We start from the raw sequence: 142,214 nt of genomic DNA on the forward strand, positions 1-142,214 counted from the left end.
TTTTTAAATACATGGATAGTTGAATGGGTGAAGAGGTCAATGGATGAGGCTATAGAATAATCCTACTTTGTAGGAACATGCGGAAGATATCCACTGTTGGGCCAGATTGCCTTTTACACCCTGACAATTCTTGCAGACTCTTGCTGGAAATGAAATAAAAGGAGGAACACATCAATTTTTTTTCTCCTAACATAGGATGGCAGCTAATAGAACTGCACAGAAGTATAATGCCAGAAAAATGAGACTGTGTTCTACTTCTTCCTGTTGGGAATTGTTATAGCCCAACCATGTGAGAGGAGGGATTCATGTCAGTAGTCTGATCATATTACTGAATGTTCTGCATTGTGGTCCTGAAAATTAAATGCACTGTTTCTCTCATTCAGAGTGATGTGGGAGGGGGGCCAGTTAACAACCTTTTAGCCTTCACCCAAGTCTCCCACCTCTTACCCACCTGGACTTCCTCCCACACACCTCCAAATAAACATAGAAAAACAAGGATGCAGAATGTCAGGAGAACACTGAAGTTGTTTGTCTCTCTGCTTTCTCTCAAGGACTGTAATGGCAATTGTGATGGCAGTGCTACAGACAGAATGGTAGAATGGAATACTCCCTAGTTACTAAAGAGAACATTGCATACATGCATACAGTCCTGCCTACAATTTTTCTTTTCTTCCTTATCTCTTTTATGGTCAAGAACAAAGAGGCTATGTAGAAAGCTCTCAAGATGGAAAATATCAAAGAATGTTGTCTCTCCTCCCAATCCCTTGGTACACATTTTGTAGTGGTGCTGAGAGCATTAGAGAATGGGGTTAGCCATAACTATAACCTTCATCTCCAACAGATCCCCTGCATACTTCTGCCTCAGGTGGACATGAAGAAGTAGCTCAAAGCAATGCCACCTCTTTCCCTAAGACCAGAGCAAAGGGCCAGAGGAGCCACCTTTTTCAACACTCTGCCATGGCCACATTTATGAGGCTAAGGGAAGAGTGGTCATAGTGGGCAGAGCAACTGAGAAAGGGATAGGAAAGCAAAGAGGAATAAATCTCAAGAAAACAAAGCAAAACGAACCAGAGCAAGAAAAATCAGCTGGAAAATAGCCCAGAATGTCAGCAGAGATAAGGGTTCAATAATTGTTAAAACTCTTTAAAGGCTGGTGAGGAGGGGGAGTGATAAGGGGGCTAAACGGGTTAAGTGTTGGACTCTTGATTTTGACTCAGGTCATGACCTCAAAATTGGTGAGATCAAGCTCTGCATTGAGCTCTGCTCGAGATTCTCCTCCTCTCCTCCCCTCTCTCTGCCCTTCCCCCCCCCACTCGTACTCTCTCTCAAAATACATAAACATTGCAAAAATAAATTTAAAAAATAAAGAAATAAAGACACAGGCTGGATCCAGCTTCCTCTTGGGAAGTAGAAAGAGCATTGCTTTCACCCATATGCAAAAAACAAAAAAACAACAAAAAAGAGGATACTGAACATATTCCTAACTTTTTACAAAAATTGAGAACTGGGGTCACATGACAACCAACTAACACAAAATTTAAGGAAAGACAGGTGTCTGCAAGCAAAGACAGGACACTAGCACCTGTTTACCCGGGGAAGACATTTCTTTGGACATCAGAATTCATCTAAATTCTAAATACATTTAACAAATTAGTAAAGGCCTAGCACAGGCTGGGCGGAGAATAGAGGCAGCTGTAAGAGAGATTTAGGGCAGCTTATCAGAGGGATTTGTACCCACTTGTAGGCTTTTCTACTGGAAAGAAATACTGGCCAGGGTCCTGAGAAAGCATCCCTTGAGGTACAAGGCCAAGAAGGAAACAGTAGCCCCAAGCATGGAGAACTCTGCCCAGAACATTCTTGAGACAGCCAAAGCCTTACAGCACTGGGGAAGACAGCAAACCCATGACTTCCTCAGACCCCAGGCATTTCCGCTTTTGTGGGCCTCTTCCTCCATTTAAAATTGTATAGATATATATAAAGTTATGTTTTACAATTGTGTTAGTGACCAAGTGAGTATCATTCAGCCTGAATAAATTATTCTGTTTATTACTATGATACTTATTTTCACTTATCATTTTAAATAGTTAACATAAAACCATTTGTGAAGAGCCCTAAAAGAACAATGGGTTCTGCTAGATGCTGTGCCTACAGGGACAAGTTGGGGGAAAGCCCTCCAGCCCTCAGTGAGGGGAAGACCTGAGGCTGGGGGCAAAGCAGGAGCACAGGAGGGGCACAGTGGAGGCCCAGAGACACGGTGCCACCTGAGAGCAAGTCTTCCTCAGAACCACAGAGCCCGCTACCTCCAAACATGACTAGCCTAACCATCTAGCTAAACAGCAACACAAGGGCAAGAGCAGGGTGAAAACCACCCTTGAGGAAAAGCAAAACTAAAGGTTGGAGAACAGACCAGTGGTTGACATGGGTTGGGGGATGACAGACTAGTAGAGAGAGATGTTGACTCCAAAAAAACAGCCTGAGGGGGGTTTGAGTGTGGGATGTGACTGTTCTTTATCATTTTTTCATTCATTCATTCACTTTAGAGAGGGGGAGGAGCAGAGGAAGAGAGAGAGAGAGAGAGAGGGAGAGAGAGAGAGGGAGAGAGAGAGAGGGAGAGAGGGAGAGAGAGGGAGAGAGGGAGAGAGAGGGAGAGAGCGAGAGAGCGAGAGAGAGAGGGAGAGAGGGAGAGAGCGAGAGAGAGGGAGAGAGAGGGAGAGAGGGGGAGAGAGGGAGAGAGAGGGAGAGAGAGGGAGAGAGAGGGAGAGAGAGGGAGAGAGAGAGATAGAATCTTACGCAGGCTCTACATTCAATGTGGAACCCAACATGGGGCTCAATCCCACAACCCTGGACTCAGGACCTGAGTGGAAATCAAGAGTCAGATGCTCAACTGACCGAGCCACCCAGATGCCCCTGCTCTTTATCATGATTATGGCTGTAGACACAGGATTTTATGCATTTATGAAAATAAGCAAAGGAAAAAAGAGACAAACAAAAAAACCAATTCTTAAATACAGAAAAGAAACTGGTGGTTGCCAAAGGGGTGGTTGGTGGGGAGATGGGTGAAATAGATCAGGGGGATTTTGAGGTACAAACTTCCAGTTACAAAATAAGTAAGTGACAGAGATGAAAAACACAATATAGGGAGTATAGTCATTAGGAATGTAATAAGTGTTTGGTGACAGACAATGACTACACTCAGCGTGGTGAGCACTGAGTTGTGTCTAGGATTGTTGAATCATCATGTGATACACATAACACTGTGTGTTAATTACACCTCCATTTTAAGAAATGGCATACACCAAAAAGAGTGAATTTCCTCAGATCCCAGTCTGACACTAAGTGCAAATAAATAAATATATAAATAAAATTTATATATTTTATGTAAATGACTGGAAAATACATTCATCCTTCTTTCTGCGAGCATCTTAAATTCGGCGGGCCAGCTCTTCAGTGTTTCCCTGCTCACTACCCTGCCCACATAGCTTGCCTATCACGAAGGAAAAACCCTAAAAGAAAAATAAGACAAAGATCCCCAAATGCACATTTCAATACATATTATTAATTTAAGCACTGTTTGTGACTGAAACAAAGCAAGTTTTGAGGGTAATACAAAACTTTTAAGTGCTCTAAACACATTCTTCTTATACTGATGGTCCAAATCCCCTTGCGTTACAATTCATTTGCTGCTTGGATAAAGAAATAAAGCGCAATTATTAATGTGCCTTTGCCATAAATAATTAACCTCATCATGAGCTAAAGTGTGAAAGCTGGCTCAAAGAAACACTTTCTCTAACAGTAATTGATATTTATCTCTTCTGTCTTTCTAACTATTAAAAGCTGCTCATAACACTTAGTATGCCACTAGAAGAAAGAATACTTAATCCATCATAATTTCAGATGATTTATATATAGATGGTAAAGGGGGCAGTTCTTCTCTTGTGCCATTCATAAAACAGTAAGCTTCTAATAAATCACTTAGCCAAGATTTCCACGCAAGCATCATCATCTCATGTTTTAGCTTAAAGGAATAGGTCCTCCATGCCATCATTATAAATCAAATTTCCCGTCATATGATTGAACACATGTGTTATTCATTAACATATTTCAGATTTGAGTAAATACGCTGTTCTCTGCTCAGTCTGTTCAGGAATATGGCCCTCTGTTTATCCATGAGGAATACAACCTCCCTAGCCTTCACTGGTGTCAGGGTGGAAGTAAGTCACTTTAGTGATCATGTCTTAGTGGCTCTTGCCCTCACCTGCTCACACAGGACTTCTGGTCACCTATACTGATTCACCATGGGGGTTCTGGAGCCCTTAAAGTTTATCTCAGAAGTGTTCACTGGCCAGACTGTCAGCTACCATCACCAGAAGGCATCTACCATGTCCCTTCTCTGCTCTAGCCCTGTCCTCTGCCCATGAAGACCCTAGAGAGAATCTCATCACCACCACTGTTGGTGAGACCCACCATTAGTTACCAACACCAAACCAAGAGCAATGCATCTAGCCTAGGATCCTGAAGACGTCCTCTCTTGAGATACCAGACAGGGTTCCCCGCCCCACGTCTCCCCATCATACCATGTCACTCAAATGGCTATCTGTCCACGAACTGTCACTAAGTCCCTTGTGAAAACAGCTCTTTTTCATTCTCCCTTAAAATCTCTTCTGCTGGGCTGAGCCAGGACAGACAGATGCTGCACTTTTTACCTCAAAGCCCATTCTTCAATTCAGGCATGAACAATACTTGGTCTCTCTAGCTTTTTTGCTTGTTTCTTTTTAATCATTTGTTTTATGTGCTCACACAAGTTCCTCTTTTTTTCCCATTCTTTTTTATTGTGGTAAAATACATGTAATATAAAACTTACCATCTCAATTGTCTTGAAATGTACAGTTCATGGTATTGAATACACTCATAAGGCTACGCAGCCATCCCCACCGTCCACCTCCAGAGCTCTTCATCTCGCAACATTGAAATTCTGCACCCAGGAAACACACTAAATCCCTATCCTTCTCCCTCAACCTCCTCCCTCCTCTGCAACCACAGTGTTATCTTCTGTCTCTATGAATTTGACTACTGTAAGTAACTCATATAAGCGGAATCTTACAGTATTTGTCCTTTTGTGACTGGCTTATTATACTTAGCATAATGGCCTCAATATTCAGGCAGGCTTCTCCCCAGCTTTTTCAATCAATACTAAAAACCTAAGCAAAGTAACTTCTCAGACTGTTTCCCAACCACACGTGAATTTCAGTTTAGGCCTAAGGTAGGACATGCAGTCCATATAAAACCTTTGGATTTCAAAGCCAATTAATTCCTTTCTAATACCTGCCCCAGGGCCACCTACATAACCTCACCACTCTGTATTTTATTCACAGTTGTATTTGGAATGTTAATGAGCATAAGCTTCTTAAGAGAATCAGTAATAGGATAATATATTTTCTTTTTCCAGTATTCTTCTTTTGTCAAATGCAAAAAGCCTGACTTGTTGCTTTTAAGTCTAGTCGAAAGTCATGTCCTGCACATTCACATGAATCAGGGAATAGAAGTCTCACCACAACTCTAGAGAATGAGGCAAAATAGGCAGTATTTCAAACACATCTGTGGAGACTGGGGTTTGACGAAGTTAAATAACCTGCCAGAGGCCACACAGCAAATCTTGGTCTGAGTTGAAACTAGGCCTTTGTTATTCATACAACACTTCTCTTCCATCCACTATCATTCATAAAATCTCTTGATAGGGAGTTGGGAATTATGATCCAAAGGGCATTAAAATTTCCTACAATTACTCCAACCCTTACACATGCTTTTCTTTCTCTGTGCCTTTTTTTAAATGACAGATTTAGATTTCCCAGGCTAAGAACAAAGGAGGAGTTGAATTTCAATGAAGAAACTTAATTCTCAACATTTCCAGCTAAAGCAGCAATCCAAAGGCAATCATTTATGTAGCTTCCTGAGTCACAGAAGTTCAAGAAACTCCCTTGAACTCTATTTCCTTATAAGCATAAAATGCTTCTTACTGAGCAAGAAGACACTTAAAAATCATTTACAATGTTCAGTAATTGGTAATTTCTCAGGAATTTTCATTATGTCCTAAGTTTTGTTGCCCTATAGTTTTCTTCATAAGTTACTTTTAAGAAATTATCTTATTTCAATCTATACCAGCCATCCTACTGTGAATGAAAAACTTTCATTACAAATAAGAAAAATTGTGTACATTCTACAAATCCTCTCTGACATCTCTAGGCAATTACCCTGAGATGCAGAGATATTATCATAAATGAAATACTAAATGTAATTATACTAAGGGTCATGATTTAAGTATCAGTTTTTAAGCATCCTGAAACATAACTTCCCTTTTCTAGGCTCAGTTTCTTCTTGTGTTCCTCAAGGGGATTGGACTGGGCCACCTCAATGGTATTCTAATTCAAAGGTGACAACCCAAGTCTAGAAATGTTAATATGGTAATTACTACAGTGTCCACTAGGTGGCAGAAGAGGCAACTTCGCCAAAGGAAACCTTGGCTAAAATTCTAACAGCACGATGCTGGAAGGGCAGTTTGGAATATGGTCTCATCGTTTTATACATGAGGAAACTGAAACAAAGAGTGGTTATATTCCACTTTGTCTGTTCCTCTGAAACACCAGGCAATATGCTCCAGCTCGACAGTTTGCCCATCAATATGACGGGACTAATTTTGTGTACCTGGCTGTAAGGTTATGAGGAGATGGTATGTATAAAAGCACTTAACACGATGCCTAGCACATGGTACATGCATAATAAAAATTGCACTGTTATTTTCACTGAAAAAGTTGTTGGAAGAACTGAAAAGAAAAAATAGACTACTTTTCAAAACGTCAAAATTATAATGATGTTTCAATTATTAATAACCTAGAGTGATCTTACCCGCTCAAGTTTTATCAGCTTCTATACAAAACTGTTTCACCTGATCTGCAAACTCTCTTACTCAAGTCATTCTTTTCTTTCCTTCCTCATCTCCCTGAGAAGGACTACCACTTCTTGGGAGGATGATTTTTGCAATTTGTAAGTTTTAATTTCTTTACCAATACCTATAGATATTCCCTTTACATTTACTGTCATTTGTTTGAATTTGAGAGGGATCAAAGGAGGTGTAATAAAGTTCCCTTAAGATTGAGACTAATGCCGTTAATATCTAATATTTAATGGGAACTTAGTCTGTATCGGACATTGCACCAAAGGCTTTTTCTGTATGAACACATTTGATCCTTATAATCTTTGAAGTAGATATGTTTATTACTCTCATTTTGTAGATGAGGAAATTAAAGCATAGAATCTACACGGAAATTTAATATATTCCATCACATAACACAATGTACCCTATAAGCCTGGAATTATTCTTTTTTTAAAGAGTTTTTTAAATATATTTTTAATTTATTGTTATTTATTATTTTTTAACGTTTATTTTTGAGAGAGAAACAGAGTGTGAGCAGGGGAGGGGCAGAGAGAGAGAGGGAAACAGAGGATCCAAAGCGGGGTCCTTGCCAACAGCCAAGAGCCTTATGCCGGGCTCAGTCTCACAAACCATGAGATCATGACCTAAGTAAAATGCTTAACCAACTGAGCCACGCAGGTGTTCCCAACTCTGGAATTATTCTTGCTTTTAATTAAATACATGGAAATTGATCATATTCCCAAAGATCAACTCTCTAGAACAATTTTTCCTCCCTCAGTTAGGAAGTTGATACCATATGACATGACTTCATAGGCCAATGTCAAGAAGAATATGAACTAACTTACAATATCACAGTCAAGTCCCATCTCAAGCATTACCATAGACTCTCCACTTCTTTTCTTCATGAGAATATGTATAATATTTAAAAATTATATTATAATTCTATAATAGTATATATATCCATATATAAATTATAAACATCTATAATATTTAATAAAGACCATCACTCTTTACTAGCTATTTTCTTATTGTTGCTTTATGGCAAAATAATAAAAATAGATCACTTATATATCTTCTGATTTATGTCCAGCAGCCATAATCAATGCTGTGATTTCCCCCAAATCCCTCTACAGAGATCTAATCAGGTCTTCATATAGCCCTTAGATCAAACTAACAAATTTTCTTCTTAGCTCTCCAGCCAGGTGCCACCGTGCCTTGCTCTTTCTTTTTCTTCTCTTCCCAAGCAAAATTAAACTCCTTGAGGACAGGTATAACAAGTTATACTACTTATAATAATTTCCTGAGGCCTCCTAATACCCAAGTGGTTCCTGTGATGAAACAATAAAGGACAAATAAGAAATTTTGGGAACCCAAATCAGCTAGGATATTAGCTTGGTTCTGTGACCAAGAATCTATCAACAATCACTCAATTTCTGGCCAAATATGTTGTTCAAGGAAACCTGGAGCAGGGTAATATAAAGGATCAGCATAGCAAGACTTCTTTCAACACTAAAATACATATAACTACTGTGTTCAGGTCAACGAAACATTGAATGAACCTTACTACATGTCAAGGACTAGGCTATATGCTGGAAACTCAAAAGTGAGACAGAGTCCCTGCCTTTTCGATTTATATACACACATTTTAAACAGAAATAATTAAAATGTTACATGTGAGTAAAAGAATAGAGTTGTATGATTTCCTTACTCCTTTATCCTTTGTCATATTTGCTACTGGTAATAAAGGAGTATAATAATGCATCAAAGCTATGTTATGAAGGGGAATAATCATTGAGTACCATGAGTCAAACTGGGCCCCTCATCCTTATATAAAAGACAACACCATGAGAAGAGTAACAGAGACCTAAACACATAGAAATGAACAAATGAAGCTACAAGTCCTAGAGAAGGAGAAATGGAGATTCAAGGAGAGGGAGTTTCAGGTGCTCAAAGAAAACAACTTTGTCAATGACTTAAAGGGGAAAGAAACGTATCTATGGTGGATTTCAGGCATACTGGCATTCAGCTGAAAATAAGAGTGGATTTTAGTGGTGGTAGAGTGAGCCTGCCAATGCACCTTGTCACTGTGATATATTATGGCAAATATGTATCAGTAATGCTAAAGGGAGATACAAAATACAGAAGTGATGCTGACCAAGGAGTTGGTAATGTAACACTAAAGACCTGATGAGGGGGATTACCCAACTCAAGATGGGATAGGATCAAATGGAACACATTCTACATCAATTCATATCATCTCTAACTTTACAGCTGTCACCATAACACTGAATACTTACCCAGCCAAAGAATCAGCCTCAGACCTCACCACCAGTGCTATGAACTGAACTGTGTCCTTGCAAACTTTATATGTTGAAGTCTTAATGCCCAGAACATCATAGCATATTTGGAAATAACATGTTAAAGCAGTATTTAAGGTTAAATTAAGTAAATTGAGTGGCCTCATAATACAGTATGAGTTGAATCTTTATTCATAAGGAGAGGAGATTAGGACACACACACACACACAGAGAGAGAGAGAGAGAGAGAGAGAGAGAGAGAAGACGATGTGAAGACACAGGGAAGAGGGGGGCCATTTACAAGCCAAGGAGAGAGAATTTCAGAAAAAATAAACTCTGCTGACACCCTGATCTTGGACCTTAGCCTCAAGAATTGTGAGGAAATGTATTTCTGTGGTCTAAGCCACGCCATCTCTGGTACTTTGTTATGGGAGCCCTAGCAAAGTAATATGCCCATTGCCTATAGTCATCACCTACAGCCACCACCATTCGAAACACCTAAGGACAACATTTTGTGGAGAAGTTGCCTCGTAAGCATTCATACACAGCCAATGGAGATAATAAACACAAGTATGCAGCACCCCCACTCATCCCACAATTTCTTAGCTGCCTCAGAACACAAAATTTCATTTTCCTTCTTGTCACTGTCACAGAACTGCATGCATGGCTAAGCTAATTCATCTTGTAGCATGTACCTTCTCAAGCATGTCATGGGAGATCTATTGGTTTTTCTCAAAAAACACTTGAGTATGTTTTTAATAAGTTTTCCTCCCAAGGTTCAAATCCACGAGGTTGAACATCAAAAACAGAGAAAGTATCTACAAAATCACTTGCTTGGGTTATGGGATGCATCCAATCAGCTACAATGATAAAATGCATAGCTTTTTCATTATAAAAGGAAACAATTTATTGACAAAGCCAGTGTTATATGGCCCCAATACCCAGAATCACTGTTTAGAGAGGAAAGTCCAAAACACCCCATGTGGCTACATGTAGCAAGTGACATTATGAGACAGAAGCCACCGACATAGTAAAAATGTTATATTACTTCCTTTTGAGTCAGCTTCCATAGCAGAATCTGCCAGACTCCTGATAGAGACAGACAGTGTCTTATACTTTTCACTGAAATTCACATCTGTTCTTCCTCAGTGTCCAGCACGAAGCCAAACCCATAGAAAAAGATCAATGAGTATGACCCAACCTCTGAGTAATATCAACTACTATGGCGGGTCTTCTTAGTGAATGGGGGATTTCTCGTGATAATTATAGGACTTAAGAAAGAATGAAAATGGTTGGAGAAAAGATGCAAAATGATAGAAGAGAATGGAGAGGAAAGCAGTGTGGGAGCAACCAGGTGAAAGCAGGAAGCCCTTGCAGGAGACCCAGAAGGAATCCAGTGTGAATGTCTGTCTCTCTTTCCACCTTCATCCCCACTGTCTCTGGCTCCATTTCAGTGTCTTTCACCTGCCCTTCTGCCTCTGTCCCTGGTCTGATGGGATCCCTCCACCCCTCACCCCTACCCCTGTCTCTGCTGTATCTGTCTTTCTCCTCCCCTTATTATGAATCTTAACTAAGAGTGGGCTAGCTCTAGGATCCTCAGGTCATAGTCCTTCTTGGCCTCTGGAAGTCTGAAGCAACACATGCAGTCGTTCGGGTGAAAAGAGGCATTTTGGTCAGCCAGGGTGACCAGAAAAAAGAAAAAAAGGAGAAGAAAAGGAAAGAGAGAGGAAAAGGACAAGAACAAGGAAAAAGAAAGGAGGGATATTTTTACTAACAGATTTTTACTAACAGACTGGAAAATCCACATGTATGCAAGTAATATATTCCTGCCATGAAACACTCAGAACCAGATATTCCAGATATTCCAACAATCTGTATAAGATTGTCCTTCCTGTTTTAAATCCAGAAAACATTTTTTTGGTAAATACACCAATTCAGACTTCATTACATATTGCCAATGTCATTATGAAACCAATAGAACAAGGAATGTCACAATGATAGACAAAAATAAAAAAAGTTTGAGGCCTTATGATCTTTATGAAACAAATTCCATGTGTGCTTTTTACACTCACTATACGGCACCCCTATCCATGAAATTCATGTGGAAGATTTACAAGGAGACAGTTTACAATTGCCGAAAGGTAATTGATCTGTCTGGCCCTCCTTCATCTTACAATGGTTTTAGGGAACTAACCTCCCTGCACTTCCAGGTTGCATTATTCAGCCCCTTGGGACGAGTAAAAAAATCTGACTCCCACACTATGGTGTTTCATTCATATCCCAAAAGAGAGGGAAACCATCTAAGGTAAGACGACACCCAAAGCAGAGAACAAAGACAGACAGACAGAAAAGCTGAGAATCTAAGAAGGCACACTAGTTTTATATCTCAACATAAAGACTAAGGAAAGAAGGATCCCAAACAACTATTGTCTGTGTGTATGTACACACACACACACACACACACAGATATGTTAAATCTGTGCAAGACTATATATGTAATTTTGTGGTATTTGCACAGACCGAGAGAACAAAGTAGCATATCCAGAAGTAGGTTCAATCACATATGGGAATTTGATAGTCAGAGGAGTGTTTAAAACAATTAAAAATGTTCATTATTGAAGAAATGATTCTAAGAAAAATTTAAAGCAATCTGAAAAAATAGGTTGGATTGGTACCTCATAGTTTACAGCACAATAAAAACCTAATGGATAAAATAATTTTCAAAAAAGAAAAGAAAAAAGAAATCATAAATGACCAGAAGAAACTACAGGGAAATTTCTTTGGTAACACCAGAATTTAAAAGGCATTCCTAAGTATGACAAAGCACAGAGACATACAAGAAGGGAATTGAATTGGACTACATAAAAAATTTAAATTCCAACATAGCAAAAAACAAACAAACCTAACAAAAAGCTTCCAACACATATCACAGAGGTCTAAGTTTTGCTAAGAATTTCTAGAAGTCCCATGGTAAAACCAAAAGAATAGAAACATGGATAAAGAGTATGAATAACTGGCTCAGAGAAAAACATGGTTTTTAAAGCTTTCTTTTAGAGCAATATAACTATACATATGGTTATTAAAGCTTTCTTTTACATATGGTTCTTAAAGCTTTCTTTTAGAGCAATATAACTATAATGTATAGCATAACTGTTAGATAAAATGTTAATATAATAATCTCATACACACCATATTGACAAAGCTGTGGAAAAAGGTATTTTCATATGTGTTTCTTAAGAATGTAATATAGTTGGCTTTTAATGGTATAAATTCAATGACATCTGTATCTATCAAAATTTAAAAGCATATACCCACACATTTACTAAGGAATCTCATGTTTAGGAATATGTTCTACGTATAGAATATAGATACAAATATAGTTATAAGGGGTCTATATTTATTTGTATGTAGTAATGTGTGCATGATATTCATTGCATCAGTATTTATAACATAAAAACCCTGAAAACAACCTAAATGGAAAATCATCTGAGATACATAATTATATTTCAAGGACTTGGGCAGGACAGTGTTTATAGTACATGAATCCTGTATTTTTTTAAAGCTGCCTATTATTCAATATACACAAAATATATTCTAATATTAATATACAGTAAAGTATTAAAGTTTTTATTTCTAGGACCAGAGAAATAATAAGTTCAGAGTCAAAGTTTGAAGAATATAATCAATGAATATCCTTGTAAATATGGTGCTTTATTTATGTGCTTACTATTTAAAAAAATAAGCAATATTTGAAGTCTCTTCATCTTCTAATTAGTGGAAACTTCTTGTGGGCTATTCCTACTGTTTTTTTTAAAGCTATCCCATCCCTAGGTACATCTGAATCTCAATATACATTCAATTTACATGTACTCATAGTGGGAAAACAAAGTCACAAGGAAAAAGACATTAAAAATTTATCCAAAATTTTACTTTGTGTAGTGTGATTGTGGATAATGTTATCATTTTTCTTCATTTTCTTAACTTTCTGTACTAAACATATATAACATTTTTATAAATAGTAAAATAAGTGATAAATAAATTAAAAGATTTTATATGCTACACTTAAAATACTAAGATGGGGAAATACATACTCAACTGGCACTAATAAAAAGAAAGCTTGAGTAATTTCAAACAAAACATAATTCATAGTAGAAAATATATCAAGGGTGAAGAAAGGAATTTCAGAATAATAAAACAGTCAGTACTCCAAGAAGAGACAATAATCTTTTTTTTAAACTTTTTTTAAGTTTATTTATTTTATTTTATTTTATTTTATTTTACAAATAGTTATTGTCAAGTTGGTTCCCATATAACACCCAGTGCTCATCCCCACAAGTGCTCCTCTCCATGCCCATCCCCCCCCTACCCCCCACATCCATCAGTCCTCAGCTTTTGTCAGCATTCAAGAGTCTCTCATGGTTTGCCTCTCCCCCTTTCCCCCACCATGTCCCCCCTTCTTCTCCCCCATGGTTCTCCATTAAGTTCCTCCTAATCCTCCTATACGTGCAAACATATGATATTTGTCCTTCTCTGCCTGACTTATTTCGCTCAGCATAACGCCCTCAAGGTCCATCCACATTGCTACACAAGGCCAGATTTCATTTTTTCTCATTGCCATGTAGTATTCCAGATACAATAATCTTTCATCTGTATGCACCTAATAACAGGGTACAAAAACAAAAGAGGCAATAATTAGTAGAACTACAAGGTAAAATAGATAAACCCACCATTATATTTGGAGAAGCCAAACACCTCTCTTTCAGTAATTGATAGAGCAATTAGACCAAAAATTACTTATAATAGAAATGACCTGAGCAACACCATCATTCAACTTGATCTGATATTTATAGAATACTGCATTCAAAAGATAGAAAATAGACATTCTTCTTAGGCTCACATGGAATATTCACAAAGATAGACCATATTCTGGCCTATAATACACACCATAACAAGTTAAAAAAAAAACAGTGATTATACAAAGTATATTGTCAATCCAAAATTAAACTAGAAACCTCTAAAAGAAAGATAGATGGAAAATCCTCAAATATCTAGAGATTAAATAGCACAAGTTGCATATGGATCAATCTCTCAAGGGAAATTTTAAAATACTTTGAACAAAACTAGAAATATAATTTACCAAAATTTGAAAATGCAATAAAAGGGGTGCTCAGAGGAAAATATGTATCATTAAGTCACATATTATAAAATAATAAAGAATAAAAATAATGATCTCAGATCCACAATGGGAAGCTAGAGCAAAAAAAGCAATTTGAACAAGCTAAAGGAAAGAAATGATAATAAATAAAAACAGAAATCAACAAATTTGAAAACAGAAAATCAAAAGAAAGAAACAGTGACCAAAAGTTAGTTCTTTGAAATGCTAAAAAAAACTAACAAACCTCTAGACAGAAAGACAGAGAGAAGGAGAAGATACAATTATAAATAACAAATGTAACAGAGGAATTATCATTACCAGTTCTATGGTCTTTAAAATAAGAATAAAGGAATACTATAAACAACTTATTGGGCACAGATCTGTTAACTTAAATGAAATGAACCAATTACTTAAAAGATGCCAACTACCAAAACTCGCAAGGAAAATTAATCTTATAAGGCCTATATCTATGAAATAAATTAAATAATTAATACATTTTCCAAAAAGAAAGCACCAAACGCAGATGGTTTCACTAATAAAGTCTACCAAGTATCAAAGGAATAAATGACACCAATTGTCCACTATTTTCTTCAGAAAACAGGAGCATAGGCAACACTTCCTGACTTATTCTATAAGAAGAGTACTATTCTAACCAAACCAAGACAAAGACATTACAAGAAAACTACAGATCAGTATCTCTCATGACACAGATGTAAAAGATCATCAACAAACTATCAGGAAATTAAATGCAATATACAAAAAAATTGTATACCATAACCAAGTGGGATTTATTTCAGGTATGCAAAGCTGGGCCAACACTCAAAAACCAATAATGTAACACACTATGTCAAGAGACTAAGGAAGAAGTCACATGATCACATCAATAGATACAGAAAAAGCATTTTACAAAAGTTAACACCCATTCATTGTGAAAACTCTCAGAACAGTATAAGTAGATATGAACTTTCTCAACTTGATAAAAATCATATAACAAAAATAATAGCATATCATATATATATGAATACACACACACACACACACACACACATATGACAGCTAACATCATACTTAATAGTGATAAAAATATCACTGGATACTTTCTTCCTAAGAGCAGGAACCAAGAATCAGTGTCCTCTCTAACAACTCTTATACAGCATAATAATGTCAAATCTAGATTGTGTAACAAGACAAAAAAAAAAAAAGATATAAAATACAAGGAAAGAAAATGTAGAAATACAAGTACTTTTTTCACAGGTGATGTTATTGCCCATGTAGAAAATTCAAGAGTTAACAAAAATTTCCTGGAATTTCTTAAACACTAAACATAGTCTGCCATGCAATCCAGCAGTCACGTTCCTAAGTATTAACCCAAATGATTTGAGAACTTATGTCCACATAAAAGTCTGCCCATTATTGTTTATAGCAGCTTTAATTATAATCACCACAAAGTAGAAGCAACTAAGCTATCTTTTAACAAGTGACTAGATAAATAAACTGTAGTGTGTATTCATACAACAGAATATGATTCAGTAATCAAAAGAAATAAGTAAATAAATGAAGAAGCAACACATAAATCTTAAAAGTATAATGCTAAGTGAAAGGAGCCACTTTCCTTAGTATAATGCTTCCTGAAAAGGCCATGTACTGTATAATTCCAACTCTGAGACATTCTAAAAAGGCAAAGCTATAGAGACAGTGAAAGATCAGCGTTTGCCAGGGATAGAGGGCGAGTGGAAGAGGGTTACGATGGTGAGGCACAGGACATTTTTGACAGCAGTGAAACTATTCTGTATGATTCTGTTATTGTGGATACACGATAACATAAATTCATCAAAACCCATGAAAGTTTACAACACAAAGAATTAACCTTAATGCATAAAAAAAAATTATAAAATCATGTAGGAGATTAGGGGAAATTTCAGTATGGAATGAAGAATGTGACAAAACAATCTAATTGTATTACAACTGTATGAAAAACCACACTAAAGGGAAGCAAGAAATGTTTATGGCCCAATTAACTTTAGAAATGAGTGGAGTATGTAAAACTAAAGACAAAAGAAACTATATATAGTCATTTTAATGTAGCTAATAAAGCTGTTTTCCATGGAGGTATGGGTTAAAAATTCTGATTTTGCTATATGTGCATAATGAACTTGAACAATTAAGCAAATGGATGTCCAGTAGTGATAGCCAGATTTCTCAGTGGGTTGGGATGTGAATTCGTAGATAAGCAAAGGGAAGAGGCTTGAATAACCCAAATGATGATGATTATAGTTTGAGACATCAGCATGAATGTTTACCCTTAATATAGATCTATATCTATATTATAAATAAATAAGGGTGTCTATAAATACAGAAATATTTGTAGTATATACACAAGTTATGTTAGTACATATTCACTAACTTTGTTCTGTCAGCTGAGAAACCCTAGAAGTAACGACACCCCAGTAATAATGAACACAACTGGTGCTCAGTTCTTTGTTTATAATACCATTCTCCAATAAAAGGAACCAGGTACCCTTGGAGAAATGGCTGATTCTGTAACTGGTACAGATAAACACAAGAAGAAAGTACCGGGGGGAAAACTCATAGTGATGGGAGTTTGCCAAGGAGCACATAAGCCAACTAAACCAGCACCAATGGTCAAAGATGGAACAAGTTGAGCAACGAAATAAGGTTTGGATTATAATAAATATTAAAATACCACAGGTCTTTACTGATGTAAATGATAGAATAAACCAACACATAGAGTAGAAAAGAAAAATCTGCCACGCAAACTAATTCCAAATAATATATGTAGATATTCCATCCTCAAGTCCTTAAAGGTGCATTGTGTACAGTGACTTCTTTCCAAGAAGTATAGTATGGGAAGGGGGGGGGGGGGAGAGTAACTTTAGAATGGAGAGTTGACAAGCACCACCTAATCCAAATAATCATGATCAACATCAACAGTGGTTAGTATGCATTCTTGACATAATGAAAATTATTCTTTATTTCTGTCGTCTCCTTCTCTGAACCTCATGACTTCAGTCTAATCACAGAAAAACATTATATAAACTCATATAGAGAGACATTCTACAAAACCTCTTACAAGTACTCCTAAAATTGTTGAGGTCATCATTGACAAGTCAAGTCTATGAAACTGTCACAACCAAGGGAAACCTCAAGAGACATGAGGACAAAATGCAACGTTGTATTCTGGATGGATCCTGGGAAAGAAAAGGGACATTAGGTACAAATTAAGAAAATTTTATAAAGTATAGACTTTTTTCAATAATAATGTATTAATGTTGGTTCATTTATTTTTGTAATGTACAACAGTAATATAAGCTGTTAATAATACATGGAAAACTGGGTACAGGTTATATGGTAACTCGGCACCATCTTCACATTTTTTCTATAAATCTAAAACATCCTTAAAAAATAAAATTTATTTAAAAAAAACTAAATAATAAAAACATTTTGTTTAAATAAAGACATGAAAGCAAAGACTTAAGTGAGACAAAAACCTCTACTCAATTAGAGTGAAGCTTCAGGACCTTGGGGTAAAGACAATAGGGTGATGACTTGTAACAACCTTCTGACTATAAGATAAAATCAAATGATCAAAAAATAGTACCTCTTCAAAAATTCTTCAGTAATAAAAAATAAAGGGGGAGGGAAAAATTTAATACCATGAAATTAAAATACATTAGCATCCAAATAAATAAATGAAATTCTATAGCAAAGCTAAGAGAGGAGAACCAGCTCCTAGTCTTACTACCACCATATATGCCATAAAATGAGCTGAAAATAATCTCTAGAACTTCCATTAATATTCTGAAATCAGGTGAGAAGCTAACTATGACATGAGAATCCTTATATATTTCCCTAATCCATCTGAGTAGAAGTAAAAATGGATGCTGGGGCTGACATGCTCTGAAAGCAGGGAAAAGTGAGTTCGGAACTGGAGAAATGGAGTTTGGAACTGTAGGAATTTGTTTCGCCATGGGGCATATTCCCCCAATAGGCGTAATAACTTCTGGTACGAGTATTTAACACAGTATCACAATACAGAGTTGAGCCCAAACTGAGAGAATCTCTCCTATGCCACACATTATTCCCTCCTTTATCATTCCTTCAGATATAGAACAGGCTCTAACACATAATTAATATAGTAGTTAGAACCATGGCCATGGAACCCTAGAACCAAAAGGTAAAAGATCACCAACAATATGGTAGACAAAAGAGAAAGTAAGCAAAAATAAAGAAAATAGCCAAAAATATCAACAGAGAAAACCACCAGGCTAAAAAAAAGGAAAGTAAAAAATTATGAGTGCGTGTGCACATGTACATATATACACGTGTATTTCTCTCTATATATGTAAAGGTATATGAATATAAATAAAACGGAAGCCAATCCTCAAAAGAACATAACCCAAAGGAAGGAACATTTCCACAAGTGTTTTATGTAGTAAGAACACAAACTCAATAAAAATAAAACTTCAAAGAGGATATAACAAAACAAAGATTAAGAAGAAAATGTCGACTGAAATAAAGACAAAAAGCATTATCATGGGGCGCCTGGGTGGCTCAGTCGGTTAAGCGTCCGACTTCAGCTCAGGTCATGATCTCACGGTTAGTTGGTTCGAGCCCCACGTCGAGCTCTGTGCTGACAGCCAACTCAGAACTTGGAGTCTGTTTCAGATTCTGTATCTCCCTCTCTCTCTCTCTCTGACCCTCTGCTGTTCATGCTGTCTCTCTCTCTATCAGAAATAAATAAAACATATAAAAAAAATTTTTAAAAAGCACTATCACTACAGAGCAAATAAATGAATTAGAAACAAGAAGAATCAAAAAATATATTTTGATTAAAAGGAAAAGGTTAACAAATGGACACATAAGGTTAACATAAAAGGTTAACATATTAACAAATGGAAATATAAAAGAACAGATATTAAAGTAGTGAGAGAAAAGCTAACAGTTGAGAAGGAGGAAAAAATTCAGTTTAAAAGTTATTGTTGGTGCTGAAGTAAACAAATCAATACATACAACCCAAGTAGAATACAGTAAATGAAAAATGTCCTAAAATGGCAGAAAAAAATACCCTGACTTTTCAGAGCAAAAGACCAAAATCTATTCCATGGACACTTAACAGAAAATAATGACCACTAAATTCTTTATTGGCATAACATATTATATTCCAAAGCACACAGAAAAATTAAGTTATCAAAAAAAGGGTAAATAACAAACTGGGTAGGGGAGCCAAATGGCTTCACAATTTTGCAAAAACAACATGGAAACAGTGAAAATAGTGGTTTTATTTAAAAAAATTAACATTATACATCTGGAAAATGTAAAAAGAATACACAACAAAAACTAAGAAGTTGGGGAAAGTAGACTGAAGGATGCCCTCATTTCTTTTCTTTGCATAATATATTTTAAAAGGTCATCATTTCAGCCACTTTGTGTGTTTTGTAATTTCTTAATCTTAGAAAGATCTTTCAAGAACAAAAGAATCATCAGCTTTCCAAGTGTCAAGTTCCAGCTCTCTATATAATAAATATGTACATAGTATAATCTGAGGATTATCTCTACATTGACCCACTGTTTTTCAGTTAACTCCTTTGCTTCCAGAATATGCATATGAAGTTGGATGTATTTTCAAGGAAAATAAACCAAAATCATGTAACTATAAATTCGTTCATTAGAATTGCTTTATTACTCTAGGACAGAGGTTGTCAAACTTGAAAAAGACCAGGTAATAAGTAGTGTAATCTTTAGTCATAAATACTAAACTCTGCTTTTGGAAGAACAACTCTAGACCATAAATAAATGAACAAGTGTGGTGGCTATGTTACAATTAAAAAAGATTTACCAAAAGAGTCAACAGGTGGATAAAGAAGATGTGATGCATATACATTCACACACACACACACACACACACACACACACACACATACACACACACCGAAACATTGTTCAGTCATTAAGAAAAGAATAGGATCTTGCTATCTCCAACAATATGGATAAACTACAGGTTATTAGGCCACTATAGGCTAAGTGAAATAGGTCAGACAAAAACAAATACCCCATGATTTCACTTATATGTACAATTTGAGAAGCAAATAAAAAAAGAAAGAAATGAGCAAAAAATAAATAAATAAATAAATAAAAATAAAATAAAAACCAGAGAGGAAAAACAATGTTTTTAAAGTTTATTTATTTTGACAGAAAGAGAGAGAGCAATGGAGGGACAAAGAGGAAGAGAACCCAAACAGGGTCTGCACCGTCACCATAGAGTCCAACCTGGGGCCTGATCTCAGGAACTGTGGGATCAGACCCTGAGTCAAAACCAAAGTAGGACACTTAACCAACTGAGCCACCCAGGTGCCTCAAAATAGACTCTTAAATACAGAGAAATGATGGTTGCCAGAGCAAAGGTGGTTGCGAGGAAGGGTTTAAAAGATGAGGGGCACCTGGGTAACTCATGATCCCATGGTTAGTGGGTTCGAGCCCTCCGTCGTGCTCTGTACTGACAGCCAGCTCAGAGCCTGGAGCTTGTTTCAGATTCTGTGTCTCCCCCCTCTCTCTCTCTGACCCTCCCCTGCTCATGCTGCCTCTCTCTCTCTCTCTCAGAAATAAATAAAACATTAAAAAAATTTTAAAGATGAAGGAAATTAAGATGTATAAACCTCCCATTATAAAACAAGCCAACAGAGATGAAATTTACAGCATAGTGAATACAGTCAGTAAGATTATAAGAATGTTGTTGGGTGGTTCATAGTGACTACACTTATCTTGGTGAGCAATGAGGAATAAATGGAATTGTTGAATCATTCTGCTGTACACTTGAAACTAATATAACACGGTATGTTAACTATATTTCTATAAAAAAAAGTAAACTGAAAGAAAAAAAAAGAAAACAGGTAGCAGACAGGATATAGCGCTATGTGGTAGTTTCTATATCCTTGTTCCAAATCACAGCTTTGTGTGTATCATGACAGAAAAGACAATTTAGTAAAAATTTTCTAAAACCACTCAAACCTTTTGTTTACATTTTATGATAAATGTTTATTGTTAAAATATGTGCACATTGTTTGTTTGGTTGTTTTCAGTTTATTTGGGGAGGGAAGGGGCTGAGGGAGAAGGAGAGAATCCCAAGCAGTCTCCATGGTGTCAGAGAGGAGCCAGAGGTATGGGCTTGATCTCACAAACCATGAGATCATGACCGGAGCAGAAATCAAGAGTGAAACGCTTAACTGACTGAGCCACCCAGGCACCCTTAACATATGTCCCTCTTTTTATATGTACTATTTTTCACACAACAATGTATTAAGAATTTAACATCTTTTTTTTGTTTGTTTTTTGTTTTTTTTTAAGAATTTAACATCTTGATGTTTACACTTAATGTTACATTATAATTAGCACACAATTAAAACTTATAAACAATGGGTCTTAATGCACGTGTAAAATTCTATCTTATGGGTATTTCAAGATATACTTATCCATGCTGTAGAGTTGGGTATATGGATATTCCACTTTATTCCTATAATGTAATGCATAAATCAACATTTTTGTACTTAAATCCTTATTTTTTAAAATGAACACAAATAAATGGAATTACAGAATATTAATATTTTTGAGGCTTGCAACATACTTTTTAAAATTCTTTTAAATTCCCATCTATAGCCTCTGAGAGGTATCCATAAAAATTTTACAGTTACATAAGTTCATAGTGGTTCAATTAGGAACCACTATCCCATTAAAAAATAGAAATTTAGATTACAAATTAATTTTTAAATTACTACATCCAATTCAAACTGTGTATCACTTGGCTAAAAGAAGTTTAAGCGTTGCTCTATGGCAGGACAGAAGACATTTATTTTCTCCAGATTTGGGGCTACAGAGGTAAGCACCACAGCAAAATCTCAGAGCAGCATAATTAATCATCATGGACATTTCACTGTCAGTGAACATAAATCAAAAGGCAAGCACTTTTCCTCTCTGAGTGATATGAAACCAGCATAAACATGGAGAGAGAAATCTGATGCTTGTCAGTGGCTGATATGTATTTTTTCACTTCTCCCGCAAATAAGTGGTAGAATGTTGCACATGAATACCTTCTACCCTATGATTTATTTTCTTTACCACATATTACTCAGATAGAGAGAAACTGGAGCAGAGGCTTTCTCCCAGCAACTTGGTATAAAAATGACAACAAATAAAATAATCTAAATATCAATATAAATTGCCCAGCAATACACCAGCTTAAAATGATCATGGCTCCTTCAACTGCTTGGAAACATTGTCTACTTCAAAGCACAGGTGTAGAAGATTCTATTTTTCATTCATTAAGGAATTAAAAAGACTACAAGCAACACATAAACTGGATCTCCTAGACCCAGATTAAAATCTCATTTTTGTCAGCTATTTCTATGTGATTTGAGACAACTTAACTATTCAAACCTGTTTTTCTTCCATGCAAAAGGGAGAAAATATCTGTATGTCATAAATTGTAATTAAGAATAATGAAGATAACAGACACTAAAGGGACTACCATTGACCCTGGAAAGTAAGTCTCAATCAGTGTTGCTTGAATCAGAAGCTCTTCCTACATTCAAGGAACCAAAAACTTTTATGACATCAATCTCAGTAATTTGGTATCTCTCAGTGATGGGAAGGGTCAACTTTACCTTTATATTTCATTGACTAAAAGAGTTTGAATAGTATTTTAAATCATTAGAGTCCTGATTATAATGTGTCTGCAACTCTTAGATAAATAACTTTATTTAAAGACTCATATGCAAATTCATGCTTCAGGACAGTGCTGTTGAAAGTGAATATTTAGAGGGGGCAAGATGGCGGAGAAGTAGGGAGCTCCATGCATTTCACTTGCACCCATCTCTCAAACAGAGAAGGCTTGAAGTCGTAGGACACTGAGCCACAGGAGTTTGGGAAGAGAAAGAGACAGAATACACTGGGAAGGAAACCTCATAAGTGGGTGAGTGCGAACTGGGGAAGATAAAAGCGGCCAGGACTCAGAGATAGGGAGGGAGGGGAGGGAACACAGCTTGCGTGCAGCTGCTGTGAGTGATGAGCTGCTGCCAGCCGTGGTGAGCTGCATAGAGTCAAGGGGAAAGGAAAGAAGCTGAGATTGCTCATAGAACCATCCCTGGAGGAGAGAAAAACCTCGGCTTGGAAAGAGAGTGTTTATTAGTTCTGGCTGGGGTGCTGACTTTGAACTAGGTGCCCCCGGTCCCAGAAGGCTCCAGGAAAAACTGCTTTGCAGCGCTCCTGGCACCATCCCCAGTGGCGGTGGTGTGGTGGCTGAGGCGCGCTGGCAGTGGCACGGCGGCAGCAGCTTCATGGCCGCTGCAGGCCTGAAGCTGCTACGTTCCTGGGTGCGGAGGCCTTGGATCTTAGGTTGTATCGCTGCTTGACCCCTGGTGGACACTTCCCCCACCCCCAACTCAACCCCCTGCAGGAGGAAAGTAGCGACCTTCGGGACTGTTTCTGGCGGTATAAACAAAGCCAGCCAACTGGGACCTGGAAACAAGGTGGGGTGAGGGGCATAGAACTCAGCCCACCTTGGCTAAGTCCTCAGCACAGGGAGATCAGACCCAAAGGAGTGATTTGCAATGCTTGGTTGAGAAGGGACTGGGGCAACACCATTTTTCTCCCCATAACCACCATGGCGGGGCCTTACAGAGCAGCCAGTGGACACAGTGGAGGTGAGACCTGCCTACACCAAACCATGCCATCCCCTCCAGAGAGCTGTTTGTTGTTGTTGTTGTTGTTGTTGTTTTACCTGAGCCTGGGGCAAGACCAACATGGATGCACTGCCATGATTTATCCTAGACAATCCTTTCAATTCAGACACAATCTCACTTTTCTCATTCCTAACCCTCCACACTGCTGGTCTGGCGCTCTGCTCACTGATTGGCTTAAACAGTCACACTTAATCCATTCCCTAGATATACATGCTACACCTCCACTGCTACCTTTTTCTCTCTGGAGTAATCAGATTATATAGTTTCTCTGAGTGCCTGTTGGTCTCTCTGCCTTGTCATTTCATTTCCAATTTCCCTTCCTCCCTGCCCTGTTATTTTTCTCTTTGTATATACTCTTCCATCAACACTGCATACACCTGGCTCTTTATTTGTAGCTGGGAATTCTGGTTTTATGCCTCTAGACTGTCCTTTGTCTTTGGGTTTTTTCTTTTTTCTTTTCTTCTTTTTTCAATTTTTAATTAATTTGAATTTTTATTATTTATATTCCCTCCTTCCACTTTTTTTTGTATTGCTTTGTATTATGTCCCCTCCTTTTTTTTTCTTTTTCTTTTTCCCTTTCATTAGCGTGTTTATTGGTTTTGTCTGTGCATTTGTGTACTTTTGTTCCCTGTGTGGTTGTCTGCTTTCTTTTTCCAGAGCTACCTCAAGAAACAAGCCAAAGTATACATGGTGGAGAGTCCCAAATACCGGTATGAGTAGGGAAACAAAACAACCAAACTCTCAACAAGAAATCGAGAGACACCATTCAAAGAACACTTCCTGAATGGACAGGCCCTGAATGGTCAAAGTGCCCTCTTTAATACAGCAGAACTCACAGGGCCAGAGTGTACAACAAGCTTTTAAAATTAACAACAGATAGAAAGCTAACCAAAATGATGAAACGGAAGAACTCTCCTCCAAAGAAGTTCCAGGAAGAAATGACAGCTAAGAACTGCTCTAAACAGATATAAGCAACATAAAAGAACAAAATTTAGAACAATAGTCATAAAATTAATCGCTGGGCTTGAAAAAAGCATGGAAGAAATCAGAGAAACTATTGCTACAAACACTATGGAGCTCAAAAATAGTTATGATGAATTAAAAAATGTGATAAATGAGATACATAATAAAATGGAGGTGTCCAATGCACAGATTGAAAAGTCAGAAAGGAGAATAAGTGATTTAGAAGACAAAATCATAGAAAAAGAAGAAACTGAGCAAAAGAGAGATGAACTGATCCAGGAACATGAAAGAAGAGTTTGAGAGCTCAGTGATACAATCAAATGGAACAACATCCATATCATAGGAATCCCAGAAGAGGAAGAGAGAGGGAAAGGTGCTGAAGGAGTCCTGGACCAAATTATAGCAAAGAACTTCCCCAACGTGGAGAGGGAAGTAGATGTTGAAATTCAAGAGGTACAGAGAATTCCCCTTACACGTAACTTGAATCGATCTTCTGCATGACATATCATAGTGAAACTGGCAAAATATAAGAAGAAAGAGAGAATTCTGAAAGCAGCTAGGGAGAAAAGGGCGCTAACATACAAAGGGAAACCTATCAGAGTGGTGACAGACCTATCTACTGAAACTTGGCAGGCCAGAAAGGAATGGCAGGAGATCTTCAATGTGATGAACAGAAAAAATAGGCAGCCAAGAATCTCTATCCAGCAAGCCTGTCATTCAAATAGAAGGAGAGATCAAAGTCTTTCCAAATAAACAAAAATTGAAAGAATTTGTCACAACTAAACCATCCCTACAAGAAATCCTGAGGGGGACTCTCTGAGGGAAGTGTTGCAAGGAACACAAGATACCAGAGACACCACCACAAACAGGAATCCCACAAAGGACACAATGACTCTAAACCCATATATTTCAATCATAACACTGAATGTAAATGGGCTGAATGCTCCAATCAAAGGACATAGGGTATCAGAATGGATTTTAAAAAATCCATTCATTTGCTGTCTACAAGAAACGCATTTTAGACTGGAGGACACCTTCAGATTAAAAGTAACGGGATGGAGAAATATTTATCATACTACGGGAAGTCAAAAGAAAGCTGGAGTAGCTATACTTATATCAGACAAACTGGACTTTAAATTAAAGACAATAGCAAGGGATGAAGAAGGGCATTATATAATAATTACAGGGTCTATCCATCAGGAAGAACTAACAATTATAAATGTCTACGCACCGAATATGAGAGCACCTAAATATTTAAAACAATTAATAACACACAGAAACAATCTTAAACATAAGAATGTCCTAATAGCAGGGGACTTTAATCCTCCACTTATAGCAATGGATGGATCAACTAGACAGAAAATCACTAAAGAAACAATGGACCTGAATGGCACATTGGACCAGATGTATCTGACAGATATATTTAGAACTCTACATCCTGAGGCCATGGAATTCACTTTCTTCTCAAGTGTGCATGGCACATTCTCCAAGATAGATCACATACTGGGTCAGAAAGCAGCCCTCAATAACTATAAAAGAACTGAGATCATACCATACACACTTTCAGGCCACAATGCTATGAAACTTGAAATCAATCACAGGAAGTAGTCTGGGAAACCTCCAAAAAAATGGAGGTTAAAGAACACCCTAGTAAAGAATGAATGGGCCACTCAGGCAATTAGAGAAGATATTTAAAAATATATGGAAACAAATGAAAATGAAAATACAACAATCTAAACTCTATGGGATGTGGCAAAGGCAGTCCTAAGAGGAAAGTACATTGCACTCCAAGCCTATTTCAAGAAAATAGAAAAAGAACAAATACAAAAACTAACAGCACACCTAAAGAAACTAGAAGGAGAGCAACAAGAGCACCCAAAACCCAGTAGGAGAAGAGAAATAATAAAAATCAGGGCAGAAATAAACAATATAGAAACCAAAGAAACAGTTGAACAGATCAATGAAACCAAGAGTTGGTCTTTTGAAAAAATAAACAAAATTGACAAACCTCTAGCCAGCCTTCTCAAAAAGAAAAGAGAAAGCACCCAAATAGACAAAATCATGAATGAAAATGGGCTGATTACAACCAATCCCTCAGGAATACAAGCAATTATCAGGGAATACTATGAAAAATTATATGCCAACCAATTGGACAACTTAGAAGAAATGGAAAAATTCCTAAATACACACTCACTACCAACATTCACATGGGAAGAGATAGAAAAATTGAACAGATGCATAACTAGTGAAAAAATAGAATCAGTTATCAAAAATCTCACAACATATAAGAGCCCCAGGTCAGATGGCTTCCCTGGGGAATTCAACCAGACATTTAAAACAGTTAATACTCATTCTTCTCAAGCTATTCAAAAAAATAGAAATCGAAGTAAAGCTTCCACACTCATTTTATGAAGCCAGCATTACTTTGTCCCAAGCCAGACAGAGACCCAGCAAAAAAAACAAAACAAAACAAAAAAAAAGAACTACAGGCCAATATCCTTGATGAATACAGATGCAAAAATCCTCATCAAGATACTTGCAAATCAAATCCAACAGCACATAAAATGAATTATCCACCAAGATCAGGTGGAATACATTCCTAGGTTACAGGGCTGGTTCAATATTCACAAATCAATAAATGTGATACATCACATCAACAAAAGAAAAGATAAAAACCATATGATCCTGTCGATAGATGCAGAAAAAGCATTTGACAAAATACAGCATCCTTCTTAATAAAGACCCTTTAGAAAGTTGGGAAAGAAGGAACTTACTTAAACATCATCAAAGTCATCTATGAGAAGCCTTCAGCTAACATCATCCTCAATGGGGAAAAACTGAGAACTTTCCCCCTGAGATCAGGAACACGACAGGGATGTCCACTCTCACCACTGTTGTTTAACATAGTGCTGGAAGTCCTAGCATCAGCCATCAGACAACAAAAGGAAATCAAAGGCATCAGAATTGGCAAAGAGGAAGTCAAACTTTGACTTTTCGCAGACGACCTGATACTCTACATAGAAAACTCGACAGACTCCACCAGAAGCCTACTAGAACTGATCCAAGAATTCAGCCAAGTTGCAGGGTACAAAATCAATGTACAGAAATCGGTTGCATTTTTATACACCAATAATGAAGCAACAGAAAGAGAAATCAAGAAACTGATCCCATTCACAATTGCACAAAAAAAACATAAAATACCTAGGAATAAACCTAACAAAGGATACAAGAAATCTATATGATGAAAACTATAGAAAACTTATGAAGGAAACTGAAGAAGACACAAAGAAATGGAAAAAACATTCCATGCTCATGGATCGGAAGAACAAATATAGTTAAGATGTCATTACTACCCAAAGCACTCTACACATACAATGTAATTCCAATCAAAATTGTACCAGCATACTTCTTAAAACTAGAACAAACTATCCTAAAATTTGTATGGAACCACAAAAGACCCCGAATAGCCAAAGTAATATTGAAGAAGAAAACCAAAACGGGAGGCATGTCCACCCCAGACTTTAGCCTCTACTACAAAGCTGTCATCATCAAGACACTGGCCAAAAACAGGGCCAGTGGCTGAAGAATATTAGAGCAAAAGATAGTTGCAACCGCTTTACAAACCTTTCTCTTTGCTATTGTAAAAGAAGAATCCCTCTGTGAGTCCGCCATCATTCCCATTTATAATTATATGGTATCTTAGGACCAAGTTTTTCCAGAAGTAGAATCTGAACCAATGATTTGAATAAAATAATCTATTAAGAAAATTCTCTCAGGAGAAACCTTTAAGTAAGTGGCAAGAGGGGGATAGAAAAGAAATAACAGCCAACAGGAGTTTGACTTCAGATAGGAGTGTAGACTCTGTTTGATCCTGCTGGGAATTCTGAAGTTTTAACATAAATCTTCAAGTCTATCTCTCTGGATTCAATGGAGCACGGCTTCTCTGCTGATACATCAGAAAGTCATTCTGTCAGAGTTAGCCTGGGGTAGGAGGGAGGTAAGTGATCAATCATCTCTGACTCTTCCTAAGGAACATGGGGGGTCCAGACCCAAGAACCATCCTCTGACGATCATAAGTGTTTGCTTTTAGTCGCAAAATGTACAGAGGCCAGGAGAGGGATAGAGGAGGACTTAAGTGAACACCAATTTATCTAATTATTAAATCTTAAAATATTTTTAGATATATGTTTATATACTTTTTTAATTTGTACTTGTTTGTTTTTTTTGCTGTTGTTTTTTTTTTTTTTTTTTTTGAGAGGAAGAGAGAGAGCAAGCAGGGGAGGAGCAGAGAGGGGGGATTGACAGAAGATCTGAAGCAGGTTCCATACAGACAGCAGAGAGCTCCATGTTGGGGGCTCCAACTCACAAATGGAGAGATCATGACCTGAGCCCAAGGCAGACGCTTAACTGACTGAGCCGCACAGGTGCCCCTTAGACTTATGTTTAGATCACAACAAATATGGCTTCCCCAATGGTAGATAAAGTTTCTCTTCATTACATGAAGTTATTTCTCTTCATGTTCCACTGCCACATTCACCAAGTCATTCAGTGTGTTTATAATTACATCTTATAATCAAGGGCCTCTATAAAAATGACTTACTTGATTGAAGTAAAGGGATTAACTTGATTTTCACTGATTCTACACTGCCCCATTGTCCCACAGTAATCCATGTGGCTCCAAATTCCCCACAAATGGAGGAGAAGATCCCTAAAGAGAATATGCAGAACCATCCTCTTCTTACTATACAACTCAAAATGTACTTCTTCCTAGGAATAACGCATCAGTGGTCTTAGGTTGCATCTTCATCTGGAGACAAGCCGTTTCATTCATGAGAGAGTAACTCATCAGCAAAAATTTAAAAGTGGAAGAATGGACCATTCTGAAGAGTCTCATAAATATTTATATAAAGATTCTTCCTCAGCCTTCACCAATGTATTTTCAAATCTCAAATATGTAGATGCCTCTTCACTGCCAAAGGGAACGTTTCTTCACTAGTGATCAACTGGTGCTCAACTTAATTATTTAGTGGCCTTTGGTTGAATTTGAGAAGCAATTCCCCTAGTTATTTAAAAAAATGTTTTCACTTAAGCAAGTGAAACAATGCCTCATCTTTTATTTCCATACCTGGAAAGTGAACACTAGCGTATATTGTTTTCATATATAATGCTGCCACCTCCCTCAAGAGCATAGAACACTACCGGTGAGTGGAAACTGTTGTTTTATATCTTTTAAGCATAAAAAACAAATTGCATGCCCCATTCAACCAAAATTTTGGGGATCTTCTTGAATTACTACTTTAAATAATGTTTTTATAAATTTCCTTATTATAATCCGTACTTTCATACATCTTCACTAGCATATTTCTTGTATGTCCTCTCTATTTCTACAAGACTTTGTGTGGGGTGCCTGGTTGGCTTAGTTGGTTAAGCGTCCGACTTTCGCTTAGGTCATGATCTCACGGTTCCTGGGTTCGAGCCCCGCGTCGGGCTCTGTGCTGACTGCCAGCTCAGAGCCTGGAGCCTGTTTCAGTCTGTGACTCCCTCGCTCTCTGACCCTCCCCTGCTCACGCTGTCTCTCTCTCTGTCTCCTAGAAATAAATAAACATTAAAAAAAAAAAGAAAAAAAAACAAAAGACTTTGTGTAATATTTCTAATATTTTGACCAACCCCAAGTAAGCTTCTATTTTCTTTTGGATTGCGGGCAGGAAGTGCTGCTTTGGACGGTTTGTAAATATGCTCATTCCCTAACCTAAAACTAACGTCTCAAGGTCCTATAGGAAGAGAAAACGGAATGAGTTGGTGTGGACCTAAAATACTCCTTTGAGACACTTAAAACAACTTTAGCAAGGAATGTAATAAGAGAAGCAGAAAACCACAGGGATCAGGCTAAGTCATGACACTGAGCCACACTATGTGAATGTGTTTACAACACATTCCTATTATATATATGTTATACTGCAATGCAGACTTTTAATGAAATGGAGTAAAACATTTCGTAAAAACATTAGGGAGCTGATATCTAAAGTATGCCCTTCTCTAAATTACTGTAATTGAAATTATTGTTAGGTTGTCAGAAGGGTGACTTCAAGAGTTCCCTAATTGGTCCCCAGGCATGCCAAGATTTCACCAGATAATGAAATTCTTCCATTAACCCATGCTCCCATAACTTCCCCAGAGAAAACTGGTTGTTTTCAGGTTAGCGAAGATGTTAAACCTCACACTGCTCTGTGTTTCTGATGTGTGCATTGATGCAGGAGAGAGAAAGGTTTAAATGTAATTGCTTGTTCTGTATCATGGGCTTTTCTGGTGGGTAGGTGAGTGGGTGGGTGGGTGGGTAGAGGAGTTACCAGTAAGTCATGAATCCCAAAGACATTCAGTATATTTTTAAGAACAGAAACATGGACCTCTACATAATTATATTGTTTACAAAGATGTATACCAGGCAAGTCTATTTTTTTTTTCTTACTTAAGTTCTATATATTTGGTTGCTGAAAAAGCCAAGCACAGAAGAAAAAAGCCTGGTTGCATATGATATCTTGCTCCGGGTTAAAGATTTTATTCAACAGTTACTGTGCTTACTTCTGTGAACTTGCTTAGACATACATGACCAGAAATTTCTCCATGTAAAATCACCATACTACTAGCAACCCATTTCCACATGCCAAGTCCAAGATCACATTATTGAGGAAGATAAATCTAAGTACACTTAGAAAAATGAAATGAGCAGCAAAGAAGTGACTGAGCGGAAGCCCACTGATTCTCTTCACTTTTCCAAAATTATGACTTTCCTCACCATGAAACAAAATGGCTACATATTTAGAGGAAGACAAAGAAAGAAAATGGATGCTAGAAAAGAGAGAGAGAATGTGGATAAAGGGACAAAGGATCATGCTGGACTCTTAAAATCAGTACTCCACCTGCCTATATATTTTTAAAAAAATTTGTATGGAATTACAATTTATTTCCTAAATGTTTGATAGAATTTAACCAGTAAATCAAGCTTAACCTGAAATTCTATGGGATACATTTTTAAAATCTGCTTTTTATTTTAGAATAATTTTAGATTTGCATAAAAGTTGCCAAGATAGTACAAAGTCCCCATTATCCTTCACGTGATTTTCCCTAATGTGGGGCTTTTCCACCTTAGCACAATTGACATTTCAGGCTGGTTAATTCATTGCTGTAGAGGCTGTCTTATGCATTATAGGACTTTTACTAACATATTTAGCCTTTACCCACTAGATGCTGGCAGCACCGTTGCCCCAGTTGTGACAGAAAAAAATGTTTCCAGAGGGCAACAAAATTTTCCCTGGTGGACAATCACTACCCTGTTAGCATCTCACACAACCATAGAACATTTGTAAATCTAATAAATTAATCCCGGTGCATTACTATTAACTATAAACTATTCAGAGTTCAACAATTTTTCTATTAGCATCTTTTTTTCTGTCTGTCTGAAGATCCAGTCTAGGATATCATACTGTATTTAATAAGGAAAGCATGTGAATTACAAATAAAAAATTTTTAATTGATTTAGGCTTATTCACCCTATTTCTTCTGGGGTCAGTTTTGGTTTAAAAAAAAAAATTCTCTCAAAGACTTTGTCCATTTCATCTAAGTTGTTAAATGTATCACCCTACATTTGGTTGGTCATGTTATTTATTCCCTTTTATTACCTATAGAATATGCGGGAATGTCCAATATTCATTTCTGATGGTGGTAATTTATACTTTATCTCTTGTTATTTGATCACTATGGCCAGAGGTTTGCTTGGTGTGTATTTTATTGAACCTTTCAAAAAACAAGCTTTCAGTTTTAATTATTTTCTCTATTGGTCTATTTTTTTCTCTTCTCTTTACTATTTCCTTCCTTCTGCTCTTGTTTAACTTGGTCTTCTTTCTCTAACTTTTTAAGATGAAAACTTAGATTTTTATTTGAGATCCTTCTTCTTTTCCAATATAATTTAAAGCTATAAAGAGATATAAATACACTTCTAGCCACTTTGGATATATCCCAGAAACTTTGGTTTTTGTATTTTCATCTTCATTTAGTTCAAAATAACCTTTGTGTGTGTAATTCTCTTTCCACCCATAGGTCATTTAGAATTGTATATTTGATTTCCAAATGTTTGGGGATACTCTGGACGTTTTTTTCTGTTAATAACTTATTGTTTGGTAGCAAATGTTCTCGTACAAGTTCAATTCTTAAATGTACTATGTTGTTTTATGACCCAAGATACGATTATCTGGGTAGATATTACATGTGCATTTTAAAAGAAAGTGTAGGGGCGCCTGGGTGGCTTAGTCGGTTAAGCGTCCGACTTTCGCTTAGGTCATGATCTCGCGGTTCATGGGTTTGAGCCCCGCATCGGGCTCTGTGCTGACTGCCAGCTCAGAGCCTGAAGCCTGTTTCAGTCTGTGACTCCCTCTCTCTCTGACCCTCCCCTGCTCACGCTGTCTTTCTCTCTGTCTCCTAGAAATAAATAAAACATTAAAAAAAAACATATTTGTTAAAAAAAAAAGTGTAGTCTGCTTTTGTTGGTTGAAATGTTCCATAAATATGAATTTAGTCAAATTGATTTATAATGTTTATGAAATCTTCAATACCTTTACTGATTTTTGTTCTACACGTTTTATTAGTTCTAGGGAAAAGAAAGTTGCAAATTCCTTCTATAATCACAGATTGCCTACTTCTCCTTTCATTTCTATTTTATGTCAGGTATCCTGAAGTTGCTGTTAGGTGTAGACACTTTTCAGATTCTGGGTCCTCTTGAAGAATTAACCCTTTGTCTTTATGAAATGTCCTCTTTATCCCTGGAAATATTCCTTGATCTTAAGTCTACTTGTATAATATTTATATTGCCACTCCAACATTTTTATACTTAGTTTTTTTCATGGTATATCATTTTCAATTTTTTTACTTTTTATATATTTGTGTATTTATTTTTGAAGAAGGTTTCTTATATGCAGAATATAGTTAACCCATGGGTTTGTTTTACCTAATGAAACAAATTCATTTGCCTTCATTTTTCAGATTTTTTTTTCCTGGTTATAGAATTCTAGGTTGACAGTTTTGGTTTTGGTTTCATTTCAATATCATCAAAATCTTGTTCCCTACCTCAATGGGGCAGGACAGATTCCAGAAAAAGACTCACATACATATGACTGATTTCCTACAAATGTGCCAATGCATGTCAGGGAGAAAGTCTTTTAAACAAATTAATTTGCAACAATTGAGTAAAACTATGTACCTTCTCTCAATCTCTTTTGCAAACTTCTTTTCAACTTGATATCTGGATGGTCTTGAGTTTGATTCTAGGCTACTTTTTCTTCTCCAGCATTCTTATAACTTAAGAGCTTCTCAGAGCCTGGGAGAAAAAATTAACCTCACACCTACCTCACACCAAACTCAAAAAGATTACAACATGGATCATAGATCTGAATGTAAAGCTAAAACTATAATGTACCAAGAAAAAATAGGATAGTTATTTGTGTCCTTGCAGTAGACAATTAGTTACTGGGAAAAATAAAAAATGGAGAAATTAAACATTATCAAAATGAAAAACTACTCATTAAAAGACATGATTAAGAAATGGAAAGATAAACAAAGCCAAGGAAAATATTCACAATATATATATTTGACCAAAGACTAGTGTCTAGATTATTTTAAGAACTCCTAGAAATCAATAATAAAAAGACAAGCCAGTAACAAATGGACAAAACACTTGAATAAATATTTCAAAAAAGAAGATAAGTTTTATCATTTTCTGGTTTATATAATTTGTGATGAGAAGTTTGTGGCCATTCTTAGTTTTGTTTCTTAGAATATGCCCTATTATCTGGCTGCTTTGAGATTTTCTCCTTAATCACTGATTTTTGGAAGTTTTATTATGATTAAGTGTCAATATGAACCTTGTGTGTGCATGTGAGTATTAATCTTGTTTAGATTTTTTCAGCTTCTTAGATCTGTGGCTTTATAGTGTTTGACACTGTACTGTGGAAACAAATACAAAACTTTTTGTTGAATATTGCTGAAGAATTTGAAAGTGCTCTGATTTGTTCAACTAGACTTTCTGTTTTCCCCTTTTGTGATTTTTAGTACATGTTACCTTGTCAGAATGCTTGATATTATTTCACAGGTCACTGAAGTGTTCTGCTTCTTGCAGTTCTTTCTCTTTGTGCTTCATGTTGATAGTTCCTATTTCTGTGTTTTCTAATTTACTCATCTTTTCTTCTATAGTGCCTAATCTTCTGTTAATCCAATGAAAGTTTTCTTTTAGATATTATTTTCTTAATTCTGAAATTCCATTTGGTTTATTTTTATATTTTATTTTTCTTCCCTCGTGTGTCCTATTTTCCTTAGTCCTCTATATTACACTGATAATAACTGTTGATAAGTCTTTACCTACTGTTACTATCATCTCTCCCTCATCAGTTGAACTGTTTAAGTGTTTTTTTTCTCCTATAAATAGTTTGTTTTCCTTCTTCTTTGAATGTTTTTATTTTTGATGGATGATGGATGACAGATATTGTGGATTTTATAGTGTTGAGTGTTAAATACTGGATTTTACCGAGTTTCCTGAAAGGGAGCTAGAATTTTTTCTGTCAAGCACTTCAACAGGTATTACAAATCTATTTGATCCTTGCAGGGTTTGCTTATGAGCTTTCAAAGGAGTGTCTATTGTAGCCTTTACTGTAGGGATAATTTAATCAATGTGCCACCACCCTGGAGTTTCCAGTATATTCTATGCTGATTCAGTGATTTCTCTCCACACTGGCTGGTCGGAATTCAAAAGGCTCATGCCTTGTATGAACTTACGTTTAAAGCTCCCCAGTAATTATTACTTTCCTTCCAGCTGTTATGTGCTCAGTCTCATGGAACTTTACCCTACCTGTCCACATACTGGTATCAACTCAAAAATATGACAGAATTTTTCTGCAGGTCTCCAGTGCTTCCTTTCCTTTTCTTCTCTCTCCTGATCCTCTCCTTTCCTTTCTCTCTCACTGTGCAATTGCCTTCTGTCCCATGCTCTACACTTAAATTCTAGCTACCACAGCATTCATTCCTGAATCCTGAGCTCTGTCTTTTCAACTCAGCAAGATCAATAGGCTTTGTTTGGATCCTTCCTTCCTATACCACAGTGGAGAATGTGCTTCTAGAAAGACAGATGGAGTACACCTAGGATTCATTTGTTTGCTTGCCTTCTCTCATGAATCACAGTCCTATTTTGCCTGCCACCGAATAATCAAAAATCATTGTTTTATGTATTTTATCCAGTTTTCTATGTATTGACAGCAAAAGGCCAAGTCCTATAACAGATGCTATTTTATAGACATAAATAAGTCGCCATGCAGCCTTATGATGTAGCTGTTTGCCTCCACTAATTTTAGTGATGACACAACAAGTGTGTTGGATGCTGCACTGGGTAATGTCTTAAAATAAGTCAGTTAACTTTAATTGATATGGGAGGCTGTGCTTCTTTCCAAACATTCAGAGTCCAAAGGTCATAAGGGTTGAAACTAACTAATTTGATCCTACTTCTTTTTGCCTCTTAGTTGACTACTCTTGCTACTTCAAGGAACAGTATCTTATTTACAGAGACTTATGGATAACGCCTCTGAAACTCAATTTATCCATGTAATTTTCCATTTCTAGTATATTTTTTCAGTTTCACCTGTTCTTACCCTCTGCTTTGAGAAACTGTAGATGTTAATATGCTCACTTAACAGATAGAGCTCTCTGAATCTCAGCTGACCTGTCCCAAGACTTTACAAGTAGTAAACGACAAGAGAAAGTAAGGAAACAAGAAACAATTATATCTCTGAGAATCAAGAATAACATCCCTTCCATTAGACCTAGTGGAGAGCAGTAGTTATTTAACTAATTTGTTCAAGAAAGCAAATCTTAAAATAGTAAATTCTTAATTTAAATTAACATCGTCAATCTACTCTTCCAGCTCACCCTCTCAAATCTGATCTCCAGAAAATTAGTGAGGTTTACATGCACTGACATTCAGTCAACCATGTCCTTAAGGAATAGATTCCAGGGTCTGCCTTGTTTGAAATGACTGTCATGAGCTGACTTGTAAAAAATAATTGGCTCTATAATTTCATACATGTCAAAATCTGTAACATACTGTTTCCTAATTGCTGCTTTGTGTGTGCACATAGGTATAAAATCAATTTAGTTGCTCAGGTAGTTCTCTGGCACTGTGTATATGCCAAAAAACAATAAAATGCAAGGATTATTTCTAGCCTGTAGCTCAAGCTTTTCAAAGCCTTTCTGTCTCATCTAAAAGATTATGTCAAAGTCATATAGTCTTCTGGGTCTCAGTTGTCTCTACTATAAAATGGCAGCTAGAAATAATTGATCTAAGTAACTTTAAGGTTCCTTCCATTCGTAATATTTTAGAATTCTATTTTTAAGAATGTTTAGATGGCATTGTATCAATTAGGAACACCTATTAACTGGCATGTTCATGCTCATCCAAAACAATAATTATCCAGGTTCAAAATGGTATCAAGTCAACCAAGTAAGATACCATATTTTCTGTATAAATGCATTATTTAGTACTTCTAATTATATGAAAATCAGTGAAAACCATCTAGCTATGGATAGGGTACAAAAATAATTTTTCCTAGTGATTCTGAAAACATAGCATGCATCAGAAGCCCCTGGAGAGCTTGTTAAAACACAGATTGTTAGGCCTTACCCCAGAAGGTTTTGATTTAGTGGGTCTGGGGTGAGTCCAGAGAATCTAACTTCCTAAAAGATTCCCAGGTGATGCTGATGCTGCTGGTTCTAAGATCATGCTGGAAGAACCACAATTAAGCCAAACTCGTTGCTTTCCTCTACTCCAATATCCCATAGATTAATGAAAATAGGTGTAGAGAAGATCGTCTAGTCAACATAAAAAAATAAGCCTGTTCCAGAACCAGTTCTCCTGGTCATTAGCCCTTCGCATTGTTTCTGCATGATCTTCCATACTATCTTAGTTTTCTAGAACATTCAGAGACATGTCCTAAAGGACATTAATAATGTGTTTCTTTGGATCATTTGTTATATGGTTTCTTTTGTAGACATAGTAGTGTACACAAGCCAAGACAGAAGATTTACAACTTAAGAAATGAAAAATGGGGAAATTATGTTACCTGCCTTTTACACTCATCAGTAAAACTTAGTATCAGCCCTTTTAACTACAACCTATTATTTTTATTTTTTGTAGCTCCCTGACATTGCTAAAGTGCTAGTATTCATTCAATTGCCATAAATATAAGTTAAAATGAAACCACTTTACATAATAATATTTAAAATTAAATATAAAGGAAATGACAAAGGGAATATAAAGAAAATGCATGACAAAACTATAAAAAACACCATATATCCTATGAGCAAAGCAGCTACAAGACTTTAGTAGTACATAAAATGGATGTGTTATGAGGTAGAAATCCCAAGAATTCCAATTGTAAAACTCGTAACTGTTTCATGAATTTCAAGACAAAAGATCTTTATTTAAAAAACTATCTGGCATTGTTAGTGAATAATGCAAAACAAAGAAGTTCAATGGAGCTGTTTTATCCTATTCTGTTTTATAATTCTAACCGCTCCAGCTAAACCTCTTAGATGAAACAACCCTTGGAGTAAGGGGAGGAAGAAGAGACAGAGGAAGGGAAAGGAGAAGAAATGTAGAAAAAGTATAACAAAGCTGCATCTCAGACCATCAGACCCTGATAAAACTGACAGAACTCCATGAGATTGGCAAGTCCCAGAGACTGGAAAAGCTGAGGCCAGTCCAATTGACAGGCTATTAATTGGGGCTTATTTTTGTCACTTCTGGTGTAGCTAAGCAATAAATCACAAGTTGTAGGAATAGTGGAACTTTGGAAACTGCTTGTCAGAGGCACTAGACCAGATTAATAGGATTCTAGGACATGGACTAATTAAGTCAACATCAACACCTTTCCCCCAGTTTTCTAGTTGTGATTTTTTTTAAAGACAGTAATGAGAACTGAGTATTGATTAAGACCTGGCTTAGCATTGCTTAAAAGAACAGCAACCATTTGCCAAAAGTATGTAATTTTTTATCTTTCTTCTCCTATTTCATCATTTCTCTCTCTCTCTCTTTTTTTTTTTTATAGCTGCAATGCTTATCCAGGAAGGTTAATCTCAACCTCAGCTTCCCATTAGGACCACCTAGGGAGTCTTAGAAAATAAAAGATGAATAGATGCCAAGTCCCAACCCAAACCAATTAAATAAAAATCTCTATAACTGGAGCCACCTCAGTTGTTTCTGACATGCAGCCTGGTATGAGATTTTCTAAACCCTTGTCCATAAGAGCTAACAATGTCCAGTTATTTTTCTTCACTATGCAACATCAAGATGTATTTCTGTAGATGAAACCAGTAATAATTTCCACTCAAAAAGGAAGAAGTGTAGATCAGCCAAGAACAGATTCTGGTACCAGACTGCCTGGGTTCAAGTCCCCTGGCATATCATTTATTTATTAGCTAAGCAATGTCACTCACATCACTCAATCTCCCTGTGTTTCACTATAGGGAGTGAAAGGAGAATAATGCTCTATAAAAGGAGGATAATGCTCTTATTTATGACATAGGATTGTTGTGAGATTAAATCTCTTAAAACTGTGCCTGTTACACAGTCAGAACTATCATTAATTCCAAACCTTTCCAGGAGACAAAATAGCCAAAGTGCTGAAAACACAGTCTTTAGAGTAAGATAGATTCATTATCAGGGCCAAGAGTAAGATAGATTCATTTCCAGGTCCTGATTCTGCCAACATACCAACTGTGGGATCCTGCAAAAGTTATTGAATCTTCCTGGTAATTCATAAATAGAGATAATAATTGTTCCTATCTTATATGGATGTTGGGGAGATTAAATGAAACAATTTATGTCATGCATTTAGCATAGAGCCTGGCTCCACAGTGAGTTCTTGTTATAATTCTCACAGCTAACCTACGAGGAAGGAATGGATTCATTATACACTCCGGTAGGATCTTTGGTTGATTTTCAATCTCGGGTGAGACAGAGCATTGTGTTTGTGGAGGTCCCCAATCTCTTCTCTAGGAGAGTAAAAAAAGGAGAACAATTCACAAAGGAATTGGCCAAGCTTGAAACTGCAGACCTCAGTTACCCCTGGGAGAAAATGGATTTTCATCATTAATGTCAACTGTCTCTAGCCCAGATGCAAGAGACAAAGGCATCTTAATTATAAACAGCTCTATAAATTCATCTCCATAATTCTAATACTTCAAAAATTAACCTCTTGTCCTGAGAAGGTGAAGTTAAATGTCAGTCCCAGACGGAACCTGAAGAGGCATTCAGATTTAACATCAGCACCACAGTTGGCCACACAGCTGTGTATTCTTTCTGCAAATTGCCATCGATTTTTCCCAAAGGATAGCTCTAAAGACATTTTAAAGTAAAGATTTGAGGCAGAATTATTTTTTCCCCTCAATTTTAGTCAGGGTACACCTGGAGATTCAGTAAGAGTTGAAGTTGTATTTGGCCAAAAGTTTCATTTTGGGTAGATGATGAGAGGTAAGATAATTTATTTATTGGCTTTTGTAGGTCAGTATAGCAAAGGGAGATATATCTGATCCTTGCTGATTATATGGTAGAGCTTTAGAATTTAAAGATAAACAAAAATTTCCTAATTTTTTAATGGAACGCACACATTTATCTAATCTTTGGTTAGCAGTAAGAAAACAAAATGGATCCAAAAAATATAGCCCCAATGGGTGTGAATGATCCTGTGTTAACAAGTAAGTCAAACACATCCCATTTACGCCACACAAAGCACCTGCCTCATCAGATCATATAATGGAGATGAAAATGATAGTAGGACTACCACTGTTTCAATAACTAATTTTTGTTATATGAGATAAGTGTTTTTTAAAGAAATATTATGTACAATATGCTGTCAAGAATAGCACAGAATGTTCATGAGCAAAAGGTAGTAGATGGATCCTGCCAGAAATATTATTTTTATAGTTCAAGTAAAAAGGCAAATAAACAAATGTCATGTGAAAGCACCAGGAAACCCAAGAATGGGCTTGGGGAACTATTAGAGAAGCATCTTATCAAAGAGCTGAGCTTTTGTAAATAAATCCTACAAGAATCTATTTAATCATCTTTTTATCATCCTAGTTTTATTGTGTAGAATTTGGCTCTATTAACTAGCAAAACAAAAAACAAAAGGAATATTTTTATCAAGATAATTCAACCAAAAAACTAAAACAGAGAAGGAGTTTAGATTTTTGTTTTCTGGGAAAGCCATCTATCAGCCTATGGTTCTTGATTTCCTTACCTGTGAAATACGGATGAGAGCCCTTTCCTTTCTGTAGTTCACAATACTCTCCCAAGAAAAATAGTGAATATTGAATATAGAAAGAGGGAGAGGTAATCTGTAGTATACGACTGCCTGCCAAATGCCTGTATTTTCGTATGGGGTATTTCCATTAATCTAGACAAAATATTCCTTTTCTTAAACAAAAATACAGTTTATTGTCAAGTTAGCTAACATGCAGTGTATCCAGTGTACTCTTGGTTTTGGGGGTAGATTCCCATAATTCATAGCTAACATATGTGCTCATCTCATGTGCCCTCCTCAATGCCCATCACCCATTTTCCCCTCCTCCACACCCCTCCCCATAAACCCTCACTATGTTCTCTGTATTTAAGTGTCTCTTATGGTTTGCCTCCCTCTGCTTGAAATTATTTTTCCCCTTCCCTTCCCATATGGTTTTCTGTGAAGTTTCTCAAGTTCCACGTGTGAGTGAAAACATATGGTATCTGTCTTTCACTGAATGGCTTATTTCACTTAGCATAATATCCTCCAGTTCCATCCATGTTGTTGCAAATGGCAACATTTCATTCTTTCTCATTGCCAAGTAGTATTCCAAACCACGTCTTCTTTATCCATTCATCAGTTGATGGACATTTGGGCCCTTTTTATAATATAGCTATTATTGAGAGTGCTAGTATAAACATTGGGGCACGTGTTGACAAAATTTTCTTAAATGGCTTCAACAACTACTTTATCAACAACAGAAACTAAGGCTCATTGAAATTAAGCCATTTGTTCATAAATAACACAGATAAATTCAGATTTGCTAAATAGTTTCTTTCCCTATACGGAAGGAAACAGCACAGAGGATTGAGGCCATGACTTAGTCCCATCCTACTAAACCCCAGGTAGATGTAATCCCAGGAAAGGTATCCTATCTGATCATAAATTTCATGTCTACCAATGGCAAACCAACTCTGAGAGCATATTCAGATTTAGTAGGAACGGTGTTAAATAGTGGATTAGCCAGGCTCTAGGTGTTATAGGTTGAATTGTATCCCTACAAAAAGATATTTGGGGTCCTAACACAATTACCTCAGAATGTGACCCACTTAAAATGAAGACATTAGGGTGGAACCTCATCCAATATGACTGATGTCATTTTAAAAAGGGAGAAATCTGGACAGACACACACATGGAGAAAGCTCTGGGAAGAATGAAGTTATTATAAGCCAAGGGGTCATCAGAAGCTAAGATAAAGTCTTGGAATAGATCTTTCCCTCGCACCTTCAGAAGGATCATGGCCTAGCTGATATCCTGATGTCAGCCTTCTAGACTCCAGAAATGACAGACAATTTTTTTTTTTAAACCATCCACTTTGTGGTTCTTTGTGATGGTAACTCTAGGAAATGAATACAAGAGGAAATAATCTGGTACCATGAGAGCCACCTCTTAACAATTTTCTATTAGAATGGGAGTTCATTCACCTCTCAATCTTTGGCTTAAAGAGAACTTGCTCCACTAAACAATTTTTGTGGAAGTGAATAAAATGGGAAGAATATAATGGGATGTCTCCCTTCACCAATTCTATGTTCCAAAAGCAGGTCACACGTTTTTGCAGATAATCTTTGGAAGAAAAGATGCAATGCTTACACAAAGGAGGAGAGGCAAGGATGGAAGACCTTAGCAAACTGGGGAGTGAATAGACAAACTGAAGGAGGAAACTCTCTTTTACAGTGTCTGGGTTTAGTGTCACACCTCCAGAGTACCTGGAGAAAAATTAAAGTCAAGAAGATTATCATCAACCTTGATATGTTGCTTTTTTTTTTCCTTGAGACTCAGGGTAGCAACATGTTTAGAGGGCTACAGGCACAAATGCAATTCACTCTGTCACCAAATGCTGTCAGATGAAGTTACCCCACTCATTTTAAAGCCTTACTTCAGTGTTTTAAGCTCATTTTTAGGGTCCACACTACTTTCATGAAGTATTTTCAGTTAAATATCATATTTCAGTAGTATGTTCATGAATCATAGCTAATAAAAAATGTGAAATTTGGATTGTGGTGGTGCTTAACTCTCACAGAGGAAGGCTCTTGCTTCAGAGGTAAGGAAGTAAGCTAATATGGGATGATCTTACAGCTTCTGGACACCAAATGTATTGGACTCATGGGTAGCTTTCAGATCAGCTCCCAGGGATTACTCATGCACGTCCTCCTCAAAGGGAATTCATTCTGGTGGCTTCCACAGACAATTGAGAATCAGAGCATGTGACTGAAGCAGACAAGTTTTCTTGAATATAAAAATAATTATTAATGTTATTATTAGCATCTCCTATTTTCTCTATGGTATGTACTGCACTGAGTGCTTTACTTACATTAATTTTATTAAGTCATCATGAACACCTATCTAATACCATACTTCCAGAGAGAAGAATTAGTGTGATTTCTATTTTATGGATAAAGAAAATGGGACTCAAAAAAGGTCTAGTAACTTGTCCATATTTGTTCAGCTATTAAGTCCAGGGCCAGTATTTGAACCTACCTTCTCTAACTTCCAAGTATTCGATGTGTGATATCTCCACCTGATTTATACTCTCTCATTTCCTATTACACAGTTTCCAACCTTCTTTACCATGACATAGTTGTTTGGGATATACAGGTGAAACAGGAAGCCATTATGTCTAGTTCTGGGAATTATTTTTTCTCTGTTTGGCATATTTGTGTAGAGAGAGCACCATAATCTGGTACTACTATCATTAAAAAAAAAAAAAACAAAGAAAAATCAATAAATATAATCTTTGCTAAATACATTTTTATCTATAGCCACCATACATCCCAGATTTTGAGAGGAGAGTCCTAGTTTTAAATATTTAGGCCATCTATTTCTCCTTGAAGTGTAGAAAATGAAATACCCTCAAAGACAGATGGAATCCAGGAGTGTACTAGCTCAACTAGAGCACCCAGAATTCCAGTCTCTGGAAAAAAATTAAAAAGCTTGTACAGAAGAATCAACACATTATTTAAAAAAAAATTTTTTTAATGTTTTATTTATTTCTGAGAGAGAGAGAGACAGCGTGAGCAGGGGAGGGTCACAGAGAGAGAGGGAGACACAGAATCTGAAGCAGGCTCCAGGCTCCGAGCTAGCTGTCAGCACAGAGCCCTATGTGGGGCTCGAAACCATGAACTGTGAGATCATGACCTGAGCTGAAGTCGGACGCTCAACCAACTGAGCTACCCAGACACCCAAAGAATCAACACTTTCTAAGAATAACCAAAAAGTCCCTTTTAAATTACAATAAACATAATGATAGCAATTATAAACCAAAACAAGAGAAAAGCCAAGGAGAAAAAAAAAGACTTCCTACAAAGTGAACTCCAAAATCCATTTCGACAATTGCTACAGGAAAAGGAACCACTGCTAATCAAACATCTTCTATGTACCAATATGATACATCAACTCTCACTGAATCATTGTTCTCATTTTTTTTCAGATGAGAAAACTAATATCCAAAGAGGTGATATAAATTGCCAAATAGGCCTACAAGCAGCAAAGCCAATATTTGGATGTAGTTTTGACACTAAAAGCTGTTGTCGTTCCACTGAATTGATTTCTAAATAGCACACAACTTAATTCTAATTCAATTTTTATATCCAGACCACATGTAGGTCACAAAACAAAGTTTTCACAACAAAGCATCATGCTGGCATTGGCAGATACCAGCCTCAAAAAAGGAAAGGGAACAGAATATAGACTCCAGCCTTGAAGATGGAGAGGTTCCTTCCATTAGTTAGAGCTAATGCTGTTCAAGTACTTCAAGTTTGTGAGATCATTACTTTATTTGATGCAATAGTCCTGTAAGAGTAGTAGACAAGCCCGTTAGCGTGTTGGTATAGGTATCTGTAGATTTTAATTCTTCAGAAAGAATAGAAAAATTCAGGGGCAGCAAGATCTTTCCCTCAAAACTGATTAGTTTGAAGAAATGTAAAATTTGGTAAGCCTTCTATCTTTATCATGAATTCTAAGACTCTCTCTGAAGTATTGAGACATTTATTTTTAAAATTTATCAGACTGGTATGGTACTAAAGATCATACACTTCATTCTCCACCACAGACAGAACACAGGGTCTTTCAGTACCTCCTGCCTTTTCTTTCATTCTATTCAAATTGAAAAAAATCAAAATAGCAAAAGGAGTCAAGTTACAGCACAGATGCTCCTGGTTCTGGCTCCATCTTATTCTTTCCATTAGACTAAAAATATTTAAGTTCAGGAATGTAAAAGACCCAGGCTGTTTAGAGAATGAAGCAATTAACTACTTTTACTTTCCTGACACATCGTGATATGTATATATTATGGTCGTTACATTGAAGCGATTAATTCCTAACATGACAGAGGCAGCATGCAAACAGACTTACAGCTTATTTTTAATAAGTGCTAATACATTTATGCCTTTCTTGCCAGACTCCCCTTCTACAAACATTTGGCTTCCCAGATTATATCCACGAAAATTAATGATCTGTCACTAGGCTTGCCTATGTCTTAATGAAATAGTTACTCAGAGTGATTGAAGTCAGGTGTGAGCAGCTTGCTTCTCCTGTGGATGATAAAGCCCTTCCTTCATTCTTTGCACAAATTTAATTAGGTGAAAGCCAAAAAGAAATTAATTACTGCTGTACAATGATTCTGCATTTTTCAACAAGTAAAAGAGGTTTATTCATGTTTGAAAGATTTTCTGCACAGTAAAGGCAATAAACAGAAGTTGTATCAAAAATTCAAATGCATTTGTGAATTCTTTGCTTTGTAAAAAGCAAAATGCGTGATTCATAAAAGTGAATATCTTTACTGAGCAACTCATAATTCACAAGGCTAAGTGCTTGGAAAAATGTAAATAAAAAGAGTGGGGGATTGATAAAGAGTACCTGAGAGTGGGACTGGGGGGGGCGGTATGCTAAGTGCAGTTACCTCTTCCAAGGAGATGACATTTGTGTTAAACCTGTATGCCACCAACAGCAAGCCAGGAGGAAGTAAGAAAGAAGAATGATTTAGACACAGGAAACCCTCAGCACAGAGAGTCTAGGACAGGAGCAAATGTGTTATATTAGGCAGAGTTTCTTAATCTTGACATTAGTAACTTTTGGGGCCCTTGGGTGCTGTTCTGTGCACTGGAGGATGGTTAGCAGCATTCCTGACCTCTACCCTAGGTGACAGTGGTACCCCACTCTCATGCAACTGTGACAACAAAATGTGTTCAGACACTGCATCAAGTCCCTTGGGGAGTAAAATCTCCTATGGTTGAGAATCATATATAGGTCATGTGGCTGGAGCACGGAGATGATTTAAATCTGCAGCAAGGACATAAAATTAAACAAGTTAAGTCACCCTTGTTAGCACCATTTTAGGGCTTGGGACCTCAGAGGTCCTGGCTCGCTAGTACACCACAGGGCTCCATGTCACATTCACACTGGCCCTGTTTCAGTGTGACAAAACCAGACTTCATCTATGTCAAGGAACTATAGGACACCAGAAATATTCTGTCCTGGCTGCCTGTGTCCAACTCAAGTATGATTACCTCCCCTTTTATCACCTCCTCTGTCCCAAGTCATGTCAATGTGTTCCCCACAGCCTGCCTCCAAGGGCTTAGCCTTCCTACCTGTCCAGTCAATTAATGCCTTAGTTACTCTGCAGAAGACAGAAAACTTACTAAGAAACCCAGAGGGGTGAACATTCCAAGATTTTAGAGCAAATGGTTTCATGAGGATGGTTATCATAGAAGGTGCCTTTTCAGGGTTAAGAAAGAAGTAATGGGCAATTAAGGAATCTGGAATATAATGCATGTTTTTATACATATTTCCTCATCTATTTTGTTTCCATATCTATGAAACCTATTCCATACCTATAAATACCTATTTTGTCACCAGATAGGTTATGGAAAAAACAGACTGAAACAGCCTGCCCCTAAATAAGCCATTACAAATTATAGACAAATGGGCTAAAGGAAGACAGAGGAACAATGATGGTGAAGCAGCAGTGGGTTATCTGAAGAAAGTTAACTTCTCCAGGACAAATTACTAATATAGAATTATAGAATATGCTGACTAGCAGCTGGAGCTCCATCTTTCCTCTGAGCCCCAAGACTAGATGATGCTCCACAAAGCCTGTGTTAGCAAAGAGACCATTCCAATCCTTTAAGAGGGCATGAATTAATAAATCCATCTTCCATTTAAAGAAGGTCTATAAAGGGGCGCCTGTATGGCTCAGTCGGTTGAGCATCTGACTATTTCAGCTTGCATCATGATCTCACAGTTTGTGAGATCAAGGCCCACCTAGGGCTCTGCTCTGACAGCATAGAGCCTGCCTGCTTGGGATTCTCTCTCTGCTCCTCCCCCACTCTCATATATTGCTGTGCTCTCTCTTTCAAAATAAATAAATAAACTTAAGAAAAGAGAGAGTTTATAAATAGTGCTGCTTGGGCATATTTACTTAGTTTCTTCTATGCTGTATCTCCCAAGAGTCAAAATGTTACAAGAGATTTTGTGAAGAAGAGTGAGTGCAACTCTAATTACTGTATCTGGTAGGCAAGCACCTGGATTCTTTAATTTCAGGTTTGGGAGGCATCAAATAACAAAATGCATGGTTCCATCACTGACATAAACCTATTTCCTAATAAAATGAAGCATGATAGGCTTCCTATAGGCCATGAAGATATAGACATTAAAGGCAAGAACATTATTTGTATAGAATTTGATTTTATCTAAAATAGGAGGCATGATTGAAAGAAGTCAGAGTTGTATGCATGCCTTTCTTTCATCAGGTCTTGGTGTAAAATAATCAGTTTTCATGAGTTCCCTAATCATCAAGACATTTGAATACTCCTGGATTGTAACAGTATGGATATCTTTGTTTTTTTCCCCAGTGTCTAGCTGGACCATTCATTATGTAGTTGCTAGAAATATATAAATACATAATTCTTTGATAATGCATTCATGCTTTGGCCAGAAAAGGAATGACTAGAGTTTATAAGGGTTTAAGTCTATTTCTGGCCCTAATAAAGGAGAATTGGCAGGCAAACAGTTGAAGAACAATGTTATGATCCATGCATAAATTGAGATGGACCAGGCTGGACTCTAAATCCCAAAATGGGCCCCAGACAAACTCCATTATTTGACCAACAAACCTTTGTTGAACTGCTACTTTATTCTATCTGTACTACATGTTGCAGTATATAACTGATTCCTCCCAATGATCAGCTTAAATTATATGTGTGTGTGTGTGTGTGTGTGTGTGTATATATATATATATATATATATATATATATATATATATAAAACAGATTAGGACCTAAGTCTCAGAGACACTAAATATCTTACCCAGGCTATCAGCCTCATTAAAGGCACATTTGAGATCCACCCACAGAAACGTGTCTCAAGTAGGAGCTTAGTAATGCAGGAGTAAGAGCTTTGGGATGTTGATCACAATGTTTCCATCTCAGTATTAATGACAGTATATAGCTCTCAATGAAGAGTGTTGATTCAGTGAGTCAAGTAAGTCAATTAAAGCACGAATTAATTCATATTAGTCACATGACTGAGTAATGGTAGACCTGTGGAATGAAGAGAGCAATCCTGGCATTTATAAACCAGCCATTTGTGAATTACTGAGCAAGGCAAAGTGGCTTGTCAGCTGTGAAGCTAACACGTGCCTTCTTCCACTTGAAACTCTGTTCCTTCCCCTCTTCATATGGGTAACTCAGCTTCATCTTAAAATTTCAGGCAGATTTCACTTCCTCAATGTCCTGCCCTCATTGATTAGACCAAATCTCCCTGTTATGTACTCTTGAAGCACAGGAATCTCTCCTACATACAACTTACACAGGTAAGGTTTATATATATATTTTAAGTTCATTTATTTATTTTGAGAGAGAGAGCAAGCACAAGTGGGGGAGGGGCAAAGAGAGAGGGAAAGAGAATCCCAGACAGACTCAATGCTGTCAGCACAGAGTCCTATGTGGTGCTCAAACCCACAAACTGTGAAATCATGACCCAAGCTGAAATCAAGAGTTGGATGTTCAAGTGACTGAGCCACCCAGGCACCCCAAGGTTTATATTTCATTGTATAACTGTGTGATTGACTATTGTGCCTGCATGAAACTGTATATGTTCCCCCTGGTGTCATGGACCATTTGAGCTTGGGACACATGTATCCCTATTGCTTAGACAGGTGATGCAAGCACCCAATAAATATTTACTGAATAGGAGAATAAAAGGTACAATTCTCATAATGGCTAACAACAAGAAGCCACCCAGCAGCCATTTCCAGCCCTCTGGTGGTCTTTTTAAACAAACTTGGCCATGCAGACTTTAACACTAATGAGTTATGTTATGGACACAGAAATTTCAAGTCAGCGTTGCATACCACCTTCATGTCATTTCCCCTTTTACTTTGCACCTTATTTCTTAGATAAGCAAACATTACCCTAGCATAAAAAGTTAGTTAGGCTGTCCAATGGACGCTGAAATACATCATAATAAGTGCAATGAAAGCATTTACTTCCACATTTTTATTTCACTTTGATGGGGAGCAATTTTCAGAAGCACAGAGGACACTGCAGAGAGCCTGCAGCAGACATCGACTGCATGTGCTCTCACCAGATCATACTGGGCAGGTGCACTTCAACATGAAACTCTTCCCAGCTGGAAGTAAAATGGATCTGATCAAGGTATTGGGATGAAATGTGTTTCTGTAGTAAAGTGGCTCACAACAACCCTGAATGGGAGAAATTGTTTTACTGTGGATTCTATCACCAGCTTGCTACTATTAAACAAAGCTGGTGAAACTCCCAGTGACCACTTTCAATTTCTATTTTAACACAAGAAGCTCTGTTTCCACCCAAACATGGTATTAAAGCTCTGAGTGCAATTTATTCTCTTTCTTCATACTAGGTGTGCTTGAATCATGGGCTCCCTCTTTAGCCAAGGAACAAGGACCATGTTGAAGCAGAAACAGGCTATAGAGAAAGCTTCCTGCTACATTAACAGTTGTCAAACCACCTTTTCTCTCTCTCTCTGAATTTCTCATTTCCATCTTTGACTAAATTTCCTTGACATATTCTGCCCCTTCCCAAGACCAACTTAGGAACAGTTTCTCAGATCCTAAGACCTTACTGCATCTCTCACACACCGTAACAACTACCACACTGATACCCAGTTGGCTGTTGTCTTCAACTCTCACCAGTCTGAGCTCTTGGAAGGCACACAGGGTCTTACACCTGCATTTCTGGGGCCTGAGTGGTTTTTGCCTGCAGAGAGCCAGAAATGGCTTTGAATTTCAAGATCTGAATAGTGGCTATGCTACTTAATTCAGATGTCTACCAGCTTTTTCTGCAAAGAGATACATAACATACTAAACATTTTCAGTTTTGTAGGCCATCAGGGCAGTGTTGCAATGCTTTGACAAAGCAGCCAAAGACTATACAGCGTGAATATGTGTGGCTGTGTTCCAACAAAACTGTATCTAAGGAAATTTGAATTTTATAGTATTTCCTCAGGTCATGAAATGTTTCTCTTCTTTGGATTTTCTTCCCAACCAACTGAAAAAGTTAAAAATGAATAAACCATTCTTAGTTCTCAAGCCACACAAAAGCAGGTGAAGCATCAGAATTGGCCCACTGGGCTATCGTTCCGTGATTCTTCTATTTAATGCGTGTGTGACCTTGGACATATACCTCTGTGTGACTTGGTTTTATCATCTATGAAGTGACAGCATCTCTCTCATGGATTTTTGCAAAGATTATATTTGTCAACTTATTACAAAAACTCAGAACATTACCTGGCATGTAATATTCCCTCAATCAGTGTTGGTTTTGTTGGTGTTATACTATATGTCTAATAAATGATTTTTAAAATATATTTGAGTTTTAGAATCTATTATCTCCCCCTTATTCAGTCAGTCAAGTACTAAATGATTGCTTATCTCTCTCAAACATCTGGTTCCCTTTCATGTCTCCCCTTACTAATGTCTTAGCTCAGGGTCTTGTCCTCAGTCTCCAGGATTACCACAGAAGCCTTTTTATTGACCCTCTACCTTCATCGTTCCCTTCTAATCCAATTGTCTACATTGGCCATTAGAATGGTCATTCTAAAAGCCAGATGTAATCATGTCATTTCTATATGATATTCTCCTTGTTCTGTTTCCTTAAAATGAGTTCTGTGGATCATTAATTCTAAGATGGTATGACAATGCATTTGTTCAGAAAAGAGCTATGTATTTAAATAAGAGTAGACACAACTGAATGAAACAAAATTAAACAGATGATTGTTTTTACTGCAGTACTTATGAGGACTTTTAATATGCTAATGTGCATTGTAAATCTCCAGGAAATTGACAAAGTGAGGTAATTTCCCATTTTTAAGTGATCAATGTTTATCTCCCAGGACTGTTTTAAGAACATACTTTGGAAAATGCTGGTATATGCAAATCTTTTAGTTTGGCATATATATATATATATATATATATATATATATATATATATATATATATGTTCCTCCATGGGTTCAGTGCCCAAACAGCTTAACTGGCTACAACTGTTCATGAGGCTGTTGCTCATTTGGTATCTTCCTGCACCCATGTGCTTGCTGCATCTTCTGTCCCTCTCCTCTGTCTGTCTCTGTGAGTACTCCCTACTCAGCTGGGGCAAGGTTAAAGGGCTGTCCTTCATGTTCTTAGAGAGACTTGTTCATTTCTTGTTTAGAGCATTTATCACATTGCTGTGAATATGTATACACACATTTTTCACCTCAAAACAATGACTGTGAGAGAATGGAAACTACATTCTGCTTATTCATTTTTTAAAAAGCCTTAAAGTATTTTGTTTCTAAATCTGATTTCACATCTCATACCCTATGATGAAAACATCAAAAAGGATTATGCTGATCCATTAGGTGGACAGGAACAATGAGACTTGGCAAGTTCAATAAGTTATCCTCAAGTCAAAAACTGAGTGTCAGAAACCCAACATAACATCTTTCAACCCCTAGTCCATGGTCCTCTCCATTACACTACATAGACTCCCTAATAAAGCAAAGCCCCTAGCCAAGCAGTCATAACTACTCCCTGATGAATAGCCTTGACATCTGCCCTTTATCTTTTCTAGTGCTTTTGCCCATTTTCTGGTCATGGCACCTCAACTCTCTTTTGGGGAAGGGCCTCTCTCTCAGCCACTGTGGTCCAGTGACTGTCTACACCAGCATCAAAAGTGAGGCTAAGACCTGAACTAGCCCATCAGCCTGTTCCATCACAGGCCACAGTCATGAGTCTGGGAACAGGCTGTACCTCAAACTGGTCCCCAAAAAACCCAATTCAAAGACTTTGCTAGAAGTCTTGGGAAAGAGAAAGTTGTTTTCAGTTTTGTTGTTAACCTGTGAAAATGTGAATATGGGGTTTGCAGAAGCTATTTTTCCATTTTATGGAAAAGCCTTGCCTAAAATAGCAGTTAGCTCAGATGAATGCAGAGCAGAATCATGGAGACATGGAAAAGGGAAGAGAGAAGGAGAGTGCAGGTGGGGGAGAAGTGGGAAGCTGGGGGAAGAAGGAGAGGGACAGTACAAGACAGAGAAGAAAGAGACAGAGACAGATTTCAAAGCCCAAAGAAATTTGAGCCCCTGAATCTAGCTGTGTATGAATAGTATTCCTGAACTTTCCTGGTATATAATTCACTGAATTCTTCTGAGGGGCTTGAAGTTGAAGTTGCGGCATTCTACCCTGAAACCACAACTTACAGATTAGTACAGATGTTGTACAAATACAAGGATCACAATTAGAAAAGACTGTGCCATTAACTCTGTAATAAACACTCTTGAGAACTATGTAAGAATTGGCCAAAAGCTTTAACATAGGCTTACAACAACACACTGATGATGATGCCACAGGCTCTTGGTCTAATAGGGGATGGATGGTAAGGTCTCCTGTGGGACAGCCAGCCCAGGGGGGGTCAGTGTTCTCTTAACTTACCCCAGGACCTCAAAGGGCTTTGGCTAACAAATACCATGGCAAAGATTCTAGAGTTGCAGTGAGTTCTCCTAGACACTGTCTCTTTCATGTGCATCTGCCTCTCTTTATGCCTAAAGATGGAGCACAGACTCCTTTTCTCAGCCTACACTCTCCTCTTGACCATGCAGCAGCACTCCTTTCCTGAGCATAGAGTAAGACTTAAAACTTGGCAGAGACAATTGTCAGTATGGGAGATCCCTTGCCTTGGGAACACTCTTTTCAGCTTAGCAAGGCACTTGTCATCTCAATATAGACAATATTTCCCCCAGATCAGTGGCTGTCTTTGAACAGGCAGTAACATCCTCTCAGCTCTGACAAGGGGTCAGACTTTAAACTCAGGGAAGGCTCATCACTGTTCATATCTTGCATGTAACAAGAAATCACCTCCATCTGAACATTGGTAGTTAATGAGGCATGGTTTTCTAAATGTATTTCCTAAAAAATTGGTCCATGGGACTAATAGATAAAAATCCTCCAGGATAAACAGGAAGGTACAGGACTTCTTGAGGTCTCTAATACAGTATAGTCACATGCAAGGTGAAGTTAAACAGGTAAGACATCTTATACAACATTTTTCAATCCAATTCAACCATGAATTTTGTTTGCGTGTTTGTTTGGGGTGCTTAAAATATGATGAAGTATTAAACAAAAGTCCCTATAAGAAATGTAAGGGATCATTCTCCAGCTATCCAAGGAGGGAAGACACTTAGTAGACAAAAATGGAGAGCTGCTATCACCTGTGGTTTTTGCGTAAGAGCAGTTCTATTTTAAAGTCACCAAGACTCACTTAGCCAGCCTAAGCTTTCTTTTAAGGTTGACCCTTAGATGAATTCCCAAGGAGGCAACCATCAGTGTTGATTGTGAAAGTGAGAGCTGATATCTGGCCGGGCAACAGCTGTCATAGTCTAAGTCCTCTGTGACCATAGCAGTCTAGGTGGCCCATCCTCCACTTAGGGGGACTCACAAAATCTGATCCTTCACTGTCATGGCACCACCTAGAATGTGTACAATCAAGCTTCCTAAGCAATAGCAAAACAGATGGAAGCATCTCGACTTCCAGGTTGATTTTTATTGCTATTATAGTACAATTCGGTCCCATTCCACATCATTATATTTGATAACTGTCATAAACCTGAAATCACTTCTATTTGATGTCAGCACAAAGTCATTCCCAGAACTGAACCATGCCAGGCTCAACCAACAAACCCTTGTCAGCTTCCCCTTCCACATCCATGTAAATAACCTGCCTGGTCATTCTTGCCAATAACCTCAGGTGAAGGAATCAGGCAGGTGTTCAGCAGTTCTCATGTCCTAAAACAAACACTCTATCTGGTAGCTCTTGTTTTAAGAAAAGATTACAACAGAACAAGATTTTCTTTATCCTACATTCAAAACTTATGTTCTGAAGTTCAAAAGTAAGAAGATTAAAATATGTATAGAATGCCTGATCAGGATCTTAGGAAGAACTTGCTTTGATCCTTACAGTCTTTTTTCTTTCTCAAAACTAGTGAATAGCTCAGTTGGTATAGGTCCAATGATATAAAGGTTGCAGTCTGGGGTTTAATTCCCCCATGGCCTTGTTTAACCAACTCCCAGAGAAAAGCTCTACTCCTCATGGCAGAATACACCCTCCCCCCAACTTTTCCCCATTGAAGAATAATTGTATTTTCATATTGTTAGAATTAATGTATGTTGTTTCACAGTATAGATAATGTATATGAGGGTATCAGACACTTATAAAATGTCCTATAAATGTTAATTTCCTTCTTGAATATTTTTGCTTCTTACAGAAAATCACTTAAGTTGAGAACTGCAGTAACATAAAGATACTCCTCCAAGGCCTCAATCTTCCCAGTAAACAACTTCATTTTGCCTTACAGGAGCTTGAAAATCTTGCCATGAGGTCTTGCTGGCCCTATTATCAAAGCATAAAAACCAGAACATTGCAGGTATCAGCTAAAAACAGGGACAGTGAGGTAAGAAGGATCTGGAGTTAAAACCTGGTTCCACCACTTTTTAGTTGTGTGAATTGGGGAAGGTTATAAAGCTCCTGGGAATCTCTCTCCTAATCCTTAAAACAGGGATAAATGTTTGAAGTTACCTCAAAGGACTGTGGGAGCAAAAATCAGGTAAGTCAAGCAAAATGCTTAGTGCCTGACACAGTTAGTACATAATAAATCAAGGGATAGAGATTTTTTTCCCTCAAAATATTAAGAACATATACTCTTCAGTCAGACTAACTCCAAAATTTGGCCCTCTCAAATACTGTGTTATTTTTGGGCAAGTAAGTGTACCTCAGCTTTCTCAAATATACAAATGAGGGCATACCTGTCACATAATGTTGTGGGGGAGTAAATGAAAGATTTCATGCAGAAGACTTATAACACTGCCTGGAAATTAGTAAATGCTCTCTAAGTGTTACCTATTACACACTAAATTCACATATCCAACCTACTCAGCCTTGACTGCGTTCTTTGACAGGGAATCACAAGTCAGTTGTCCGGAACACCTGTTTCTCCGATGATTTAAGAACACATCAGGCATCTGACATATTTAAAGGGTAAAATGTGACTTTGAGCTACTCAGAGTGAAAAGCCATAGGTGGAAGAGTCTGGAAATCTTGATTCCAGTCTACTCAAGTGTTATTAGTTGCATGGCAGTCTGTTTTTTTCTGGAAAAGGACAATTATCAGTAGTGGATTCAGTGGGGAATGTTGGTTACTGACAGCTCACAGCTGCCCCCTGCTGAGGGAAATGTCCTCACCCAGAGTCATGTCCCCTCCCTCAGTGGTGATCTTTCCTTTAGGTTCAAAAGCCCCCCCTCTTTGTTTTGCTTTGTAACAGCTCTGAATAGACATCCCAAACCCAGTGTTTCCCTGAAGGTAGGTGGAGGACCTTAGTGCGATTTCACTGTGGAATAGCCACTTCTATTGCCCAATCTTGCCTTCCCACTTCCTGACAGGTCCATCTCCCAAGAATACAACTTAGGAAGCTCTCTCCATGCAATGGCCCACCTTAGAGTCTCTTTGCAGGGAACCCAGCATTAGACACTATACTAGTGCTATTCTAACAACCAGAGATGACACCAAACAAACATTTTTGTTGAACACCAACACATATAAGGAAAGCTGTCAGCTCTGGGAAAACACAAAAAGAAGATAAATTCAGAAACTGTCTTCAAAGAACCAGAGCCTACCTAGTAGGGAACACAAAGGTGAAAATAATCTGTTACATAATTGGTACATTTAACAAATCTAATGAAGTAAAAACAAGCATGTTACGGATATACACGAGGGAGACGTGAAATAGTTGGGGATAAGGAGAGAGAGAGGGGTGGTGACTGGATAGAACTCACCTGGGGAAGTGATTCTTTTTAATTGACCACTATTTACATGGACCAGGAATCTCCTCCAAACAATGAAAGCTCACTGGTTTCTGACCAATAAACTCATGGGCCCAAAATGGCACACACAATTAGAATTCTGTTACTTTCCTAAAAGTATCTAATTATCATGTAAACTATTTAATCTGCTCTGAGGTCACAATATATTTGCCTTCCCAGAGTCACCTGATTTATAACTATATAATCCAAGTTGAGTTTTAAACACTTGAATCCACATTGACTTATGATACTGTGTTTCAAGCTAAGTAGTGATTTGAGAATATACAAATACCAACAGACAGAATTTTGCCTAACTTAATTATTAGTGATGTAGGAGCCTAGGGCTGCCTGCCTCAAAATGTGTCATTTTGACATACTGATTATTTTGAATTAACAGTTTTATTTTAATTTTTGTTTAAGTTTTATATATTTTGTGTGTCAGAGAGAAAGAGCATGCATGAGCTGGGGAGGGGCAGAGAGAGAGGTGGGGGAGTGAGAGAGAACCTCAAACAGGCCCCTCACTGTCAGTACAGAGCCTGTGCTGGGCTCAAACTCACAAACCATGAGATCATGACCTGAGCCATGACTCAAAATCAAGAGTCAGATGCTTAATGGACTGAACAACCCAGGAGCCCTTGAATTAACAGTTTTTAAGAAACAGAAAAGAGGAACACTGATGCCTCCTCTGTCAGCAGAAATAAATCCCTTATGTAAAAGGAACTCTCCCTGTACTGTAGCAGGAGGTAAAGAGACATTCTTTTTTTTTTTTTTTTTTTTATTTCTAGGAGAGAGAGAGAGACAGCGTGAGCAGGGGAGGGTCAGAGAGAAAGAGAGAGTCACAGACTGAAACAGGCTCCAGGCTCTGAGCTGGCAGTCAGCACAGAGCCCGACGCGGGGCCCGAACCCACGAACCGCGAGATCATGACCAAAGCGAAAGTCGGACGCTTAACCGACTAAGCCACCCAGGCGCCTCGGGACATTCTTAACACCAGACACAGGAAATGCAGAACCAAAAAGGCTATATTAAAAAACCCTTCTTACTTTGTACTGATTTACTGCCCTGGCCCAAATTCTATGTAAAAGTCCTTATGAGTTGAAATTCTTAAACCTAAGTTTTCTTTGACCTGTCAATTCATCACAGGTTTATTGTCTCTTCATCTAAAAATATAATAACTGCCTGTCTTAGTCATTTCTCTAGGTTTCCATTTTATTAATAGGCCTTCATGCATGCCTAATTAAACTTTGTTTTTATCTCCTGTTAATCTCTCTCATGTCAATTTAATTCTTACACTAGTTAAAGAACTCTGAATGAGAGAGAGAAATTTTTCCTCCCTAACATTGGGAAACTGGCCCCCTACCTGAATTTCCCCCCACATGAAGAAGATCAAGAGACTATGGTATTCCCAGTCTCTTTCCAGCCCTCCTGGATAAGGGAAGTGATAATGCCATTCTTGGAGCTAAAATTGTCAAATTCTGGGGCTGAATATCACAAAGTCCACTTATACAGGTATTTGGTATATTATCCACTACCTCATCTTAGCAATAATAAAGTTGTATTTTGGATTCTATCTAATTTCTTTGTCTCTTATCTTCATTTGGGTGCTTAAACCCCAACAGTTTTAACATTAAAATCCTGGTTTGATTGTGAAATGAGAATACTGACAAAGTTATGACAGTAGAATTCAATCTAGGCTGTCATATCACATTTCTAATGAGGTTATAACATGATAATACGAGGCTTGACTAATCTCTGGAGGTTCGGTTGTGTTAAAAACAAAACACAGGCCCAAAATGGAGTCATCTGTTCCCTGCAACAGCAAACCAAGACTTAATTACAGTTTCAATGTATCCCAGGAATGTGACCTTTAAAAAGTCAATCTGGAAATTTCTTTATCAGCGCTAGTGAAATAATCTGCATAATTAAAAAGCAAAAACCAACAACAGTAGCAAAACCTGCCATTCTCTCCTCCCTCCAACCCAAACAAAGATGTCCTGGCCTGAAACAATCCTTCCTTTTCTTTTACTAATAATTTTCTTGCCCCACCCTCTCCCTATCAAAACCTTCCATTTTGTACTACCCAAAGAAATCTACACATTCATTTTATAAAACTCCTTACAGCAAGCATCTCCTTACTTGATGCCTAGGATGCAACCCAATTCATAAATTGCTTATAAAGCCAATTAGATCTTTGTATTTATTCCATTGACTACTGCTCCTTAACAATTGTTTTAAATATGGAGATGGGGTACCTGGGTGGCTCAGTTAGTTAAGCACCCAACTTCGATTCAGGTAATGATCTTGTGGTTCATGAGTTTGAGTCCCACATTGGGCTATATGCTGACAGTTCAGAGCCTGAAGCATGGCTCAGATTCTGTGTCACTCTCTCTCTCTGACACTCCCCCACTTGCACTCTCTCAAAAATAAATAAACATAAAACAATTAAGGAGTTAGAACCCAATTTAATCTTAATTACTCTGCTTGATTCTCCTTTGAAGAACCAATACTTAATGTTTCTTTGTTTTTGTTTTTAATGTTACATGGCAAGGTATGTGAAGCAGTTATGAAAAAAAAAAAAAAACCCCACTGAAACTACTCTTTAGTTAAGCTGGACTTACTTCAAATCCTGAAGGACTCAAGGTGACAGGCAGGCTCATGGTTACAAGGGCATTTTTTGTAAGACTTATTTCCCTTTCTACACAAATACAAATCTTTCTAGTCCTCACTTATGTCTACTATACTCATAATCAAAAGCATCTCTCTCTGTTCTGGTCAGATCATATATAATGCAAATCTCCAAACACAAATCTAACTCCTACATGCCCTCTGGGAGGATTTTGTCAATAACAAAAAAGAGGGTTTCAGCTAGCAAAAAGTACTTTGTAAGGTCTCAAAAAGTTTGCAAAAACAATCCAAGTAACCCGGGAACAAAAAGGATCTCTGTAAATCTCAGCCCCTTTGGGGTAAACAGAGATTTAGTAGCCTAAAAATGTGAGGAAGATGAAGCAGAGTTAATATTTCCTGAGATTTTAACCTCCTCATTATGCCATGATAACTAAGGTTGATGAATATGGTGTGTTTTCTCAGATGCTTTTGTGCCTCAATTCCAACCTATCACAGCTTGGGTTCTTAGAAAATAATGTGATTCCTACTGATATACAATCCTATCTCCATTCCTATGGCCAGCCTAACAACATCTCTCTCCTGGCCTCAAGCAATGACTTGCTAACTGGTCTACTGGCATCTTTTCTTGCTCCCTTCCATCTTGACTCTACACACCAATTAGAGAGGTTACATTAGCTGAAACCCTACATCATGGAAGACAGAAAAGAATCCCAGATGGTTAGGAGCTGGCCTGGTACCATCTGTCACCACATACTAGACCTGAGAGGAGCCAGTGTAGCTTGAACAATTAGGCCTGGGTGGTTTTCTGTCGACTATACATAATTTCACAGAACGTCAACACCGGACAACATCTGATGGATCAAGATAAAAACAACACATTTTTATAATCCTGCCTGAATAGACAAAACATAAACATTGTCCAAACCACCAAAGCAGCCAGATATTCCTGCTCACTGCCCTTCCCAGATAATGATGACTGCTTCTTCTCTACCAGTTCAACTCTAGTCATACTCCTTTCCTCTCTTATAAGATTAAGAAACTCAATCATAGAACACAATCCAGAACAAAGTTTTGCTTCCTTGAAGACTCTTCAAATTACCACATAGAGTTCCAATCCTAAAACCCCTTTCTAACTCTGTTTTACAGAGGCATACCATTGTTCTCTGTGAGTATACTGTCATGAAAATTAAGAGAAACCTCATTAAAATGGAGTCAGGACACCAGGAGGGGGAGATACCATGCTCTACCACATGTCCTTAAATGTGCACCCAACAGGAAGAGACACGTTTCTGATCATACTACTTCAACTACTTCACTACCCCAAAAGAAGAAAGAAAGTGGTTTCTCCTCTCCTAGTTACAGCCCAGCCAATGACAGGCTATCACAACTCAGCCAATGAAAAGCTGCTACACTTTGGATGTCCAGTTTACTCAAATGGACTTTGTCTTTACAATGGCTTCTATCTTCAACTGTTCCTCTGTAAAAGGATGTTCCTCTCCTTTGTTCTCCCCATTTGGCCATGATTTTGATGTATAATGCATGTCCCAAATTGCAATTCTTTACTATTCCTGAATAAACCCATTTTTGCTGGGAAAATAATCAACAGTTTTATGTTTATGGTTAATACTTCCCTATTGCAATGACTACTAAACCCTTTTTTTTTTTTTGAACCATTAGGTGTGTTCTGGTGGTCTGTGGCTGCAGAACACTGACAACTGCTTAGGTCAAAAAACTGTTCCTCGGCCAGACCACCTACGTTCAAATTCCGCTCTGCCACTTACTTCGCACTGCATACTTCCTAGGCCAACTGACAAAACTTTGTTTTGCCTTAATATCCTCATTTGTAGGGGCCTGGGTAGCTCAGTTAGTTGATTGTAAGACTTCAGCTCAGGTCATGATCTCACGGTCTGTAGATTTGAGCCCTGTGTCAGGCTCTGTGCTGACAACTCAGAGCCTAGTGCCTGCTTCTGATTCTGTGTCTCCCTCTCTCTCTGACCCTCCCCTGCTCATGCTCTGTCTCCCAAAAATAAACAAATATTTAAAAAAATTTTAATATGCTCATTTGTAAAATAGGGGAAATGTGATCATGTGTATTTCCTTCAATAGTTTTTGAGGGTTATAAATTTAATACATGCAAAATGCACACAATATATCACTTAAAACACCCAGCTGGTCAAATTGCTCCTCTTTAAACTTATAGGCAAAATCATGAATACATCTAAAAAGATCTACCTACTTCTTCAGCCTAATGACACCCTAATTGCCTCATCTATAAAATGAGTCTAAAAATGTCATTATCAACAATACCACATATTTATTTAAAAAAAAATATGTGTTCCAAAGATATGACTATATCTAATCACCAGCATTTAAGAGGCATACAGCAAATGTAATTTTACTTCCCTCCTTTGGGAAAAGTGTTAACTCTTTTAAGGCCTCTATTTTCTCAAATGAAAAACAGTAGGATTAGATAAGACCAGAACAATTCAACTGTATTTTGTGGACTACCCCAGGTAGGTGCTTTGAGGGTTCTGCAAAATTGTATTTTAATTTTGTAAGGAAAACTGACATAAGACTGTTACTGTCATCCTTAATATCCTGAAATCCATATGGAAAATTGTACCTTAGCATAGGGCTTTACACCAAAGAGAATATCAGTAAATGTTTGTTGAATAAAGTTCTAAATCCAAATATTTGAGTTTGAAATTTGTTTCATCAAAAATAGCCTCATGTATTATTATTATTATACCAAACGAATGTTATAAAACTTGATTTTGTAAATTTATGCGATTATAAATTAATTTCATGTTTTATATATTGGGATTCCAAATTTTTTTTTTCAGAAGGAAAAAAAAATCAACCACAAGTACCAAAGTTAAAATATAACTTGACTGGCTCATCTCTAAGTATCTTCTGACCTGGGGTTTAGAGGTGTTCTTATATGTTTTGGAGGATCACACAATATCCTGTATTTTTATTTCAACAGGGATGTTGTTTGCTACTTAAGTAGACAACTGCTACTTTAAAAAAATTTTTTTAATGTTTATTTACTTTTGAGAGAAAGAGACAGAGTACAAGCAGGGGAGAGGCAGAGAGAAAGAGGAAGACACAGAATCTGAGGCAGGCTCCAGCCTTTAAGCTGTCAGCACAGAGCCCAACATGGGGCTGCAACCCACGAATCGTGAGATCACAAGCTGAGCCAAAGTTGGACACTCAACCAACTAAACCATCCAGGTGTTCCATGTTCCAACACATGCTACTTTTTAAACACGTGGATTGTTTGCCTAAAGAGGCAGAAAAAAAATGTTCACTTTGGGGAAAAAAAAAAAAGGGCCTCCATCCTGTATTCATCCACACAAGCCAGGATAGCCATAAACACATACCAGAGCCAACAAATACACCAGGACTAGAGCTGGCCTCCTGATTCTGTGTGCAGTGAATTATACTTGCAGTGCTGGGATATTACTTTTAGAGACACCATTAACAAACCCTTGAGATGATTGCACTTCCTTCTGCCTGAGTAATGCTATCAAGCTATACTGAATCATGTTATTCTTAACAATCCAAACACCACTGAGAAAAAAATTCTAGAAGGCCCTGTTCAGCATTCCTCTGATTATACAAGCTAAGATATTGAAATATCTTAAACATGGACTGTTTTGAAGGTGGTCAGGATAACAGAAATTAGACTGGAAGAATCAGTGATCATCCCCTCCACAACATGGCTTAATAAGCAACCATCACAGTGTTTCAAAATATTGGCAGTGATCTAAGCCAATCCTGTCACATAGCAAATAAGGAAATTGAGGTCCAGAGAAAGAACATGGTTTCTTCATGACCAAATGGCAATGTTATAAAAACACTAAACCGCAATCTTAGTCTCACAACTCTCCCTATTATATCATATGTATTCAACATACTTTACTTTAATTGAGATCTAATTGAATTCCAGTATAGGGTCTAGTGGAGAGAATATTCTCTTTCTAGGAACATGGTGGATAAGTAAATGACTCTCCCATAGAAGATAATCAAAATGCTAATACATGTTTTTAAATCTTTAGAAATGCAAAGATTATTGAGTAATGAAATAAGGAATGGTTATTTGAGTATGTGAGACCAAGAGCTAAGTGAATATATGTAGAGCACTGAAGCCACCTTCAACTTTAGGAGAGTACTTATATCTGTTTAAATTAACCACTGGTTTTCATGTTCTTTCCAGGCTCAAAACACTAAAGACCAAGTTCAAGGCCACCCAAGAATGGTCCCAGCCCATAATGCCAGAAACTCAAAGGACTATACTTCCAGAAAATGAGTAAATTAGGGGGAAAAATTGTGCTCTCTAGTAGGGGACTGCAAGAAAACTTTCCTTCCTGGAATCTTGACAATGACAGAAATCAGAAACAAATCCCCAGAATGTAACCCTCATGGTCTGAATTCACACTACAAAGGTGGTCCATGAAACGTCAAAACAAGTACCCTCTGGTAACATCCCCAAACACAGAACAGAAGCAAATAAAATAGATTCTTAGGATAATGCACCCTCATCTCAGGCTTTTAAGAATCCCCACTGGTAATAATCCAAGAAATATATTGTCATCCTAGAGATTCATTTTAAAATACATCCAAAGAAATAAGTAAAGACTCACAAATATTTCAGATACTAAGGTTATCAGACACAAAAAAACCACACATTCATATCCACTTTTAAAAAATTTCAAATCTCCAGACAAGTTTTTAAAAGAACTAAGCTAGAAATAAAAAATATATACATATATGGTATTAAAAACTCAAAGAACGATCTGGTTTCAGGTAAGAAGGAGTAAATAACCACACTCTGCCTATCCCTCCTACTGTATGAGGCCATAAAGCTTGCATCCAATGCATGCAACACCTTTGTGAGAACTCTGCAAAGTAAATTAGAGTATGACAATTGGGAAAGAAAACTAGATTTTGAAGCACCACCAAACCATTAGGGGGTTTACCATTTTTTCCCCACTGGTATCCTCTGACCTGGAATCATTGTAACCCAAAACTCAGAGCTGGGCATAGACACTGACCAAGATCACCACAGAAAAAAGAAAGAGGTCTCCTAACACACAGGAAGAGTAAGAGAAATCTCCTCCCCCCCTCCTTTTGTTTGTTTTCTTTCAGTACATCACCCAAATAGTTTAACAGCCATAGTGGGAGCCACAAGACAGCACTAAGAGGCACCACCAAGAGCCCAGAATTCTGAGGAAGGAGAACTTTCCTCTTCAATCACAGGATCTGTCATTCCAGAGGGTGGGGTGAATGCCTATTGTTTTTTTTCTCTCTCTCTGTCCTTATCCTCCTCTTTACACTCCCAGATATATGGATTAAAATTGCCCAAAACTGGAGACAACCCAAATGTCCACTGATGGATAAAGGGATAAACAAATTGTGACACAAATAAATATCTAAATGATAGAATACTATACAGCAATAAAAAGGGGGGGAAAAACTATTGACAGACTCAACCACTTAGATGAATCTCTAATCCATTATGCTGAGTGAAAGAAGCCAGTCTCAAAAGGGTTACACACTGTAATTGATTTTATTTATACAGCATTCTGGAAAAGACAAAAGTATAATGACAGAGAATAGATTAGCGATTGCCAGGAGCTAGAGGAAAATAACTTACTCAGAGGCTCATATGAGAAAAAGAGCTAGTCAATGTATTCAACTGCTTTGAGGTAATGAGATTTCTGCAGTTAGAAGTATTTAAAGCCCCAGCTAAGTAATAATCTATCAGGGATATTACAAAAAGAATTCATAGTTTAAAGTTTGCATAGATGCCCTTTAAACATTCCATTCCAAATTTGAGAGACTCTCACTTTAAGCTAAAGTCTGGTTTGCATTGAAGTATACCTGGCCACACCTTACATTAAATAAATATGTCCCTACACTTTTGGGGATGACAACTGACTGAAAAATCCTCAACAAATAAATACTTTAAAAAATTGTACAATCAATAAACTTGGACTTGAATGCCAACTTTATAATAAATGCTAAGGAGACAAAAAAATTCAGGCATGTTCATCACCCTCCACAAATTTGTAATACTGCTGGGAAGAGAAATCATTAATACCTGCAGTGTTAAACAACATAAAAATGTTAAACACTAATGCACAGTAATAACTTAAAAAAGTCCATGAGCAAGAGGTTGTGTAATTTCCACATTGATGTACAGGCAGTAAGAGCTATGGGAGGTGGAGAGTTTACTGGATATTTTCTATATTTCCTTCTTGATCCCCCATCTATCCTGTCTCTAGCCACTGTGTGGCCATGAAGCTGATCGATATGGATACGCCAACAGACTCCTGTGTCCAGATTCTGATTGGATTCAGTCAATGGGAGGCCCAGAAGGAGATCAAGAGGGCAGAATAAGAGTAAGATAAATGTGTTTATTTCCCTGGTTCCTGCCTGCCCATTTACTACACGCTTCTATCAGATGTCCATCACCACTTCTCTAGTTTCCCCTTCAGCCTACAGATGGTAAAGGTTTCCAGCTATCACTAGCCTCAGGGGGCTTCACATCCTTTCTTGGTTTCCCTCAACACTGGTTGCACTTTTGTAAATAGTCCATTATTTTCATATCACTCAATTTGAGTTGTCATTTTACTGGAACCCTGACTGATCATGTGGGGAAGGGGTATGCACAATATGCTGTATGCACTGTGGTGACTGGGGGAGCTTCAGGGGAAACTGGAGCAGGGTTTTGAAGTATGAGTATAATTTAGCCATTACTCTGTTTATAAGGCTTGTCCCATGGCAATTGATTATGTTAGTCACAGGCTAGGATTCAACATCAAAACAAGGAACATGATGGAGAAATACGAAGCCTACTGACGATAAGGCAGGCCAAACTGACTTCAAGGAGAATGGTGGGTGTATGTGCATGTGAAGTGGGGGTAGGAAGAAAACATTCAAACACTCAAACAGTATTTAGTAAATTCACAATATAAGCTCAAGTTCTGAGGAAGCAGAACACAGTGACCCTATCTTCCTTGAGTGCATTCGTTATATATGGATGTGTAACACATTATCCCCAAACTTAGCAACGTAAAACAACAATAAAATTTTGTTGACTTACACTCATTTTGGGTAAGTAATTCAGGAGTATTTTAGCTGGGCAATTCTGACTTGGGTTTCTCCTAAGTTTCTAGCCAAAATATCTGCTAGATCTGCAGCCATCTGAAAGCTAAATTGGGGCTAGGAGATCTGACTCCAGGAGGGCATATTCACATGGCAGACAATGTTATTCTGGATGTTGTCAGGAGGTCTTACAACATGGACTCTTCTTGGGGGCTGATTTGGCATCTTCACAACATTGTAGGTGGATTCTCCCCAGAGTGACTGATATACAAAAGAGCAAGTACGGTTATTCCTAGTCACTGTGGGAGGGGAATATACACAGATAGGACTGGAAGAAGACTAGAATCTCTGGGGGCCATCTTGGACACAGGCTATGACATGGAGTTTACAGTCTCTATAAATAATAATAACAAGCACACACACCAAAGGAGTAATTATAACCTGTAGTCATTACTGGGAAGGGAACCCAAAGAACCATTAGGTAGCCTAGCAGAAAAATCTGATTGAACATGAAAGCCAAGATGAGGACTGATGGACTCATGTCAGCCATAAGGTAAGTTAAGAGGACATGACTGGGGACCACTGGCTGCTTGCTCAGTTTAGCTCTGGTAAACTCAACAGTTTCCAAATGGATTTTTTCTTGCCTCCAGTTACAGTGGCAAGGAGCACAGCAATCATTGCAAGTCCTTATTTCTCATTTCCCCCCTGATTTCAGTATTCTACATCTTCCCCCATGTTTCCTTTGTTTTACCCAAACCAAGACCTATTCCTTTTTTCCTGAAATAAAGAATCTTCCTCATTTTCTAATTTCCTCAGGGCAATTCCAGTTAAAATTAGAAACAAAGTCAACAAAAATAATCAATACATGCAAAATATATGTAACACTATATTTTCCCCACTTACAAAAAAAAAACAAACAAACAAACAGGTGTTACACTAGACAATGATGAGAACACAAAGAATGAGCTATCTGCACCTTTAGGTTGTCAGATAACAGAATGGACCTCTGTTTTCAGAAACATTTGCAGGGGGTCCCTCTCAGGCCTATAGCTGCAAAAAGATGCAAAGTTTGTTAAAAACAGAGATGTCTAAGCCCTACCTCCAGAGTTTTCTGATGCAGAGAGTTTGGGGTGGAGTCTGAAAATCTGCATTTCTAACAAGCTCTAGTGATGCTGATGCTGATGGTTTGTAGATCACACTTTGAAAACCACTGGTATCAACCTGAGCTGCACACCAAAATCACCTAGGGGACTTAAAGGTATAGACAGCTCTTCATACTCTAGGTGTTTTGATACAGTTGGTGCAGAGTGTAGCCTAAACGATGGGATTTATCAAAGCTCCATCAGGTGATGTTCATGTGCTGCTAACATGAGACCCACTGGTGGTGAATTTACCTAACGCTATCAATAGTTCCTGCCCAGTGAACCCTCCCCCCCCAATACTGTCACATCATTCAGAAATTGTTTCCAGAAAACAGCAGGTGAGCACTCAGATTTTCACACTGGGCTGATACCTCAAGATTTCAGGGGCATTGCTGCAGGGCTGGAGTGCTGGTTTCCTTCTACTTTAATAAGACCACCTTCTCTTTCATCATTTCCTATATTGTTCTCCTCCCAGGGTTTCATTCGAAGAAAGGGTCCCTTGGCTATAAGAAATATTTGAAAGCCACTTATATAAGAGAAAGGCCACTAAGTTGAAAATGAGCAAGTCTTGCTTCTAGCTATGTAATTGTTTTCTTCTCTGAGCTTCAGCTTCAAACTTAATCATTTCTGAAACAGTAGCTAACATTTGTAGTCATTTGTGGTTATAAATGATAGTTTGCCATAATAGACAACTGTTGGCAATTTGCTTCACATGATCATTACAACAATCCCATCACATTACTGCTATCAGAGACCCTATTTTGTAGACAGGACAATCACCTACAGTTTGTATTGAAAAACACACCTGTTTATCCAGTAAAGGCAATGAATCCAAATATTCTTATTTACATTTTGATTCCTTCTATATCATGATGCTGCTTTTAATGTCTTCTCTTTCATGACTGACATGAATCTCTGTCTCATTTCCTTCTTTTCTACAAAAAGGTAGCAATTTTCTATAGGCTCATCCCCTCCAAAAAACTCTGGAAATAATCTCATCCAGGGGTACAAACAAAGGAGTTGATTTGAAAACAGGGGTTCTCAAAGCATGGTACCCAGGTTCATCACCTGAGAACTTGTTAGAAATGCACATTCTTAGGCCCTGCCCCAGATGTAATGAGTAGGCCCCAGAATCTGTGATTTACAAGTGCCTTGGCTATAGTGAAGTACGGTAAAGTTTGAGAGCTACTGGTTAAGGATCTCCAATGCAATCTTGAGGAGCTCCATCCTGGAGTAAACTTAGTGGCAAAGCTAGTGGTGCTAAGGTAGTCTCATATGTCTTGCAAGAGGTGACCATTAAAGTTTAAATAATTATGCACACTGTTTAGGAATATTTACATGATGGAAACTGGTCAATGCTAAAATTAGAATTCATACCTCGCTCCTCATTTACCCACAAGAGAGCTAGTATACCAATACAGAATGACAATAAAATTCTGATAATTGATCCTAGTTCTCAGACATTGTCTGAAAACTTACTTGTAGGGTCAAGATTCTAGGCCCTACCTTGATTATGTCAAATTCCACACTTGCTCCATTCACCATAAATTGGAGAACACATAGCCAATTTTGGTTAAAATTGTCAATAGCTTGCCATGACTTTTAGAAGAGGGTACAGTACAAAAGCTCTCCATGATCTGACTCTAACTTCCATTTCAGTCTCCTCTTTAATCACCCTCCTCTTCTACCATGTCCACATTAGCCTTATCCATACTGTGAAAATCATCTCCCATTCCCAATTCATCATGCTATCTCTGCCTCCTCTGGTTCACTGCACATGCTATTCCCTCAGCCTGAAAAAATCTCCCTCCCTGCCTCATTCATTTTCTAGGTCTCAAATCAGGTACAATCTCTCCCAGGAAGTTGTCTTCATATCTCTTCCTTCCCAACCATTCTCTGCTCACTCCCTACCCACCCAACCCCCAGCCCACAAATTAAGAAAACTACACACCATTATTTCTGATGAACACAGAAGCAAAAATCCTCAAAAAAAATTAGCAAATCCAATTTAACAACACATTAAAAGAATAATACATCATGATCAAGTGGGGTTTATTGTAGGTATGCAAAGATGGCTCAACACCTGCAAATTACTAGAGTATACCATATAAACAAAATGAAAGATAAAAATTATAATTATATCAATAGATGCAGAAAAAGAATTTGAAAATAATCAGCATCCATATAATGAAAACCATAAATGACAAACTCACAGCTAACATCAACCTCAATGGTGCAAAACCAAAATCTTTTCCTTTTATGAACAAGACACAAATACCTACTCTTGACATTTTTACTCAACATAGTAGTGGAAGTCCGAGCCAGGGGAATTAGACAATAAAAAGAAATAAAAGGCATCCAAATTGAAAAGGAAGTGGTAAAACTCTCATGATATGAAGATGATATTATATACATATACAAAACACTAAAGACCCCTCCAAAACACTGTTAGAATAAATTTAGGAAAGTTGCAGGATACATTAACATACAAAAATATGTTGTATTTCTAGATACCAAAAACAAACCATCAGAAAGTCCATGTTAAAAGAATCCAATTCACAATTGTTCCCAAAAAAATGCCGAAGAATAAATTTAAGTAAAGAAGTAAAAGATAAAATTTAAGAAAGGAGGCAAAAACTAAGATATTAATGAAAGAAATTTAAAGGACATAAATAAATGCAGAATTATTCTGTTAATGGACTCAAAGAATTGATATTGTTAAAATGTTCATACTCCAAAGAAATCTACAGATTCAATTTAATCCCCATCAAAAGCCCAATATCATTTTCCACAAAAATAGAACAAAAATTTTAATTTGTATGGAACCAAAAATGCTCCCCAACTGCCAAAGCAATCTTGAGAAAAAACAAAACTGAAACCATCATGTTTTCTAATTTCAAACTCTATAAGGTAGAGTAATAAAAATAATATGGTAAATAAATAAATAAATAAAATAGATAAATAGATTAATGGGATAGACTAGAAAGCCCAGAAATAAACCTATCCATAGATGGGCAAGTAATTTAAAGGAGCCAAGAATATACAATGAGTAAAAAATTAAGTCTTTTCAATAAATGGTGCTGGGTAAATTGGACAACCCCGTGCTACAGAATGAAAGCACACTATACTATCTTAAAACAAGAATTAGCAATACACACACACACACACCTCAAAATGAATCAAAGATTTTATGTATTTTTAATTTTTTAATGTTTATTTCTGAGAGAGACAGAGTGTGAGTGGGGGAGGGGTGAAGAGAGAGGGAGACACAGAATCTGAAGCAGGCTCCAGGCTCTGAGGTGTCAGTACAGAGCCCAACACAGGGCACAAATTCACAAATTGTGAGACCATGACCTAAGCTGAAGTTGGATGCTCAACCAGCTAAGCCCCCTAGGTGCTCCAAAATGGATCAAAAATTTTAATACAAGACCTGAAACCATAAAACTCCTAGAAGAAAATATAGGAAGTCAGCTCTTTGACATTAGTATTGTGGATGATTTGAGTTGGTACCAAAAGCAAGGGCAACACAAGTAAAAATAAACAAGTGGGACTGCATCAAACTAAAAACTTCTGCACAGCAAAGGAAATCATAAACAAAATAAGGCAACCTATGGAATGGGAGAAAATTTTTGTACATATTTTATCTGATAAGGGTTCATATCCAAAATATATAAAGCACTCACAACTCAACAGCAAAGAAAGAAATAATTCTATTTACAAGTAAGCAGAGATGTTGAATAGATATTTTTCCAAAGAAAACAACAAACGGCCAACAGATAAATGAAAGATAATTAACATCACTAATCATCAGAGAAATGCAAATCAAAAACATAGTGAGACATTATTTCACACCTATTGGAATGGTTATTACCCAAAACGCAAGACATACTCAGTATTGGCAAGGATGCAAGGAAAAGAGAAACACTGTGCACTTTCGTAGGAATGTAAATCAGCAAATCCACTATGGAAAAGAGTATGGAGGTTGCCCAAAAAATTAAAAATAGAACCACTATATGATCCAGCAATTGAACTTCTGGATATTGGAAGAAAACAAAAATACCTATTTGAAAAGGTATATGCGACCCCATGTTCACTGCAGCATTATTTATAATTCCCAAGTCATGGAAACAACCTACATGTCGATCAATTGATGAGCAGTAAAAGAAAATGTGAGATATATAGATACATACACACACACACACACACACACACACGCAAGATTATTATTCAGTCATAAAAAAGTGAAACCTTGTCATTTGTGACAACATGGAAAGAACTTGGGGACAGTTTGCTAAGTGGAATGAGTCAGACAGAAAAAGATAAATATCCTATGATTTTACTTATATGTGGAATCTAAACACACAAACACATAGAACAACAACAACGAAAATCTCTAAGCTTCTGGATATAGAGTAGAGACGTGATTGCTCAAGTTAGGGGGTTGGGAGGTGGGCAAATAGGGCAAGCGTATCAAAAGGAATGGACTTCCAGTTATAAATTACGGAATTCATGGCGATGTAATGGACAGTATGCTGACTACAGTCAGTAATACTATATTACATATCTGAAAGCAACTAGGAGATTGGATCTTGAACATTCTTGTCACACAAAAAATGGTAATCATGTATGGTGATGGATGTTAACTGGATTTATTATGGTAATCAACTTTTACACAAATATTGAATCATTACACTGCACACCTGAAACTTTTGTCAATCATACCTAAATTAAAAAACAACACCAAAAACAGTAGAATGCATAATAAATGTTAGTATATTTATGCAATGGAATACTATATACAGTGGTGAAAGTCAAGTAAAACTATCTACAACCAAATGAATAAATCACACAAGGTGATACAGAGTGAAAGAAGCAGGCATGAAAAAGTGAGTACTATCTGGTTCCAGTTTTATGAAATTTCAAAAAATAGGTGAAACCAACGTGTGGAGATAGAACTCAGGAGAGAAGAAAGTTAATGACTAGAGAAGGTACATGGAGGCTTCTGAGATATTGGTAACATATTGTCCCTTGATCTAGGGACTGGCTACACTGTAATTCTAAGGTTTCATTATAATTCAATTGTTAATTCACAGCTAATATGTTCATTGCTGTGTATGTATGTTATTCTTTAGCAGAAAGTTTTTTCTTGACAAAGTTAAAATGTCTAAATCTAAATGGTTTTTAGATTGTTAGAAAACAGTTAAGACATGTACATCTGGAAACAAAACTAACAACATGGACTGTAAATGACAAGTGACCATAGCTAATAGGGGTGTGCTGGAGATGGGTTCTATGTGCTGATTTGTACACATGCCTTCTTGACTCTGCATTCAGTGCCATCAAATCAGTAACTTCAAATCAGCCACAATGGAAATACTTATACCACAGAAATTGGCAAATGTTCCAAATCAGGGCATTTCCACCAGAGAGCTAATTGTTAAACATTTACCAGCACACCACTAGCTACAGAAACCAAAAGTATTAGTGGAATTAGAAAAAGCAGCATCTTAGCCTGTCTGAGCCCCAACATAACCCAGTGACAAAGGATATAAGCCTTTTTAAAAAGTTGTGAAACCAGTATTTTTCACAAGATAAGAGAAACAGAGTGCCCACAAACTCTCAGCTCTGGGATATAGCACCTTACTGCCCTCCAGTGGCAAACAAAATCCTGTATGCTTTTCTGGAGACTGAGTTCAACCCAACAAATTCCAGATACAGTACACAGTCTTTGATTTAGTTTATGATGTTTATAGCTGAATGCCACTGATTCCATAAATTCTGGAAATTACAGAGGGAAAGAATTGATAGGTCATATTATTATACAAAGCATCAAAATCTCTCTTGCTGGAATATGCAAGAATTGTAAACAAACCATCATCCAGCAAATAAAAGAGTCCATCTATCAGATGCTGATGCAAGTGGTATGGCAGAAAACTAGTCTAGCCCAGCATGCTTTTTTTACAAATTTACAAGAAACCTTGTAGAATTTCAGAAATCCTACAACCTTGTAAATAATACATCTTGTTCTGTGAGAATCATATGGTGAATAATACATTAGTCACAGAGGATCTGAAATCCAGAACAAAGAATGAGACTGGAGAGAATTTAGGGTGATGGAACCATGTGCTCAAAGCAATGCAGTATTACTAACATTAACACTGCTAACCTAATATACTTGAAGAAGAAAGAAGTGGAAGAGGGAGAGGAGGAGGAGAGAAAGAAGAGGAAGAAAAGGAGGGGAGTGGAAGGAATAGCTTGAATTTCTTAGAATTAAAACAGGAACTATAACTGTTTTGGAATTATGCATGACAAATTAATTAAAATTAAACACTGTTGAGAAGCATGAAGTCCATAGATATGAGGATATCAAAGTAGCCAGGAACATTAATTTGTTGATCTTCACGGTGCCTGGAAAAGTTAGGGAAAGCAGTCTACAGCCTGCCTCTGGGTACTTTAACCAGCCCCATTTCTCAAATGTTTCTGGACATCCAAGTCCCAGTGCCTAATTCAACCACAATCTGGCATTCCTTTTACTATTCTAGGTACACTGGATTTTAGAAGGTATTATATAATTTTGTTTTAACTGATAAGAAGCCAAACCAGAAAGAAAAAAAAAAAATGTTGCTGTGGTTTCTGTATTCAGCCACAAAGAGGAAAAACATTCCCAGCCTGCGTTTGTAGGTAACTAAGTAATGGTTTATAATAGGTATCTTTCCAGACTTCCAGGAAGACTTTGTTTGACTTCTACCTACAGACTTGGAACCTGTCTACACAAGTGGCATGTGACCCAGGTCAGGCCAATCACAGCAAGCTATTAATCTGAATAAAATGGCTGATTAAAGAGTGAGGCTTGTTACCAAAATAGAGACAGTTCAAATTCCTTCCGTGAGATAGTAAACACATATTCTAAGATGTGTATTTTATCTAGAAGCCCCAAAAGAGCAGAAAGAGGTAAGAAATGAAGAGATAGAGTCCCAATGACAGCATTTGAGCTTCCAGATCCAGCCCTATCAGGAGATTAAATGATCCACAAGCTTCTGAGTTGCAAGAGCCAATTGTCTTTTTAATGTTTGCTTCTGTGTGTGTGTGTGTGTGTGTGTGTGTGTGTGTGTATTTTATGTGCAACAGAACAAACCTAACACAATGAAGACACAGGGTTCATATTAGAGGCGTTCACATTAGAGGTGTCAAAATATCTATTTTATCTGGATACTGTCTTATCAGCAGTGGGTCTGGGGAAAAGAAATGGATTATCAAGTGGTAAAGTATAATAAGCCATGAAGAACCCCTAGTAAACGTACAAAGCAAAAACCAGAACCCACTTCAATGGACAATCTATCACTCTTAGGGAAAAGGTAAATAGATTTCTTTTTGGTTTATCAATTCCATCTTTACAGAACAGGATACTGAGTCCTCTCAATGTTAAACATGATTCAAACTATTGATTCCCCTGAATAGAGATAGTTATTATTACTACCTAGTACTTAAAAGTCCTAATATTTTACTTATAGTAACTTAAATGATCCTTGAAACTACCCCATTTATTAGATTCTATTGCTATCCCAATTTAGCACAGAGAGTTTAAGTAACTTGCTCAAAGTCACAGCTAGTAAGTGATAAAGCTAGGATTTGTACTCTGTTGTTCCAGTTCTGAAGTCCATGCTCTTAATCACTAGGCTATCTACTGCCTCTCAGAAAGTACTGGAAATGGTAACTTTGGGATTTAAATGCAGATAAATAGGATTCCAACTTTCTGCTACCCTACTTTGCCCTGAAAAGATAATGCCTATGCAGTCCAAAGTCAGGAAAGGGCATTGTTCCCTTTTCTCTCTGGTCTATGATGTCTATATATCTCTTCAACATGCACTGGCATTATTGCTCTTACACATTTATCTTGTTTCTAAGACTGAGTGTTACCACAGAACTGTAAGTTTCTGTCAACTGAATAGACTACAACCTCCTGATTTCAACCAATACCATTCTTCAGAGAATCTGACATTTAGTCAAGGTCTTCACCTGACCACGAGTCCGGTCTATGCCAGCCTGTCAACAAAGACTAAACTGCCACATATCTAAGCCCAAATATTGTCTTCCACTAATCAGGTTCTCAACCTTATACTCCTTCATTCTTTCACTTATTTATTTCTTTGTTCTTCCCTGTCCTTAATTTCCACATCAAATATCAATCCCTGCTTCTTCTGTATGTTCTAGACAATTCCATTCCAATTGCCTCCACACCAACCCAAACCTCCATCTCATCCATGGAATGTTTCAAGAACTGCCCAATCCCCTATGTCATCTAAAATAGTTTCATTTATTCACATATTCATCTAATACATTTCTACTATGTGCCAGACTCTATGCAAGATAAGCACCAAAGAACATAGTCTTCCTGACCTCAAGAATCTTCCCAAAATTAACACTTGAAAATTGTACATGCTACCAAAGCTCCTGATTATCTATAGAAATGAATATCTAACTTATCCTTCATTCAAGGCCCTCTGAAACTCAACCCCAACCTAACTCACCACCCCTATTTCCCAGTATTTTCCTTCATGCAGCCTTTGCTTCGTAAAACTCATACACATCAAACCAACAGCTAGCAATGGCCCCTAGTTCTTGGAATGTCCCCACCACCACCACCTGATGACCAACACATTGAGAATAAGAGTTGCCTTTTATATTACTTTATAATGTGAAAAAGCATGCCCTGTACTATTAGATATTCAATTCCCTCACCATTAGTTATGGATCAGATCTAAAGACTATCATTATCCAAGACAAATATTCGCTCAAAAATTTTATACTTGCTGAGTCCTATAGAAAAGATGGGTCTTGGGACACCTGGGTGGCTCAGTCAGTTAAGCATCTAACCTCAGCCCAGGTCATGATCTCATGATTCATGAGTTCAAACTCCCCACTGGGCTCTCTGCTGTTAGCACAGAGCCCACTTCAGATCTTCTGTATCCTCTCTCCCCCTCATCTTCTGCCTCTCTCCCGCTGAATATGTCTCTCTCTCCCTCCCTCCCCCATCTCTAAATAAATAGATAAACTTAAAAAAAAGAGAAAAAAGAAAAGATGGATCTTTACAATCCACTCTGCCAGGCATTTCCCTGGAATTTTATAGTTTTCATCTGTAGAGTGGTAGAGAGGGAGGAAAAAAAGGAATATGAATAGCAAGCGTTGATGGTTTCTAAAAGATGTCAATAGACTGTTATCTGGAAGCTGCTGAGATTGCCTTCTGCTTGGTATTTTAATTAATCAGCTAAACTAAACAAAATCTGATACAGACATTGTGCAAACAGAACTCAAGACTAGTATCCACATCACATCTGGGAGTCAGAGACGCAGTCAGCCGAGAAACGCCATCTGTAATAACTGCACTTTTCTGTAGCTTTATGTTTGTCATTCATCAAGGAATCAACAGGTATAGAACTGTGATTAGGTCCTCAATGTGTAGGACATGTGGTCCATGGTATCCCCAAAATGGCTTAACACAACCTTCCCAGAAAACATGGGACTTTCAATTTCCCCTCCCCAAAAGGTAACCTTTATGGATACAGGATATTTTTCTCAAATGTTACAGCTTCTAGAAGTCAAATAAAATACTTCTGCACGTGGCCTTAGAAACCACCCTTAGCCTCTGTATACAAAGATAGTAATATTGTAAATCACATGAATAAAAACACATTACCAAGACCTGGTAATTACATGATCAATAAAGTTGCCTACAAATTTGTAAGGCATCCCCCAAATATAGATTCAGTCTAGAATTAATAATAGCCACATCCTGGCTATTTATCATGAAGAGTTATAAGATTTATAAGATTTATAATGAGTTTATCAAAATGTTAGTCCAAATGTCAAACAACATATTTGGAAGAAAAAAGATAGGTAGGATCTCACTGTGTTTTCAAACTTTTAAATCCTTGATATGACCAGTCCAGAAAGACTGACTTGAATATTAAATTATGGTCATATTCTGCTACAACAATAACTGATGCTTTACTTACCTCACGTTGAGTTGCACTGGTTTTCCTAGGAAAAACAGAAAGCTAAATGTTTGTGAATAAATCCCATAGATCGTAATAATATTGTAAAGTGTGTGTCTGTCATAGAAATCCTTGCCATTTATGAATTCACACTCCAGTGTGAGACCATGATTCTCTGAAATAGAATATGAAGTAAATGAGAAAGTGTTGGAAATATTAATGAATAGAGTGCTGTGCATTCTGTTGGATTTCTCAAACTCTATTTTGAAGTAAAGAGAAGAATGCTTTCAGTTTTATTCTGGGCTTAAATATCCTACATATCTAGGTCTCCCAAAAGTGTTTTGGATGACTGTAAAAACAAGCGGAGGACTACACTTTTAGGTCAGTAATGTTGCCAGGGAAACTACTTACCTACCTACCTACCATCCCAATATGTCTGTCTCTGATAGAGCAGACAATTCTGCATGTGTGACTTTTTCCACCGTAAAAAAATAGAGCTTGAAAAGTGCCCTCAAAATATTTATAGTTACAAAGTCCTGTAGAAAAGATGGGATTTTTACAATCCATACAGAACGTTATATCCTCATTAGGTATTTCCCCCAAAGCCTACAGAGGAGCTTATCTGTAGAGTGGAAGCCAAGGAGAAATAACTATGAAAAGCAAGGGCTGGTGACTTCTCAAAGACCCGAAGAGATTGTCATTCAGAAGATGCTAAGCCTACATCTTTCCTGGGATTTTAACCCAGCTATTCAACCAAATGGAATTAAAAAGCAATCCTTCTGAAGTGACAAAAAATGACAGGAAGTTCTCTTGTCCTTTCTCCCAACTTAGTATTAGATAAATTTTAATACAGAATAATCTTTTCCTTGTGCTCTTTTCCCAGAGGGTTTCAAACACATCAGAGACACCACCAGGTAATTCTGACTTTTTAAACTTCCAGTCTTAGTTCCCTCACTCAAGTTGACTTTTTTCATTAGCCCTTTCTGGATAATAGTAGTCTGTTTCAGTCATTTTTCACCACATAGGTCTGCTTTTCCTACTTGATTTGGGAGAGCTAATGGAGTGGTTAAAAATAAAAATAGAAAGAATTCTCAGAGCGCCCGAATTTGAGCACCAGCTCTGTCACTTCCTAGCTGTGTGGATCAGAGACATTTGTCTCTCTCTCCCCATCTATAAAATGAGACTATCTACTCTGGTCTCACAAATTTGTTCAGAGGCTCACATGAGACTATGTAGATATATGTGATCACTTAAATGCAATTTTTTTAACAGTGCCTATTTATTTTTATTTTAATGTGTGGAGAGAAGTCTTGGGTATTAAAGAAAAAATTAGAGGTTCAGGGTCAAATGAATGGGGGAAGAGAACAAACCTATTTTTTTAAATTAAAAAAATTAACATTAATTCATCTTTTGAGAGACAGCATAAGTGGGAGAGGGACACACACACACACACACACACACACACACAGAATCTAAAGCAGGATCCAGCTATAAGCTGTCAGCACAGAGCCCGATGCCAGGTCGATCTTCCAAACTGTGAGATCATGACCTGACCCAAAGTTGGATGCTCAACCAACTGAGCCACCTAAGCACCACATTTAATTTTTTGTAATGTTTATTTTTGAGAGAGAGACAGAGAGAGCACAATCAGGGGAGGGGCAGACAGAACCTGAAGCGAGCTCTAGGCTCTGAGCTGTCAGCACAGAGTGCATTGCAGGGCTTGAACTCATGAACCATGAGATCATGATCTGAGCTGAAGTCAGACACTCAACCGACTGAGCCACCCAGGCGCACCAGGAACAAACCTTTTATTAAACAATTTTAATATTTTATTTAATGTTCTTCACAACTCTACATGATTTATTTCTCCTATTTTACAGATAAAGAAATTGAGGCCTAATTAATGTAACTAACACATAGAAAAATAAGGAGTTGAACCCAGGTCTATCTCATCCCAAGGCCATGCATTTCTTCCAAGAGAAGAAAGGACCAGTTGGATTTAAAACAATTACAACATTATAGCATCAGCTAGACTGGCAGGTTAACAGATGGATCCATGAGAAATGCTTTAGGGGTAAATGACTGAAAGTCAAATCCCAAATGGTTAAGTACAGAGAGAGATTATTAGCTTCTAATACTGACAACCTAGGACAGGATTTGCTTCAGGTACAGCAGGATATAGAGGATTACATGAGGTCACTAGGACCTCTTTATCTTCTCATTTTCTTCTGAGTTGGTTCCATCCTCAAACAGGATTTTCTCTCCCAATAGGAAGATGGCTCACACAGCTATAGTCCTCACATTGTCTCTCAGCCTTGAAGATAACAAGGAAGAGCAAAAGTTTAGTGCCCTGAAATTCTAGCAAAGTCCTTATGGAGTCTCTATAGTTCTGACTGGGTCAGATGCCCATCCATGAATAAATCACCATGGCACAGAGAAAATGATGTCTGAATTAGCTCAGCCCTAGTTCATATAGACACCAAAATTTAAAAGGATTTAATAAGTCATTTAGTGGATTACAAGTAAGCTGCTCTAGGTTATATACTGAGAGCCACAAACTTGCAAGGCATGTTTTTATAAGAATTCATGAAATGACTTACTTATTTGGATTATTTTGTGTCAAGTCATGAAAGACCACTGAAATTTATCAGTAGGCAGAAGCCCATAATTTTAGTATTGCAGTTGGAGGGGGCCAAGATGGTAGAGCAGTATGGAATGGTTTTTTTGTTTTGTTTTGGTTTTTTGCCATTCTTGTCCCTGAAATGCAGCTAGACCACCAGCAAACCATGCTGCACACCTAGAAAACTGATCTGAGGATTAAGAATCCTCAGATCAACCATCTGAACAACTGTACCACAGAATGTGGCAGGTACACAGGGCAGAGAACTAGGTGAGAAGGAAGCCACGGAGGGTAGGGAGTTGTGTTTGCTTGAGGAGAGAGGACAGACGCAGAGCAGAGAGTACAGGAAAAGTATCTGGAAATAAAGAGAAAGAGTGGAAACCCCCATAAAGGACCTAACAAGAAAGGAGAAAGGAAAGAATTTAAATACCATTAAATCTCTATGAACAAGGGAGCACAGAGTCTCAAACTCTGCAGCTCGATACCTGGCAGAGCTCTGGTGGGAAGGATGAATACCCAGGAGCAGACAGCGAGGTCCAAGTGATCCTTGGGCCACATGGGGAGAAGTGGTTCCCCTGACAACAGGACATTTCCTGGAGCCTGTGTGGCTCCTCACAACCAAAGGTCGCAGGAGACCCCGGAGAACATCCACAGTTGCTGATTTCGAACAAGGACTTAAGAGTGAAGCCTGACACCAGATGTATGTTGTGATTTACCATAATCTGTGAAATGCTGCTGCCACACAATCCCACAAACTTTCTGGGGCGGGCTGGGACCTGGCCGCAGTCTCTAGGTATCTGCAGCAGCACAGTCGCGTAAATGTTCCTGGGGGTGTGCCAGCACCCATCCATTGCTCAGTGACACCAGTCCCCAAAGGGTCTCCTCAGGTCAAAGCTACAGGACACTCAGAAGTGAGGAGTTTGGAAACAAAATCCTATCTAAGATAAAACTTGGGAGTGAGGTGCTGCCTGGCAGCCTGATGGCTTGATAGTGGACAGTGTAAAAGCGAAGAATGGACAGAAGCCAGAGACAAAAGAGGGGTGCTTGATTGCCAGTCAGAGAGAGCACAGAGTTCAGATACTAGAGACTGGGAGCTGGGTGACACCATTTTCACCCCTCTGGGCATGGGCCCCAAGCATCCACCCTAATAAACTAATCACTGCCATCTAGTGGAGAATGGAGGTGTTACATCAAGACCCACCCAAGTGCACCAACCACACTCTAAAGGAACACAAATCTCTCTTCCTGCTTAGAGTACCAACTACAAAGTGTTTCATAGTTTAACTCCTAGGCGAAACTGGACGTAGATTCAATCATATTTCATTCTGTTGCCTGGTCCATCTATTCAATTTCTTTCTTTTTCTTTTTTTATTCTTTAATATAGAGAGAAAAAATGCTTTTATTTTCTGTTTTTATAAAAATGTTTTTTATACAGGTGTGCTGTTTTGAAGGGGCATACGCTCCACAATGTCTAGAGAAGCACTAGCTACAATAATCAAAGTATGGAAAGAGTCCAAGTGTCCATCAATGGATGAATGGGTAAAGAATAGATATATATATACCCAATGGAATATTACTCAGCAATCAAACAGAATGACATCTTGCCATTGCAACTACGTGGATGGAATAAGAGGGTATTACGCTAAGTGAAATTAGTCAGTCAGAGAAAGACATATCATACGACTTCACTCATATGAGGATTTTAAGATATAAAACAGATGAACATAAGGGAAGTAAAGAAAAATAATATAAAAACATGGAGGGGAACAAAGCACAAGAGACTCAAATATGGAAAACAAACAGGGGGTTACCGGAGGGGTTGGGGGAGGGGGGATGGGCTAAATGGGTGATGGGCATTAAGGAATCTACTCCTGAAATCATTGTTGCACTATACACTAACACGAGTGTAAATTAAAACTAAATAAACTTTTATTTTAATTTTTAGGAAAAAATTTAGTAACACAGTCTTATATTGCTAGGACTGGTAATAAAAACCAAAAGAAAGAAAGATTCAGCCAAATTTCCTTACCCCATTCCAACCCCCTCCCAAAACACAAAATCTAACTGATGTATGAGATCCATACATCTTTAATTTCTGAAGAAAAAGACTTTTCTGAGAATGAGTGGTCAACTATAGGCTTCTACTAACCTGTATTTTTCAATTTCTGGAGTTTTATCTCATTTCTTATGCATACTACCTCCTCAGCCTCCTCTTTATGCAAAAGTGTACCACCTCTAGTCTGAGAACTTTGGAGTTTGGACTAGCAACAGGAGACAATTGACAGGAAACACAGAATAAAATATTTGTAGTGACTGCTTCTTCATTTGGATTTCCCCTTGGAACTAACGGTATTCCCTACGGTAACCCAGCGACTACCAGGAGGATAACATCCAAGATGAGTGATCTAATCCTCACCCCGTGAGGCATAAGGGCCAATTCACCTGACCACACCATCAGAGGGCCAGTTCCTGTCTTCTCCTACTACTGGCTTAGAGAACATGCCCTACCACAAATGGTTTCTTTAGCAACACTTTTCTCATTTAAACAGGCCTGGTCTACCCTGAGCACAAGACTAGGAATCCATGTCTGCATAGTGTTAGTGTAATGACCACTGTATGTTAGCCTAAGCTGGGGGGTGGGAAGAGAAGGGAAGGGGAGTGGAGGGGAAGGAAAGAAGTCTACCCAAGATAAAATTCTATGATATATAATCCACAGCACTCCCTCAAGGGCAATATTCTCAATCATCTAGTATGTCACAAACCTCTTTGAGAATGTTCTGAAAACTAAGCACTCTTTTGAGAAAATGCTGCATACACAAAACAGTAGTGTATAATGTGAAAGTTATTGTGGACCCTAGTTAGCAAACCCAGAAATTCTGGATCCCAGGTTACCAACTTCTGTTCTAGCCTATGAGTGAGCATACCCTAGAGCTTAAGAGTAGTGACGGGGGAACTAGTCCTTGCCTATGCTTAAAGATAGAGGAACAAATTGAATGTCTTACCTGGGAATGATTTGCTCCCCAGGTTACCAACGAAGTCTGGATACAGTGTGATCATCAAGATTAGGACAGTGCTTTTGGCATGTAGTGGGAGAAGCCAGGGATGGAGCTAAACGTCCTACGTTATAAACAAAGAGCCCACTCTGGCAAAGAATTATCTAGCTCAAAATGTCAATAGCACTAAGGTTGAGGAACACAGTCAAAAAAAAAAAGAGACAGAAACACAGAAGAATGGCAATGTATCTTGAAAAAAAGCCATGCTATAATTTTAATATGGGGTATGATAAGACCACTCAAGATGATACTTATTCCAGGCCTGGGAAAGGATCTTTGAAATCCTTCTCTTGTTGTTGAAGGAGGCTGTCCAGCTTGGGGTATGTCACTGATTTGCATACATCAAACTCTCTAACTGTCCATTCATCCTGCCAAATATCCACTTCATCTAACTTCAACCAAACTTCCAAGTGAATGATGGTCACTAAAGATTAAAAAAAATTTCTAGTTGCTACAGTGCATAAGAAGGGTTGTTCACTGGCACAAGCTACTGTGTTAAAACAAAAATAAATTTAGCAATCCTGTATTTTCCTGTTTCTAGAAGATCTTACTTAAGTCAGTGTACTCCTTATGTCTCAGTTTCTTTATTCCCATAGCCTGGACTATGTCCCTATGCACTAGGAGTGGCAGCCTGAAAAAGTGTTTCGGAATATGGACTCTGGCACCAAAATGCTAAGTCAAATACCACCTCTGCCACTAATTAGCTCTGTGGCCTCTATCACATTATACCTCATTTCCTTCATCTATGAAATAGGGATAATAATAGCATCTACCTCATGGAACTGTGAGGATTTTAAAAATTCTACATGTAAAATACTTAGATTATTACAGTATCATTATTATTGTCATCATATCATCTCAAAGTTATATGGAGAACCGTGTTAGATTTAGGAGACCCTAAGCAAAATAGGAGATTTTATTAGCTAGTTTGCCATCCAAATGGTAAGGTATCTGCTTTTATTTTTTTTTTTCCTTTTTATTTTATTTTATTTTATTTTATTTTTTTTTTACAAATAGTTTATTGTCAAATTAGTTTCTACATAACACTCAGTGCTCATCCCCAAAGTGCCCTCCTCCATGCCCATCCCCCCCTCCCCCCCACACCCATCAGTCCTCAGTTTTTGTCAGCATTCAAGAGTCTCTCATGGTTTGCCTCTCTCCCTTTCCCCCACCATTTCCGCCCTTCTTCTCCCCCTTGTTCCTCCGTCAAGTTCCTCCTAATCCTCCTATACGTGCAAACATATGATATTTGTCCTTCTCTGCCTGACTTATTTCGCTCAGCATAACACCCTCAAGGTCCATCCATGTTGCTACACATGGCCAGATTTCATTGTTTCTCATTGCCATGTAGTATTCCATGGTATAGATAAACCACATCTTCTTGATCCATTCATCTGTTGATGGACACTTAGGCTCTTTCCATGTTTTAGCTATTGTGGAGAGTGCTGCTATGAACATTGGGGTACATGTGCTCCTATGCCTCAGCATTTCTGTATCCCTTGGGTAAATTCCTAGCAGTGCTATTGCTGGGTCATAAGGGAGTTCTATTGTTAGTTTCCTGAGGAACCTCCACACTGTTTTCCAGAGGGCCTGCACCAGCTTACATTCCCACCAACAGTGTAGGAGGGTGCCCGTTTCTCCACATCCTCGCCAGCATCTAGAGTTCTCTGATTTGCTCATTTTAGCCACTCTGACTGGCGTGAGGTGGTATCTCAGTGTGGTTTTGATTTGTATTTCCCTGATTAGGAGGGATGCTGAGCATCGTTTCATGTGTCTGTTGGCCATCTGGATGTCCTCTTTGGAGAAGTGTCTGTTCATGTCTTCTGCCCATTTCTTCACTGGGTTGTTTGTTTTTCGGGCGTGTAGTTTGGTGAGTTCCTTATAGATTCTGGATATTAACCCTTTATCTGATATGTCATTTGCAACTATCTTTTCCCATTCCGTTGGTTGCCTATTAATTTTCTGGGTTGTTTCCTTGGCTGTGCAGAAGCTTTTAATCTTGATGAGGTCCCAACAGTTTATTTTTGCTCTTGATTCCCTTGCTTTTGGGGATGTGTCAAGTAAGAAGTTGCTGCGGTGGAGGTCAAGGAGGTTGTTTCCTGCTTTCTCCTCTAGGGTGTTGATAGTTTCCTGTCTCACGTTCAGGTCCTTTATCCATTTTGAGTTGATTTTTGTGCATGGTGTGAGAAAATGATCTAGTTTCATTCTTCTGCATGTTGCTGTCCAGTTCTCCCAACACCATGTGTTAAAAAGGCTGTCTTTTTTCCATTGGATATTCTTTCCTGCTTTGTCAAAGATCAGGTGGCTGTATACTTTTGGGTCCACTTCTGAGTTCTCAATTCTGTTCCATTGGTCTATGTGTCTGTTTTTGTGCCAATACCATACTGTCTTGAGGATGACAGCTTTGTAGTAGAGGCTAAAGTCTGGGATGGCGATCCCTCCCGTTTTGGTTTTATTTTTCAGTATTACTTTGGCTATTCGGGGTCTTTTGTGGTTCCATACAAATTTTTGGATAGTTTGTTCTAGTTTTGAGAAGTATGCTGGTGCAATTTTGATTGGAATTGCATTGAATGTGTAGAGTGCTTTAGGTAGTAATGACATCTTAACTATATTTATTCTTCCTATCCATGAGCATGGAATGTTTTTCCATTTCTTTGTGTCTTCTTCAATTTCCTTCATAAGTTTTCTATAGTTTTCATCATACAGATCTCTTGTATCCTTGGTTAGGTTTATTCCGAGGTATTTTATGGTTTTTTGTGCAATTGTGGTATCTGCTTTTAAATACATGTGAGTGTTTTTAACCTAAATTTGATCAACATATGTTTGCTAATTACCCTCTTGTATGTTTGTAGAAAGTTAGCTCATATGTCACCATTATTTTAGAAGTACAGCTCCTTCTGTTCTCTCTAAATTGAGGGGAGAGAGAAATTTATAGTTGCCATTAAAATGCCAAAGTGGCAACACAACATTACAGTATCTGTTCAGAAAGGTTTGAAGGAATAAAAGTCATTCCCAATCTTGTCCTTAATAATTCAGTATTTTATTCTTCAAATTATTTCAATGATTCCTTGCTGCCCACAGCAGAGAATCCACATGCCTCAGTCAAGTGTTTTACCACCTGGCCCAACGGACCTGCAACACAACCATACTGATCACCAGCCTCCTGTGTGAAACCCTTTCCTGGCAAACTCTAAACCTAATGTCTACTCTACCTCCTCTACCACTGTTGATCCCAAAAGTCCAATGCACTCATAGCCTTACCTTCTTAAATGTGACCCAGATTCCTGTCAAATAGCTCCTCTGCCATGAAGCCTACTCATAATATTCCAACTTCTCCTTCCCATACCAGACAACATCTTTTCTTCTGTGGAATTCCCACAATATTTGATTTACACCTTTCAGGTGCTTCTAAACCAGTGAACCTATACACCCTGCACACGGTATTGGAAACAGACGTTTCCATCTGAGGTGTGGAAATGATTTTTCTAATTCCCCCATTCTTACAATATGAAGAACTTGGAGGAGTAGGCAATCAGTTCTGATTTTGTCATCTGAAGTTTGTGAGTCAAAGCAATTCCCTCTGGTTTAATCAATGACTGAATCATAGTGTTCATTTCAGTACCTAAGCACACAAGTCCTATCCTCTGGAAATCAGGAATACTCAAAGTAAAATTTTGCTGCCGGCTTCAGAATCACGGAATCAGAATTGACAAGCATAGAAAATCATCAAGTCCTTTCAATTACTTAACTTAATTGTTGTCATCTGCAGACCTGAGCTCTTCATGGCCCAAAAAGGTAAACATTAGCATCTGGACTACATGCCCTCATCTTTTCTATTTTCTGATGGGCCTTCTCAAGCCTGTATCATTCCCCATTCTGTCTTTCATTTCTCCCATTACTTAGCTTAAATATGAGTTGCTCTGAAAGATCATCGGTAATTCACATAAAATATAGTCCTGTTACTTTTCTTTTCTTTAAAAGGAGCATGATAATTGCAAACTGCAACAAACGGAGCTGAAAATAACTCCCCAGGCAGTTGTGCATTAGGAATTAGATTAAAATGAGCCCAATTTATTTTTAAATGACCTGGTAATTTGTAGGAAAGATTTAAGCTGCTTAAATTTTCATCAGTAGAAAACTGGGGGGCTCCTGCAAACCAACCGCTGGTCACTGGGGTGAAAGAATGGACCCTTTTCCCAGTAGCCAGAGAGGCAGTGTTGATGAATTTGTTTAAAGATTTATGTTCAAACAGCAACAGGAGAGAAGAAAAACTTAATTTAACATGAATTTAATCTGCTTTCAAAGTCTAAAATAAAGTGAGTTCAATGTCAGCTCACAATTTTAAGTGCCAAGGTCTGTACTTGGAACTAATTTTCCAAGTACAACTAATTAGGATTTGAAATCAAAGCCCTAGGAATGTTTTTTGAGGCTCTTAAAGCATGAAGGATTCAGTTCTCAGCTCAGGGACTGAGTATGGGCTATGTCATATATTTTATTTCAGTACAGATGTAAAAATCGTCTAGCACTGTTCTTTAAGTTAAAGATATATTAAAGATTGTCTTGATATACATGACTACTAATTTTCTTCTTCTTGCTGTATATTATCAACCACTTCTCCATGGATTGTGTGTGTGTGTGTGTGTGTGTGTGTGGAGAGAGAGAGAGAGAGAGAGAGAGAGAGAGGCGCCTGGGTGGCTCAGTCAGTTAAGCGTCCGACTTCAGCTCAGGTTATGATCTCACAGTTCGTGGGTTCGAGCCCACGTCGGGTTCTGTGCTGACAGCTAGCTCAGAGCCTGAAGCCTGCTTCAGATTCTATGTCTACCTCTCTCTCTGACCCTCCCCTGCTCATGTTGTCCCTATCTCTCTCTCAAAAATAAATAAAACATTAAAAAATTAAAAAAAACGAGAGAGATAGATGCATATATCCATATATAGATACATATAGATAGATGTGTATGTATATATATGTTTGTGTGTTTACACATATACATATGCATATTTCATACATCTAAAATGAAAAGAAATTGGTTGGTCACTGATATGTCACTTAAGTCTTTGAATCATCCAGTTTGGGGAGAGAAATGTTAATGAATTATTTTGAAAAGAAGACAAAAAATGCCCATAATGACTTAACTTACACAGAAACAAAACACATATAAAAGCACAAAAATATAGAACCTCAAACATTTATTTACTGGTGCTGAAAATATAGCAGGCTTGATTGAGGCACAGAAAAGTTTTAAAAGATGAACACAGCACAGATGTCTTCCATTTGCTTTTTTATTTACTCCAGAAACACTTTCTCTCCTCAACCCTGCTCTCTGAGAGCGGTTGATATTCGCATATTGGGTTCATTGACAATTATATGTTCCAGTTTCTGGCTGGGCTTGACCAGCTGAGAACCCCGGCAGAAGACCAGAGGCAAGAAATGAATTCCCTTGGCTCATTCCTCAGGGTTAAAGCTTAACTCTTTAGCCCCATGTTCTTTCAGTATCTCTTGCAGTTTCCTGACACTCTTTCCAAACCTATGTAATTGGTTTCTCTTCAAATATACCTTCATCAAACTATCCTAATCAAAGCGGTCATCTGTTTCCTCCTACAACCTGACTCATACAGGTGACATTGGTACCTTCCCGACCTTCACAATCTGCTCAATGAAAAGGGGAAGTTTCCATTTAACTCTACAGCTGCCATTAAGCAAACATAAAGATATATGTGATCAAGAGGAGAAAGGAGTCACTTGGAGTGCATATCTAGACAGGTTTCATGAAGACCAGGGCATGTGAGATGGACTTTCAAGGACCAGCAGGGAAGACTGGTGGAGACAGGGTGACCACACAAGGTGAAGGAAAGATGAGGCCCAAGCCTGAAAGGCATCAAAGCAATGGAAGTTTTCAGTTGAAAATCAAGTATGCCCAAGCAAAGAAGACACAAAAATGAAAAAAAAAAAAAAATCCTGGAAAGTGAGGCTGGCATCAAGCTTTAGAAGACTTTGAAATTCTGGTTAAATAGTCATTGCAAACTGTATTCTGTGGTATATAAAAACTTACTTAGAACTTTTATGCAAAAAAGATATGCTAGCCAAGTATGACATTATTGTGTATGTTTAATAAATCTTCATCCCAGCAGAACATGAATTCCATCTATCAGGACCCACGTCTGTCTTGTTCTGCTGTACCAAGTCCCTAGTACAGAGCCAGGCACAAATTACATATTTACTTGATAGGTGATGAATGAATGAATGCTTGAATAATTAAAGATATTTTAGCTAAAGCAGTCTTTTATATAAACTAGGGAAATAAAATGGAAGATAGAACTTGAACTAAGCTGTTATTAATGAGAATGGGAGGGAGGATATGAATGGGAAAGACAAGCCAAGATCTCCTGGTTACATCCACATCTATGGCACACCTCTGTTAAGAATGACTATCTCTCGGGGGGCACCTGGGTGGCTCAGTCGGTTAAGCATCTGACTTTGGCTCAGGTCATGATCACACAGTTTGTGGGTTCGAGCCCCGTGTCGGGCTCTGTGCTGACAGCTAGCTCAGAGCCTAGAGCCTGCTTCATATTCTGCATCTCCCTCTCTCTCTGACCCTCCCCTGCTCACACCGTCTTTCTCTCTCTCAGAAATTAAAAAAAAAAACATTAGAAAAGAATGACTATCTCTCTATCACTACACTGGCAGCATTCAAATACAAACAAATTTCCCCACGCTCATCACTTATGAGACATGTGGAAAATAAAACACAGACCACACCCTGCAAGAACTATGTATGGAAATAAATCTAAATTTCATGAAGGAGAAAATATATAACACCATAGTTAATTATTCAGTAAACTATCAAGATTGTCTCTTAGGGCTATAAAAATCCAAAAAAAAAAAAAAACAAAAGGTCACATCAAAGAATGGTGAATGAATTTGGGAAGGCTAAATTGGAGACTGAGAAATTAAAACAATGCAGATGAGCCAAAGTTTCCCAAAACTTACTCAGGTACTGGTGAGCCTACATGATTTTACATAGGATGGACAAGTGATAATAATGTCTATGTGTACTATGATACAAAGTATTTTTGAAAATGTTTGTTTTTAAAAAGTGGGATATTTGATGAAGATTTAAATTTATTATAGCAATGTTGTGAAATGTGGCAAAGATACTTAAATTTGGGAAGCAAGAGTAAAAGGCAGCATGACCAATACCTTTCACAAAGAGAACTCCATTTAGAATAAGGAAAAAGGAATTTAATCATTTGGTTTGGTGATCCTAAAGGTTCATATTCAGCAGAAGAGGAAATTAAGTGAACATAGAAGGATGAATTCTGAAACACAGATAACCACACTAAGACTCTCCAAAAACTTATCCAATAAAACTTTCATATTGCTCAATATATATATATATTAGAGGTAATAGTTGAATGTCGATGGAACTACCAGGTATTAGGCTAAGTGAAGTAAGTCAGAGAAAGACAGGTATCATTTGGTTTCATTCATATGTAGAATTTGAGAAACTCAACAGATGAACATAGAGGAAGGGAAAAAAAATAAATATAAAAACATAGAGGGAGGCAAAACCTAAGAGACTCTTTTTTTTAGTGTCTTATTTATTTTTGAGATAGAGACAGCGTGAGCAGGGGAGGGTCAGAGAGAGAGGGAGACACAGAATCTGAAGCAGGCTCCATGCTCTGAGCTATTCCCCAGCACAGAGCCCAACACGGGGCTTGAACCCACGAACCGTGAGATCGTGACCTGAGCTGAAGTCGGATGCTTAACCGACTGAGCCACCCAGTTTCCCCTTTAAGACACTCTTAAATACAGAGAATACCCTGAGGGCTGCTGGAGAGAGGTGGGTAGGGAGATGGGTTAAATGAGTGACGGGCATTAAGAAAGGCATTTGCTGGGATGAGGACTGGATATCATACGCAAGAGATCAATCACTGGGTACTACTACTGAAGCCAAGAATACATTGCATCCAAGTAACTTGAATTAAGTAAAAAAATAAAATAATGTAGAACTCATATATAATTTGATATCAACTCACATAAGTGTTATACTCTTTGAATCAGTAATTTCTCTCACAAATATTTACTATAAGGAAAAAATAATTGGAATGAAAACAAATAAGCAAAAGCTTCTGCAACATTTTATGTATTAAAAAAGTTTGATCAATATCCAACCATAGTGGATGATCAATTAAATTATGGAATGCTGACTTTAATGGAGCATTATGCACTCATTAAAAATAATTGTTATGATGTGCCTGGCTGGCTCAGTTGGCTGAAGGTCCAACTCTTGGTTTCGGCTCAAGTAATTATCTCAAAGTCATGACATCAAGCCCTGCATTTGGCTCTGCACTGGGCATGGAGCCTGCTTATGATTCTCTCTCTTCCTTACCCTCTGCATGCTCTCTCTGTCAAAAAAAGAATCATATTTAAGGTAATAACAATGCTTTTGATAGCAAACATAATTTCATATTTTGCCTTGGTTTCAATTAACAATGACCAAAAAAGTATGACCTCAAATATTTTTGAAAACAAAATGCTTTGTAAATTTTGTATATTTGTAGATTAAAAATAAATTTTATAACAGGAATTCATAAAAACACACCAGTGATTAACATAAAAAATAGATATTGTTTTATTAAAAGAACAGAATTAAGAGTGATTTTTCCATTTTGTTTCAAATTTGATTAATAGCAGTAAAAATAACAATTCCACTGTAACTATTAGAGAATGTAGCCTCTGTGTCAAGGTAATGTACTATGTGTTTTACATAAATTACTTAATTTAAATCTTAGGGCAACCCTGTAAGGTTGGTATGACAAGTTTTATTGACAGCAGAGAATTTAGGGTTTTGACCAATCAAGCAAATTGCTCAGAATGGTGCAACTTCAAAGCTACATGACGATGCATGATAAGACTCCAAGACTGCATGATTCCACATTGGTCACTGCTTTTCACAACTGTGCTTTTACACGGTGTATGCCTAAAAATATGTGTTTAAAAATGAGTGGAAATTTCAGAGTCAAAATAAAAATAAAATAATAGGTCCATTTTCCACTTACAGCCAACTAGAACCTGGAAAGAAGGAACAAAGCACAACTATCCCAGCATTCTCTGGGGGAGGGTAAAAATGTCAAGCATCCAAAATAGCTTAGTTAAGAACATTTATTTACTCCAAAACACTCCATGTTTATCTTTTTTCACTTCCACTCCCTCCATAATTCTTTAAAAAAGAAATCTCCCTTCACAAACCAATCTCGACCAAAACAATTAAGCTGATAGCAAAAGAAGAACTCTTAGTATAATTTATATCTGCTGAGATAGTAATGTATGCTTTCCTTATCATGATTTTCCCCCAGGCAAAATGAAGCAAGTACAACACATTCAGAAGCCATTCCACAGATCAAATCACTCACAGATATGATATAATTAGTTTTATGACAGTAAACATTTAATTAAATCAAGGAGGAACAATTATGACAAAAATGATGAAAACATCAAAAATTAACATACCGTTGACATTAATATGTCAAAATGAGAATGTGATTATGGATACAAATATTTAAACTGATAGAATTCTCACAAAGAATAAAAATGTGCCCTTGTGAGCATTCTAATCTGGCTGTAGAAACACAGTACCCTTTTAAGTTACAGGAATGAGGAAAGTATCTATTTTCCATAGTTTCTGTGAAGCATTTTACAAGACAAATTTAAGAAGAGAACATATATAACCTGAACCAACGATGTTTTTCTTGGTACATTTTTTTCACCCATAAAAGTTCTATCTTTCTGCAATTTCAACATTACATACTCTTGAATAATAGAAAGAATGTTCTTAGCTCTAGTTTTAGCACAATAAAATCTGTTTCTCACACTGGATGAGTTAATGTCTATAATATCCCAGAGGATAATTTTACCAACTACAACCAAAGCAAGTTTATGTTAGCAACTATTGAGGAGTACTAATGAATTAATAGAGGCCTAATAACACAGAAACCAAACATTAATCATAAAGTGATGTAATATTGAAGCAGAAGTGGGAAGAATCAGAGAGACAGAAAAACTTTATCATTGTCTTTTGTTCATAAATCTAAGAGCTGGCATAATCCCCTCCAAGGTAAGCAACTTGACAGGTCTAAGACTGACATGAAGGCTTTTGTTGTGTTTTTTCTATTAATCTCAACTAATTGCTTTAGAGTATCTCTGTTTTTTTCTTGCTTATTATTACAGAGTGGTCCATTGAGATGAACCCAGCTAAATCTCCCACACCCCCATAAAACAAACATAAATAATTTTAGGATAAATAGAAAGCCAAAAGAAAAAATTAGAGGATGCTATTGAGGAGCAAGAGTCTCAAATAATAATACTATTAATAAAATAACAATAGTGGAAGTAATAGTGATAGTATTTCCTAAACAATTTCCTTGAGTATTTTTTTTCCAATCAAATAGAGGGTTGAATGGTGAGAATTAGGTATGAGCTAATGAAAATACACTTAATGCAAGAGACATAATGCAAGAAACCTCCAAAATATGATTCAGGTTGAAAATCAAAAGATGACTAAAATATATCATATAAATATAAAGAAAAAGCAAACTTCTGGTTATATCAAAAAGACAGAATATGAGCCAAAAATATTAAACATAATAAATATAGGCAGTTTATTATGCAAGAGAATAAAATAGTTCAAAGTAAAATTAAAATAATTATAAATGTTTGTGAACCAAAATAACAGCAGCATTCATAAGACAGAAATTGTGTGATATAAAAAGCAATGGATGAAACATGTACTAGAAAATAGACATTAGGGGCGCCTGGGTGGCTCAGTCAGTTAAGCGGCTGACTTCGGCTCAGGTCATGATCTCACGGTTCATGGGTTCGAGCACAGCATCAGGTTCTGTGCTGACAGCTCAGAGCCTGAAGCTTGTTTCAGATTCTGTGTCTCCCTCTGTCTCTGCCCCTCCACGACTTGTGCTCTGTCTCTCTCTGTCTCAAAATTAAATACCTCCCCAAAATTAAAAAAAATAAAGAAAATAGACATCTTGAAAAAAGGGGAAAAATGTACTAGATATAGAAGAATTTAATTAACCTCTATCGGTCTATGAATGATATCTCAAGTGGTTAAAAATAAAAATATAAAAGTTGATAAATAATAAGTATATTTGATAAGTAATGCTGAATCATGAAAAGAGAAAATATGCCTTCTTTTTCAAAATTAATAAATATTAAAATTAGTCAAATATTAAAAATCAAAGAGGATATTAAATTCTGAAAGATGAAAATAAAACAGTTTTTCCCCAGTGCACAGAAAAATTAAAAATTAGTGACATCAGAAAATACTACGTCCCTTTTACTTAAAAATTAAATGAACTGCTATTAAGCCAGTCTTCATCAAGGAAGAATGCTAAGTGAAGTTGCACAATTTCTGTTAAAAAAAAAATAATAGAACACAGCTATAGTAGTACACAGAGGATAATTCAAAGCTTAAAATACATTTATCATTAAGAGACAAAGAATGAAAAATAATATGAGATAAATGACTCAATTTTTAATATATGAGAAAAGGAAATTTTAAAAAAATTAATAAGATAAACAGAAAACAGTATAACTAATCAATGCATTCATTCCACAACATTTCAAAGGTTGTTCTTCAAAAAAAAAAATAAACTACTGACTAATCTGGTAGGAAAAAATGGGGATGCAATAAAATACACAGTAATAATGTAAAGTTCAATACCTCACAAATAGATTTTTTTTAATTATAAAAGTCAATTTCTCTTAATTTCACTCAAGTTTGAAAGCTAAACCAAAAATTTTCTAGGAAAATAAGTTACTACAACTAAGTGATTTAAAAATTTAAACACATTGGGGTACCTGGGTGACTCAGTCGGTTAAGTGTCCGACTTTGGCTCAGGTCATGATCTTACGGTTCCTGGGTTCGAGCCCTGCATCAGGCTCTGTGCTGACAGCCAGCTCAGAGCCTGGAGCCTGTCTTCAGATTATGTGTCTCCCTCCCTCTCTGACCCTCCCCTGCTCACACTGTCTCTTTCTCTCTCAGAAATAAATAAAACATTAAAATAAATAAACAAACATTTAAAAATGTGAACATATCAGTTTCTCATCCTCCATTTAAAAAAAAGATTCTTAAAGAAATAGGTAAAGGTGTCAAACTACTCCCCCACTACTTCCCACACATAAAAGAAAACAGAAACAAAAATAAAAACATCAGGACCAGATAAGTTTGTGGAGTAATTCGAATAAATCCTTAAAATGATCATTTACAAATCAATTAAAAATGTTCAGTAAAAGGAAAACTTTTAATTTTTTAATGAAACAACTTTAAATTGTACACAGATGAAGCTCCAAACTAAAGAATGAATGGGTTAACCAAAAAGTTAAAGGTGAAATTAAAAAGTAGATGGAAGCCAATGAAAATGCTAACACCACAGCCCAAAATCTCTGGGAGGTAGCAAAGGCAGTCCTAAGAGGGACATATATAGCAATCCAGGCCTTCGAAGAAAGGTCTCACACAAGATATACGCAGCCTAACCATATACCTTAAAAAGCTGGAAAAAAGAACAACAAACAAAACCCCAAGCCAGCAGAAGACAGGAAATAATAAAGATTAGAGCCCAAATCAATGCTGTCACAACCAAACCAAAAGAAAACACAAACAAACAAAAACAACAGTAGAACATATCGATGAAACCAGAAACTGGTTCTTTGAAATAATTAACAAAATTGACAACCTCCAACCCAGTTTGATTGAGAAGAAAAAGGAAAGAACCAAGATAAAATCAAGAATGAAAGAGGAGAGATCAAAACAACACCACAGAAATACAAACAATAAGAAAATATTATGAGCAATTATATGCCAATAAATTGGGCAATCTGAAAGAAAATGGACAAATTCCTAGAAACATATAAACTACCAAACTGAAACAGAAAGAAAATTTGAACCCATAGCCAGCAAAGAAATGGAATTAGTACAGTAGCAACAGAAACGATAAAATGCTTAAAAATTAATTCAACAAAAAATATATTAAAACTGATATATGACAAAAACTTTTTAATGCAGGCACTCCCAATCATTGCTGGTGGAACCACAATTTGATACCATGTATAGGGGGGTGAGCCGATTTGCTCTACTGATTTAGATCAGTAAATTGCAAATCTATATACCCTTTGAACCACCAGTTCCTTTCCGGAATTTTATACTATAGATACACTTGAACATGTAGAAAATAATGCAAGCTAAAACTCATTTGTTACATCATCGTTGTAAGTCTGAGCACTGAAAGAAACTTGTTTAATCATAGGAGAATGATTAGTTTTGAGTAGTTCATGTGAGACAGTAATATGCAACTGTATGCGTATGACAAAACTTTCTATACATATACATATACTTTCTATACATATATTTGGAGATAAGATCTCCAAAATATTACTTAGGTTAAGAAGCAAAATGTACAGAAGTTTATGGAATATCTTTTGTATAAAGAAAATAATGGGGTGTCTGGGTGGTTCAGTTGGTTAAATGACCAACTTCCGCTCAGGTCATGATCTCATGGTTCGTGAGCTTGAGCCCTGCATCTGGCTTTGTGCTGACAGCTCAGAGCCTGGAGCCTGCTTCAGATTCTGTGCCTGCCTCACTCTCTGCCCATCCCCTGCTCACATTCTGTCTCTCAAAAAATAAATAAACATGAAAAAATTAAAAACAGTAAAAAAATAATAAAATAAATGGAGGGAGACTGAGTGGTTCAGTCCCGTGAGCGTCTGACTTTGGCTTCAGGTCATGCTAACAGTTCATAAGTTTGAGCCCCACATGGGGCTTTCTACTATCAGCACAAAGACTGCTTTGGATTCTCTATTCCCCTCTCTCTGTTCACCCAGTCACTATCACTATTTCTTTCAAAAATAGAATAATCTTTAAAAAAGGGAAAATTGAAAATATAAACCTTTCTCTTAACAGAAAAATTCATTAAAAACCTCTTTAAGAATGCCTAAGAAAAAAATATGACGGTGAGACACACATGTGAAGTGACCAGATGAAGGTAAGCCTGGAGAGGAATCTATAAATCTTAATTTCACTGATTACTTATTAATCACACACACACACACACACACACACACACACACTTAGTTATGTAGTTTATATGTATTTTATATTTTAAAACGTTGCTAGCGGTATTATAAATTATATTACCATTCTAGTAGTCCAGATAAGGTAGGTTATACTGTGGTACCTAACCCTAAATTTCAGTAACTTCTCATAACAAGTTTATTCTCCCCCATACTCCACGTCCATCATTGGTCAAGTGGGGTTCTGTTCTACATGGTTCTTTATCCAGGATCTAGGTTGACAGAGAAACACTGTCAGTCCCCATGCAGAAGAAAAAAAGTATCCTGAAGTTTCTCACATTCGCCATTAAATCTTCCATCTCAGAAATAATAGGTCACTTCTGCTCACAACCATTGGCTAGAACTTGTCATAAGAACCCCAAAAAGCACAGAGAGGGCTGTAAGGAGAGCAGAAACATCTTCTGGTGAGCTGTAGTAAGGACAACCATGACCATTTTAGAGAACATACAACCTACCTTATCTTGACTACTAGAATAGTAATATAATTTATAATGCTGCTAGCAACATTTTAAAATATAAAATACATATAAACTATTAACTAGGTATTGTGTGTGTGTGTGTGTGTGTGATTAAGAAGTAATTTACAACATGTCTTAAAAAGAAAGGCCATTTTAAGTCCATAGATCGTGAGCTGGAAATTACATTTCTGAGAACCTCGTCTTAAGGAAATATCCCGCATTGTTAATAAATAAATGGCTAGAAATATTCACCTCGGGACATAACACTAACCAAGACTGAGAGAACTGTTCCTTATCCCTTTCTGGGGCAGTTCAACACCCCCAACTACTACCCCTCTCTGCCCACCAAAAAAAAAAAAACAAAAACAAAAACCAAGCAAACAAAAAAACCCCACAAAAAACAAAACGCGCACGCGCACACACACACCCACCCAAAAAAACCAAAACCAAAACAAACCACAACAAAAACTGTAAGTGAGCTGTAAACAAAAAAGCAAGCAAGCCCAAATGGAAATGGAATAGTTTCCCTTTAATGCCTGAGGCATTGGTCGGCTTTCTTCTGCATTCCAATTGTGAAATGTAAGCTGAAAATCCTCTACAATGAAGTAATATATGATAGTCTTACCAATGGTTTCATCTCTGGCTCCTGGGTAGGAGCTATGCCATAATTTTAAACTAAGTTCATTCTAATTTCAGTAGCAACAAAGGCCTTCATTTAGCCAGGTCTTCACTAACAATGGAAAATAGATAATTACAGCAGATGAAAAGATACTTAAAAAAAGGGGAGCCTAATCTCACTGTAATTATACAAGTACGCATATATTTCTTTTAAGAGAAAGGTCATTTAGCTAATTTGAGGTAAAAGTGAAATTACTATATTTTTTAAAGCCACTATAATGGGTGGCTTAAGAGTTTATACTCTAGAATCTGACAGGCCCAGGTTTGAATTCTAGTTTTGTTCTTTAATCATTGTTTGACTTTGGACAAATCAATTAACACTTCTAGATTTCTGTCTCCTCACCTGTAAAGGAACACGAGTGGTACATGTGCACATCTCATGATTCTATTATAAAGATTAAATGAGATAGTAGATGCCTAGCATTTATTGTTGGGGCAAATGATTACTACCAAGTAAATGTTCTATGTCATTTTTATTATAGCTTGTATCTGTGTGTTTATGTTTTAATAAGTACTGTCACATACATCATGTCATTTTTAATACTTAAACCTGAGAACATTCACTTAATAGAATGATGAGGATATACACTTATCTTTCCTGCAAAGGAAAATATGACAAGTACTAGTGGAGCAGCAAAGGGTGCCCCATACAGATGGGAGAGCTACTACATTCAGTTGTGAGTAGCTCAGGATGGGCAATAATTCCATGGTCAAGGCAACCTAAGAATAAAAAGATGATTTCAAGTGGAAGGATGCTTATTACAAAAGCCTTACCAGAAGTGTGCATCCAGAATGGTGAGCAATGAAGCCTGAAGATATGTTCAGGGATAGTGGGAAATCACATTGGCAAGAGTGGGGGTGGGGGAGCGGGAGTGAGGAGACAGAAGACTGCATCTTGTTAAGTAAATCCAAGTGCGAAAGCTGACTGGCTCCAGGTTGACATGTTTACTCCAATAACATTCCAGGGCAAGAAGATTAAAAATGGAAAAGTGAAGAGGAAAAATGAGGAATGTGATATGAATATACATGAAAAAAAGTGTGTTTGGCAGAAGCAAAGACCAAGAAGCCTGGACCAGAAGAACAGAGAATTCTTATTGGAGGATGGACTGATAGGTCGGTGAAGATGATGGTGACGATGACGATGATGACCATGATGATGAAGGGAACGACAACAGTAGCTACCATTTAATGAGCACCCGACACAGATTAGACACTATGCTAAATACTTGCATACATTTCTAATTTAATTCTCAGAAAATTCTAAAGATTTCTTCTCATTTTACCATGAAGATTTCATGATGAAACCTAGGTTCAAAGAAGTTAAATGATTAACCCAGAATCTCCCAGCAGGGAAAGGGTGGAGTCAGAAATATAATCCAGCTCAGACTGTGCTGGTTCTATGACATCTCATTTACTATCGGAGAGAGGATGGAGTATAAGATACTACTATTCCCTGGATCTATTTTAATGGCATAAGAACCCACACCTCTTGTTTATTCGGATCTAACTCTTGGAGCATTATGTTTGTTTCAATCAACCCAACTACAAACTCCTTGAAGGTTTGCACTATGCACCTTTTATATTTGCATCCCTAAACAGGACACCACATACTGTTGATTTATATTTATTCATTTATTTATTCCACAAATATTTACATGAGCCAGGCCCTGTGTTAGACACTAATGAAAAACAAATAAGGTAGGACTCACAGGAATCCAAAAATGAAGGTCATTGTTGTCGAGAGATTATAGGTTCATGGGCATTTTTTTCAACTATCCTATCACTTTTGTGTACATTTGAAATGTTCCGTAATAGAAAGTATTTTAAAAAGAAAGGAAGAACATATTCCACTGGAAGTATTCTTGCCAAGATTTCCAATGAATTCCTTATTGCTAAACATAATGAATACTGCTCTGTCCTCATTTTCCTTGAAGCTGTCTCCTTGAATGCTACAAAATAATTGACAGAGAAGGACAAGTCAAGAGATAGGAGGAAACCATGGGTTAAGGAACCCACACATTCTGCTTTTGATCTACCTCTCTAGCTGCTGTTTCTCAGCTACCTTCCCACTTCCTTTCTTTTTTCCCCTCTTTTAAATGCCAAAGTCATGCATGCCTTTAGTCCTTTGCTTGTTTTTTTTTTTTTTTTTTAAATTCTGGCTCATTTCTCTGTATTCCCATCCTCATACTTTCAGTATTATTCATATGGTGAAATCTTCCCAGTCTGCATTACCAGAATAGATTTTGCTCCTGAACATCAAACAGGAATCCCAATGTCTAGGGAATATATATTCTTGAATATTCCATAGGAAACTCAAGGCCAAAATGTCATAATTACTCTCTTCATCTTCTTCCTCATCCAGCCCCCTACTCACAACTGCTGCCCTTGTTTTGTTATCTAACTCAGAAAAAGCAATAAAGGCACCCAAAGGCATCTGGCAGTGGATGACCCCCCAACAACCTGACCTCTTAAGAATTTGCTTAATTTTCCCATGTCATTTATCTATTTAGTAAACAACAGAAAGATAGATGAATGGAACTCAAGACATGTCCTCAAAGTATTCATCCTAGAGAAGAAAACAGAATTGGATGTTATTTCAAATATGTCATTATATCCAAAACTGACTGAAAATGTTTTCCTTGAAAAGTTGACTAAATGTTGGGGCTCCTGAGTGGCCCAGTCAGTTAAGCCTCTAACCTGGCTCAGGTCATGATCTCACAGTTCATGAGGTCAAATCCTTCATTGAGCTCTGTGCTGATGGCTCAGAGCCTAGAGCCTACTTCAGATTCTCTCTCTCTCTCTCTCTCTCTCTCTCTGCCACTTCTCTGCTCATGGTGTCTCAAAAATAAACAAACATTAAAAAAAATAAAAGTTGACTAAATGAATACAAATCTAGCTTATGACTGTAAACATGTTCCTACTAGTACAATATTTAAAAATGCTAGAGCCCAACCATTATGTTTTATTTTACACTTATTCAAAGACTGGTTCTTTTAATTTTGTGCTAGAGATAAAAAAAAAAAAAAGTCTGTTATTTTGAGATGCTACCTCTTCAACACTGCAAGTTCTCAGTAGTGAACTCATCCTCAAATGCAATCCAGGTAGATTGCATGTTAACCTTGACAGATGAACCAGATTAGCAAGAGCCAAGAGGTTTTGGAGAAAACTATGTTGAAATATCAGTCATTCATGATAACTGACTTTCTGTAACTGAGATTCTACCAAACATACTTTATATGGCCAGGTATAAGCTCAGTTTAAGCAAAGATGTTATTACTAAGCAAAGCTTCTCCAAAATAACTTCAAATGGAAGCCTTTCTCAAAGATACTGGGAAAGTTATTTTCAAGGCAGATTGAAACAAATATATTGAAGAACCTCCAAAATTTTCTCCTAATTATGAACTACAAGGATTTTGACCTCAAAAAGACAGAAATGAATCTTGAAACAGTGATGCCATAACTCAAATTGTCTCAAAAAACTACAATAACTATATTTATGTCCAATATTATTTCCAAGCCTCAAGGGGCCACAGTGGCCTTAAGGAGGCAGAGGGAAAAGCAATATTGAGAAGTCAACTAACTTTGTCTTCTGTGCCACTCCGCCCTGTGATTCCCTCCCCTCACCCAGGGTATCCATTTATCACAGCACTTTGGGCCCTTCCTTCTTCTACCTAACAACAGTCAATGCTGTTCATCAAAATATAGCAGACTAGCCTGCTTTCACACTCCTCCTCCCCTATGTAAAAGATGCTCAAGGGTATGCTAGAGAGAGGTGCTGGTCTTTATCTCAGATTTAGACATCTCGTGTCCACAGGGTGGAAAGACAGCCTCATCTAATTCCCATATCTATACTTAGGAAACAGAGAATCTCTCCTTCCACATAAAGCTTCACGTATATCATCTGGGATTTGAAATGATCCCTGGTTCAGGATTTTTAGCATCTGATCATTATTCTGAAGGTCTGAGGGTAAAAGGGAGGCCATCTACCCTGTTTAAGAATCAAGTTCCAGGGGCGCCTGGGTGGCTGAGTCGGTTAAGCGTCCGACTTTCGCTCGGGTCATGATCTCACGGTTCGTGGGTTCGAGCCCCGCGTCGGGCTCTGTGCTGACTGCCAGCTCGGAGCCTGGATTCTGTTTCAGTCTGTGACTCCCTCTCTCTCTGACCCTCCCCTGCTCACGCTGTCTCTCTCTCTCTCTCTCCTAGAAATAAAAAAAAAAAAAAAAAAAAAGAATCAAGTCATGGTAGCCTCGGTGGCTCAGTCAAGTCATGATCTCCTGGTTTCTGGGTTGGAGCCCTATCTCAGGCTCTATCCTTACAGCTTAGAGCCTGGAGCCTGCTTTTGGATTCCATGTCTCCCTCTCTCTCTGCCCCTCCCCAGCTCATGTTCTTTCTGTCTCTCAGAAATGAGTAAATGTTAAAAAATTTTTTTGAAGAATCAAGTTCCATATAAGATGCAAAATATGCATCTTCAGAGTCCCTAACCTCCTTCTCTGTCCACCACCACTGTGTTCTGCTTGACAGGTTGGGTCACTCTCCTAGCAACATCCTATGGTCTAGACCTCCCAACTCCTAACCTTGCAAAACTTCCCTGTCCTAGATATGGGCTGATAAACAGAAAAAAAAAAGTTTAAAACCATTTCCAACACCTATTTACAAGTAATTGACCCGCACAGATTTTCTGGTGATCACAGCCCTCCAATAATGGCTAAATATTTCAAAAGTCAACTGAAATCATGTAGACCATTACTCTAATATACCTGGATCATCAATCCTACAGGGCCATAGTAAGAGTAGCACCCCCAACTATCCCTTCCAGTACAATGATCTCTAAAAACGTGAGATTCACATCTTAATGTGCTTTGTATGATCTATCAGCTGGAGTTTTTATTTGGCATAACCCCTTGCACCATATTAACCATGTATATGTGTCAACAGCTTACCTGACCAGCTTTGCCTTGCACCACCCTGTCCTTTAGGTTCTGAATCACTGCCCCACTTTTACTTCTTCTTGAAGATCTGCACACATTTTTCACTCCCTCCTCCCTCCCTATACCTATACCTTTGCCTCCTCAGTTTTTCCTTATCACTTAAAAACCCTATTCAAACGTTAAGCACACATGGACCCATTTCCTGACCAGGTTTTATTTACATCATATAATCTCTCAGAGCTTCACGCACTTCTTCCATAGAAACCATCAAAGCTCTGATAACTGTTCTGCTATTTACCATCTGTCACCATGTGGAGGTACGCAGAAGGACAAAGACTATCTCTGTTATGCTCAGCGATAGACCTCCAGAATCGAGCCTAGTGGTTCCACATAGATCATGGTCTCATCAACATTTGTAAACTAAATGAATAAATAAATAACCTGGCAAAAATGGACACGCTTTCCAAAACAGTCACAATACTATTGTCCTGCAAAGTGGGAATTATCAAATAACACCCAAAAAGAAATTCTGGTTAGAGAACAGGTAGGCAAAAAAGAAACATGAAAGGGCATAAACTTTTTGTAATGAAAGGAAAACCTTGATAATCCATATGCTTTAGAACTTGGGAGACAAATCCACTCACATGCTTTATCTTTCTCGAGACTATAGGCATTTGCATAAAAGTGAATTTAAAATAAAAACGAAACAAGTTCTACTGTTAACCATTAAATAAAAAAGCTGAAACTTAATAAGGAAGCTTCAGAAATTAACATAAGCAAAACAGGGAGCCATAGTTGTTTTGCTTTTTTAATATAAGGATTAGTCCCCAAACAATCCCAAAAATATCCATGCAAGTTTTAACCATCAAGAAAGAAGTACTGAACACTTGTTTCGGGTTCATAGCCTGCCAAGTACCCAGTGACCAAGAGAATTCACTGCCTTCAGCAGGGGGTGAGACCAGAGGTGTGTCCCTCCACCTGAGCTTGCTTCAGAAACACTGGATCATTCTACACAGGTGCTGGGCCCCTCCACAGAGCTTCCTATACAGGAGGTGGAAAGTTTTACTTCTAACAAGTTCCTGGTTTGGGGGTCACACTTTGAGAAGCATTAACAAATTTTGGAATAAAAAGCAGGAAGCCTACAATGTAGGCAGAGGTAGGAAACTGAAATTACACTTGCCACCACTTCCCTTGTTCAACTATATTCCCCCCAAAATGCAATCTATTCTAACTCCTGGCTTCGTTCACACCCTAAAATAAAGAGAGCATGTAGATCAAGTGTACCCTCCTTAAAGGATGCTTCTTAGGGGCACCTGAGTGTCTCAGTCAGTTAAGTGTCTGACTCTTTATTTCTGCTCAGGTCATGATCTCGTGATCATGGGATTTGTGAGCCTGCTTGGGATTCTCTGACCCCTCTCTCTTTCTCTCTCTCCTGATCACTTACACACACACACACACACACACACACACACACACACGCATGCACGCGCGCGCGCGTTCTCAAAATAAATAAAGTTAACGGCAACGATGAAAAGGCTGCTTCTTGTAGCCACATTATCTCCTCTTGAAGAGAACTTCCTGGTCTACAGAGGTCCAGCACAGAGCCACATAAATGGATTTCATTATTGATATACCTTGATTTAAAATAACAACAATGGGGGTGCCTGGGTGGCTCAGATACTTAAGCCACCGACTCTTGGATTCACCTCAGGTCATGATCTCATGGTTCATGGGTTCAAGTAGGGCCTGCTTGGGATTCTTTCTCCCTCCCTCTTTGACCCTCCCCACTCATTATCACTTTCTCTTTCTCTCTCTCAAAATAAATAAACAAAAAATAAGTAAAAAATGAAATGACAAAATTAGTTGCCACTTGTTAAACACTCTCCTTGTGTTCATGGTTACATGCTATGTACTCTACATACCTTAGTTCATATATACTTATTACAGCCCTGAAGATATATAGAAGCCATTCTCATTCTTCATATATTGCATGTATGCTACTTTTCCCACTTTCTAAAATTGTAACTCCAAAAGCAACATTTCTGGAATTTTGAAGTCATTCAGACATGTATACATGTTTCTAGCTAAGGTCAACTAAGGTGACACTCTGCTTCCTTTCAGGTCTCATGTATAAACAAGTAACCTTTCCACAGTTTGTTTAGTACCTCGTATTAACACCTTTTGTTGATTTCACTATTTAAAATGGCCCACGCATAATGCTGTCATGCATGTCTAGTGTTCTCAAGTTCAAGAAGGCTGTGATGTGCCTCATGGAAAACATACATGTGTTAGATAAGCTTTGTTCAGGCATGAGTTACAGTGCTGTTGGCCATGAGTTCAATATTAAAGAATCACCAACACATATAAAATAATGTGGCTTTAAACATAAACACACATAAAACAAGATTATGTACTGACTGGTTGACAAAAATGACCAAAAGCTCATAGCAACCTAACTATATTCTCTAATTCAGTGTTTACAGCAACTTTATAGATGATAATTACCACAAATAATGAGGATTAATAGTACTTGTAACAACACAGTAGATAGTTTTTACTTCTATTTTACAAGTAAGAAGATTGTTGCTTAAAAGGGTGAGAACACATGTCAAGGAGGTAGTAGAGTCTGGGTTCTAGCCAGTTTCTGTTCAGACATGTTCTCCCACCACACACTGGACCTAGAGGGGCTGAACATCCTCATGAGTGAGGATAATGGGATAACTTTCCCATTTTCCATAATGGGAAAGTTATAGTTCTTAGCACATAGCCATGTATCATGGCTTTGTAATGTCACTAAGAAAATATCACTTTGCTGGTCCCTTCCTGGGTATAGAATAAGGTTTATTCCCATCTTCCAGAAAACCAACCATGTTATAAGATACTGATTTCCATGTTATTTGGTTCTAAATAACAGAGAGGTATTTATTAAAAATAAAGGTTTGGATTTTTCTCTTCTGCTTTCTAGAATAAACTAATCCTGTCTTCAGTTTTGTAGTGTTATTTAGCAGATTTAATAAGCCAACACATTTAAATTGTTTTTGCACAGTGCCTAGTCAGCACCAGGACACAATGGCATCTTGTGTAGGCTTATATGTCCCTACAAATAATTTAAGTATCTATTTAACATTTATTTAGTAAAGATGCTAACTTGCTGCACTGAGAGAAAGTACTGGCCAGTCCTTCCTCTCTCAGGAATTCACCTTTGGCCTCAGATTCACTCTAGAGCTAGGTTTATCAATACCAGCTCTGTTGACATTTAAGCAGGATTATTTATTGCAAGGGAAGCAAGTAGCTGTCCTGTCCACTGTAGAATTTATAGTGGTGCCCCTGGTTTCTACCTACAAGAGGCCACTAACATTCCCCGCCAGTTAGAACAACCAAAAATGTCTCTACAGATTGCCAAGAGCCTCGTCCCACAATATGAGGGGATGAGCCTTCTAGTTGAAAATCACTGCTCTAGAGAATGAGGAAGACATTTACCTGGTAAGCACTCAAGGGAACCAACCTGATATCCACTGAAATCTGAAATGTTTGGTCTGCATCCATGGCATACCATCCATTCATTATTTCTACTATCAGCCCTATGAGGTTGCACAAGGCCCCACCACAAACTAGTGATACATAGGACAGAAAATGTGTATGATCTATGTGACACAGTGTATGCAGCACTCACTATGGGGATGACATCTGGTAAAATGTTTCCGTTCCCTTCTCACAGTGATGCTCCCACAACACTCAGAGACTGGTACTTGGGCACAACATGATCAGCCTGCCCTTAAAGCTGTGTCGAGCATATTACAAGCTAGATACATGATAGTTCTCAGTGTGATTATTAATATAAAATTTTGCCCCATAGCTATCTATTTAACCTGTGCTTTTTAAAAAGCCAAATCTATCTACTTAAAGAGAAACCAAGAAAATATTGTTTTTACTCTCCTTTTAACATAATACCGCCAGCTGATACCCTTACAGTCTCTTGAAAAGTTGGTGATAATGCTTTGTTTCTAGGTGAACACTTACATTCCTTTCCTCTGTGCAGTCGCAAGTACATGCTGCATCATGATTCAAACTGTATCACAGGTGCTTGATTCCCCCTCATGCTGTTCACAGACTGGACCTAGGGAGGTTGATTTAGGACATGAAGATAGCACCCACCACTTCTAATAGTGCTCTGGAGCCTCATTTCAGATGTAGTCCATTGTTTCGGGAAACTAAAAGCATAAATGCCTTCACCATAAATAACAGTAAGCAGGTGCCATATGGTTTGGCAGTTGCATGTGGTTACATATCACATCATTATCTCTTGCATTAAACACCCTGATTAACAAGGGAGTGAAGCTGTCTCCCCTTTGAAATTTTAGCCAAGGGTGTCAGCAACTCAGCCAGGAATTGCGGCAACACCAGAAGTCAAACAAACCAAACATTGCCCCCCCTCCCCGCAAAACCTACAAGCAGTATTGCTTCCAGCTTCGCCAACAATTCTACGGGAAATATTGCATTATTCTCTTGTCAAATGCTCACTTACCTCTAGGGAAAAAAAACGAGTCCTCTCAGAAGGGAGGTAATGACTGTGCCTATTCCTTCCTTGAATGAACTTTCCTTTGTTACACTTAGATAGAGTCTTAATAAAATCACCTTTGCAGGAAAACATGAAATAAATTCAAGAGATTAAGGCTTAGACATAAAAAGAGACAGGTGGCACATTGGAAAGAAAAGATCTGTTTTAAATATCTGTTTCAATAATACTGTCTTTCAGAAAGACAGTATTTGCCTTGAGCTGGGCAGATGCTAAGAGCAGCTCATAAATTAGTGCATTTACTCACCACCACCACAATCCAGGTGATAAAGGACCTTATTAGTATCCCCAATCCACAGCCAAGAGTCTCAGACAAGTTGAGGAACTTGGCCAAGTAAGTTGCAGAACTGGAATTTAAGCCTAGGAAGTGTGTTCCATAGTCCAATTGCTTAACCACTGCCGTAAACTGCTTTATGAGTCGAATCTTATTCTCAGACACTCAAGGCTTATTCACAACAGGCCTTGTTAATAAAAAGGTTACTGGTTATTTAACCTGGAGAAAGCCTCACTTTTTTGAGATTGCTACCTCTTAATCTATAAAGCAGGAATAATTATAACCCTTATACCCAAGGATAATATATGTAAAAATTCTACAGAAATCTAAGAAATTATTAAGCACTGTATCACAGCACAGTGTTGTGTGCCATAAATTAATGTAAAGACATCACAAGATAGGGGGACTAACTTTTCTGAACATCAAAGCACATACTAGAGGGACTATTTTAGGAGAAAATGTGCATAATCTACTTAAAAGGGAAAAAACTGAACACAAAAAAGTATGTATATCTTGGTATATGTAAGTACATTTACAACAATATGTATATGGAGAAAAATTATGTCTTGAAATTTAATAGAAAGTTGATCTTGGGGCACCTGGGTGGCTCAGTTGGTTAAGCTTCTGACTTTGGCTCAGGTCATGATCTCATGGTTCATGGGTTCAAGCCCCGTATCAGGCTCTGTGCTGACAGCTAGCTCACAGCCTGGAGCCTGCTTCGGATTCTTTGTCTCTCTGATCCTCCCCTGCTCAAGCTGCCTCTCTCTCCCTCTAAGAAATAAATAAAACATTAAAAACAAGTTGGTTTTGTATAAACATAAGCATACCCAGATCTACATAAATGTATCTACCTACATATTTATCTACTATACATTCCTCTTTATGACTAGAAGAATGTTAAGAGGAAAAAATATTAACAATAGTTATCTTGCAATAGTGCCTTTGTTTTCCAAACTTTCTGCATTTAAAAGGTGTTGCTTTATAATTCTCAACAAAATGAGAAAATGTTCATTTTTAATATGTATTACAGACATGTAATACATGAAATCTTCTAATATGTGAAATAATTTATTCGTAACTCAGAAAATCGGGGTAACAATGAAGCCACAGAAACCCCCATTTTAACACAAGTGGTGAAGATCAAGTCTCATGTTTATTATTGTGCTATCTACTTTCTCAGGTGTCCAAGGGGGTTACCAAAACAAAGTAATCTTCCCAGGGAAAAAAAATTGTTTCACTGAACTAGCACTATGGTGACGTGGTCTGCCCAGAGATTCCACTCTATCTGAATTGACCTGGCTCTTGAAAGAACTTGTTCTGGTCGTAGAAGCTGTTCCTAGATCATTATCAGAAATCATTTTGCTTCTCATCCCTTTCACAAGTAGATGTGAAATCCCAGGCATTCTTGCCTATTCTTTTTTCTATGGTTTAAAATAACCTCTGAAGTTGAAGAAAACCAAAACGTGCATGTTTAGTATCCTGTCTCTATCCTACTTCCATCGGTTTCATTTTCCTAGAGTATGGCCTGAGTCAGAAAACATCCTTCCTCCACTGCTTCTAATGGCCCCCTTTACACACAGGTCAGGTCTCCACCTACCTCGAGGGCTTCCACCATATGGCTGCAGCTTGCCTTTCCAGTCTTGTCTCCTCTTGCACCCACATCTGTATCCTGCGTGGATTTCTCACCACTGCCAAGTCAGGCTCCACTGTCTCTTAGTCCTTGTTTACCGGTGATGATGATCTCTTTCCTGGAAAGGTCTTCTTCCCTCTACATCTCAGCACCCCAGAAAAGTCCTACTCAGCCTCCAAACCCCGACTCCATCGCATCAACTTGAAGCGTTTTATCTTTTGTGTTTATTTTTAATTGAAGCTAACTTGACATCTACTATGTTCTTAGTTTCAGGTGTGAAGTGATTTGATAATTATATACATTACAAAATGCTCGCCACAGTAAATGTGGTTACCATCTGTCACCTTACAACATTATTACAATCTTATGGACTATATTCCATATGCTGTACTTTTTATCCCCATAACTTAATTACTTTATAACTGGAAGTCTGTACCTCTTAATCTCCTTCACCTATTTCACCCATCCCCGACTCCTCTCCCCTTTGGCAATCACCAGTTTGTTCTCTGTATTGAGGAGTCTGCTTCTGTTTATTTGTCTGTTCATTTGTTTTCATTTTTATATTTTACATATAAGTCCAACTATACGATATTTGTCTTTCTCTAACTTATTTCACTTAGAAGAATATGCTCCAGGACCATCCTTGTTATTGTAAATGGCAAGATGTCTTTTCTATGGCTGAGTAATATTTCATTGTGTGTGTGTGTGTGCATGTATACACACTACATTTTCTTTATCCATTCATCCAGTGATAGACACTTAGGCTATTTCTGTATCTTGCCTACTGTAAATAAAGTAGCCATAAATATAGGTGAACTCAATAAAGCATTTTAATTCCTCTCAAAAAGGATATTCTTTCACCTCCTTTAAGCACTTTTTCTCTCAGTACTTTCTACTTTTTTTCCCCTTACAATATTCCTTTCTCTACTTTACACTGTAGAGAGTAATCAGATATCAGGACATCAAACTTTTCCCCACACAGAGAGCTTACCATATAGTGAGTCTCTGCCAGAAAGTAAACAGAATAAGCTAGCATTTGTATAGGACATTAATATACCAAATGCTTCCATGTACATTATTCCAAGTAATCCTCATGAGCTCTCATGACAGATGTCATCAATATGATCATCGTTCTTTTGTAGATAAAGAGACAAAAGTTGACTTACTGGAATGACCTGAGAATTCACCAGTGGTGTCTGTCTCCAATAAAGGTGCTAGCATTTTACTCCAAAAGAATTTCTCATTGGTGCTTCCTGTTGTCCATCCACCTTAATTAACCTGATTCTTGGAGAGGCCAGCTGTGGCTTGGCAGAGACAACAGCTTTCCCTCAACTAATGAGACCCCAGAAGGAAGGTTACAAAGTGCTATCTGTGACCAGTGGAGCCAAGCTGGAAGAAAAGTCACTGGTAAAACTCATACTTATTAGGGTGGCTGTGGAGTCCACACGGCCAGCCACACTCACCGTTCATCCCACCCCCTCACTTTCATGTGTGCTTTTACTTGCCAGGTTGACCTGGATGAGTATGTCCAGGAGCCCAGCTGCTAGGGTCATGGCCCTTTCCAAGCTCTGAGCAAGCAGGTCTGTGTCGAGGAGACACAACTGCCCCTGATGCTCACAGTGAGCTCCTGCCATTCTTCGTATCTAGGAGTCTTCCAAACTGTAGTCACTCCTTTGGGCTCAAGACCTGTAGCAGTCATTCATTCAACAAACTGTTGACTTGTCCCTGTTGTAGGACAAGGGTTATTATCATGGGCTCCAAAGCCTGAGCAAGAAAGAAGATAGACCCACACCCTGACTCATAGAATGGTGTTATCTTTCCAGAAAGACCTTCCTCACGTATAAGCATGTGTCAGCTTGCACTGTTATAACAAAATACCATAGACTGGGTGGCTTAAGAAACAGACCAGATGCCTCATGGCTCTGGAGGTTAGAAGCCCAGGATCAAGGGGCTGGCCAATTTGGTTGCTTATGAGGGTTTTCTTCCTGGTTTGCAAATAGACATCTTGCTCCATCCTCACCTTGCAATGAGAGAGATCATCTCTCTTGTATCTCCTCCTATAAAGGTAATAATCTCAGAATGGATCTCATGTTACCTCATCTTTTTTTAAGGTATTTAACTTTTTATTTATTTATTTATTTATTTATTTAAAGATGAGATAGGGAAAATGAGAGAGCATGTGCAAGTAAGGGAGGGGCAGATTTTATAAGGGAGAGAGGGAATCCAAACCAGGCTCCATGCTGTCATCACAGAGCCCAATGTGGGGCTCCATCTCATCAACTATGAGATCATGACCTGAGTCAAAATCAAGAATCAGACACTCAACCAAATGATATCCAGGTGTCCCCTCTCATTACCCCATCTAAACCTAATGCCTCTCAAAGACCCCCTTTCCGAACACCATTACACTGGGGTTTAGGGCTTCAACATAAGACTTTGGGGAAAATGCAAACATTTAATCTACAGCACCATGTTTCCTAAAAGGGTGCTAAAACATTAGTATCCCCTCACAAACCCCAGTGAATTATTCCTCAGTAATGAGAGTCCTCTACTAATTTATTTCTTTATTTATTCAAATATATACTGAAGATATGCTGTAGACTTTTCTGCCCTTGTGCTATCTACACTTAAGAAAACATGCCCAGCCCACTTAATGTGTCATGTTTTCATTTTTATTTTTCAGAGACAGAGAAAGCATGTGCACACAGACACGCATACAAGCAGGGGAGGAGCAGAGAGAGGGAGAGAGAGAAAGAATATCAAGGAGGCTCTGTGCCCAGTGTGTAGCCCGACATGGGGCTCAATCTCACAACTATGAGATCATGACTGAGCCGAAATCAAGAGTAGCATGCTCAACTAATTAGGCTAACCAGGCATTCCTAATAGGTCATGTTTTCAAATCTGAAGTATCTTTCCTAAAGTCTCCTGGTTTTGCACTCCTTCCCTATGTCATGTTACTACTTAATACCAAAGAAACATGATCTCAATATATCATGCTTCACAGTGTTGGAACCCAGTGAACTACAAATGCATTCATTCAGTCAACATCATTAGCCCTGCTTCTATCTGACACACTGAAAATAAAAACAGAAATAAAACCTTCTGCCAATATGCACCACTCTCAAATGAAGGAGATGAATGAAAAGTCAATGGAGGGGAGACAAACTCAAGGTGTATACACTTGTTCCCAGTGTGCAGAATCCTCAGCTTCTCACCAGGGAGATTGATACAGCAGGTTGAGACAGGGCTCCAGAATCTACACAGTTCATATGCTTCTGAGGTGATTAGAATGCAGTCAGCAAAGGACAGATGAAGACAAGGTCCAAAAGAGTGGCTCATCAGAGCACTCTTGGGAGAGAAACTAGCATGTTCAAAAAGGATACAGGTATGGATACAGATTATATATATGCAGATGTAGATCCCAACGCTTCCTGTCCCTTGGCATGAAGGCTAGAGGTCCAGAATGTTCCAAATGGTTTACTATTATAATGAAAGATGCCAAAGGGAACCTGTCTTAGAGGTGAAGACTTGTTGGAAGACATACACTGCATAAAGTTTATTTAACCTGTTGCTATGCCTTAACTGTACTGCAAAGAGAACAGTTGGGGGTGGAAGGCCACTTTCATTTCCCCTCTTCCATCCCAGTCTCTAAACCTTGAGGGAGAAAAGAGGTAGTAATAGAGGTCTGGCTAATATACAGCTTGTCGGTGTGCTAATGGTCTGATGCCACACACCATTTCACAAAGGCTACCCAATAGCCCTTAGATATTAGAACCCAGTTACTCTCAGACTGAGATAAATTTAAAGTAGTACCCAGGGGACAAGTCTATACGAGGTCAATAACTCACACTGGACCTGGAAAGTCTCTTGCTAGAATCTGTACAGAGTGGGAGATGTTTTACTAGAGAACCAATGACTTGCCTAAGGCCCTGTGGACCCATGGCTCCAAAGCCTGTTTTCATCGGCACTGCAATGTCCAACAGAGATTAACTCATGCCAATGGTACTGAGTATTATTTCACTTTCAAATGATAAGGATCTGAAATCATCTAGCTAGGTTATTTACCTAGTATAAATCTTACAGTCTTTGTCATTATAAACTACAATTCTTTTTTTTTTTTTCATTGTTCGAACATATTAGTTCTGAGCAACGGTTTTATTTTTATTTTTATTTTTTTACAAATAGTTTATTGTCAAATTAGTTTCTACATAACACTCAGTGCTCATCCCCAAAGTGCCCTCCTTCATGCCCATCCCCCCCTCCCCACCACATCCATCAGTCCTCAGTTTTTGTCAGCATTCAAGAGTCTCTCATGGTTTGCCTCTCTCCCTTTCCCCCACCATTTCCCCCCTTCTTCTCCCCCTTGGTCCTCCGTCAAGTTCCTCCTAATCCTCCTATGCGTGCAAACATATGGTATTTGTCCTTCTCTGCCTGACTTATTTCGCTCAGCATAACACCCTCAAGGTCCATCCATGTTGCTACACATGGCCAGATTTCATTGTTTCTCATTGCCATGTAGTATTCCATGGTATAGATAAACCACATCTTCTTGATCCATTCATCTGTTGATGGACACTTAGGCTCTTTCCATGTTTTAGCTATTGTGGAGAGTGCTGCTATGAACATTGGGGTCCATGTGCTCCTATGCCTCAGCATTTCTGTATCCCTTGGGTAAATTCCTAGCAGTGCTATTGCTGGGTCATAAGGGAGTTCTATTGTTAGTTTCCTGAGGAACCTCCACACTGTTTTCCAGAGGGGCTGTACCAGTATAAACTACAATTCTAACTAATCTTTCTCAATTCTCTACTTGGAATACCCATGGAGCATGAAAATAACTAGACTCCAAAATTTTCCCAGAAAATAAATTTGTTGCCAATTCTCTCATATACTTTCTCTCTCCCAAGTGATCAAAGAATAATGGGCAATTTGATCTAATCTTCTTTTAAATAGATGTACTCCTACAATCATTTTGTTGTTATAAATAATTAGGTACGTTATGGCCTCTTTTAAACAGCACTAGATATTCTATTCTATTCTAACACACTTCTATAGCAACACCTGTGTAGAGGATCCATAAGTAATACTAAGAAAACAGACTTTGGGACTTGGCAGCTCATTCACATTATAATGAGAAAGTAACAAAGTAGCCAACAATGTATATTTAACTCTGATATTTAATTAACCACACTGTATTAAGTGTAAGTCTTAGGTGAAGGAATGAAACAAAATGGGTAATTAGGATTCACTCCGCTTAAAAACAAAAACAAAAAGGGGCGCCTGGGTGGCTTAGTCGGTTAAGCGTCCGACTTTCGCTTAGGTCATGGTCTCGCGGTTTGTGGGTTCGAGCCCCGCGTCGGGCTCTGTGCTGACTGCCAGCTCAGAGCCTGGAGCCTGTTTCAGTCTGTGACTCCCTCTCTCTCTGACCCTCCCCTGCTCATGCTGTCTCTCTCTCTCTCTCCTAGAAATAAATAAAACATTAAAAAAAACAACAACAGCCTACTTCTTTATACACGTATGACAGTTTGGTTTGTCATGCACCAAGATTCTAAGTTAACCGACACTGAACAAATGTTTGTATGAAGGAAATTTACGCATCCACAAAATATTGGCTAATTAAACAAACAAACAAACAAACAAAACACTTCATCATGAAATCAGAAGGATCAATTCATTCTTAAAATGAATTCTCAAGCTGACCAGCCAAGTACCAAATCTGGTTACTGACTCGGCAGTGTTTAGCATGTGCATCTTGCACTGGGCACATGCTCTCCAGCTCATCTGCCCCACCACTCTCCATTTTCCACCCTATAAATTCATATACTCTCCATTTTCCACCTATAAATTCATACATTTCTGCTATTTTCTTTGGCCCCTGATGGCATTTGAAAGGTCATGACCCTGCCTTAGAAATGAACTAAGCAAGACTGGGCTTCAGGGGCCAACCCTAATTGTATTTTTTGCCACTTTGATGCCAGAAAGGGAAAATGGGAAGGAACATATACCTGCAAAGGCAGAGCAAGGGGCTAATTATGGTTGGTTTTCAAATATTGGGCCCAAAGTTCCTTGCCTCGATGTGGACTTCTGTGTTCAGATGAAAATTTTAAGGAACTTAAATTTTAGAGATTTTTTCAAGTCCTGTATCTGGATGATCTAATTTGATCCTCCACCCCCACAGAACAGGAATTATTATTTCCCTTGGTGGGAGAAGGACAGGGAATAATGTACGCCAAGTGCTCACCACAATGCCTAACACATGTTGAGGGTGTTACCAGTATTGACGAGAAGTCCCGCCCTCCATTTACTTGACATGTATTTATTAAGCACCTACTCCATGCCATGCATGGTTCTAGGGGCTTTGATACAGCAATGAATAAATAATTCCTGTTCTCACGTTGCATATATTCTAGGAGAAAACATTGCCAATAACCTAACAAATCTGTCAGGTAGTGATGAGAGTCATGAAGACAAGTCAAACAGGGTAAAGGAAAAGAGCGTGATGGGGTGCCACTTTATTCAGGGTGATCAGGGAAGTGCTGATTACAGGGAGGTGTCACCAGAGAAGGGCTCTGTCCAACGCTGTTTTGCAGTCAGGAATGGAGAAATAAATGGCTCTATCCTTGCGCCTTGATTTGGGCTAGCGTTTTATTTTTTTTATAAAAAGGTTCACGTTAGTACAGCTTGTTAACAGTCAAAAGGTAATTTCCATTTGGCAACACTCTAATGAATAAAACATTGCTAGGAATAGCAAGCAGAATGTGATCCGCTGGAGGCTATACACAGAGCTTCGGAAATTAAGGCTCTGACCCTGGACCACCACTGCAATGAGAAGCAAAGATAGCACATGCTCCCAGGTACTTGGGAAGAGAGAGATGTTTCTGTAAGTGAATAGCACACCCTTGATCATCTGTTCGATTTCAGAAGTAACTGAGCTTTCTTCAAATCAGCCAAAAATAAATTAAGAGGAAAATGGACCCCACCAGAACATCTCAAATTAGAAACCTTTTCATATTTGAGGTCTTTCATGCCTCTGGCATCAGAAGGCTGAGAAAGTGGAGCTAATCTCAATTTCTTCCTTACCCTGTACACTCAGGCTTATGAGTTTTCTGATATACCTGTGACATTGGCATTCAAATCAATCCAGCAGGCACTTATTGATCCTCCATGACATGCCAGGATACCAAGGTAGAATATGATCCATATTGCAAATAAGCTTGCAGCCAAGTAGGGAAGACAGCTGTGTGAGCAAATAATTGCAATCAAGTGGGATGAGTGAAACAGTGGATCATTAAGGAGTAGGAAAGAAAGAAAGGAGAGGAGCATTGAAGAAAGCTTCCAAGAAGTAGCAAACCAACTGGCTTTGGGAAATGAACATGGGCCAAGTGAGAAAATCATGCCATAAAGAGGACACAGCATGAATGAAAAAACATACAGTTCTAAAACAGCATGACACACTCAAAGGAGCTATGAATAGAATTTGGGGTTTCCAGGGCACAAAGTAAAAGTGGACTGATGTCATGAGAAGAAGCTCAAAAGCTAGATAGGGATCAGGTCCTGAAGAATCTGTTTGTACTGCTTTCTTATTTCATGTGTTTAAACAGGGTACTAATTGGCTGTCCATTTAAAAATATACATGAGGGGCACCTCGGTGGCTCAGTCGGGTTGAGCGTCTGACTTTGGCTCACGTCATGATCTCAGGTCTCGTGGGTTCGAGCCCCACATCCAGCTTTGTGCTGACAGCTCAGAGCCTGGAGCCTGTTTCCAATTCTGTATCTCCCTCTCTCTCTGACCCTCCCCTGCTCACACTGTCTCTCTCCGTCTCTCAGAAATAAATATAACATTAAAAAAAACTAAAATTAAATTAAAAAAATAAAAATATCCATGAAAACCCATTAGTTAATTTTGTTCCTCAGAGTCATTCACACATTCATCTCCAACTTTAATAACTTGTTATTCATGGCCTGAGATCTCTTTATCCTATCCCCTCTAGAGTTATACCTTAATGTATGAAATTGAATTTATGGTTAGTGAAGGGTAACAGATTAATAGAACTATAAATTAATCTATTCATCCATATACTAATAGTAGAAAACCTAAAAAGAGGCAGTTCAATCTAACACCATCTATTATTATGCCTTAAAACTCAAGCCTAGAGAAATGAGATGAAAATTTATAACCAAAGACCGAAGAGCAGGGGGCAAGCAAGACATGTGACCACAGGGAATACTATGCAATATTCTGTTTCCAGAACCCTCTTAGGAAGACACTTTCAAACAGTCTTAAAATTTCTTATTTTAAAAAATTGTGTCATGTTTATATTACATCAATTAGCAGTGTTTTATTGCTTCACCAATAAAGGAAGCCATATTAAACTATGATTTACTCCAGTCCATTATTAACAAATAATATGACGATGGTAATAATAAATGAGTGAGTGACTAAAAAAGGGACATGCAAGCTATTAAGAAATACTCTGTTTTGGAAAGAAAAGGGGAAATAGAATTTAATAATCCTTCATTGGCCATAGTCTGATTGGAGCCACCGAATATAGAGCCTATGTGCCACCATGTTATATCCCATTCATATGACAGATATTGCTGACCCATTAGTATTCTTTCCTCTATAATCATCAGCCACTTGCCCGAGGCTGACATTTAGGAGCTGGCAACCACAGTATGCCAACCTCAGCTAACAGACTCCTACCTTTTTCTAACAAAATCAGATGCCCTCTATTGAAATCCATCTTCCATTGTTTCACCAACATTGTCTTCCTACAAGTGAAAGCCAACCATATTGATCAGCCACATGAAGAGCTCCCACTGGCTTATTTATTCCTAGAAGGATAAACACAAATTTCTTAATGTAGTCTTGAAGTCCTTTCACAATTTGTACTTACCTCACCTCTGTTTGTGGCCTCACCCCCGCCCCTTTCTCTTTTCTATACCCTAATTCAGAGTTTGACATTCAAACCTTTAACAACACCTGGATTTTGTACATGGTATTCCATTCTTCTTTATCTGGTAAACTACTAGTCATGCTACGAAGTGTATGAATCAACTGTCACTTCTCCAGTGAGCCCTTCCTGTAGCAGCCATCTGTTAGCATCCACTCTTCCTGGTTCAGGACACATTTTCTTCCTGACTTTCAGCACAAAGGGTTCAGGGGAGGCCACAAGAGAGGTCACCTGGCCAATGAGCATGGTATCATCCTGGACACAGAAACCAGTTCACAAATGGACATGTGTCACCAGCTGTACAGAGTACATCCCATCTAGTACACTACTAAAAAATAGGCTTGAATTTTAAAAATCTAATAAAGAGTCACCCTGCTGTGTAGATCATTTTTGCCATCCTATGGGAAGAGGTTGCAGAAATATCCCTCCCTGAGAAAGGAACAGTCAAAACAGGGATAATAAGCCTCTTTCTAATGACCGTATTTGAGTCCCTGGACTTTGTTTTTCTTAAGTTTGAGTTTTTATTTTGCATAGAAAAGGATCTCACTGACATAGTCCCCTAGTACCTACCAAAAAAAAAATAATTAATCACTATTTCCTTTATGGTCCCATAGAACTCTTCTTAAAATCCCCAAAAGAGCAATTATCATGTCCCATCGTTATTTATTTAGACAGCTGTGTCCATTACTAGAGTGTGAGCAGTGAATGTGTCTTATTCACCTTTGGGACACCAGTGCCTGACACACCATCAGTACAGATGTCTGTTGAATGAATAGGCTGAGGAATAAATTCCAGCCACATTTCTAGTTTCATTTTCCTCTCAGAATATCTTCATGAATTTTAAGGGCCAATGATCCCCACATTTTCCTTCCTTCTTCAATATGCTCTTGTAATTTCCCATGGCACCAAAGGTAGTTGTCTTTCCAAACCACCTTGTAAGTCTCTCAAATAATGAACTCCATTTCAGCGGAGTTAGATGCCACATAAGAACCTCCATGGGACTCATATGTTAAGAAAAATAATATTAAAATATTCATGTGCAGGGAGGGCAAGGAGTGCCTGACTTTCCCAGTTGGTGAATCATCTGACCCTTGATTTCGGCTCAGGTCATGATCTCATGGTTTGCAAAATCAAGCCCTATGTTGGGCTCTGTACTGACAATGCGGAGCCTGCTTGGGATTCTTTCTCTCTGCCTGTCTCTCACTCTCTCTCTCTCTCTCTCTCTGCCTCTCTCTCTCTCTCAAAGTAAATAAGCAGTAACAAATAAAAATAAAGTGTTCATGAAGGAAATGCAAGGAAATCTAATTTTTTAATGTGAATTATGGAAAATAAAATTTAATCCTATCTTGGGGTGCCTGGGTGGCTCATTCCATTAAGCATCTGACTCTTTATTTCAGCTAAGATCATGATCTCATGGTTGTGAGATCCACACTGAGCATGGAACCTGATTGTGATTCTCTCCCTCTGCTCCCCTGTTTGCATGCTCTGTCTCAAAATAAATAAATAAAAAATTTTAGAACTTTTTAAAAAATTAATTTTTTAGAATTTTTTTAAAAGATAATTTTTAAAAATTCGATCCAATTCTTGTGACTGGTGGGTCCGAGGATACATTTCAAATCCATGAAGATAAATAGCAAAATGTTTTAAAAATTATATGAGAGTGGTAAGATATCTGGTGATTTATTTCTCTACATTCTTTATTCCTTTCTGTATTATCTTTATCATTTTATTTTACAAAAAGCATGGATTTATATTATAATAAGAAAACAAAAAGCTCTTTTTGTTTTAAAAATAAAATTATGGGGTGCCTAGGTAGTTCAGTCAGGTAAGTGTCAGATTTCAGCTCAGGTCATGGTCTCGCAGTCCATGAGTTTAAACCCCCATCGGGCTCTGTGCAGACGGCTCAGAGCCTGGAACTGCTATGAATTCTGTGTCTCCTTTTCTCTGTGCCCCCTCCCCCTTCTTCCCTCCTCCCTCTCTCAAAAATGAATAAACATTAAAATTAAAAAAAAATTTTTTTTAATGTTTTTTATTTATTTCTGAAAGAGAGAGAGCACGACCAGGAGAGGGTCAGAGAGAGAGACACACATAGAATCTGAAACAGGCTCCAGGCTCTGAGCTAGCTGTCGGCACAGAGCTCGACATGGGGCAAACCGCGAGATCATGACCTGAGCCAAAGCCAGACGCTTAACCGACTGAGCCACCCAGGTGTCCTCAAAATTTTTTTAAATAAATAAAATCACATGTCTCCTTTGGCCCAATGTAAGGGAAGATGGAGAAGTCTCATCTTTAAATGAGAGACTTTTAAATCAGAGATTTAGAATCAGATTCAGTCACCACTTCAGCCTCCTGCACCAGACCCTCCTCCTTAAACCCTTACATTTTGGTCAGAATCCAAATAATTGCTCCTACTCCCCCCATTCACTGGGCTTTGCAGATGCAACCCTTGATCTCTACCTTAGGAAAACATCATTCTCCCATGATGTAGATAACAACACCACTAACCCTATCTGTCATGTTAAAATATTCACTTTCAAGGGATTGAGATAAAGTAAACATGTATCATGATATACCCATATGGCAATCAAAATGAATGTTTGCAATTAAAATAGCATGCAGTTGATCAGGGCCTGTGTCTTGATGTTTCAGTTAAAAACAAACATGAAAAGGGGCACCTGGGTGGCTCAGTCGGTTAAGCGTCCAACTTTGGCTCAGGTGATGATCTCACCATTCCAGAGTTGGAGCTCCTTATTGGACTCTGTGCTGATAGCTCAGAACCTGGAACCTGTTTTAGATTCTGTCTCCCTCTCTGTCTGTGCCCCGCCCCTACTTGTGCTGTCTCTCTCAAAAATAAATAAACATTAAAAACAAACAAAGTCAATTTCTTTTTCCCCCCATTAGCATTGCATGGCAGGTATCACCAGCTTCTTGAAGTAACTAAGAAACTTAATATCAAGTGGCAACCCCTGAAGAATGTGTTTTGAAACACAGCAGTTCCCACACACAGTGCTTACTTCCCCCACCACATACCCCCCAAAAAAACTGTAGGTAGGATGAAAACAGTAATCACAATGGCCAACAATGACCTGGTCCCTGCAGGGGCAATCCTTAACTCTCCCAGATACACACAGGCTTCCTCCTATCTTTATGAGCTTCCATAACTGCCAATCTCATGCCCACCTTAAATGAAGTTTTCCAAAATCTTTTCCCCGAAGTTCAGCTGATATTTATCAAGTACCATCTCTGTGCCAAGTAGTGGTTTGCTTGGAAACGTGCACAAACCATGTCTGACTGAAGTAGAGCCCTGGTTTGTAGCATTTACTGGCCTCCATGGTAAATTCCTCCATCACAGTCAGTTTCAATTTATGAGAGAAAAGTCACTGAACAAGGAATTGGAGATGTTCAATGTACATCACTATGGAGTGTGTCCCCACTGCAAACAACTTACATATAAATGATTTAAAGAACATGGATAATAGCAAAAGGTAGAAAAACAATTAGGAAGTGGAGATTTGAGTATTTGTTGTATTTGTCTTTGAATATAATTAAATTATAGTTTTGTGTCATTTAAGTTTTAGTAATGGTTGTCTTTAACAGCCTCCTCTCAAAATTCCTTAAAATTTAACATTTAGTAAGAACGAGTCATTATGAGCCACACTACTGGTGCTGGGGCTTGTGATAAGGTCTGAGGACACATGAATAAAATATAGTCTCTCCTCGGAAGCAGCTCTCAGCTCCATAATAGAGAGAGACATAAGGAAATTACAGCAAAGTGAAAACTCCTAAGGGGAAGTGTCGACAAAATACTTAGAGCACAAACAAGCCTGAGGGGAGAGTCAGGGAGAAATTCAGAATATATCCGGCAAAAGATGCAACACCCGAGTTTAGTCCCCAAACATGCTTAGAAGTGGATAGCAAAGAGTACAGGCAGCCAGACAGAGACACTGCCATTTGTGTCCAAGGAAACAGCACATGCAAGAGTTTAAATGCATGAAAGAGCCAGATACTCTCTGGGGATTTCAAAGCATTTGGAACATAGAGTTCATGTGGAGAAGAAATAGAAATGAACGTTCAAGTCCTTTTCCCTTTATGTCAAAACTATCATCCACAAGAGTGGTTTTAAGAAACTTCAATGGCAGGTTCTCAAACAGTTTATTGTATCAATGCCCAGAACACATTTCAGTGTGAATGTGCCACTTAACATTCCATGGGAGAAAGAGGGGTCTGCTTGAAATTAACTAGAGATTGCAACAATGAGTAAGATATCATACCCACACTTATGGTCTCACAAAAGCCACACAAAACAATAGTAAGAGAAAGACCATCTCTGCATTCACTCTTGTACCAAAAACATGAACATATTGAAAGGGGCTGTGGTGGGCTGTGTGACTCCTAGACTTCCTTCACTGGTGAAGGAATTATTCCCCCAGATGCTGGAATGTTACTAGAAGATGATCCTGGACTCTCAGCCCTCTTTGAAAATAGCCTCACCTATAGTCCCTATAGTCCCACCCCCTGCCCAGAGAAGCTCACATCCAATAGAGAGGTGGTCAATGATGGGCTATCAAGACCTTGGCCCCTTGCCTTAACTCACTGAGTTGAGCTCCTGACAACACTGAGGGAGCTCCTGATAGACTGGGTGAGAGTACGTTGAGAATGAATCCTTTTGCCCAGTCCTGCTTTCTTCTCCTTCTTTCTACTGGTATTGATCCTGACAAACACCCTGAATGCTTATCTCTGTCTCACGGTCTCTTTCCAGGAAATCCAACTTGCAGCAACAACCAAAGAAGGCTTAATTCCTTCCTTCCTTCAATAAATATTGGTTAAGCTCTGTCCACATGCCAGGCTCTATGCAGGGCACTCACGTTGCAAAAGGGAACAAAACAAATTAAAACAAAGTACACAGTGCTTGTTTCGTGAAGTCTAGTGGAGAAGATAAATATGAATTAAATACTCATACTAATGCAGGTGCACTATGTACAATCATGAAAATAATTGATCTGAAGGCAAATAATACAGCTCCAAGAAAGCATGTAATAAAATGACTGAACTATGATGGGGACTCAATGGTGGTAAAGCAGTGCCAAGAATTATAAAAGGTCTGGTATTTTCCCCGGCTGCACATTAACAACAAGCCTGCCACAGCTATATGGAAGCTGGTAGAAGACAGGATTCCAAGGTGAATAATGAAAAACAGTTTATAGAGTGTCAGCGTTTTTGCATCGTTTCCCTAACCCTAATTCCAAAGGAGTGATATGAAGATAGCTCAGTGAAACCTGCCCATATGGTGAGTTTTACTATAAAGACAAGAAGTGCTAAGATTAGGGAACCCAAATCTTTTATAATGGGCAACAAGGATGCTTTCTCCTTGAACCAAAGGGAGACACTATATCTTCCAAAGCTGGTCACCATTCAAATATCCTTGAAAAGTTAGCCTGGAACAGTTAAACCCAAGACATAGACAAGTACAAGCGTGCAGAGACATTAAAAACTCATATAAAATCATCTCCCAACAAGTGGCGTGGGTACACAAGCCAGTCTTTCTCTGTAAGATATCTTTTCTTTTAGTTCTATACATCCTTAACTAAGGCTTATTAGAGACATGTTCAGGGTGGATATTTGTCTTCTTTAAAATGGGATCTTAGCAGTCCTGGAGACACTGTGCATTTCCTTTTGGTAATGCATTGTTTTGTAGGCTCTGTGGAGTTAGTATGTAGGATAGAGGAATCTCATTTGTTCTCTTAAAAGACTTAAGTAACAGAATTTTTATGTAAAAGTGCTGGTTGTTAGATGATGTGCAGGCTTCTAACAGTATTCTTGGGCATGTGGAAGCATTCAGTTGGCAATGAACATTTTTACAATCTAATTTTTGATGTTCCAGCTACAGATGCTAAGGACCCAGAAAAGTATTCACTATGAGGTATAAATCTTTGGGCATATGAACTGGGAAGAGTCTGAAAAGGGTACTATCATGTGGACTCAGTGCTGTACTAACATCATCTTCCAAAAATATTTATCCTTTGAATTAAGCTTTCAACATTGCAAAGAACATTCCCATTACATGTATAGGCACTATGAGGTCAGAAAAGCTTCACAAATCTGAGACAGGTCGATCTATGTTTCCCATGTATTTCTATGGGTCCCAGAGCTACAGACAAAATTAGAAGAGTATGAAACTGATATTTAGAGCAAACATTTTGGAATGAGTCTAGAATATTTTGACTCCCTAGGAACAAACTGCCAAGTGATCTTTGTTAGGGTAATTTTAACCCTTTTTCTCTTATATAATATACTGTGTGTGATACTGTACTATGTAATATAAAGTGTTCTCCAACAGTTCTCAAAGTGTATCCCCTACCACCACTGCCAAAATTAGTCATGTCACCTGGGAAGTTGTCAGATGCAAATCCTCAGGTCCCACTCTAGACATACTGAATCAGAACTCTGGAGTGGGATCCAGTGATCCATGCTTTCACAAACCCTCCAGATGGTTTTAAGTATGTTAAAGTAAAGAAGCATTGCTACAGAATTATCTAGGGATGTTAAAGAGATGAACAGCACTGTTGAACCCGGGAAAAATAGATACATCCTGGCAACATCATCCTAGTGACTTTAATCTGAACCTTTCTTCCAACAGCCATAAAAGAAAATGGTTGACAACTTTTATTTTATTTTGCAATTTAACAGCTTAAGCAATAAACCCAACTGCCTGAGTTATCTTTCTTATCAAAACAAAGGAGATTCCAGTCGGGTGTGATATACAGTGACAACCACCAGATTCAAAGAAAATCAATATGCAAATCAATACATTTAACTCTAAGTCTCCTCTGTCAAGTCTTTCATATAAACTGGCTTAATTAGGAGCTCAGTGAAATGCAAGAATAGGCCTAACTCAATATCCCATGCCAAAGCTTTATCAATAATACACAATTTTCCAAAAGAAGACTCAAGGGATCAATAATAAAGCTGTCTTGTCTTAGAAAACTGAAAGCTGAGCTTCCCTCAGAGATTATTTGGTAACTCAACCTACCATGTGCCCACTAGTAGGAGCTTACAAATGGATGAAAGCTTTACTTTTATTTATTTATACAGAACCCTTGTCATTAAAAGATTGACTAATCTTTAAAAGCTGACATTTCTTAAGATTATATCATCTAGAGGAAACCACTACAATGGTTGTCAACTTAGGCTGTGCATTAGAACCATCACAGGAACAATTAGAAGGCCTTATGATTGGACTAAACACCCAAGTTCACTGGTTCTTAAATTTTAACATGCATCAGAATAAACTGGAAGGCTTCTTAGAACATGGAAAAATATACTTTAGTAACTACCCCCAGACCAGTTAAATCAGCATCTTTGAAGCTAGGATTCCAATTACACCATGTTTTAAACTTTTGAAGGTAATTCCAATGTAGAGCCGCCAAGGTGAGAATCACCAGTCCACAGGCTGACTCAGCCTGCCAACATCTCCAAGATTTGCTGACCACAGAATGTGTACAAGAGAGGAAAGGGAAATAACAAGAAACACCTGGGAAATTTTTTGTGAGCCTAAGATGAGGGATAGTTTTCCCAACACACAAAATGTTCATTCACTTAAATAATGATACATGTTTCAAAGTGTTTCTAGACACTAGACAATTGGAAAACTGGTGAAGCAGGGACACCTGGGTGGCTCAGTCAGGAAATGACCAATTCTTGATTTAGGCTCAAGTCATGATCTCAGGGTTCATGAGATCATGTCTCCTGTCGATTCTATCTTCCTGGGATTCTATCTCTCCCTCTGTCTGCCTTCTCCCATGCATGCGTTCACTCACTCACTCTCTCTGTCTCTCTCAAAATAAATAAATACACTTTTAAAAACTGATAAAGGATGCTAATGTTGGTAGGGTTCAAAAAATATTATAATCCTGTAAGATGTACTAGTCACAAGAGATGACCATCTCAGCAGATCTCATTTGCATATTGAGGGAGGCCACTGTGGTCACACAATAGAGGTCACCAGGTGGGCAATGAACCAGGACAGTTGGGAATAAAAAGACTAATTATCCGAATGTAACACTTAACTATGTTAGAATATGTAAGGAGGATACTGTTGTAGCCACACAAGTCAAGACACATTAAGTGAAGATTCTAAGAAAGGAAAGAGAAGATCAAAATCAGATCTCCTGAGATGTTTCACAACAGAACTATTGAATGCATTTAGCTACAAAATTGAGCAAAAAAAGTGGCCCCAATACATAATTCATCTGGTTCAAGGATGTCAGACCAGTTCTCAGAGACACAGTGATAAAACAATATAATAATAACCTAAAACTTACTGGGGCTTTTTTATGAACCAGGCACAGTTTTAAGCATTTTATATATATTAACTCATTTAATCCCCAAATTTATAAAACAGGAGCTTCCGGAGGCCTGGAGAGATGAAGTAACTTGCCCAAGGTATCTGGCAGCCTGGCTTCACAATGCATACTTGAGAATACACCAGAGCCTTTTGGGTGCCTTGCACAGGAGCACCTGCAGAAACTATTACACACCTCTAACATCAGTTAGAGTAGTTCTCATTACTACCAAGTTCAAGAGAAAGATCTTTAATTATATCTATTATGTTAAATACTTAAAGTACTTAGCATTTTCATAAATCTCATTTTTCTCTTCTAACAACACAACGACAACTACTAAAGATGGCATGAAGTTACCATTGCTTCTCTACTATAAGCTCTATGAAAAGGAAATACAGCAAAGAGAGAAAAAGGCATGAAAAAATCACAAGTAACAATGACTATCACTTATGCAATCTTTGTTTTCCTGAAAACAAAAAGCATTTATGGCATATAATTTATTATACTCTTGGAAATGATAAGAAGAATAAAAATACCTCACCAATTTGAACACTTATAATTAGGGAATACAAATCCTAAAGAGATTATGTAAATAATAAACTAGTCAATGAATATGCTTGGCTACAAAAGAGTATAAAGTAGCACCCCAAGAAAGTACATTTTACCCAGGAATCTAAACAGGACCTCAGAAAAAACTAGATGTCATAAGAACCCATGGCCATGTCACTCTGCCAATGCTTACTGCAGTTAACAACCATTTGCAATCCTGCTTTTCATCTATTAAATTGATATAAATTATTAGCTTATTTATTTATTGTCACGCTCCCTGTTAGAATGTAAGTTCAATGCAAGCAAGAACTTGGTCTTCTTCCCATCATAACCCCCTTTTTTAAGAATAGGGTCTGAAGCATAAGAGATGTTTAATAAGTAGTTCTTAAATGGATGGATCAAACTGCTAAAAAAAAAAAAAAAAAGCAGTAATGCAAACATTCACTGCTGAGCAGGGAGCAGTAGTATTGTGCTCTGTGCTGACAGCTGGGAGCCTGGAGCCTGTTTCAGATTCTGCATCTCCCTCTCTTTCTGCCCTCCCCCAGCACACACTCTCAAAAATAAACAAACATTAAAAAAAAAGTTGCTATGAGTAGAGCTTTAATAGTCTCACCTTAAAAACAACAGCAAAATGGTAATTATGAGAAGTGAAGAATGTGTTAATTAACCTTCTTGTGGCAAACGTTTTGCAACAAACTCACATAGCATCAGACCTTACACTGATACAACGTTACATATCAACTATATCTCAATAAAGGCAGAAAAAATAGATCACTTTCTATAATTTATCATAAAACTTTTTAATAAAACTCTATGTACTTTTAGTTTTGTTTTCCAGTTAATAATACATCTTGGGTATATTTTCATGTCATTAAACATAAATCAACATTATTCTCAGTCTATAGAATTTCACTGTAAACATCTATCATAAATCTGTCTGCTTTTAAAATAATTTTCCAAACCACTGAGCAGGCAGCAAAGTATTTTGCTGGGTCAGGAAGAGAAAGCCCTTCCCAAGACCTAAAATCAGAGTTTAGACTTAGTTACCAGATCGGACTCCACAAAAAGCCACATCTGACAGCTGAAGAATAAGCAATTAAAAGCAAAGCCATCTGCAGTTGTTGCAATGAACAGGTATCTCTGATCCATGGTCAGTGCCACAGCAATTTAATATCCCCAGTTAAATGGTGAAATCTTTCATTGTTTCTTTAGGCACAGCTTGTTTGGACTATTCTTGTCAACTCCTGTGATGCTGAATGAGTGGCTCGGTAGAAACAATCCTAAATGCACTTCCAAAGTATGATTCTCTTGGTGCTCCACTCACTAAAACTCTTGAAATCTCTTCCTGTTCTTCAAGTCTTTAAACTTTGGTGCATCTACCTGGAGCAGTTTCTCAAGGCAGCAAAATGCTCCAGCACTAAAAAAATGGTTTTTTTTAGTCAAAATGACTATGAACCATGTGTACTTTAATAGCCACCAGAAAGCCCTTTTTTGTAAGACGAGGTCTCAAGAAGATTTCTCTGGACATAAGACACAAACTCCTTTAGAGGGACTGCTTTAACAGCTGATGATTTGGAGATATTTTAAGTGAACATGTATAACATAAGGGCTAGAGAGGCTATGTCTGTACCACTCCCAGCCACTGTTCATCACTGTGAATTCATTCTTTAAACAAATATGCCACTTCCTAACTTAAAACTTCTCAATGACACCCAGTGGCATGCACAAAGAAAAGCAGGCCTAAAAGCTATAAGGTAAGAATGATCTCTTGGGTCAAGAAACGGAAGGAAGTCAAGTATGGCTGACAGAGAGAAAAGGAAAAGGTCACAGATCAGCCTGGGGTTTACGCAGGAGCCAGATTATATAGGCTCCTAAAACATGGTAAGGACATTGGTTTTATTTCAAGTGTGTTGGGAAACCATTTGCTGGTTTTAATCAGGTGAGAGACAGGATCTGACATAGATGTTTGAACTGTGACTTCAGCTTTCTTGTAAAGAATGGTTTGAAAGAATGTGCCAGGTTTTTATATTAGGACTACAGAAGTAAAGGAATGCAAGCTCAATCCTGTGCCCAATTGGCTTTGCAATACTCCTCAGTCCCTCTCTTTGCCCTGGGAAGCTGTCTTTTAAACTCAATGCAAATGGAATGAGTTCCCAAGTGGGATTGCATCAGCACAAAATCATTTCTCATTTCTCAAGCACCCGAGAAGATAACAAATATCAGGAATATAGTGACCACACTATTTACCCACTCATGCATCCCAAAAAGTATTTATAAAGTACTTACTATAATCCAGGAATCAGATAACTAATATTGTACATGAAATGTGTTTTATAGATATTAAGAAAATGTTAAAGATAATATAATGTCAATGGTGGTTTTTACTGATGTTCTAGTTCAATGGGTAATTTCAAAGAGATTCTGAGGGCACCTGGGTGGCTTAGTCGGTTAAGGGTCGGACTTTGGCTCAGGTCATGACCTCACAGTTCATGAGTTGAAGCCCTGAGTCAGTCTCTGTGCTGACAACTCAGAGCAGAGCCTGCTTCCGATTGTGTCTTCCTCTCTCTCTCTGTCCCTCCCTTGCTCACATTCTGCCACTCTCTCTCAAAAATAAATAAACATTAAAATTTTTAAAAAAGAGAGACATCCTGTATACTCTCACCTTGATCAGCAACAAGGTTTCCTCTTCATACCATCCTCAATTTGGCTCAGAATGAGGGTCATACTAGGATAAGTCAAATGGGAAATTGGGAAGAGACTGCGTCGAAAAGAATACCACTTGTCCAGGGACAAATGCAGTTTGACCAATGGTGATCAGAGGCTCTTCAGAAGAAGGGTAAATCTGTCTACCCAAACTTCCATGCTGCTTCCTGGCATTAATTCTGGAACATCCAAATTCTTGGTGGGCAAGAGAGGCCTCTCCATAAAAGGTCCCACTTTCTTATTACTTCCCCTTCCCATATATCACATCTTCTTTGGGAACAAGAAACTTTCCTTAAAGAATGCACCAAAATGGTTCTGCAGAATTCTTGGGCAATACCTTCTTTGATGTCTAATGGACACAACAGATGTCCCCCTCTGTTCGTATTTCTACACAGGGCAATCCAGTTCCATATGTGAGGGAACAGATTCCAAGGAGGTTCTCTGGGTAGCAGTTATCAGGGAAACATCCTAACTAGTATTTATCCTACCACGCTAAAATCAAAATCAAGTACAGCAATAAAGGCACAAGGGCCTCCGTGTCAGTCTTACTGATCTGTTTTCGTGTCATAGAAGATCCAGTAGGTAAGGGATTAGAAAGTGCTCTTCCATTGCTTTCTTTGGAGGTAATTTAATCTCTAGTATTGCCACCTTTGGCTCCTTGATCTAGAGCACCAACTTTTACAGTGCCCATCATTGAAAAGTTTGTAGTATCTACCCTTCAGGGAACCACAGTATCTACCACTTCAAAACCAGCATTGTTCTTGGTTCAAAAGCAGCTATCCAGCCTTCTCATCAGATAGAGGGGCAAGGCACACTGGAATGCCCACAAGGTGTAAATCACAGCTTGATACCTCTCTCCTCACTGACATTTATTACAAATGTGTTATACAGGCACAAGAGAGGATGACAGACAAGGTTTCTGCTTCTCCAGGTGCAGGAAGGGAAAGATGTTAAACAAGGAAGCCAATGACTACACATTAATTTAAAAATAAACACAAGAACCCATAAATGAGCATGAGAATTTCACAAACTACTATGAAAACAATAAAGCAGGGTAAACAGGATAGACACCAACATGGTGGGATAAGAGGCATGTGGATGCTACCTCAGAAAGAGGGAGACATCCATTTCCTAAAATTGCTGTAACAAACTACCAAAAACTGTGTAGTTTTTTGTTAGAAACAACAGGATTTATTCCCTCATAGTTCTGGAGGCCAGAGGCTAAAGTCACGGTATTGGGAGGGCCATGCTCCTACAGATTCTAAGGGAGGTTCTTTTCTCACCTCTTTCAACTTCTGGTAGCCCCAAGCATTTCTTGGCTTGGGCATCTTGTGACAGTAAACTGCCCTATCCACCTTAATCTTCACAGAACTATCCTACTTCTGTGTGTCTCTGTGCCCAAACTTTCTTGGTCTTATAAAGACACCACTAGTTGGATTAGGGCCAACCTTAATGAACTCATCTTAATTTGACTACATCAGCAAAGGCCCTATTTCTAAATAAAGTTACATTCAAAGGAACTAGAGATTAGGATTTTAACATACCTTTGGAGGGTGTTGGTGGTAGGGAATGGGGGTGGGGCCACAATATTAACCCCAATTAACAGTCAGAGAAAGGCTCTCTGAGGGAGTGACATTTGAGGCAATGTATGTCTGCAATGACTGCTGGTAGTTGGCCTGGGTAGGATTTAGGTGAAGAGCCTACACCTGGAGGCAGTTACTTAGACAATTTCTCAAGAGAAAAAAAATTTATGATGTAATAAGCTTTGTGAAGAAATAAAGACGATAAGAAAATAATCATGAACACCAGAAATCACTATTCAGGTCCCTATGGTTACTTATGATAGTGAATAAACGCCAACACATGAAGAATAAATAGTCAGGAAATGGTACAGAGAACTACAACATGTATGGTCCACAGTCATTTAAACTGATGTTTCTGAAAACAATGCAGGAAAATAGAGAGATACTTACATGTGAAATTAAAAATTGGGGTATATTTTACATTTTTTTAAAAAAAAGCTATGCAAACATACACACACCTAGAAGACTATTAAATTATCAAAATTGATACCCCAGTAAAACATGATGTTAAGGTACTGAGATGAAGGGTTTTATACTCTTAGCTAATTTTGGGATTTTTGGATAAATATCACTCTTCATAATAACAAACTAATTTTGTAAGAAAAAATTCTATTTCAAAAAAATTGTCATGTGATATGTAAATATCACAATCATCTGTTTACTACAAGATCTACATAATTAGAGTGTGATACTGTATTTACTTCAAGTTTATTTTCCAAGGAATCAAGTATTTTGGATACAGTTGGAGTCTCCCGTGGAGAGGTTATGTTTTAAAGCCAAGAATTCAAGGTAAAGAAAAATGTTTCATAATATTCTTAAAACAACATGGCCTCATGACATGAATTCAGGTGTCTATCATCAAGGTTTTTAGAGAGGGAAGGCTTCCACTGCTGTCAAAATCATTTCTTGAAGAGAAAAGCCATTGGTTTCCAGAATGAACCAATAAAATAGCTTTAATGCTACCATGAGAAAATTTATATACTACTCTGCTACCCCCATTTTAGAAAGTGCATGACCGAAATAGAACCAGGCTGTATAAGTGTTCTTAGAAGGGAGAGTAATTAATAAAGAGTTGGGGATAGGCTGAAAGACACTCCAGTTCATTATCACATGTATTTATCAGCAGCCTACCCAACAAAACAATGCTGGAGTCAGGAGGGAATTTTCTTTGCATTCGTGCAAAAATGTATGGCCAAAAGTGTCATTTTAAAGTATCCCATTTTCTAATGTGTCATCAGAAATTTCAGTGGAAAAATAAATTAGCTTCATCTGATACAATGAAATATATCTAGGGGTGACTGGTTGGCTGAGTCAGTTAAGCGTCCAACTCTTGATTTCAGCTTAGGTCATAATCTTGTGACTTCGTGGGTTTGAACCTCACATCAGGCTCTGTGCTGGCAGTGTGTAGTCTGCTTGGACTATCTGTCTCTCCTCTCTCTCTGCTCCGCACCCACTCATGTCTGTCTCTCTCTCTCTCAAAATAAATAAATAAACTTTAAAAATACATAAAAAAACAAGATATATCTAACATGCAGATAAAGTAAATTTTAGAATCAACAAGACTGTTAAATTCCCAATCACTCATAAAATGAGAAAGGGTGAATTCCCTGTCTGTGTTACCAAACGTAAGTACTTGGACTTCCATAAGGTCAAAGCAAAGCACCAACAATTGTTTTTACTTTTTACTTTTCCAATCATGGTTCAATTGACATTTCATACCACCTTGTACATTTTGAAGCCCATTTTATAATAAACAAGCAAACAAAGAAAGAATGAAAATAATCAGATGTTTAAAAAGAAAAAAACCCTTCAAATTTCTTAGTGTTCCAGCTCAATCACTATTTAATTGACCTTAGGCAAGTCACAGGCTCTTTCAGCCTCAAGTTATTTCATCTGGAAATCAGAGATAATAATGCCCACTTAGCATGTTTTGAGAATCAAATGGAACACAGTATATGGTATTGCTTTGTCAATTGTAAAGTGCTATAAGAATATAAATAATTTTATCACCCTCTAAAGATGGTGTTGAGTATCAGGTAATGGGACAACCCTGCCCAGCTCCAAACCTGTAAATTTTATCATAAGGCATCACATACTGAAATGATATTGCCATTCTGTCTTGAAGCTTTTATTTCCCAGAAAGCTAAGGTCTTACCATCTCTTAAGTATCCCTGTAGGATCAACTGTCAAATAGTAGGACTCCAAAGAGGTATTCTGAAAAATCTCTACCTGGAAGTACTCTATTTTTTCAATTATTTATCCTTCTGGAAATGAGAAATTACTGAGAAATATTTTTCATTTTCAACTCTCAACAGAATTCTCTTTAGGGCCTGTAGCCAAAAAAAGCCAAAACAAGGACTTTTATTTTCAGAAGCAAACGTTAGAAAAGTTGAATCAAGAAACATCTCTTAAAAATTGCATGGTTTTCCCCTAATCTGTTGCAGGATTTTATTTTTTTAAGTTTATTTATTTATTTATTTATTTATTTATTTATTTATTTAGAGAGAGAAGAGAGAGAGAATGAGAGAGCAGGGAGGGGCAGAGAGAGAGGGAGAAGGAGAATCCCAAGCAGGCTCTGCACTGTCAGCAGAGACTGTGCAGGGCTCGTCCTCACTAACCTTGAGATCATGACCTGAGCCAAAACCAAGAGTCAGATGCTTAACCGACTGAGCCACCCAGGCATGACCAATGTAAGATTTAAAATTAAAGAACACCTTGAAATGGACCTTTCTTTTTCAAAGCAGCCACCTGGTGTGGCTATCCAGTTGTTCCAACACGAATTCTTCCGGTTGTTGCAATTTTGGAGTTTTTCTTTGTGAAATCAGTAATTCTAAATTCTGCACAACATTGGGCTCTTTACATTTGCATCAAGACAATCATTCTTCATATTCAACAGTGTGGCCAGGAGTGACTTGTGACTATTTCCAATAATCTAATACACATGCAAAGGTTGACAATTTGCCACACTTATCTGTGTTCAAAAGAATATGCTGCAAGCTCTAGATATATTCCTCTAAGAGAAATTGCAAAAATATATTGTCAACATCAGCATCTTTAGAGAAAGTGATTACTTGCTGACAACATTGAAGAGAAGTTCACAATTGGATATAGAAACTCTAAATGTGTTTATTAAATATTGATCACAGCAACAATTCTAAAATCATGTTTTTGCAAATAATGGGAAAATGCTTACAGTAGTGCATGAAAACAGAATAAAAGCTGTATTTGTTCTTTGAGATAACCATTACTTATTGAACCTCTATGTGCTAGGCACTGTTCTAGATGCTGACAACCCAGCAGTGAACGTTGATCATCATGTACCAGTTTTCCTTAAAAGCAAAAAGACTGATAATAGTTCACATTTTACACAATGTTCTAGGTTCTGTGTCAAGCACTTAAGTAATTTATCTTTTGTTCTGTATCATTACTACAAGAAAAGTGCCATTATACCAAGTTTAAAGGTAAAGAAATTGAGGCATAGATTAAATAATCAAACCATGGTAATAGAGGCAGAGGGTCAGAGCTAGATCTGGAATCTAAGTCTGTATCTTCTTCTCTAATTCTGCATTTCACCCTCCTGTACTCACATGACACACTGTCCTCAATCAGCTATTATCTCCTGCACTCTCTCCTCACAAATCCAAAATAATTCAGCAGCCTTTTCCACCTGAGCATAATGGAAGACACCTGAGAACAGCAAGATCCAAAGTTGTCTCCTAAAAAATTACATCAATGCCGAATCCTCTAAGCCTTTCTTCAATAAACAAAACTGTAACAAATCATCCTAGTAAACTCTTGCACCTACTTAATTCTGTCTTGTCTGTTTAATTCCTTTGACTGTGCTTCTTTTCTAACCCACCAATTTACCAGTATAAGTGACATTTGAACAACGCAGGACTTAGGGATGTCATTCCCCCCAACACCCCACACAGTCAAAACATTGAGTATAACTTCTGACTTCCCAAAAGTCAGCAATAACATTAATATTAAGCCTCAGCAATAACATTAACAGTCAATTAATACATATTTTGTATGTTATATGTATTATGTATTGTATTCTTACATTAAAGTAAGCTAGAGAAAAGAAAAAGTTATTTTTTAATGTTTATTTTTTAGAGAGAGAGGGGGGACAGAGGATCTGAAGCAGAAGCTATGCTGAGAGCAGTGAACCTAATGCAAGGCTTGAACTCATCAACAATGAGATCATGACCTAAGCTGAAGTCAGAAACTCAACCACTGTGCCACCCAGGTGGCCCAAGAAAATGTTATTTTAAAAGCCCTAAATGGGGGCGCCTGGGTGGCTTAGTCGGTTAAGCGTCCGACTTTTGCTTAGGTCACGATCTCGCGGTTCGTGGGTTCGAGCCCCGCGTCGGGCTCTGTGCTGACTGCCACCTCAGAGCCTGGAGCCTGTTTCAGTCTATGACTCCCTCTCTCTCTGACCCTCCCCTGCTCACACACTCTCTCTCTATCTCTCCTAGAAATAAAATAAAATAAAATAAAATAAAATAAAATAAAAGCCCTAAATGATATTATGCTAAAAACCAGAGATGAAAACCTGAAATTAAAAACATGTGATACCATTTTGGGATAGTTAAGGTAACAGCTGCCATAGCAGATAAACTCTGAAACCCCAGTGATGGAATAAGAAATTTACTTCCTTTTCCTGGATACCCAATATTGGTGTGTCTGACAGCCTTCAAAATGGTCCTACGTACATCAAGACTACCTCATCTTTATTTGAACATACACTCTTCTCCAGTATTTTGAGCCCTGCCACATTAAGGTGGCCAATGAAGAAAGATCATGTAGAAGGCAAGCTGGTTTCTTAATCTCTTCAAGAAGTGACACACCACTTCCACTCATATTCTACTGCCCAGAAATAGTCTTATAATCCTCCCAGATGCAAAGGATACTGGGAAATATAGTTATGGCTAGGAAACCACTTACCAGCTGAAAAGGGACCATGAATCTTTACAGGTCAGGTGATATGCTGGTCACACATCCTAACCAGATGGTATGGAACACTACAATGAAAAGATCTACAAATGATCCAATATGTGAAAGAGAAATGAAGGTCAGAAATCAGAAGAAAGCCTGGAAAAATTAAGGTATGTTAAGCAATAAAAGACAGGACAATGGGCAAGAAAGAATATCTTGGCTAATTTGAAAGGTTACCTCAGAAGAAGGTGAGAAAAGGATTCTGAAGTGAAATTGTTTGAAAAGAGCAAAGGCCTGAGATCATAATTGTTGCAGTCAATAATATTATGAAGCAAACTAATTCCATTTAAAATGATGTCCTGTTTTCAGAAACTGCATGTCACTTTACAAGCTGAGATGTGGCACACATTTAATTGCTGTTTTGTCAGAACCACTAATTCTCTTGATTGTGTTGTGAAAACAAAACTACTGAAGAAAATCTTTTTTGAAGCCCTCAAAGAAAAATTAATATTTATACACAGCTGTCCATTTGAAACCATGCAAGTCTGAAGTCAATAATTAGCCTGATCAGAAAAGTTTCAGCAAGTGCCTTTATTTTGAGGTTATTTTCATACAAGGTTTTCCCTCTTAAATAAATCTATTGGGCCTGAATGTGAGATGAAAATTGGGGAGGTAACTTGGCAAATCAAGTTCTCATATGTAAAGAGTACATCATTCAGGGAACACCAACCATCTGGACTTGGGTTTTATCCAGCTAAATAACAAGGATTTATGATATTTTTAAATCCTCATACTATTTAAAGCAGAAGTGGTAAGGTTTTGGGAGTCAGACGCCTCAAGTTTTAGTGATGAAGAACAGGTTTGCATATTTTTCAGATGAAGACACAGAGGCTTAGATGGAGTATATGACCTGGCTAAATCACAAGAATGGTTAGTGGTGAAACCAGGTCTGAAATTTAGGTTTGTTGACCTGGACCACCCATTAAAGAAGCATCAGCATTCGCAAGGCTTGCCTTGAGATCTCTCTAGCAAAGAGCTCCATGCATACCAATATCAGCTATTCCTACAACTCTGGAGATCCAACTTGAAAATGGGTCATTAGTATAACAGCAGATTAATGTCAATAATCAACACCACTATGACAATAATGACCGATACCAGGCAATGTGCCAGTAAGGTGGAAGACTACAGGCCAGCCTCTGCCAGAGCAAGGACAGGGCTCTAGGGAACCCACAGGCCTACAGATGACAAGTATAAGTTAACTTCTGATGTGTACTGATTCTAGGCTCTGGTCTCATGACTAAATGGACTCTGATTCTGCTCAAAAGCCTGGGATTCTTTTAGAAGAAGAAGAAGAACATCACTGTTTACAATTTATGACATACTGTCTCCATACATCTATTCCACAGAGCCTTTCTGAGTGTCTATTAGGAGCCAATAGTCAGGTGTAAAAAAGCAAATGCTGAACAACACAGAGAGTTGGCTTTTAAGAAGCTCACAGCTGAAAGCTCACAGAAAAATATCATATCTTGTGATTTTCCTATTTGCATTCAAGTAAAAGTGAAGGCCTTGAGTTCTCTTAAGTTGCTTAAGAGAAAGACAACATTCAATACCCAGGACCACATGGGCAACTCAATCATCTACTAAGGGTTTAAGGTTCCGAGATCAGAAACTGAATGGTGTTGCATAAAGCCATCTACTCTAAAGATGGTCTGCAGCCTTGCAGTACAAGCAACACCTCGGATCCAATCACAACATTTCCAGCCCAGCTCCGGGTGAATTGCAATCTCCATTTTAACACAATCCCCAGGTGATGTGCATGTATATTCAAGTTTAAGGTGGTGAGTGTTACACTGGAACTCACGGCTTACAACTGGCTATGTTTAAAAGAGATCAGAGAACCCTCCCCTGCTCACCCTATCTCTCTCTCTCTCTCTCTCTCTCTCATCCCTATGAGAGATGTAGTAAATAAATAAAAATAAAATAATAAGGAAATAAATAAAAAACATTAAAAAAAAATTTAAGGGGCGCCTGGGTGGCTTAGTCGGTTAAGCGTCCGACTTTCGCTTAGGTCATGATCTCGCGGTTCGTGGGTTCGAGCCCTGCGTCGGGCTCTGTGCTGACTGCCAGCTCAGAGCCTGGAGCCTGTTTCAGAGTCTGTGTCTCCCTCTCTCTGACCCTCCCCTGCTCACTCTGACCCTCCCCTGCTCACGCTGTCTCTCTCTCTCTCCTAGAAATAAGTAAAAATATTTTTTAAAAAATTTAAAAGAGGTCAGAGAAGTAACAACACAATTTGTGAAGCAGAATTTCTCATGTTCAATCTGAGGAATAGTTTTCTTACAGTAAAAATTCATCCTTTTTAAATGCACAGATTGATGATTTTACAAATATATAGTCATGTAACCACCAGCACTACCAAAATAACAAAGAGTTGTCACCCCAAAATTTGCCTTTGTGACCTTTCATTGTCTATGCCCTCCCCCTAACTCCAGGCCCTAGAAATCATTGATCTTTCAGTCCCTATAGTTTTGCCTGTTGCAAAAGGTCATATATATGGAGTAACATAGTATGTAGCCTAGTATCCAGCTTCTGTGACTTAGCATACTGTTTTCTGATATTCGTCCATTTTGTTGCAGGTATCAGTCATTTGTTCTTATTGCTGAATAGTATTCAATTTTGTGTATGTATCACAATATGGTTAGCCATTCACCAGATGATGAACATTTGGCATGTTTCTAGTTTGGGGCTATTATGAATAAAGCTGCTATAAGCATTCTAGTAGAGATATTTGTGTGGACCTACGTTTTCCTCTGTTAGGTATATATCTAGGAGTGGAATTTCAGGGTCATTTGGTAAATATGTTTAAACTTCGTAAGAAATTGGCAAAGATTTTTCCAAAATAGCTCTGTAAGAGTTGCAGTTGATGAGCTGAAATTTTTTAAAGATAAGATCTCACCAGATAAATAAAGATGTTGAAACATGAAAGAACATGATGGGTTCAAGGAATGAGAAAGTATTTCAGGAGGGATGCAGTGGAAGGTAGCAGAAGAGTAGGGCGGAAGTGATGCAGGAAAAGCATCTTGGGTGGACAGCTTCGAAGTCCTCTCAAGTCAGTTTTGTGAGCTTGCTTTGAAGTTTAGAAAGTTTGGATCTGTGGATTAGAAACACATCAGGTTGTTTTCCTACTGCAAAAATTTCTTTTCCATCACATAAGTTAAATGGCCAAATTCCGATTCTCCAAGAGTGCAGAAAGGCATCTACCCACATGCCTATCTTAATCTTCTGTTATTCAGCTAGAATCATGGATCAGGGGAATGAAGATTATTTATAAAGAGGAATTAATGGGTTCTAGCCTCAAAGGTCCAGACAGGAGAGTGCAGGAAGCCATCACAATGAATCTTTTCATTAAAAGAACACAGCAATCTCAAAACTGCTCCTTCTCTTTACCTATCCACCTTGCCTCTGTGAACTTAAAAATACAATGAACTCAAAACCTTTTCTTTCCCTAAAAGCATTTGTCAGGACTCCTCGACCTCTAATAGCTATCTATTATCTATCTATCTATCTATCTATCTATCTATCTATCTATCTATCATCTATGTATCTATGTATCTATCTATCTATCTGGCATACTCACTGGAAAATCAAAATGTCCTATGGTGCCAAAGAAATCTTGGTCTCCAATGTAGTTGGTAGACTGGACTGATGTTGATATACATTTTTATTTTTTTTTTTTCTCATCCCTTTCATTTTTGAGCTTCCTTTAGACTATGTTGACTCACACAAAACATAAATGCTTCAAAGGATCTGATAGTACATCACCTTTTCTCCTTTCCTCTCTTTTATGAATATGATCATCACATGGTGAGTCACTGCCATTTCCTCCAAAGTTTTCTCTGTGTACTTTATGTCACTGGCAGGGTTGCCAGATCATCTTGCAGCCTTGGTATGTACCATGCAGTCACCTCTTCTACAGCTCATCCTCTGTGAATGGGACTAAACCTAAGATAATGAGTTTGGGAGCTTCTTCTTTGAGGTTAGGAAGCTGACCAAGGACAGAAAAGAAGTGGTAGTACCATTCTTCCTCATTCTAAATCCCTCCTATTTCTATATATCCGGCATAGGAGTCCTAGGTCCTAAGAATCAGCTTCTTCCTTCAATGATCAGAAAATGACAAATTCAATCATGTTGTGATAATATCTTATGATTTTCCTACATGCCTTCAAGTATAAGTACAGATCTTGACCAAGTTACTCAACAGCAAGGCAATATTCAATATCTGGGGACTATATGGGGAGTCCAATTACCTCAAGCATTTAAGGTTCCAAGATAAGAAAATGCACAGTGGGGAATAAAGCCATCTAGCCATGGCTGCAGCAGAAGCATTATCTTAGAGCTTGCTAGAAGTGCAGAATATCTAGCCTTGCTCCAGATCTAGTCAGTTATAAGATGCCTTTTCATAAGAACGCCAAGTGTTATGTGTGTACATTAAAGTTTGATACAGGGACTGAAACCTGGAATCCTAAAGCCCATTTCAGATGTTTACAAACCTCATGATCATAAACCACTACTTGCTCACTACGGAACTTATTCTCCTCACCTGTCAAGTGGGAATAATTATCCCTATCTCAGAAGTATTGTGGAAATTAAATGAGTTACCAAAAGTGAACATGTAAGGGCGCCTGGGTGGCTCAGTCAGTTAAGTGTCCGACTTCGGCTCAGGTCATGATCTCATGGTTCATGGGTTCAAGCCCCACATCGGGCTCTGTGCTGACAGCCAGCTCAGAGCCTGGAGCCTATTTGAGATTCTGTATCTCCCTCTCTCTCTGACCCTCCCCTGCTCACACTGTCTCACTCTCTCTCTCTCAGAAATAAATAAAACATTAAAAAATTTTAAAAAGTGAACACGTAGCTGTGCAGAAGCTTTTAATCTTTATGAGGTCCCAACAGTTTATTTTTGCTCTTGATTCCCTTGCTTTTGGGGATGTGTCAAGTAAGAAGTTGCTGCGGTGGAGGTCAAGGAGGTTGTTTCCTGCTTTCTCCTCTAGGGTGTTGATAGTTTCCTGTCTCACGTTCAGGTCCTTTATCCATTT

At 37.9% G+C, this 142,214-nt stretch overlaps 1 long non-coding RNA gene across 2 annotated transcripts; it reads right to left on the reverse strand.

The window, feature by feature from the left end:
- Positions 1–13,777: 13,777 nt before the first annotated feature.
- On the reverse strand, positions 13,778–118,883 carry LOC120239100. 2 transcript variants are annotated; one of them, XR_005530363.1, is made up of 4 exons: positions 118,757–118,883; positions 117,169–117,290; positions 107,597–107,693; positions 13,778–13,882 (listed from the first exon to the last, which is right to left on the reverse strand). It is a non-coding gene; the product is annotated as an uncharacterized LOC120239100 (long non-coding RNA). The 2 variants fall into 2 exon arrangements; XR_005530364.1 differs by lacking the exon at positions 107,597–107,693.
- Between the last annotated feature and the right edge of the window lie 23,331 nt (positions 118,884–142,214).

The sequence above is a fragment of the Hyaena hyaena genome, unplaced genomic scaffold (assembly GCF_003009895.1).
Source record: "Hyaena hyaena isolate Hyena2069 unplaced genomic scaffold, ASM300989v1 scaffold_223, whole genome shotgun sequence".
Taxonomy (NCBI): domain Eukaryota; kingdom Metazoa; phylum Chordata; class Mammalia; order Carnivora; family Hyaenidae; genus Hyaena; species Hyaena hyaena.